This window comes from Falco punctatus (assembly GCF_963210335.1).
Source record: "Falco punctatus genome assembly, chromosome: 4".
In the NCBI taxonomy this organism is placed as follows: Eukaryota; Metazoa; Chordata; class Aves; order Falconiformes; family Falconidae; genus Falco; species Falco punctatus.
In genome coordinates, this window is record NC_137583.1 from 60,410,870 (window position 1) to 60,532,804 (window position 121,935).

General features: G+C 38.6%; 2 protein-coding genes across 4 annotated transcripts; one reads left to right on the top strand and one right to left on the bottom strand.

Moving 5' to 3' along the window:
- Nucleotides 1-14,770: 14,770 nt before the first annotated feature.
- RNF32 (ring finger protein 32) lies at nucleotides 14,771-30,872 on the top strand (the record flags this gene model as incomplete). Its single annotated transcript, XM_080383211.1, is given in 14 exon segments — nucleotides 14,771-14,959; nucleotides 15,780-15,839; nucleotides 16,360-16,630; nucleotides 21,306-21,458; nucleotides 21,461-21,468; nucleotides 23,653-23,777; nucleotides 23,988-24,096; nucleotides 30,082-30,099; nucleotides 30,103-30,130; nucleotides 30,133-30,176; nucleotides 30,180-30,251; nucleotides 30,626-30,718; nucleotides 30,722-30,789; nucleotides 30,791-30,872. Coding segments are annotated over 14 exon segments (1,311 nt in total). The 3' UTR covers nucleotides 30,864-30,872.
- Nucleotides 30,873-32,571: 1,699 nt separating this feature from the next.
- On the bottom strand, nucleotides 32,572-111,859 carry LMBR1 (limb development membrane protein 1). 3 transcript variants are annotated; one of them, XM_080385853.1, is made up of 17 exons: nucleotides 109,146-111,859; nucleotides 93,514-93,586; nucleotides 90,986-91,025; nucleotides 88,740-88,879; nucleotides 82,146-82,249; nucleotides 62,111-62,237; nucleotides 61,605-61,673; nucleotides 59,156-59,220; nucleotides 57,993-58,065; nucleotides 51,490-51,570; nucleotides 50,384-50,460; nucleotides 50,080-50,157; nucleotides 49,132-49,205; nucleotides 48,806-48,896; nucleotides 47,213-47,279; nucleotides 42,861-43,022; nucleotides 32,572-40,259 (listed from the first exon to the last, which is right to left on the bottom strand). In XM_080385853.1, exons 1-17 carry the CDS (start codon nucleotides 109,206-109,208, stop codon nucleotides 40,177-40,179), a joined length of 1,467 nt encoding a protein of 488 aa, XP_080241979.1. In that variant the 5' UTR covers nucleotides 109,209-111,859; the 3' UTR covers nucleotides 32,572-40,176. The 3 variants fall into 3 exon arrangements, with proteins under 3 accessions (XP_080241979.1, XP_080241981.1, XP_080241980.1); XM_080385855.1 differs by lacking the exon at nucleotides 88,740-88,879 and having other exon boundaries at nucleotides 109,146-109,162; XM_080385854.1 differs by lacking the exons at nucleotides 88,740-88,879; nucleotides 90,986-91,025 and having other exon boundaries at nucleotides 109,146-111,717.
- Between the last annotated feature and the right edge of the window lie 10,076 nt (nucleotides 111,860-121,935).

Consider the following 121,935-nt stretch of genomic DNA (forward strand, 5'->3'; position numbering starts at 1 on the left):
AGAAAGGAATATTGCAAATTATCACAGTGGAATGAGGTTCAGGCAGAAAAATTATGATCTCCTTGAGGGCATGAAGGCTCTGCAGAGGGATCTGGACAGGCTGGGCTGATGGGCCAAGGCCAATTGTATGAAGTTTCACCAGGCTCAGTGTTGGCTCCTGCACTTGGGTCACAACAACCGCTTGCAATGATACGGGTTGGGGGAAGAGTGGCTGGAAAGCTGCCTGGTAGGAAAGGACCTGGGGGTGCTGGCTGTCAGCCGGCTGAACATGAGCCAGCAGTGTGCCCAGGTGGCCAAGGCAGCCAATGGCATCCTGGCTTGCATCCGAAACAGTGTGGCCATGAGGACAAGGGAAGTGATTGTCCCCCTGTACTCAGCACTAGCAAGGCAGCACATCAAATCCTGTGTTCAGTTTTGGGACCATAGCTACAAGAAAGATATTGAGGTGTTGGAGGGTGTCCTGAGAAAGGCAATGAAGGTGGTGAAGGGTCTAGAGAACAAATCTTATGAGAAGCAGCTGAGTTGTTTAGTCTGGAGAAGAGAAGGCTCAGGGGAGACCTTGTTGCTCCCTACAGCTCTCTGAAAGGAGGTTGTGGACAGATGGGGGTAGGTCTCTTCTCCCAGATAACTGGTGACAGAACAAGAGGAAACAGACTTAAGTTATGCCAGGGGAAGTTTAGATTGGATATTAGGAAAGATTTCTTCACTGCAAGGGTGGTCAAGCATTGGAACAGGCTGCCCAGGGAGGTGGTGGAATCACCATCCCTGGCAGTGTTTAAAAAATGCGTAGGTGCGGTGCTTAAGGACATGGTTTAGTGATGGACTTGGCAGTCCTGGGTTAATGGATAAACTTGATGATCTGAAAGGTCATTTCCAACCTAAATAATTGTATGATTCTATGATTCTAAGTTTGGGGATAATTGGATAAAGCATCTCAACAAAAAAAAAAAAGTACACAGCAGAAGCTGGGCTACATAACAAGGAACTATAAATGGCAGCAGACTGTCCAGTGCATCCAAGGATTTTGGCTTTGCCAGTGTCTCAGGATATCAGTATGCTTCTAGATGCAACTTTACAACGACATTTCCAACAATCTTGAAGTTTTATTTCCCCCCACAGGATGACTATTATAAATATTCAGGCTGGAAAAAAACACCCAAAGAAACACCCAACACTCTGGAATCCCTCCATAACTTTACTTTAGCACCTCAATATTTTTTTAACTATATAGTTGTTCATCAACATGAAGCCATTTCATTCAGTGTACCAAGAGAATGTACACCTAGGAACCCATCACAGCTACACAGAAAATAAGATCCTCTCTCATTTACAGCAGGAGTTGAAAGACAGGCAATGTGTGAGGAAAGGAAAAAACATGGTCTTAAGGTTAAAAAATGTCATCCTCAAGTATTTGACCGCAGTTTTGATCACAGCCTATATGATGCTGAAAAGATCACCCTGAATTTTCATTGCTGGACTCTGACTGTCTGGCCCTTACTTTCTGAAAATCCAGATCTTCTCAGATCACAGAATCTGACTTATGAAAGGTTGAGAATTCAGAACTGCACAAGAGTCAGCTACACATCTGCTTTCGCTACAAAAAGTGCACAGATTCTAAAATACATCAGGTTTAAGGGATCTTAGATTGGGTTGATAAAATTAGTGAACACTTCTACCTTGCAGTTCACCCTTTTTTCTGTCCCTGTGTGTTAAATAGCAAAAACACATTAAACAGTGATTAATCAAAGGATTAATAAACTACCCTCTTATGGTAGCACTATAGAAAGGTACTTGAGGAAGTCGATAATCATGCATTCAATGCCGGACAGAATGGTGTGCAGCAAATAACTCAGTGGCATACGCTGAGCAATTCAGATAAAAAGAAACATTTCATAAAGCTCCTATTCAGTAGTGTCTATTGTATACGTTAAAGGCGCAGACGTCTCAGAAAAAAGTAGCTATGCAATCATGTAATTTAATATCCCTGTCAGGATGTGGATGAACAATCAGAAAAATTACCAGAATTAAGATTGCCTATGTATTTCCTGTTTTCTCTACACTTGACTTTACAACCTTAACACTCTTGTACAAAAGCATACAATATACCAAAAACCATTTTCCACTTTTGAGTATTTCCATGTCAGGGATTTGTAAACACCTTTTCGTATTGAAGTCCTACTAATATTAAAAAAAAAAAATCAGGAACTTCAAAAAGTCACTGAACTTTATATTCAAAAATATTAGTTCATTATACATTTCTAGTAACCTGGAATACTGAATCTGCCTTTCAAAAATACGTGGAAAATCTATCATTTATCATGTAAGGGTATAAGACCATGTTCAGTGACCCGTTTAGGAGGGTATGGGGGTAGAGGACAGGAATCTGAAACTACCCACTTTAAAATGTCTCCCTTCTTTAACTTGAATCAATTAAGGAAATGGTTTGCCATTAAACTATGGCTCTCCCACACACCATTTAAATACACACTTGACTCCCATTGAAATGGTCAGTTCAACTTAAATTAGATTGAACTGTGCATAAACAAAAGGCTACCGGAGAGCACAAAACTCCCATAGCACCCTCTACTGATAAAGAGGGAATGGGATTAACATTCATACAGAGCAATTCCACAGAACAGGCAAAGTAACAGAGAAAAGTGAAAATGGGTTTTCATTGCAGTTCAGAATTTAAGCTGCTGCTTTATAAAGGGACCCTTTCAAGACATTTACACTCAAAGGCCCAGTCCTGTAGTCCTTACTCTGGCAAAATTCCAGCTGAAGTCAATGGGAATATTGCCTGTGTAAGGACTATTCAAAATTAGTCAAACTGTCTGAATATCATTCAATCAGCTCTAATCACTGCATTGAGAATAAAGGCCGTAATTTTGGCATTTTTTGTCACTTTAAATTCTTCAACAAATACTTGCATTATTCTCTGTAAATCATCTTGCCAAGCAGTATTTGTCAAATAATTGGACAATTTTTTTCCATCAACCATTGAATAAATTATGAATAACAAGCACTGATTTAACCATGTGACTCCCATCAGTCAACTCTTAAGTTTCCTATGAAGGGCTTTACTGAGGGTTTTATTGGTGGCTTAAACATTAGAGAAAATCTCATTCAATAAGAACTACTCAGCTACCTTTCCATCAGTATTGACAGTGTAAAGGCTAAACCTAAATTGTGATTTACTTTTTTAATTGTATGGACTACCATAAACATTAGCATATTTTTTGACAGAATGTCTGATTTTACTCATTCTTCCAAATTCAAAGTATTAGAAAAAAAATATGCAAAGCTCTACTTAGGAGACATGACATATAGAGACTTAATAACATTTGTTAGATGAACAGATATACTTGGAATAAATATTTATTTTCTGCCTCAGGCACATAAGCCTCATACAGGCACAATAGCTACAACACTACCACGTTATTAGCAACAGTGTTTGTTTCTCCTATACAACAAATCTTTTACTGATTCTTTACCTTTGAGATAAACTTTCATTAGAAATATCAAGGTCATTATAAAATTTTATATGGAGAATGAAGATGCAGTTTTACTATCTTTTAACTCTAGGCATTTAAAATAAAAATGTGAAATTTCTATGAAAAATTAATAGGGAAAAAAATAATTTAAATTAGAAATACTAGAGCATCAGAGTGCACCATAGTCAAGTGACCAGTCTCTGAAATATCAAGTGAATTCTATTTTAGAAGAAACAATCCCTTAAAAAAATCTATTATTGTGCAATACAGGGCTAGGAGAAAAATCTTGGGTTTATCTGAACTTGTATAGCAGCTGTAGTTACTATTAATAGGAACAAATCATTTTGGATACTAATGATCTCATCTGAAACTGCTCTTCAGTAACACCTATTGCTCCAAAACGGCTTATACTCTGTCAAGCTGGATACACACGCAAGGCAACAAGACCTATAAACAATGCCAAATAGATGCATAGTCAGAGTCTAAGGTATCCCTCTCCTCCTCTCCTCTCTGACATGAGCACATTGACTCCCTGTATGACTTTCCACTCAGGACAAAACAAGAAAAATCAATGGTGATTGCTAAAATAAATTGAAGTTTTACAAGGAAAAAATTATAGAAGGAATTACTACTCTATGCAGTAGCAACATGGATTCCCTCTCTCTCCCCCATGTGGATGTATCTATACACATATTTTCTTGTATCTTATTAACTTTCATTAACTTTGTGTTTCCCTCTCATTAATTCACCTTTTATTTCAGGTAGTATCAGGAAGTGCAATTAGCTGCATCAAGCACATCTTCATTATGCAAATTATTTAGCTGGTAACTATGTTTATAATTAAGTGGTTTAACACCACTTTATTACATCTTTTCAGTTGCTTACAACCTTGCCAAACTTCAATTGTTTTCTGTGCCAGGTTTCTGTCTTGGCAAGAAAATTTTCTGGAAAGTTTCTACAAAAAAATTCTACATGAGTGGAAAAACTGTTTTGTCTACATTGAAAAACTTGTGCCTTTCACTGATGTTGTTGGTATGACAATTGCAGAAAAGAGATAAAATTTGGGCATGCCCTAGGTATCCTCAAGGGAGTCTTGTCAGAGTTGGCAGATTTAAAGCCTCTCTCTGTTGCTACCATCTTCCATCCTCCCAGAGCTCTCAAAATAAAACCACACTGGCCATGTTTTAACCCCAGCAGTTGACTGTTCTCTGTTCTTGTCCTAAAAGTCTATTGCAGGACTACTGCTGCAACCAGGGGATACCAGTGCACAGGGCCCGAGATCAGAAAAGGTGTGGCTTTTTGTTTTACACTGCAGCCTAACCCCTCTGGATAAAAATCTGGGCGATACAACGCGGGTGGTTTAACAATACAGCCCAGTCTGGCCTGAGCTCAGTGTGAGACAACCACCTAAGTGTTAACTCAGTTTTCCGGAAAGATTTTATGGCTCCTGCTAAGCTGCATGTTGCAAAGACTTAGAGGCAGGAGGTGAGATCCCCAACCTAAAGCTGATTTGGGCATGACAGGAGATCATAGAATCATAGAATTATTTAGGCTAGAAAAGACCTTTAAGATCATCAAGTCTATCCATTAACCCAGGACTGCCAAGTCCATCACTAAACCATGTCCTTAAGCACCGCATCTACGCATTTTTTAAACACTGCCAGGGATGGTGATTCCACCACCTCCCTGGGCAGCCTGTTCCAATGCTTGACCACCCTTGCAGTGAAGAAATCTTTCCTAATATCCAATCTAAACTTCCCCTGGCATAACTTAAGTCTGTTTCCTCTTGTTCTGTCACCAGTTATCTGGGAGAAGAGATAAGAAGAGATAAGGACAGCCCCATCTGTCTACAACCTCCTTTCAGAGAGTTGTAGGGAGCAATAAGGTCTCCCCTGAGCCTCCTTTGCTGCAGGCCAAACAGTTACCTCTGCTTATGAGCTGCTTCTCATAGGATTTCTTCTTCTTGTTAGCCTTCCCTGGCACCAAGATCAGGCTGACAGGCCTCTAGTTCCCCAGATCTTCTTTCCTGCCCTTCTTGAGATGGGTATCACAGTGGCTACCTCCAGTCTTCTGGGACCTCTCCAGTTAGCCAGGAGTCGATAAATGATGGAAAGCAACTTAGCAAGCTCCTCCATCAGCTCCCTCAGTACCCTTGGGTGGATCCCACCCAGCCCATAGACTTGTGTACGTCTAAGTGGAGCAGCAGGTCACTAACCATTTCCTCCTGGACTGTAGGGGCTTCATTTTGCTCCTTCTCACCCTTGCCTTCCAACTCAGAGGGCTGAGTACCCAGAGGAAAGCTGGTCTTGCTGTTAAAGACTGAGGCAAAGAAAGCATTAAGTACCTCAGCCTTTTCCTCATCCTTTGTGGCAATGTTCCCCACTAGATCTAATAAAGGATGCAGATTGTCTTTGGCCCTCCTTTTGCTTCTAAGGTGTTTGTAAAAACATTTTTCTTTATCTTTTACAGCATTGGCCAGCCTGAGTTATAGCTGGGCTTTTGCCTCACTAATCTTCCCCCCGCATAAAACCTCGTGACATCCTTAGAGTTCTCCAGAGATGCCTGCGCCTTCTTCCAAAGGTCATTAACTCTCCTTTTTTCCCTGAGTTCCAGTCAAAGGTCTCTGTTCAGCCAGGCTGGTCTCCCATGCTGGCTCGTCTTTTGGCACATGGGGATGGCCTGTTTCTGTGCCTTTGAGACTACCGTCTTGAAGAATGTCCAGCCTTCCTGGACCCCTTGGCCCTTCAGAACTATCTCCCAAGGGACTCTGTTAGCCAGGGTCTTAAACAGGCCAAAGTCATCCCTCCAGAATTCCAAGGCAGCAGTTCTGCTGACGTCCCTCCTTACTTCTCCAAGAATCAAAAACTGACATCCCATGATCGCGATGTCCAAGACATCCTCTGACCACCACATCACCCACCAGTCCTTCCCTGTTTGTAGACAGCAGCTCCAGCAGGGCATCTCCCTGGCTGGCTCACTGACCAGCAGGGTCAGGATAAGCAGACACATCTTGACAACAGTGTGGGCATTTGAGCTGCCTCCTGTGCTCTCACTGCTCCCTTTTTCACTCTATGTTGCCTAGGCAGAACAGTTTAAAAAAGTCCCTGATGCCAATGGAGTATAGAATAGGAACTGGGAGAAGGCAGGAGAAAGGGCTAGGCTGGAGCAGACTGGGATATAAGACAGGAGAAATCTGCATTCTACAGCAGAAAAAAAAAAAAGGAAGCAACTTTGTATTGACTGTAAAAACTGATCCTAACCAACATTCAAAAAAGAGCGCATCTCTAAAGTCACATGTAGTGTCAATTCTGGCACTTCCTAACCTTTGCAGCCTTGCTTTTGTAATTTGTTGGTCTTTTACTGTAGGTCTCTTCTATAATTGCCATGGGTTTTCATATTAAAAAGACATTGGAGTAGATTCTATGCTGGCGTAAACTGGCACAGTGCCATTGATTCTAGTGGAACCATGCCAATTTTCATCAGCTGCAAATCTGGACCATTCTTGTTAATTTACTTGTAAAGAAGCTCCCCACATGCCTCTAATCATTTCTATTTTCCCCCTTGACCCTTCCTGTATTTGATGTTGGGTTTTTATCTAAGAAACGTAGTGATAAAATGCTTTATTTTGTTTCATCAGCAAATTGGCATGTCATTAGTCACCACTTCTAGCCTCTCCTTCACAACAGGGTTTAGCACAAAAAGCTCTGCAACAGCACTGTCCCAGGCTGCTGTACCTCCGTGGTTTGGCATCGTGCAGGAAGGGAAGCGCACAGTGCAGCTTGCACGGCATCTCGGGTAATAAGACCTGCTTACTGTGCTGCATCAGAACAAGAGGTGGCACGTGATTTATCTCGATGGCAGTTTAAACACATCCACAATGATCCTTGGACACTCCACTGACTGATTTATTTTTCTGATGAAATCTTTTGCTTTCTGCCACAAACCTAGCTTTTCCCCACTTTGGCTTTATTTGTGTCACCTTAATTATCAAGGGTTTTTTTAACCATTAGCTGTGTTACTAGCTACTTTCTAAAAACCTCTTCTAGTATTTTTTGTGGAACTCGTGTCTCTTTGATAAAACTATATATGTACTTGTATTGCCAACCTTTAAAATGTACTGTAAGGATGGAGGAGCAAAATACACTGTTGCAACAGTAACAGTTATTTTTCCTTAGAATTATACTCTATCCAGGTTCTTTATAGTTGTTTTTTTTCTTTAAGAATTTTATCAATTACATTTCCTGACACCAAAGAAAGTTTACCATTCTAATTCTTGGAATCATTTTCAGAACCATTTAACCCAAAAGAGTTCTGTTCTGTGTGAAGCTGGCTACCTTCAGTTTTCCTCTGTTGTATCACATTTTGCTGATTAATTACCTAAGTTTTAATAGGAATTCAGCTAGCAGCTCTTTAGCTCCTTCAGATTTCTTGGATGACTGCCACATGTTCTGACTTTCACCGTCATTTAATTCCATGAGTTGTTGCAGACCCTGTATATACCTCACTGCTTTTGGCAACACTTGCTGTTTGTAAACAGCGAATGCTAAGGCAGGTAGTTTCTCATGATCTGCTCTGCTGAAGTTGTCAGCAACCAAAATACTTAGTTTCTGCATAAGTTCTTTGTCTTTTCAGTTTGTTCCCTTTGTGCCCTGGTGACTCCTCATGCATTTCCTGCACATTATCACTGTAACTCTAAATATTCTTCAGATTTCTTCTAACTTATCTGAGATTAATTACACTTGTATTACAGGGATGTGGTTTTGAAATAATAATTAAAACCTATTATTTAAAATACACACCAGCAGTTGCTTTCCAAGTTTTAGATGTGTTACAGACCTTAGGTTTATAAGGTGTTTAGTTTATATTGTGTAGTATATCACATTTTGCTATGACACTGAATGATGTCACCTACCTCTACTCACACTCTCCTGAAAAATCCCAGTGGAGAAGAAAACAGTCTTTGCTTTGTGCTTAGGTCATACTTCACCTACTCAAGGTAGTATCTAGCCTAGATATTCTCTCACGGTCCCATACACTCTTCACTTTTCTTGCCTGAAAATAATCTGTGGAACTTACAGAACAGCCTCCCACTTCCACATCCTAATCCATCTTTCTTACACAGTACACAGAAATGAATTATTGTACCTCATTTATTTTTTCATGAGCACCATATTTCACAAGTGATAAATCATAGCTGTATTATCTTGATGCCAGACATTAAGCCCTACCCAGGGTTTCCTTTAACTTCCTTATATCAGTATTTGCAAGTTTTATTATTTTATTGAAATGTTACTCTTCAGAGGTCTCTTCTCACCTTTGCTGCACCACCTGCAGTTGTTTACTGTACCTCCTATTCTTGGGTATGATGAAGGTCTGAACAGCACATAAGAAATGGGACATTTTCAACTGCAAATATCAAGAGGAGAAAAGCAAAATTATGGAAAAAATACTCTTTCTTGTGAAGAATATTTTTTTGCTGCATACACTTTTGTTCTACCAGGAAACATAGTAATAAGCCAGAACAAGAAATATTTTTGCTTTGTATAAGTTGTTGATGAAACACAGAACAGAATACTACATTGCTCAGGTATCTTAATTTTTTATAGTTGGAAATGTGTATAATGCACAGGGTGGAAAAAAGACGGGCAAATATTCTAGGCCTAGGCAAATGTCTCAAGAGTGGTCTGACAAACCCAATCTATTCAGATTAGCAACTAAAATTGAGGGATGACTTGATGACATCATTAATGTATCTCTTCAAGGAGAAAATACAAGTTAATAAAGAGCTCTTCAGCCTAGCTGAGAAAGGCATAAAAAGAGCAAATGGCTAGAAGCTGATGCCAGACAAATTCAAATGAGATATAATAAAGAGCAACAGTCATGATGATTAACCACTTGAACAAACAACCTCCCCCAGGTTATGAAATTTTTAGATGAAAACTGAACGGCTTTCTGAGAGATGTGATTTAAACAAATGGCTTAAATTCTAAACTTTGCTAACTGCATAAAATTCCTTGCACAATCTTAGAAGATCAGACTGGATTATCAAATTGTGCTTCAAATCTGAAAGTTTTAACATGTGGCAACATAACTTTCAGAATCACACAACCATTCAAAACAACTGCTTGTTTGCTACCATTGTCTTTTTTGCATTCTCTTAAAACGGTAATTTAGTGAAACAGTTTTCTAACCATCTGTCTTGTTACACAAAAGGTTAATTTCCCTACAGACAGATCAAGTAAAATGCAGGTGAAAGTTGCATTTAAAAAAACACCCCTGTTTCAAATAGCATTTAACATAAAAAGAGAGAGGGGGACACAAAGAGACACAAATGCCAGTGCTGGAAGTATTAAAAGCACGCTCTGAAAACCTCTGTGATGACAGTTTGAAGAAAGCAGCTTTTATGTGCTACTGAGCCCACCTCTACAATGTCTTTTAATTGCAACTGTTTACCTAGAAAATATAAGCAAGGGCCAGAATCTGGACTAGAAGAGGCACCTTTTGATTGCAGACACTGAAATGAATCCTTAACTAATAAATTGTTCCACACCTTTGTCTGAAACAAGAAAAGCAAAGGTCTGCATTTTCTCACAAGAATGCACAAGCCCCCTCAAAAGCAATATGGTTTTCTACATCTAAGTCTCAGTATTTGTTGACTTAAAGAGTTTGTATGAATGACAATGCACATCACTGGTTTGTTACTTCTGTCATCTGTGCTACTGAGTGTACCTTGACTCAGATCAAAGTTGAAAGCTTCTTAAAAGATACACAAACCACAATGTGACAAATAGCATGCTTTGTTTGACACAGCAAACAAGAAATTACTTTCATCAACCCAGGAAAAGAATCCTGTGTTTTCAGTGCTAATTCTGAAGACCGCAGTGATGGAACCAGAGCTTTACTTCATCCCGAAGGAATGAGGACCTCTCCAAAGACAAATAGAGAGGAAGAAATAGTATCAGTGCATTAAATGCTGACAATGGTATGAATTCAAGGCTTGTACTCTACGGTACACATTTGTAAAAAATTCACCCTTTACATAATTAAATGGATTTCCCACAAAGTGGAAAATGTCTCCATTAAGCAAATATTCATCTAACCGGAAATTACAGATTAGAACATATGCAACACTTCAGATACATCCAAAACTAAACATTCATATATCTACAGCATTATACAACCAAGTACCATACAGAGTCACAGTTAATACACAGGCATCACAAATATTGCAAATCAGATGGGGGGTTTTTTTACAGTAACATTACCTAAGTAATTTCCAATGAAGTCTTACAAAATATTTGAAAGTTTTTACAAATATAAAGCACTTCAGATCTATAAATCCTTACTAATATGTGCATTATTGGAGTAAAAAAATTTTCACTGACACATGCTCAGTAAAAATCAACAGCCATGCACAAAATCGCATTTGGCTTAGAATCTAATTCATTTCAAAAATGTACATATGCAAATTTCTACTTAAATTAAGCTTTTCCTCCCTGAGAAGGAAACAATATTTACTTAACAGAACAGATTTTGAATTCAACTATAAACCAGTGACAGCTTTTTCACAGACTTGAAAGGGCTTTAAATGGGGCCTAATAACATCTCTACTACCCTTACAAACTAAAACTATGCAGCTTTCCTACAGAGTTGGAAGCACATGCCTGAAAGTTGGCAGAAACTGACAGAAAATGCAAACAGAAAACAAATTGCACAACGAAAAATACATAGTATGTGTGTGTACACATATGTATAAACATATATATTTTATATATATGTGAACAAATAGTAAATTAGGAGAAAAATTTTCAAACTTCTGAGAAGAAAGAGCAGACACTGTATTTTTATAATTAAGGATGCCTGACTCAGCTCTCTTAAAAGAATTTTAACTGGGCAACTACAAAGCTCTGCAACACCGTGTTCCTTGCTGAGTCAAAGGCATGGCTCACATGTGCAGATTTGCCAAAACCTGTCTTCCCCAGCCAGCAGAGAAGTAGTTCAAGCTGAAATTCCTTAGTAACCCATTCCGACTCAGCTCTCACCATTTATGACAGCAGTGCATTTGATTCTTAGAATTATTGGCTTGTACACTGGCTTATACACTTCCAGCAGCACAAATATTATTTCAGGGTGGAAAGCAGAATCTTTATCTTTACACATGCAAAGGTCATTACCAATCCTATTCACTGTCCACACCCTGGAGCTTGGTTTGAAGACAGCAACACAGCCCAGCATCACTGCAACAATACTCCTAATAACCCTTTCAGAGATAAGCTTACAAAATGTATACCACTCATCATTCTGGCTATTTACAACACAGGCTTCACTTATAGCATCAATACATATTTTTATAACATGTTCTTTTAAAGCCACCTTTCAAATGTTGATCAGTTTGAAGTAATGTCCACAAAAGTAGTAGTACATTCCTTTCAAATATATTAATATTGTTATTGCACTCTAACATGGCAAAACGTAAAAACATACTATGGACAATATTATGGTATAAAGACCTAGTTTCAGTGAAGCTTGTTACAGTTGCTATACTAAAAATTTTACTTCAAACCTTTGCTCTAGCATTGCTGTTTCTGTATCAAATTTATTCAACCTACACAATTTATTAGCTCTTCCTGAAATGTTACTCTCCTGCTGTTGATGGCAGCAGGCCACTGGCCTCTGCTAATTAGCAGTACCATGCTTAGTTGCAGCTCTGCAAGAAGAAAATGGATTGGCTCCTTGGCTAGTGAATTTTGTTCTAGAAAACCAGAAGCTCTTGAATCGGTGTCTTACTCCTTCAGAAATGCTCTAAAACTTCCTACACTGTATGGTACTTCAGATGTGTGCTTCTGACTTGTGGCTAAAATTCTCATTTTTCCTAAATCTTCTTAAAAGGAATTCTGTAAAACTCAACCATTATAGACAGATTCATGATTTCAGCACTATTTAAACACACAGTTAACATTTTAAAATTATACACATGGATAAAAGCAGGTATCATTAGTCAGTTATTAGTCACCTTTGAAACAGGCAGTGTGTTCATTATGTTAATGTCCTTTGAGTGTTTAAAGCAACCTTTTGCATTTGAAGTGGAGGCTCTTGGTAAAAGGTGGCACTTAATAAGAAATAGCAATTACTGAGGCATGTTACTCTCCAGAAGACTGCAGTATGAATTTTAATTTCTTCCTCACCACATATCAGCTAAGGCTAATACAGACATTTCAGTCCAGAAGCAGTAAGAAGTACAGTAAAAGTGAAAACTAAAATAAGAGACAACACTAATCTCCAAGTTTCAATTAGGGCCCAGCACCTCTGGATTAAAGGGTTATTTTAATGAAAAGCCTTAATTAAGCATACATGTGTATAGGATCACCTTAATGAGGTATGACAGAAATAGAAGAGACTGCAAACATTATTTTAAAAGAAGCTTATTAGCAACTTTAAGAAACTCAGTCAAGGATTCCTAATTTAAAAAAAAAAAAAAAAAAAAAGTAATGCAATACTGAAAAGACACAAGAATGCTGGACCAAGTTCAAGCATAGAACAGTAAAACAAAAATAGGTATGAGTGAGGTATTTTTCAGTATCTTTATATTCAAATTGGTACATACTAATGATTTTTCTACATATCGATGGGTTTGTTTTTGCAAATATTACAGCATTTATACTATCATTTAAATTTTAGACAGCAGAAAACCAGGTTTTCTACTTTATTTGGTAATTAAAATTTATTACTAAAAATCTTTACATTTTATACTGTAAAATATACCTTCATGGTATTACTGAGTCACGTTTGGTGTCAGGCTAACTTGCAAGTTCGCTTTAAAAACCATTATTTTATCTTTTTATTCCTGTCTTTAGAAACAATCAGTGATTTAATGTCATTTTAAAGATAGCCACTTCAGTTGCTTTTTACATCATCCCCTACAGTACACAGAGGTATTCTCATTTGCAGATTTGACTTTAAAGTAATTACTTATAATTACAGATAAGTGCATCCAGTGGATTAATCACTCCATTTATATGCTGCTCAAAGGATTACTCTTAGGACAGCCTCACTGCTTTTGCTTGGAAAATGTCAGTTCCCCAAGAAAACAAATCTCTCAAGTCAGTAGGAGCTAAGAAGGACTCTGACAACTATTTAAACCCAAAAGATTAAAGAAATGGCACACCTAGACTCGAGGCAGCATCTGTACCTGTCCTCCTCTTGGGAAATAAAGGGCCGCCAAGTGAGAATAACCAGGAAAATGGCCAGAGGAAGCTACACTCCTACTAGGAGCTAAAAGTACTTTTGCACAGTTCAGGATCTGAAGGAAACACATCAGTGGTTATTAAAAACAAGGTCAGTGCTTCTGGCTCAGGAAGGCACGCTCTGAAGCCTGGGAAATCCCTGAAGGAGCTGCTGCCATACAGTAACCCATCTTACAGTCTCCCCAAGCCATCTGCTTTTTGCCATGGACAAAGACGGGACACTAGCTGACAAAGATCTTTGGCTTGATCCATACAGATACCACTCATCTGTTCTCGTTGTGTAGATTTTTTTTTTTTTTTTTTTTATGGTAACTCTATGAAGTTGCCAAAACCACAGGTCACCCAGAATGGCAGACATGTAGCTTCCCTTAAAATTTAAAGCCACCAGTGCATAACTTCAAATGGGCCACCCTGACTTTGCTAAACAGAGAGGAAAACGTAAGCCCCTACCGCACCCAGCCATGCTTAGGAAGAGGTGCAGTCATGACCACTGAAATAATCACCTTAAAGGTGTTTTTCACACCACAGCCACCCATGACTGTAGTGATCCCCAGTGGATCACAGATCAACAGCCAGCTGGCACTAATGCAGCACAAATACCGACGCAGCGTTCACCACTGATAAGGGAGGCTAGCGGAGCAAATGGCCAAAGACTACGCATCCCTGCCACCATTGCTGGGAAGTTTTGAGAAGGTGGAGAGCTCTGCTAAAAGGCCATAGAAGGCCAGTGCTGAAGGAGGTCCTTGCATATACGACAATTGCAGGGCCCACTTCTCATCCTACCACCAGCCTGGTTAAAAACAGCTCTGAAGTTAAAAATATTCATTGGAAATTGAAAAATGCAGAGACAAAAACAGGCTTCAAGTCAAAACACACATGGAGGGCTACCATTAATACGTATCAGGCAACCCCCACGTTACAACACAGGCGCAGGAGCTAAAGGGGAAAGCTGACCAGCGAGGTCGAGATACTAGAAAGCGTGCAGGATCAGTGTTGGGGGGAAATCGGTAACGAGCCATTGGCAAGGCCGTCCCTATGAGCAGCCGCTGGGGCCGGGCAAGGCAAATCCGTCCCCTCAGGCGGGGGGAGAGACACCGCCGCGAGCCGCCCTACCGCTCCGCGCCTTCCCGCGCTCCCGCCGGGGACCTGCGCTGCCGGGTAACGCGGGCGCTGCGCGGGGGAACGCCGGTGCGCGGGGCGGCCCGCGGGGCCGAGGTCTGTGAGGTAAAAAAGTGACGGGAGGTAAAACTGAGCAACAAGGACGCGGGCAGGGGGCTGGTGCAAGGCCAGGAGCAGGGTCCGCAGTGCCCTGAAGTGAGCTGGCGGCGGCACCCGGCTGGCAGGGCCCTCATCCTGCCCGGGCCTGTGCTGCTCCCTGTGAGGGGTGGTGCCAGTGCTGCCATGCTGGGTGCCCAGAGATGGAATGCAGTGCCGAGCCATGGCCCGAGGAGCACACGGTTGGCTGTGGTAGCAGGAAGAACAACCACAGACTGAAAACTGAACAGAGTTGTTAGCAGCTGGCTTACGGTTTGCCACAGCCAGCATTAAAGGGTGTCCCCTCACCCTCTAACAGCCTCCTCTCTGGTGCCAAGCCAGGCCACAGGTTTTCCTGCTGCACAGATGATCATGAGAGCCACAGGTTTTCCTACTGCACCGATGATGATGAGAATGTAGCTTCAGCCCCAAAGGGGTTGCTAGGGTCATCCTTGCACTATATATCACAGGCTTCCTGGTCTGCAATAAACTAACCTGGCAGAACAGTTGTGTGGAGTTTATTGCGACAGCTGTACTTTTTCCTCAGTTCAGCTTGAAAATTCTGAATACTGCTGTTCAATTTGAAGCTATTTGGTGTGTGTTATGGGCAGTCTGCTGGAGGTGAGGGGAGGCTGACAGGAGAGGGGCCCTGTTGGTGGCTGGTGGTTAAGCTGTCTCCTGTGGTAGGCCTAAGAGAAAAAAAGTGAGATTGTAGGTTTGTCATCTGCTATTGATGAGGCCATTTTTGCTGAAAAATATTATTTAAGTTCTTGTACACATCTGTTTGTAGACTCACATGATGCTTGTAAAATCAGCTAAAGATTATCAACGGAGTCATGGGTTTTATAAGGTACAATATCACATCTTTTAAAATGAGACAGAAGGGTGGGAACAAATTGAGGAATAGATAAGCCCATTCCCTGTATAAAAATAATATATTATTGTTTATATTCAGTGTTCTGGAAGGCAAGGTTAGCCTTTAGGATTGTTTTCATTATATTGAAGTAAAAATGTATTTGGGCATGTCAAACTTTTATAGTCCATAATGATTTTATCACATATAATAATTATGGGGTCAGTAATTAAAAATTACTGCTATTGTATTTAATATAAATGATAAATCAAAGATTTTGTTTGATTTTTTTTTTTAAGTTAAACCTAGGATGTGTCAGAAACATCAATCTTGAATTTTATATTATGGTAATTGTATGTTAGGCTTCAAGTACAGTTGTTGCATGTGTATAAAAGCCTTTGACAAGTCAAAAATAGTGGCTAAGAACAGAGTTTCTTTTAATTTAGTATAATATATATCAGTTTTAATCATTTATAACAAGAATTATTCAAGTAGTTGGGTTTTTTTTTCTTTTTAGGGCTGCTCCTCCAAACGAGAGACGATAACAGTTTCTGCAGTTGCTTTACAGGATCATATAATACACAGTCATCAGCTCCAGGTTCTTTCATTAGCAGACCCTTTTAAGTCAAGGACAAGGAATACCAAGAGCATTTACAAACCCATGGACAAAGAAATGGACAGAGCAGTAGTAGATGCTGGACTAAGGAAAAAGAGCACTCACCACAAAAACAAGGAAGATGCAGAAAAGGGGTATGTTCTTGATCCCAGTCCTCTACAACTAACAATAGGTAACCAATTATATTTTTAATTGTGAATTCTTGTTTTTATTTTAAATAAACTAAGTTTTCTGTTCAATAAGATAATTTAATGCTAAACAGCATAAAATCTTGGGTTAGTATTTGTCAAAATTCAGCATTTTAGGCTATCAGGTAAACAATGGAATTGCAATCAGTGGCTTGAATGTGTCTCTTCATATCTGAATTGGATTAAAAAAATATTTTTGTGGCAATGAAGTTAAAAATTAAGAAGGTAGTGCATCTTGATGAAGAAGAATTCTTCAATAAGAGGCAGGAAGTCTTGCACCTTTGTAATGTTTTGTATTTGTATATTGAGTGTCATAGCTCTCTTTACCTTATATTCTCAAGCAAACATCCATGATTCTAGTACTGTATTTATTTGGGGGAATGTCATATCATTAATATTTTTTTAGGTCTATTTGAAATGTTTTGGCTTATTCCTTATTCAGTAAAAAGACATTTACTGGTGCTGCATTAAACATATTCTTTGTTAGCAGATACCCACCTTTACTCAAAGTTAAAAGGTTTGGTTTTACAATGGTCCTGAGGCTAAACCCAGGAAGAATTAACACCTGTAGTTAAATACTTTTTTCAAATTTAGAAGCAAACATGCAACAAGATAAAAGTCACAGATGTGAGGGCTTGGAATGGTGCCTGGTGAGAAAACTCACTTTTCAATAGTATTATAATAATGCAATTGTACAGCAGCGACAGAAAACACTGCTTAAAAAAACAAAAGCAAGGAGCATCTTAACAGACCAGGAGTACAAATGTGCTGCCCACCTATCAGTTTCAGTCTTGTATTTCCCTTTTCTAAAGGTTTCTATGGTGTTCTTGCCATAAGCATCATCTTGTCTCCATCCTCTCAGCTGTCTTGATTAGGCATTTCTTAAAGGACCTGCCAGCTCCACAGTTTGTAGTTTCAAGCATAATAAACTTTCATAATCATTAATAATTGTTTTATTTATTCATTTTCATAAAAATGCCCTTAGGTGCCTCTGAAGATTACGTTGCTTTTGCTATAGTAACTGTCACAGTAGTCCCAGCTCTAAAGAGAACCATGTAAATCAATGAGGCTCCATACAAGCACAGGCATCTGCCTTTTGGAATCAGCTGAAGGTTAAGAGGGTAACTTCAGATAATACACAACAAGTGAGTGTAACAAGTGATGGGACAAAGGTAGTAGGACAAGGTGATTATTACTATGTTTACATGGTTATAGTTCTAAAGATGGGAGGGGGTTTTTTTGGTTGGTTTTGAAGAGGAATTTGAAAGAAGAGAGGATAGTGAGGCAGAAAAAACAGCAGAAAGGTACCGGGGTTAACGCAAATATAAATAATGACTGATTGTGGAAGCTAAAGGTGTGGTGAAAAAATGCAGCCCAAGTGTGAGCATGTTCTCTGCAATTATGAGAAAGACAAAGTATTTTCTCTTTAAATCACAGCACTGACTGAAATGTCCCATATGAATGCTGGTGGAAGTGATTTGAAAAAATGTGCTGAAAGATATTTTAAAATTGCAATTGTTTCTGGGTTTTGCCTATTAGTATTTTCACCTGTAGTCTCACATTATTTTAAAATGTGTGTCAGGCTTTCTCTTCTTCATAAGAATTGGGTGGTTTAAACCTTACAGGTGTGAAACAACTTTGAAAGTTTAATTTAATACAACTTTCTCTTCTTGAGTTTGTGAGTAATCGGACAAAATTTCACAGGCCTCTATGATTAAATTTTTGACAATAGGGACTTGAGTCCTAAAATCAAACAATCATAGTTTAAAGGTTAGTGTATGTAATCACTTTGGTAATGTTCATTTTAGGATAAATAACTCACTTGGTTGTAAATGGGTGTGTTGCTGAATGGGTTGAGCTTGTAAACCTGATGCATAAGGATGAAAACCCTTCGATGTCTTGAGCTGTGATAAATGTAGGCTTTCATTGCTTGTATTTATTCAAAGCGCTACTTTGAGAATATCTTCCTAGAGCCTTTTGCTTAAACCACACATCCCTTCTTGTGTGTCCTGCTGCCAGTTTCCTTCATCGACTATGCTGTATAAAAGCTTTCCTTCTAAACACCTGTATAACCTGTCTCTCACAAATATCCCATCTGGTTTATATTATTTAGAAGTTAGATTTTGCCGCCAATCTCTTCCTGTTTGGCAGCTTTAATCATCCATTTGTGAAAGTTTTAAATAAGCATTTTTTCTTACCCTGGGGGTATACAAAAGGCTTTCCACAAAGCCATCTCATTGTCTTCCTTAAAACAGTTTCTGACCACAGTGCTTGGAAGAAAATCAAGGGTAAGCATATTGTATGTTGTGATACTGTCTTTCATGCTGTGACTGGTTTGCTATCTTGTTCACTCCCTGTGTATCCAGATTTTCTCATCCTAAAGACCATCTCTTGTGTATATTGGACTACCAAAATGAGATCTTGTCTCCTTACTCATTCACTGGTATTCTTAGATATTACTGTCAGATGAAACTATATATGGTTTTACTGAAATTTGTATCATGTATTTATAACATGATTCTTCTTTTATAGCAGGAACACTGATCCATGCAATATATGCTCTTCAAGAGCTGAATGGTCAAGAGGGAAAGAACTCCTGGTTAGGAAAACTTCCCTGTCACTCAGCTACCAATTTCAGCAATTCATGTGTAAGCTTTAAGCAAAATAGATGTTCTGGACTAGTTTTAAAACTCCAAAAATTTTGCAGGATCCTTCGTATTTCTCCTACAGCTCATACTATTTTTCACTATCAAAAGCACCAGATAACAAGGTTCCACTGCACCAAAATTGATAGCTGATGCTATTTTATGTTAATACAGTGTATATTTTACATTTTGAAATTACGGTGCTGGAGATACATACATATGCGCTTTGCTGCTTGACACAAAGTGGTTTGAATTCTAGCCCATAGCCTGCAGACAGAGCTGTGAGCTCCTGCACATGTGGAGGTGCCGTACTTTGGTATCAAGTTGTCCAGGACCTGAAACAGCATGTCTCTTAAGACAATTCATATATGACCAACAATGTAATCTATGGCATTCATTGATTCAAATTCTCTTTTGATACTTAGATTTACATGCGTTGCTTACCTTTGACTTGATACCTTTACAAGGGTAACAAAAATAATAAGGTGGGGTCTGTGTGAACCAAACAATATGTTAAGAAAGCACTTTCCCTGTTGTTCCAAAAGCATAAACTGGCCCAGCTTGAAATCTCAAAGCCATCCTGTTGTTCTAAGATACAGAATTAAATTAATTTACGTTTGAAGGATGTCATGACCTCACGAGGCAGTAGCTTTGGCAGATAGTTGAACTGAAGGGAAGAAAGTATTCTTATAATTCCTTTAGCACCTCGCAAAAGTTCTTTAAGAAGATCAAAGACAGTTTTGTGCAAATTTTAAATGATTAATGATACACATCTGTAGATGGATAAGCTCAGGAGCAGAATTTTTGTCTCAAATTAATAAATCCTATCCTAAAATAATGAGATACTTGAGCAAGTGGATCACCAAAACCCCGTTCTTTGGTTTGTTAAGATTCCTTTTCTCTTCATGACTAATTAGTATAATGAGTTTGGATACACAAGCTGGGGTTTTGATGGGGTTTTGAAAGCTTATACAGAAAAAATAAGTGCTGCTTATTAATGTCTGGTTTATGCAAAGATTTTGGTATGAATTAAAGAGTTGACCCTTTCCTTCCCATTTAGAACTAAAACCCTCATCTAGGTCTCATCAGCTTGCATTCTACCTACTGCATGTCCCTCTTCTTTTCTTGCTTTAGCAAATACTATTGAGACTTCACCATGGACTCATGTTACTGGCTTACTACACATACCTTGGACATTCCTCCATTGACTTTGGTCAGTCAACACAAGCTGCTTCTTCCAGTCTTCACAGACGACAAAGATTATTCTTTGCTGTACCTACCAGCATCTTTTTTTTTTACCACTGAGATACCGACACTGGACTTTATCTGCTATTCTTGGGAATGGGGGAGGGTGTGTGTGTGTGCTGGGGGTGGAGAATATTCTAAGTATTTTACTGGCTTTGAGAAGGCAGAGGTTTCCCTTGGACATGCAGCAAGGCACCTCACAGTTACCATTTGAGGTCAACAAGCTCAGCTATCAGTGACATTCTCAGTGGTGTCTTGTGACCATCCCTTTGTTTCTTTATGCTCTTTATTTCTCTTGCATCTGTCACAGTCTCATTACTGCAGTATTTTGCACCAGCAGTGGGTTTTTATTATGACACTTTATTAATTTTTATTTTTAAGAATACAAAAATGCAATGCAGAAGAAACCTTCACAAATGACTTCTAGCAGAGATTTTGTTCATACTGATGATTTGAAATTGTTATCGTGCATCGTTACATTGTCTAGTTAATAATGCCATCTTAATGGATATGAAAAGATATCAAAATAAATTCAAATTACTTGGCAAATAAAAGTTTACATTTAAAGAAATTTCTTGTATCTAAAAGAGTTTTTGACAGTTACTGAATAGCTAATTAATAGTAAGATGTGTGTTGCCTGCCAGTGTTTTGTCTGATGATAGATTTATATGAAGTATATGTATAAAGTAATCTTTAAAAGGTACATCATCGATTAATTTCACAGGAAGAATATCTCCATTGTCTGCATCTGCCAATGGGTTTTATTCAGTGATTTGTTGTTGTTCTACGGTACAGAAGTTAGGCCTAGTTGAGCCTCCTTCATTGCCGCTAACTGCTGAAGAATGGGTGAAAATAAAGCAGAGACCCATACAGCATGGAGACTCCTTACACCCTTGTGCAATATGCAGTGAGGAATTTGCACTTTAACCTCAGTTACATATATAACTCTAATTCTGTGGCCTACACAACTGTATAATTTTTTTTCCGGAGTTACTGCTAAAAATCATTAGCTGGAGGAAGAAAGGAAGGAAGGATTCTACCGTGAGACACCATTTAGCATTTAATAGCTGGACCCAGCTATCAGTGGTGAACTCTGAAAGTATTGTGGACATGACATGGTAGAGAGAGGTTAGCAGTGTTTGTTCACTTCTGAAGTTATGACAACAGAGGTGAAGATAATCGGCCTTTTTATCTGTTCTTGCAAAGCAGGTATAGGCTATTTTCTGCTTCATTTAAATTCCCATTAGATATGATCCTACCCTTCATTTATCAGAATGGTAAATATTCACTAATTCTACGATTCAAGATATATTTGGTTTTCTCACAAGTTTTGTTAATTGCAGTTTAGTTCAATAGTTATTTCTATTTGGAAAATGGAAGTAGTTGTACTCTTAATACCAGTCAGTCACTTCCTTAGGTTGTCTGAAGAAATGCTTGCGTTTTACCTTGATGACTTTATTCGATGCATGAGTGCAGCATAAGCATAAATACATAATGCTTTATTAGATTCTCTCATCTATCATCTGGCAAATATTAAGCAAAAAGGACAAGTGACTGATTGAAGAAGAGTGCTGCTTCAGAGAGGTGATGATGGTAATTAGAAGAATTATCCCAACTGCTTGCAAGTTTCTTTCCACAGTGCATTTTTTAGGGTGGGTTTTTTTCTGCCTGTTCTCCCTTTTAATTTTTCTTGGAGACTTTTTACAGACAAGTCTGTGATGTGAATCAAGGTCTTTTAATAACCTATAATACAGGACTTTTGCTTCCTTTTACATCAACATTAACTGAAGGTGTACAATTGCCCACAGACAGGTGGGATGGATCTGGCGAAAGACCATTCTGCCAGTTTCTGGCTACCCTGAAAGTCTAAAGCTTGACAAGAGAGCAAAAGACAGCACTCATTAAAAAGGTTACTTTAGATTTGGCACAAAAAGGGAAATGCCTCTGGAATTCTTTTTGTCCTCAGTGTTTCGTTAGCTTTCCTCCCTCAAGGGAAGAAAGCGACTGTATCTGAAAGCTTTCCCTTCAGCTGGCTGCTAGCCATTAATCCTTTTGTGTTTGCCAGCTCAATAGTGCACACTACTTGTTCTGGTTTTCACTCCTTTCCCAGTTTTTCCTTCCTCTAAGAGCCAACTGCCTTTTTTGTCCAACTCTATATCTTTTGTCAGGATGGAGATCATCAGCATTTGGTGGGAATTTAGGTCAGATAAAGGTGAAGTTTTCTTGTAGCCTGTGAACATACTTTCTCTTTTGTTTTTTTGTATGTGTGAAACGCTGCATTTGATGTATATCACTTCTTGAAATTTAACGTCTCTGTGGGGAAAAGGGAAAAAAATTAATCAGCTTTCATGTTAAGTAGTTGGTTTAGAATCTTTTCCTCTAGTCAGTAGCAGTTGGCATTTCTTGCTTTCTTCCACTCCATGTCTTGTTAACACAAAATTCACATATTGGTTTAGATGTAACATCTGCAGAAGACTAATTTTATTTTCACCAGAAAGGCTGCAGTAATAATAGAAAGAAACTGATGACCTTTCAGGCAGTCAGAGTTTTTCTTGTCAGCATTTTTTACTTTTCAGCTTGTAGAATGGTTTAAAGTCAGGTTTGGTTGGTGCTTTTTTTCTTTTGAAAAACAGGTGCTGCTTTCATGTTCCCATGTGTTCCATAAAGTGAATACATTTTAATCTAACTGTTCAAACACATAATACATGAGCATTTTAATTAAACTATTTAAGTGAATATCTTAATGAATTAAATGTGATCACCTTGAAAAGTAATTTTGATTCCAGATTTTTATGATAAGAAGTATAATTAAAGGCTATTTTATGATGAAGCACTTTATTCCATTTTATTACCTTTTTTTAAAACCATATGGGAAGACATAGTTTGTAGTTGAGCTATACATTTGTATACTAAGTGGGAGTAGTTTAATTCATGGCATTACATGTGAATATATGGAGATTTACAAAATTCTCGTAACATTCTAATTATCAAAATATGCGTCTTGTAGAGTGTTCATGGATTGATGAATAAACTGTTTTTACATTCTGAAATCTATCCTGTTTCATCTGTTCCAATGATATGAAATATATCTCAAGTAATTGCAATTATTTTTTCAGGCATGTCTGAAAGCCTTTGAAACATTTACAGGTAAAAAGTCCTGTCCTACATGTAGAAAAGAGCAGTATCAAACCAGGGTAATGCATGATGGGGCATGCTTGTTTAAAATAAAGTACACAATTAAGTAAGCCTTACTTCTGCTACAGGTGTTGTCACTGGACAATATTTATGTCTAAATAATGTTCCAAATGCGTTAAAACTTTAATATAATAAACTAGATAGAATGCACTAAAAAAGTTAAAGTTTAAAAAACACTGTGTAAAATTGTTTCATATAAATAGTAAAATTATATAAATTTAAGTTTCCTCTTATTGAGCAAAGTTGTGTCTTACAGAATTCAAGCTTCCTGGAGGAGATACATTGTTAGAAAATGGTACAAAAACTTGAGAAAAACAGTGCCTCCTAAAGACAGCAAATCAAGAAAGCAATTCTTTGAGGAAAAGGTAGGTTGCATTTGTTTCTTTGGTCTGTTTCTTTGGTCTGATTCAGCTCCCTTAAATCAAAACTCCTGAACGTCAGCTCTCTACTTTTTCATTTACTCCTTCTTATTCATATCAAACAGGCAGTTCTGGAGGCACTCAGTTGTTTTGTAAAGAGGATGGAATGAACAGACAAACAATGCAGAAGTAAGGAAAATAATTTAACTATTTAATTTTAAGGCCTGCCTTTTGCCTCGTCCAGCAATAGTGGGCTTTTTGTGAGGCTCTGTATTTCCCTTCTCTTTTTGATAAATCACAGTAATCTGTTTTCCTATAGAATTATATGAAAGGGGTATAGTAGGGGGAGAAACAAATCCATAAACAATCACAACTTCTATTCACTGTCATTGTTCTCTCACTGGACACTGAACTGAGTAGTTCCATTCCATAGCTTTGCCCTTCTCTAACTTCTGCTCAGATGCAAGACTGTAATAGATTAGGGTCCTGACCCCATGCAAATGAGGCCTACTCAGGTGCAAGCATTTTGCAATGACCCTGTTTGCCTTTAAGCACACAGCTGCTGCAGAGTCCCTGTGCAGTCCTCAGGTTCTCCTTTACCAGTCTTCCCACAGTTGAGTCACAGGTAGCCCAGTTCAGCTTTTCAGTAACAAAAACAGCTCTAGCACATCCCCAGCAATTACTGAACCATTCCTCAGAGAGCGAGAGAAGTCAGTCCAGATCACCCAACAGCCTGGTTAACATAGATGAACAAAGCCATACAAAACACCGATTTAAATGTAGCCAGTGCATGCAACAATTATACAGTTTGCAGGCTAAATCAATGGTAGCTTTAAACCAATACTTAAATCAGCTGGTTGGGGGTGGGGGGGTGGTTAAATCACTGCTTTAAACCAGGAGTGCTTGCAGAAAGAGGCTTGTTACTGTCTGTTGTTACTTCTCTTGTTTACTTGGTTGTATGTTTTTGGAGCTTTGGGGGCAAAGACCCTCTCTTGCTCTATTATGCATTTATATATGATAGTGAGGTTGGTACCCTAGAGGTGATCTGGCAGGCTGTTGCAACCAAACTGGTACCACTGTTCTGCTTGTGTGGTAACAATGGCAGGAGAGAGGAAATATGGTTCTTAGCCTTAACACTGAGACAGATTGCTGGTTGCTATGCTGCCTTTGTCATCAGTGCAAAGTTCTTCCCTGTAACAGAGAAAATTAATATGGAGGTAACTGGAGAAAGCTAATGTTACACTTGAAAGTACTCAAACACTTAAGTTTGGAAGAAGCGAATCCTTTGGTGGGTTGTGACTGTCCTCAAGTAGCTTGATGGGAACACACAACAGAAACACTTAGTTGTTTCTGCATGGAATACTGGGGAAACAGTTATATGCTTCTTTCTGAGGAAGGTAGTCAAATTTCTGTGGGCTGAAGATACCGTGCTTGGCTATAAACAGCGTCTCCATAAAGGGAAGTTGGAGAAGGCTTCTAAATATGCTGAAAGTTGCAGATGTCATTTGTTACAATTTCTCTCACAAACTCAGACAGCTACAGTAGCAGTCTACCAAGCTATCTACAAGGGGCTAGCTTCCAGGGCCCCTCCCTTAGATACCTGTTTTAGGGAGAAACAGCCTGATAGATTGTCCATGGTTTATCACATGATTGTAAGCCATGGGAAGGGCTTCATTTAACATAGTTTCTGTATATAGCCTACAGCATTAGGAAATCATTCTCATATGGAACACTTCTTCAGGATTTTGCAGAGAACAAAAGGGGGCACTACTTTTTCACCTCCTGTTGACAATAAATTTATGAAGTTTTCTCATATGGATTAGCCAGGTTTAAATTAATTCAGTACTAATTGTGATTAAAGGATATGTACTTATTTTTCTCAGCAACTTTCAAGTGAGAATTGTAGATGAGTTTTCCTGCTGTTCGCTCTTATACTTTTAAGTGTTGGTTAATGAAAATGCTAAAGAAATTTTTCACAAGGAGCTATCCATTTCCAGATGCTAAAAAGCTTTTCTAAAATAAACTTTGCCTCTCAAAGTTGTGCTGTGCTTTTAAAATGTCACTCCTTAAGTATTAACATACTCAAATAGCATCACAATTCTGAAAAAAACCCCAATTTTTAATATCCCTACCTCCTCTGAAAGGACCACAACTTTTAAATGTCAAATTTCATATGCTTAAATAAATAATAAAAAACAAGGTCTGAAATATTAGTACTCGGAAGAACACATATTACTTGTTTCAGGGTGCTACAGTAGGCCTTATTTACACCTATCATTAAAATTTTTAATAATCTAGATCAAAGGAGATAAGAAAGGTCACTGAAACCGAAGTAGGCTACTTTTTTAGCACTACTATGCACAGAAAGCAGGGTGTTGCTTCAGCATGTTAGGTAGTGAAGTTCTTTGATCCTACCTATAAATGTCACTTCTGTATGTCATTTAATTGTGGTATAGTCTTTTATTGGTGCAATTAAATCTTTTCAAATGCATTACATTATCTCCAGCTTTGCTAAAAATCTTGCCATTGTTTAGGAAGCAAGGTAAGTCACTGTGAAATGATGTAGTTGACTTTAGTTTCTTCCTCCTCCCTCCACATGATTTTTCCCAACTATTTTAATTTAAATCTCACCAAACAGTATAATGGTCCTGGAATTTGTTTAGTCGTTTGACTTCCTTTATCACACGGAGATGGTAAACATTCTTGTTGCTAACTTGAAGTGGCTCCAAGCAGCAAAACTGGGAGGATATTAAACCAGTAAAGGCTTATCAACTGATTCATTGATACGCTGTAAATTCCAGCCTTTTCATTTTACTTTTGAGGGTTGCCATAAGTCAACACATTAGTAAGCAATTTGCTGATATTGGATCACTTAAAAAGGCTTCCCTGTGGACAAAGTTCACCTCGGTGCTTTGTTTCATCGTTTTATTTTATCATAGTCTTGTGCTGCTGTACAGATGACTGATGTAGTTTTGCATACCAACAGAGTGTTTCAAATATTCTGTTTATGCCATTCTTTTCAAGTTTTAAGAAGTCACAGACACAAGGCAGAGGTATGGTGTTTTCAGAATCACATTCAATTAATCAGTTTCAGTTGTTCTAGGAAAAAAGGATTATTCAATATTGCACATTAAAACACAGCAGGATTTGATATTTAAATCCTGGAACACATTGGCAGTAGCAAATTATCCAGAATGCTTCTTTCTGTTCACATTGATAGTTTGCACTGATTTACCAGTTAGCAAAAATTCTGTGTTAAATTTCAGTTACTTTTTTTTTCTTCCCAACCATAGACTTTATTTGCTGATTGATGGGTATGGGTTGGGCCAGGTCATACTGCAGAAAATACAGGAGTAGCTCAAAGCAGATAGTATCTTAGCAGCGGAGGAACTTAATAGATCACTGTCTCAGGCAAGAGAAGAGTTTTCCTCTCTTTATTTTTACAGTTTCTGCTCAAGGAGGCTCATGAGAGGACTTTCAGGATCGTTTAGTGAAATGGGGAAGAGAAACAACAGTGCAAGCTCAGGGAAGAACTGGAGGGCTTCTCCCTGCTGAGGGAGAAAAGCACGGGCAGTGCAGGCACAGACAGAAAGGGAGCGCTACCTGCTTAACGCAACTCCAGCCCCCTCTACCCCTGCTTTCAGTGCTCCTTGATTTTCCTCAGCAGCCCGCCTAGTCACAGTATAGCTCACAGAAAGAGGCCAGGTCCTGGAACGGACCACATACTGTCTGTGCTGCTCTCACATTGACAGAAATAGACACTGGATAATTGCAGAGAGTTAAAAGGTGGTTGCTCTTCCTCAAATTTTGCATCCTGAGAGTCTCTTAGAAAGCAGCATCATGGCTGCTCTAGCTTTCTGTTCCATCCCCCATATGAAAATAGTTCAAGTCTGTTCAAGCTTGATACCAATATAAATGAAGATCAAGCATAAAACGAGACCAAAAGTATTTTCAAATGGATCAACCTTGCCTTGATGTTGAACAGAAACCATGAATTATATACAGTTTAGGTGTAATCTTACCCTGTTCTTCCTGAAGTCAGATTTTAAAATTAAATCAGTAAGAGCAGTTAGGATTGCAATAGATACAGTTCTAGAACCTAGCTAACAACATTTCAGAGAAAACCTACTAGGACTGTTATTGTTTAATATTTTATTGTGATTATGTATTTAATTAAAGACATAATCTCATTAAAGTGTAGTGTATTAGTAGTTCATGTCTCACTCAGAAAGCCCGCAGTGTCATCCTTTGGGATTGTTTGGAGACCACAAAGTGTAAATATTGAAGGAGGCCTGTGGCAGGATTCTTGTTTGTTTTTTGTTTTACACATACCACCGAAGGTCAGTGTGGATATTTGTGTGGGATGGAATCAGGTTTTTTTTCTTTCTTGTCAGTGAACAGTCATGGAGGAAGCAAAAGATTACCCAGGTGTTAGACATGGAATTCTCTCAGAGAGTACAGAAGGGGCTGCTGCTTTTCCTATCACATTGTGATGTAAATACACTATATAAGGGGTCTCAGAGGATTTTTATTTTTTTAAAGTTATGTTCAGTTGATACATCAGCATTAACTAACAAGGTAACTAAATCTGATTCGTACTGACAAATGGAGATACATCCTTTCAGTATACTGTTGTGTTAGGGATCATTTGGAAATACAGCAAGTCATAACAGGTCTCAGTTAGCAGTGAATCAGACCATAAAATAAAAAAATACACAGGATCAAATCTAACATCAAGAAACAACCAACCTGGTTTACATGATGGTTTTCACAATTTCCCTTATCTGGATGCTTCTAATGTTTGCCTCTAAAGTCTTTATTGAGAAACATTATGGGTTTCACTGGAAGATACTTTCATATTACACATTATATGAACATAATTTAAAAAAAACTGATGAGGTTTTTGATTGTTTTAGAAAAAAATTTAGAAAATCCAAAGTTAAGTGAGCTTTTCAGATAGTCTTCATGGGGATTTTCATTTGGGCTCCTGATTCCTTTGGGCCTAGAAATGTTCACTTTGAATATTCTGATATATGCTATGAACAGTCACTTTAGCAGCAGTAAGTGAGCACATGGTTATAAGGGAGCAGTTGTAAGGGAGGCAGAAAAAAGTGAAATGAAACAATAGGAAAGAGTTCAGGTACCATCAGGCTGCCTGACCTTGACAACAACCCTTCCACCACCTTACACTTCCCACCCCATTGTCCCAGGAAGGATGGCTCCCCATTTTCCTATCGATTTTTCACTCAAGGAAATGCATGGAGAGAAGGGTTCACATTGCACAGTGATAATACAGGTGTAGAAACATTCCTTAAAACTGCTGAAAGCATTTACAAGCAGAGTCACAAAAGACAAGTCTTAAGACTTGTGTGACTCTCTATGGGACTTTTAGATCCTGTGGTAGCAATGACAGGAAGTGGCAACAGTGAGTTGGGATTGTGCTTAAAAGCATGCATGGCTTTTAGGTATTTTTTTGCTGAGCACTGAAGGCATCTTCAGATATGACAACCAGATTGCTTAGGCCCATGTGCAATATGCAGACATGTACTTAAGGCAGTAGCTCATAAAAGTCTGTACCAAGGGCAAATGCCTCTTGCCTCACTGGTTGTCACGCCTTTAACTAACCCTGCAGCAGATGCACTGGTTTCCCAGCAAATAACCAATGCTCAGCTAAGTTCTGTACTTCCTTTCTTTAACACAGCTGTGCCCTCTGTGCAGCACCAATAAGGGGTATGAATAGCACATCTGTCTTGGGGAAGTCCAGTGATGAAAATCCTGTGTTTTCTCTGAAGGATAATGGTCTATCAATGGAGTCTGGGGACCTGCTGCTTTTCACCTCTAAATCAGCACTGGGCACCAGCTGCAAAATAGAACAAGATTCCACAGACCGTGCAACTAATCAAGCTCATTTGTCCAATCGCTCACAATTCATCCACATATGAAATACCTATATGTAACTCCCAATCTAACAGCAATCAATTTTCTTTTCAGGTTCAACAGATCAGCAATTGACTGTTGAGGTTTTATGCCATCAACCTAGGTGGATATTTTTTTTTTTTGAGATAGTTTCCTTTATAGCTGCAAGTTAAGATGTGTTTCAGCAGTTGGAAGGAGAAGAAATATTAATAAGTGAAACTGACTGGGAGAAGAACCAGATGCAGGTTGGCGGAGGGGGGTTGTCCCCCCTCTTTTTTTTTTTTAAGTAGTTTTGCATTTATAAGCTCTTTTATGCTGTTTTGAAGGCATAGCTGTCTACAGCACAATTGAGTCTTTTCCGTTTTCCTGTATTTTGGTTCATCTGTTCCAAATCTGTAATATTAAAAAGTTTTTACGGTTCAGAAATTTACCTCAGCAGCATCTCTCTTCTACTCAGCTGAAGAGCCCAAAGAGGCTGTAGAAAAAATTGAGAATCAAGATGTCAATAGTGTCTCAGAATACGAGCCATAAGATCTGAACATTTGAATTAGCACTTTGCTGATCTATTTGCCTTCCCTTGTTTCACTACAGGTTTGGTCATTTCTTTGTTTTTCCTCAGGCATTTTGGCAAGAGATATTTGACTGTCCTACCTGTATCACGCCACTCAGTCCCACACTTCATCCTGCCTGTCTCTCTTCTAGTACCAGCCATTAGTTTTCACAACAGACTGTTCTGTTTTCTTCTTCGCATGTGTTTCATCATACCTGTCTTAAAGCATTTGAAGTTTTCCTTGGGAGAGCAACATATTTTTCCTTTATGTTGCTTATATTATAAAAATAAAATCCTCAAACATTGATACATATAGCTCATAATTAACTACTTCATAGATTGTAGCTGACAACACACATACTTCTAACTTTGGAGCCTGTTCAGAGCCAAATCTTCCAAGAACAAATGATTTTGTATGGACAAATGGTACTTCCAGGCAATACTGGCAAGATCCATTTGTGTCATGCATCACGCGAGGTGGTCACCACAACACCAGCTGCATGGCTTTACAGTCTGAAGCTGGAAGGGGGAAAGGCTGTACCAGAGAACCGTTAGGTGAAGTGTTTTACAGATCAGTTGCTGGTTGACTGAGCTACAGGACTGCCAGCTGGTTGACTTCAAGATCTTGTGGAGAACACGTGACACTCCAAAGGACTAGGAGTTGTTAAACCTATCTTGAAACCAGGGAGGAGGGAAGAAAGCCTGGGGAAATGTGGACATTAGTGTCACTTCACTTCCCAGAAAAACACTGGTACAAACTAAAAGAACTAGTATTTGACATGGGATTTGCCAAGAAGAGAATCACACTGAGCCAATTCAGTTCATTTTTGTAACAGGATGCAATCCTGCAGATGAAACAGCAAAGTGTCACAAAAAATGAAAGTGCAAAATATACCCTTATATAGGAATAACTGCATGTATGACATGACTCACATCATCTATATGTAGCGACTTTCTGTAGAAAGACATCCAGAAACATATTGGAGAACGCAAGTTCAATACGAATGAATGATGTTGCAAAAAAAAGATGCACCAAAAAGAGGAAAAAAAAAAAAAACAAACCACAAAAATGTGCTGAAGACATGACGCAGGGTAAGGGCTCAAGCTCTGAGATTTCTGTGTCCAGTTCCCAGCTCTGCATTTCTAGAAACATGTAAGGGTCCCCACAGGCAAGGAGGGATGATGGGAGGCCTACATCAAACAGCTGGGGGTACTGAGGGTCTCATATGTAAGATAAAAGGGAAATGGCACCTTTTCAGGTCTGGAAAAAGCTGGTGCAAGCAGAAATACTTGTCTTACTACGGACCTCTGAGAACCAGTTGAAAGCTTAAAGCATGGCAAGGGCTGCTAACATTTGACGTTTAGGAAAGCTTGGACAATAACGGAACACTGGCATACACCGCCCTAGAGAAAGCACAGGGCGTACACACATCATGGACAGGCCCTGCCAGGCTGGGATACACCTATGAGTAACGTACGTATGTGTGATCCTGTGCAACTGAATGGATCAGGCATCTCAGGTCCCTTCAGCCATGGGATTGAGCTGTGAGAACAGCCTAAAATCTCCCGTGAAATGGAAAGTCTGAAGCTGTTTTAAGTTTCAATAGTTTAGGAAACATGGTAGTCAGCTTTTTAATATATAAAAATTGCCCTTCAGTCAAACTATTAAATGACTTATACATACACAACAAACTATTGGAAATTACTTCTACATTACAACATCAGCATACTCTTCTGGAAACGAACCCCACTTGCCTAAAGTAGAGGGTTCAAATTAATCGTGTACCTGTCTTAAACACAGGGCTGTTATGAATGCCTCTGGATGTACAGAAATCTCCACCATGTATTTTAAAAACCTGACCATATGAGAATCTCAAATGCATGTTAAATTGCAGGGAGGAAGGAAGGAGAGAGAGGAATGCAACTATTCACACCAACGACTGACAGGGTAATTTAGAATGCCACCAGTAATTTTTTTTCATTGCTTCAAATAACAAAAAAAAGCAAAACTCCACTATGAATCAGACTTCAACTTTATTGAAAACACAGTAAAAAAAAAATCCTACAAAACATTCAGTGTAACAGTTCAAACAAAGGAGAAAAAAAGCCACGTTACCACTGCTTTTCACAAAAAATTCAACCTAAGGTGGCAATACTTTCATTTGTTTGTAACACAGCAAAGTATCCACAATGGAGAACATTATAAAACATATTTTCGGGTGACCTAAAGTAAGCCAGAAAGGATTTGGTGGGGAGAAGGTACAGATACAGAGAATTGCTCTGATTAAGTAACGCTAAAAGCATAATTTTTCAGCTATGTTTTACCTTGGTCAAAGACACACCCATGTGAAAGGAACATCAGTTGCTCAAGAATGCAGAGTTTACAAAGCCTGAAGTGCAAACAGGACCAAGAGGGGAGCGCAGATTCCATTTAGCATCTCTCAGCCTCTCATGCAGTTAAGATTGTGCATAATTTTTTTGTTTTGTTTTGTAAACTGGAACCTTAACCGGTAGTGAGAAATGTGAAAGTGCATGACACAAGCTACCTGCTGCTGTCATTAACAGTGCCAGCAATAGCAAAATCCATAGAAACACCAGTTCAGAGCTGGGTTTTTATGGCTACATCACCCAAGTCCATGTGAAGCCCATCCCATGTGACGAGATGGCCAGCAGCACCCTGAGAACCTTCATAGTCTCCTCAGCAGGGGTTTCAGAGACAGAGCTTCATGAGGACACGAGCAATGTGCATTTCGATTGAGGTAACGCAGGGCTGGGGTCCTAACCCCACAGGAAAGCAAAGGAAATCTAGGGTGGGGGTATGTGTACACAGCACGTTTCATACACTTTTAAGGTTTCAAATCCATGACCCAAACATACCTTCATTTTCTATCCATTTGTTTTTAAAGGAATAGAAGTCAAGTCACATAACACATAAATACTTGGAAACCTATCTTTAAAAAATGAAAAGTAGCTCAACTTTGTTTTGTCATATAAAGCCAGGGAGGAGAAAGCTACTTGCACAGATTGTGTGAATCTGAAGTATTTTGGCCCAGACTAGGAAAACTTGTGGCTAGGGGGGAAAGACAGGTCATGCACCAGCTAATTTTCTCCTTCAGCATTTGAACACATCCATCATATTCACGATTCGGTACCACCACCGTGCCACCCTTCTGAATGATTGTTCTACATAGAGAGAGAAGGCGCACAACATGCCCATACACATGAAATACAAAGGTACAGAAAACACACCAGGGCCCTTACCTTGGCACCCTGCAAAGTCTGACTGACCAAAACGTGAGAGTTACACACCGGGATGACGCATCTCAATCTCCAACAGAGTACGGGCAGCAAGACAAATCAGCAGCTGTGGCCTTGCTCTACAAGTTACAAGGAAGATAACCGAAGGGCAGGTCCACAGAACATCAGCTACTCCAGAGTAACTGCCATCACCACCAGCTCACACTGGCTGTACAAGCACGTTACACTCTCACTGAGGAGTAAGCCGGTTGCCTTATGGTACTGAGAGTTACAAGCACATATATATGCAATGGCTAAACCATTTTCACCTTGCTCCTACTTCAGACTTACATGAGCTCTTAGCAATATGTTAGAGGACCCACCCTAATGTCAGAATTGTTTTAATGGAATCCAGTGGTAAAAAACAGATCAAGTATAAATGAACAAATAAATAATTTTCATAAGGGAAGAACATTTCTAACTAGGGAATGTCTCTTTATAGACTCTGTGGGAAAAGAAATATATTAAAATCAAAGCCAGTGCCCTCATACTTCAATAGCTGGTACCTATGGAAGCACAGAGTATCTGAAGAATGCAAAACAAAACACTGTTCGTAGAAGGAGCTTCATCCAGTGGTACAGACTACCCAGCTTAATGGAAAGGGGGGGGGGGGGGGGGGGGGGGGGCGGGGCAGAAGCAGCAGCAACGCTTGAGGTTAACGTACAACAAACATACAGAAGCAATTCAGAAGCAATATCCCAAAGTGGTAGGTACAAACGAATTGCCAGATACCTACAGCCTTTAAGAACTGGGATTTCCTAATCTCTAAGTTTATGTGAGGCCTTCCTACAGACACAGCTTTTAAATAGTCTGGAATTGGGTATGTCAGGATTGCCAACATTTACAGGATATTTCTGACACTATCCCTTTGACTGTCTGGAGTCACCTTCTAGACTTGTCAAAACATGTAATGCTATGTATGTAACAAAAAAAAAAAATCTACCAGCAATAAATGAAACTGAAATACTTAGAAAAATACAGTAATTAACACAGAACTAGCAAGCATCCTCAGGTTTTCTGTTGCCGAGACAAAACTATCTTCAAAAGTTCACAGGCTTCTGTAAATGTGAAGTCAAGGATACTGTTGCACTGTGAATTACAAAACAGATTTTAAGAATTTATGAAGTTCTTTTCAGTGTTAGTGAATTACTGGCATATTTAGAGAACATACAATTAACTCACATATACTAACAATACATGTGTTTCTTCTCTTTGAGAGAGGAGTTTTAGGTGCTTCAGTTGTGACACATTTCAAAAAAAACTTCCCATTTAAGTTTCCTTCTGGTATGTATACTTATAGATCAAACATTAGATCTACGTAGATTCTTCTTGTTATTTCACATTTTGTCTACATCAAGAAGAGTATCTGTTAACAGCAACGCCACTGAATAAGATAATGACTTGAAAACACAAAGAAGGGAAAGCAAGCAGAGATCTTAGATGTTGTCAAGAGTTAAGGCCCGATTTAGAAAAAAAGTTTCATCACCCCTGACTTTCATGAAGTTAAGGATTTTAAAATGTATTTTTAGTAACACGGACTTTCAAAGATCGACTAGAAAAAGACTCAAAAACAGCCTGTCTACACAGGTGAGCTCCATGTCATTTCTCCCCTTCCCAGTTACCGGGCACAGTGGGGATTCTGGAAGTCAATTTAGCATTAACTCCCCACAAGATGTGCTCTGCTTCCTAAAATTCTGACCGATATTGTCAGGTTTTAATGGTTAAAATGAAACTTGTAGGAGATCCTCTTTGGACGCGGTGTGGGGGAACAACAGTTCCAGTCAGAATGACACAGCATTCTTGAAACAGCAAGAAGCCAAACACCGAACAGGCTGCACAAAAACGTACCCCCAGAAAATCCTGAATTACTTTAGTCCCAACAAAACAGAGCCCAAAGTGAAAAGCAACAGTTCAAGAACCTGCACAGCTATCCCCTGGAAACCCCAGGAGCCTGCCATTCCAACCAGAAGTAACCCAATTCAGCAACTACAACTGCGTGCAGCAGGCAGACAGACCACAGGCTGACCTCCTCACGCCATGAACAGAAAAGGAGCATCACAACTTCTTATGGCAGCACCAGAGACTCTTTGCCTGAGGTGAGGGGACGGGGCAAAGCAGAAAAAGGTGGCAGAGGGTCTCACCACCTGGGTGACAGCTAGTGACAGGGAGAGATTGCTCTCCCTGAACAGGATGGACCCAAAAACAGCATTTTTGGAAGTTCAAATGCTGTTAGTGCAACTGAAATAACTTGCCAGTTTACCAATAGTAAATTCAATATTCAGGAGCTCTAGGTTTCAGCTCCTGAAACACACAGGCTGGGGAGGGAAGTTAGTGTACACAATATTGTCTCAAGTCAGCACTAAAATAAAAAACCAACACAAATATTAACACTAGGGGGTAGGGGATCTTATTTCCTTAAAGCATTTAAAGGTTCACAGTTCACATCAACACTTTTTTAAACAAAACCAAGCACATTTCTTTTTGAAGGGCTTGTTAACGTGGCCTTAGTGTCTGCTTAAATGACTTTACCTAGACTAAAAATCAGAGTATATGTAAACCAACAGGATATAGCTGTCTTCCTTCAAACCTGTAGATGCTAGCTAAGTGTAAGGCTCAGCTGCTGTACGTACACCTCCTGAGCTCATCCGCTTCTGAAAGAGGAGGAAAAGAAAGGAAAATAACCTAGAATGTTCTTACAAAATTCAAGAAAAGTCACACGCATGAAGAGGCCAACTGCTCTTTGTTTCCGCGTTACTCCTGTCTAAAGTAGATTGTTAAGTTCTTTAAGAAGAGGGCCATCTTGTCTTTACTGCACAGCAGTGGGAACATGTGAGCACCTGACGTGGCATCAGCTGCTTGCAGCGACATAGGGGCGAGCAGGACACACAGGGTGGGACAGACGAGGGCTGCAGCCCCCTTCCCACTGATCGCTCCTGGTGACACACTGGAGAAAGTGTCACCCTGCAGCATCCACTCACGTGCCCATCCCATTAAGCACGGCTGCACAAGCTCCTGTCTGCACAGGCCTGATGGCAGCACACTGCTGCGCCTCCCTGCTACTCAAGGTGGTACTTTGGAGCCGGGCAAGGAAAACAACTGTCAAATCTTTTTAATTTCCATGATGCAAAAACAGTCAACAGGGTAAAAGGTAGTGGAGGAGCAAGACCAAAGATAAACATTACATTACAGACAGTAAACAAAGCTTCCTATGAATGCAAAAACTGTACAGTAACCAATACTATTACTTTTTAGCTTAAAGGGATAAGCATGTGTGCTTTATGCTTAGAAAACCCGCAAGATTACAGTTCTGCCACTGCATTTAATATTGTGCTACCAATACAGAATAAAGCTGAGAAACAGCTAACTTAGAACACTTAGTTTACATCTACTTTTTGGTCTTGTGTGGTATCTAGTTGAAGATGGAAGCATTTATGTGCTTTTTGCCTCCTGAGAAGTGAGGCAGATGTTAATGTTACTAAGATCAGCTGTATATACCTTGAAGGTATAGACCACCTGACTCTACATGAGTCAAAATACTAGGAATGTATCGTCAATATCCATTAATGAATTACCAGTTGCTTGTATTTAAGTGACCATGTGCTTCTGTTAAAAGTATATAGTGACCTGTATCTTACACAAAGTATATGGTGTAGCATTGTATCTGTAAAGAAGTTTTGCATAAGCATGTCATTTCAAAGCCAAAGGCATGTTTTAATGTGGACAGAACAAAACACTGTCAGTAGTTGCACAGGGTAGTTCTGAATTTCTCATCCACCTTGGAAACCACACAGCACCTTAACCACCCTCCACAGCTCGGTGTAAACTCTTCCCTAACGCAGCCTGAGCCCACACAGCTGCTCAGATGGTGGAACCCCGCAGAAGGGGTGGGAGCAGACAAGGCTGTAACATTCGTTTTGAACGAGAGTTTTACAGTCTTGCCTGAAACTCGTATGCTTGTCAGCAGGGACTGTCTCTGCTCAATTGAAGTAATTGCCTGACTCACTTTCAGAAACCACATACACATTGTAATCCCATCCTCTTCTGTGTTCTTGGGTCACTGATGCCAGGACAAACATCTCTCCAAAAACACGAAGAGCCAAGACCTATGCTGGTTCACACTCCCTACATTTATTCCTTAAATTCATTTATTCAGTTTCAGACTGTATTTAAATAACTGTCTTTAAGTTGTAATAGAAATATTTGAATAAAGCTACCTAGACTCACACACAAGTCACCAGCCCCATTAAAGACACTAGGACAATTTTGGTCACACAATCACTTGCATGGACAAGTGGATACATTTCTGTTATTTTTAACTATAACGCTAATACATAAGGCTACAAGCTCTGAGAATACCTGAATGACGCTCCTAATAGTAAATCTTCCAATATTTTAAATGTAAACACATTTTAAAATAACTTTTCATTACAGCTCCCTGTTCTTGTTTACAGGGACAAGTTGACTTGCATAAAGATTTCTCACTCAAACGTCAGCATTGAACTCAAACAACAGAAAAGATGCTTGTGAATCTTAGTGAAATCAAGCAATTTTACTTTGTCTTCCAAGACTCTACAACACATCAATAGTCATTTTAATAAGCCTTGAATTCATAGCAACTACAAAAAAAAAAAAGTAACTCTCTAGCATCATATTTACCACAGCAATATTTACATTATGCCCCAGTTCAAGTCAGAAAAAGGCAACTGCAAAAAAACTGAGAAATCCTCACATCTACTGGAGCTTGATCGCTGAAGCACCCGGAGCAGGGCTGGGGGGCTCACACACCCACAGCCCAGACCAGCCACCTCCGAACAGCCAAAGGGTGTTTGACACAAGGTGTATTATTTTTTTTTTTTTTGAACCACACTGGAGAGCTAGTTGTCACCTCTTGATTGCCTGTGAGACTTCAAACTACAGACACACTTGTTGTTTTACAGAAATGGGAAATACACAGGAACATTATCTGACTTGCTCCGTAACAGGCACACGGAAGGTGTCCCCTCTCCAACCTGTTTGAAGAATAATTGTGGCAGAGCAGAATGAAGGTGCAACCAGATTTTGAACACACACTTGGGTTTTGGTTGACGGGGGTTTTTCTTTACTATAAACTTTTTAAAGGACTCCTAAGGCTGAAGTAATGCTACGAAAAAGGAAATTGCCACCCACCAATGCCATCCTGAATCTAAGGCCTCTGAGCAGTTAAATTTTAACACAGAAATTCATACTACCAAGACTGAACACACAAGTTTTACTTACCAAGACACCTACGTCATCTCTATAAGCTTAGAATTTAATTTAAGATATCTACACATACAGGCCTATATACATGTTCATGTGTACATTAAAAAACGGGCTAGTGAAAGATACTGGATTATGCCACTGAACAGAAATCCTGGTAACTATAGTATAAATTCAGAGAAATAATTTAATTCAAATTAAAGAAGATTGTAAAAAACTGCAGTTGCGGCCTCCTCGGCCTGTGCTACTTGCATTGATTACAAGTACTGCTCATACACAGTAGTTCAAGAATTTTACAGGGTGTACTCGGTAGGGTAAGTGACCTCCGTGGCACAATAGCTTACAGAACTGTAAGAGCTGTGCCAAGGGGTCTACACAGCTTTTTACAAAGCATACTAGGCTCAGATTTAACACTGAAGTTAATCTTCATCTTGTACTTCACTATTCAGTAAGACGCTGACTACCAGAGAAGCAACCTGGCATGTACAGCTAAGAGCAGAAAGCTGTGACCGCTGGCCTTCTAAGAAAGCTCTGTGACGTTAGACTATGAAAGGCCTACTGCTCCAGCATGGAAGGAACTGCGATTTTTTTAGCATGTTCTTAGTGGAAGTGTTTATCTACTGTCAAGGATACCTACTCCAGGTATTTTACATTTCCAGTAAGGGTCATATTGGGCTTCAAGTGTATCTTTTTTTTTTTTTTTTTTAAAACCAAGTCCCAAAGTTATCTTTTATAGCTGTGTCTGTACAACACAGGAGGTACTGTGCATTCAAATGGCAGCAGGGTTATATCTAAGAATGTGAGGCTTTCAACAAATAAAAAGGAATGCATTATTCTCTTCAGCTTCCAGTCTTCAAGGCACCTCCTGCATTAACTTACTGGGAAATAAACAAGCAGACCGAAAGTTCACTGGAAAGAGAAGAATGATACACGTAACTTCCTCAGAAGCACACAGCATCAAAAAAAATGAGACAAGGTTGGACCCAAATTATCAACAAATGAAATCAATATAAAAATGCTGATGAGATGACAGGAATGCCATGAGGTTGATGTTTTCAGCTCTGTTGATTGCAGGTGATTGTTAATCACAGTGTTTTCTGATGCCCATTCGCAGACGGCTTTGTCTCTGAGTCTCTTGGATTGTTTGACAGATGAAGTTTATCTAATCCTGCAAAACATTACACGATAAGGAAAAACTGAGATCCTCCCATGTTTCAAGCATACAGGTATTCAAAAGAATACATAACAAACCAACTTCTACTTTGTGATTAAGGACTTTGGGTTTGCTGGAGACCAGAACTGACATTCTAGCTCAGGTAAGAATTATTTCTGGGAAATTCCCTCAGTTGTGTTTTAAGGGAGAAAAGTCCATCCCAGTGAACAAGCATGGAGGTGACAGAAGCCTAAATTCACACTGCCTAAATCACAGGCTTAGATGTTAAAAACCCAGAAAGACTTGCAATACTTTACTCTGTCAGCCTACAAAGACCAAAATAATTGCCTACATTATTTATTTTTAAATACAGCATCCTTCTGAAAAGAATGCATTACTGTTCTTAAGATCACTGGTGATGACCACATCACTCCTCTAAATTCTTTGTATGTCTAATAATATTTTTAGGCCTATGATATTACCAATTTGTTTGTCTGCATTTTCACCCATTTGTTCTTATTGCATAGTTCTCTACTATGAGTGCTAATTATAAATTGTCCCATCCTGCTCCAGGCAATTAGTTAAACCACTCTTTTTGGTCAAGGAGAGATGGGGAAAGATGATAAATCTATGAAGTCTCTAAAATTAAGGATCAAAAATGGTAAAAGCTTCTTATTCATTTGGTGTAGATTGTATTGAACATTTTACTGAAGTGCCATGACATACCAAGCTAAATTTCTTGCATCATTGGAATTCCAAATTTGACTGTACTGCTATATAAAAAAAACCCGCTTAATATTGTATTGTTGCCAAGTCCCAATATTATATGAATTCTCTTGGTCACAGGCCTGCAGGAGGCATTTACCTCCCACTAACGAGCTATGATGCTCCACCAGCCTCTAGTCCTCAGCATCACAGTTTTCAGCATGGGGCTGTAATGAGCACACAGATTTTGGTTCTCATTCTCCGAATGCCATGTGACAGTTTTTAACAGACATTGTTATGTATAATGTTGAAAACAAACCCAGCTTGTGTCAGGAACCTGCACTCTTCAGGATTTATAACTCCCTGCTTATGTCAAATGCAAACCTTTCACTAATTACTTTGCTTTTCCATTTTAATCACAATATTTACGCAAAAATCATGTAATACGTGATAGCAAGAGGCCAAAAAAAAAAACCCTAAAGAATCCACAAGAATGATGCCATCCAGTGACCATTATCCTCCTATGCCTGCATTTTGAATTTTGTTAATCTGCCTTCAACATATATTTATTCGACATTGTGTTTAATACAGTATAGTGCCACAAATTATCAAGATAAAACTTTTACATCATTTGCTTTAAGACAGAAACTTTAAAGTTTTACTAGACCTGCTGCTATAAGCCCATGCTGACTGATGTTAATTTATTTCCTTCAGAGCTCTACAACAGCCGTTACATTATACGAAATAATCCCTTTACAGTCAAAACAGTTGCACAAAAAAAATAGGATTATGCAAGTCAACTGAAAGAGATGAATCAAGGTCTTCTCATAAAATGACCTTAACTAAAAGCTGGGGGATAATGTCAAATACATCATACTCGCACCATGTATCTGTCTCAATCAACAATGGAACTGCTCTGAAAATATTTTCAGCATAAAAATCAATGGACAGATTTACACACCCCTGGCCCACTAATCCGTTCCCCTGGAGCTTCAAAACTCAACATCAAAAGTCACAGAATGGTTTGTTTTAATCCTACACTATCAGTCATTTTGTATTTCCCTATTTAGTAGGTCTGGGTTTAACTTAATTGCCACCAGCAGAGGTGCACTCTAGGAAGCGCCTGGATTTTGTTTACCAGGGTCACAATTCTGGAAAGCAGTAATTGGTGAAAACTAACCTAAGTACCTTTTAGACACTACAAACTGAAACCTGTTATAAATAAACACTGAAGTTTTACCATTAGTCCTCTCAGTTTAAGCAAACACTACTCTAGGGTTCTAAAGAGGTAGGAGCTTCATTAATTAGTGTAGATAAAATGCAGTAACAAACCATTACTAAATTTTTACCCTCTTAGTATCAAATATTTTTCAAACCTTTCTTCTATGGCCCAGAAACATGAACGCACAATTTGATCAGAATTTTGACTATATCAAGTACAGGTTCTACTCAGCCAGTTATAAAGATCCTGTGTATTCTCTACAAAGATCTTCTGAACATGTAGTGCTCAAAAAAAGTATCACAACAAAGCAGCTAAGATTTCCACTAAAGCATTTTTAAGGAATTAATAAGTTGCTTTAAACAAAAAAGAAAAAAAGCCAACCCACGCACAAGTTGGAGTTCTATTTTGGAATATTTGCTGAGTAGCAACGCGAATGTTTCTGTGCTCTCTAAAGGCTGAAAAATCTAACTGCAGATCCGTAAGTACACAGACGTCGCATTAAGATCAATGTTGCACCTCAGCTCCTGACTCTTCAAAAAATAACACAAACCTATGCATTCTCACCCTAATTTAAAGAAACTTCCACCGAAACAAGAGTTTTCTGTGAGTTTCAACAGAACTTTAACAGTAGCACAGCACGGTATCAATGCTGGAAACGTTCAAGCACAAAGTTTTCAGCACTATCTTACCTAATGCCTTCAGGAGCTCTTCTCGCACAGCAGAAGTGAACTTTCTGACCAGACACAACGTTGTCATGATAGCAAAGAGCAAGTTATAAGATAATACAATATAGAAGTTTCCCAGCCAGTTAAACCTTCCAAAGTCTCCAAGCAGATCAAATCTGGTGATTCCTGTTAAAATCACATTTAAGATTTACATCAAAATCTTGATTACATTTTTTACAAAACACAATAATTTCATTCTATTAGTTTTTACACATGGAAGCAAAACTCGTTCAGACAACACACTATAGAACATGTGGTTAAACACACAAGACAATGCTCTCAAGGTAATTTGCTACTTCACTGGCCGCTAAGACACACATATCAAAACGTTAGTTAAGTTTCCTAGTAAAATGTTTCAATAACGTAGAGCTGAACTACATTGTCTATTCCAGATAAGAATTCTGCTTTTATAATTTCAATAAATGTATCCAGGAAAAAAAAAAAAATCAGTATTAGTATGAAAATTGCTTGAAATCTCAATTTCTACAAAATCCTTATCTAATCTAGTGAAGGATGAAAGGCACTGTGGGCTTGCTTATTAAAAAAAATACAGGCAACAAAAAGAGCCACAGCATCTTAAACTCTAAGCCTCTGTAACTGTTTTTTCAGACCTGCTGCTTTTAAACCAAAGTTTAAAGACATCTTTCCAGCTGCAGTTCTTTTCCTAGATCTACCCACCACTATAGCCACAGAGCATTTGCACAGGAGGAAAAGAGTTTGGCTGAAAGACAGTGCTGACAGGTCTTCTTCACACTGGAGCTCATAATACTGACGCTTGGGCTTTGTGCTGATCAAAGGCTAGTCAATCACTACAGCTAAGGGAGCAAAATTTTTTCCAAAACGTGGAAGTGTCCACAAGCTGTAGGGTCCATCTGAGAGGGCAGAAGAGGAAGAACCACAGGTTGTTCCTTTGCCAGGTCTACATCAAGGACTGCACTGAGTAAAGGGCAGAATATTAAGATCACACCCAAACAGCAGTTGTCCAGGATCGATGAGTCATATTCCCCAAAAAATTTGGCACAGATGATGTCAAAGTGATGTGCGCTCTCACAGTTGAAAGCAATAGTGGGAAGGAAGGAAGCTTACCTTGCCCCAGAACTGAAATGGCAGCAGAAAACTAAGCAATCAGAAAAGAACCCTGGCTGGCTCTAAAGTTCCTGGAAGCGAGTTTTCTATCAACCTTATTTTGAAAGAGTTCGGGGGCTTTTAAAAACTGTGACTTCAACAGTGACAATAAATAGAGAGAGAGAGAGAAAGAATTTAGGGTCAGTTACCATCCTTTCAAAGGGTAAACCTGGCACATGATTCTCATTGTACTTCGATACCCAAGACTCACAGCCAGCTATCACAACATTGAAAGATACACATGCCTCTTGTACTCAGCATCAGTCATTTAAATAAAAAACATGGGAATCAAATTTGGTTATCCAAGGAAGACATGCCAAAATGAAGGAAATTAAAAAAAGTGTCAAAGGATAAAGAAAAAAAAAAATCACTGAAGCTGATCAAAACAACAAGAGAGGCAGGGAGAAATACCAAAAAAGCAAAGGCAGCCTTAGCACAAAACCAAAAACTAGCTGACTGAATTAACCAGTAAACAAATGAAGGACCATAAACACAGAGATGCTTTCACACTTGAAGGCAAACAGTATCCTTAATATTTTTGAAGGAGTGTTTTATCAGACTGTAGAGCTACAGGAAAATTGGGAAGCAGGTTAAAATGTATAGGCTATAAGACCTTTAAAGGAAAAGAAACAAAACCAGGTAGAGCACTGGGTGAAGAGTTCTCTGGAAAAGAAATAATACTCCTTGACACAAAGAGGTTCAGAAGAATAGCCAGCAATAGAGCAGGCATTATAAGGACAAACAACAATGAAGCCTGACACTTCTGTTAGAGCAGGTGGGAAAAATATTGTCCACAAGTTACATTCATTTTCTTCTTATTAAAGAAAAAGCCACTGCTCATCAGAAAAGATCTGAGACAATATCATTTTGTAAATTTGTGGGAGAAAAGGGTCAAAAAGCATTTGATGACTTTCTTACAGAAGTATCTACTCAGCCCACCGAGAAAAAAAAATTCCCAAGACTGCAATTTGAAAAACTATTCAGTAACCAAACAGAAAGCTACATCTCTAGTGAACACATATATCTCTCTCTCTCTCCAAGAAAGTTGGTGACAATTTACCAAACAAACTAAAAACCAACTATGTTTTTAACTGTACAGACAAATAAGTTTCAAATCACTGTTTACTTAAATGATGAAACTTCTGTACATCAGAAAATTCAATTTTGTTTGCAATTCTTTTTTTCTGTATTCTTGACAATTAAGTGCCCCGTTCCCAGTTTGTTTCTCAGTGGTTAGTGATACCGAGTTAACTTCTTTTAGTAAAAACTTTCCTGGAGTTCTAAAAGAATGACAATTAGACACATCCACCACCGACATATCTAATGAGAATGCTACAAAACGTATAAAAAAAAAATTCCCCTATTTCCATTTTTAAAACTTGAAAAAGGTCAGTACATGTATTAGGTAACTTTTGCTTTTTTACCTTTCCCATAAGAATAAAGTCTAGTCTTTTCTGTATAGTCTAGAAACTCACTTTTTTAATAAAGTGAAAGACTATGAATCTGCTTAACATATTTATTTCTTTTTTATCTATTCAGTGCCACAGGGCGGTAGCATGTAGTGCAACACACTGATATTTTTGCAAAGCACCACATGACTCACTGTACTCTAACACACTCTATTAATCCTGTTTGGACAGCTGTGACTGCATTTGTTAGCTGTGTGTTAATTGTTCCATCTTTTTTCTTCTTTTATTTATCTCTATGGCAAACTATTCAGGAATTTCATTTGTTAGTCTTTTTTTTTTAAGAGAGTTTTATCATTAATCTGATTCCTATGAGACAACAATGCACCCAGCATGTATACTTACTTCCACAGAATCCATTTATTACCAACTGTTAATCTCGTAGATCATTAACAATGATTTTTTTATTTTTTTTAAACAAGTGATGAATTCAGTAACTTAGTGGACACAATACTAATGTTAAAAAATTTTCTAAACTAATTTTTCAACATAACATCTTGCTCTAAGTGCTAGAACTCGTTTGCTACTTAAATCTTTAGCATACTGGCTATATTTTAAAACTGCACTGCTTTAAATACTTGAATTATTCTTTTGCATTTTTGTGAAGTTTTACTGCAGACTTTAGAACATGAGATCTAGAAGGTGTATTTTAAGATTTAACCCTCCAAAATGCATTGGAGGGGGGCATGTTATAGGAATTATCTAGTAAACCTAATAAAAATCATCATCTGTAGATAGACACAGCATGAAAATATACAGTACTTTACCAGAAAGTATGAACTGCTCTTGATTTGACAGTATGCTGGTTGAAAGGAGAATCAGCCACAGAACTGTTGGGTACACGTTACTGGTCTGTGGGCCTGAGCTTAAACTCCTCAGCTCATGTTTAAGACTCGTACAGCCCGAGGTGAAGATTTTAGTTTTGTTCCGTTTCATGTTCTCAATGAAACTCACATTAGCTGCAAGTATTCTGCACTACTTAAACATATAATAGCCTTGCAATCTAACTTCAAGAATTCAAGCTGATGATTACCTAATTAAACAAAGTGAAGATACAAAATATCTTCTCTTTACAACTGGTTAAAACAGTTTTTCCACCTCAAATGCTACTGCCAGTTCTTAACAATAAAATCAGAACTGCTTCAGTTCTACTAGGCTGGGCTATGAATTTTTATACTTGAAAACTGAAGTAACAAAGAATGCAAGCAGATTATTTCAGGGAAAATTAGTGTAGCCTGGTATCACTTCTGATATAAATCTTAATTTATTAAGATTCATTAACTTTATAAAAAGACATTTGCACTCAGATTTTATACTGAAATCCCCAAACATAGTTTTTCCACAAAAACTGAGCACTGTAATTTCGCAGTGAACATGAAACTGTTTTACACTACTGAACAAGCAGTCTCTGTATCTACTCGTCACACCATCTCCTGTTTTAAGTTTTAAATCTGACCTACCTTTTTAAATAATCTACTCTCTAGAAAATGCTTAGCATCTTTTTTTTAGAATGTATGTTCTGCAGTTCATGTACATAGAATGTATGTTCAATGGCTCATGTTGGGGCAAAAAAAGAAGACCACACATATATGCTCTTTTTATTGAAAGTGGTGGCAAATTAAATACGTATTACGAAGGCTACAGCTACTGGCTGTTCTTTCTTCTTGTTTTTTAACCCAATTAAACATCCTTTATTACAATGTGTTATACTCCCATTTCACTTACCCAGTGTTCTTGACATCACTGGCAAAGCAGAGCTCAGCACCAAGATAGAGACACAGTTTCCAATGATCTGTTTGAAAATGACAAACAGCATTTAAATTATACAGAGGATTGCTGAAGGGCAAAAACCACAACCAAACCACACAAAACAACAGAAAACTAAAACCAGTAGTCAAGATGAAAAAGAATTCCTGGAAGTTACATTCTCCAAACTGAACCTAAAGAAACTTACAATAGCACAGTTAGTCTTGCTTACTTCTGTCACATTTCTCCATACAGCGTTTCACAAGATGAAGATGATCCAAGAGAGGAGTTAAAAACAAAAGCAAATATGTAATCATCTGCTTGTAATCAGTGTTATGTACGCTTAGATTCAAAATAATTCAAAACTGCCATGTTGCAAAGCATCAACTGTTTACTTAGTTCCTGCAAACTTTTATAAAAAGAACCATTCCATAGGCTTAGAATAGATGACTGATACATCAGCTTAAGCTTTGTATGTAACTGCTTGCAGGATTAGCATTATTTAAAAAATTACAACAAAGAGCTTCCTTTCAGTTGAATGCCTGTTGACTACTTTAAATAGTACGAAAAAATTCACAGCTGTTCGATTTTACTCTAGTTTGTGAAGCCTTTATAAAGAGTAATTGAAACTTTCTCTCACAAGGGATCACTTTCTTCAGCTCTAATTCTATCAGAATCCAAAAGAAAAAAAACACAAAAAAACTTCTTCAAAGTAAGTAGACAGTTGTGCATTCACGATTTAATTCTACACTATTCCTGCAGTACTGTAAACAATCAATAGGAAACATCAAGGACATTCCAACTCCCTACTACTTATTTACTATAACCGTGTTGTGTGTTTACCTACTTTCTCACTTTCAACATTTTATGGTAAAAATGTCTTTACCCATTACCTTAAAAAACTAACCAAACCAACAAACAAACAAATCCCACAACACACAATGAAACACATTGAAAAAAAAATTAATTAAATTCAGCATCTGTTCCCTGGTTACCAATCACCTTCCCTTGTCAGCTGTGGGAATATTTTGCCAAAAACCTAAGCATGTTCCTCAGCCTTGGGTAACAGCACTCGTTATTCTGAAGCCAGTGCTAAATTGTAGAAAGTCAAATTAGCCTCAGACTGCAAAACTGTTGCTTGAATAGACCTCCTCAGTCTTAGTTTAATTATTCAAATTTGTATTACTTTGTCTGTATTACTTCTAGCAACCAAGTTCTTCAGATTTCAAACAAGCTCCCTGAAGTACAGTTAGCACAATCAAAGTTACTCATTAGCAATACGTTTCCTTTGAAAAAAGTTCTTTCACTAGCTTTTCTATAGCTAGTTAACAAGCTCTGCTACTCCCGGCTTTTTACAAGTGAATGGATGCCATCCAAACTAAACAGAGCACATCCTTTTTCCCACTCATTCAGCATTTTGAAAATCTTCCAGTTTGCATTTACGCAGCTTACAAACAAATACTGATCACTGCAAATGAGCCATTCAGGGCAATTACTAACTAAAAGAGTCAGTTTGTCTTGGGTGGCAAGAAAGACAGGAGGGGGCCATCACCAAGACAGACTTTACCTTACCTTTGTCATAGTTGTGTCATCCTTCCTGGGAGTGAAATTTTCAAAAAACCGAAGACTGTAGAAGCCGACGACAGAGGATACCATAAGATAGCTGTGAGAATCAAGGAAAAAGGAACCTCCAAGGAATGTGAGTTTCACTCAAGTTCTCAGCAGTCTCCTAAAAGTCTTAAGAACCAAAGGAAAAAAAAACAAAAACACTTCGAGTGCTTGAGAAGGACTGACCCATCTCTTTCTTCTCTGCAGGCAAGTGTCTTAGTAAATTACCAGTGTCCCAGAAAACTAGACAGAATACTTGTTAACAGACAGAATTCTTAAAGAAAGGATACAAAATCAGAATGATTTCAAGTGCTGCTCCCACAAAACCAAAGGTGGATAGAGAGGCATTTCCTATTCCAGGCCCCTACAAGGAGAAAAACACTTTGCATCATTTAGTAAGGTACACGCAACTGTTCATAAAGTTGATTTCTACCAGGACTAAAAAACCTAACATCTTACATGAAATACAGCCTTTTCTCAATTCAGTATTTAAGGGGCATTCTGATTTTCTAACATGCAGGTCTCCCACCTATGCAACTACATCAGCTAGCTTTCAAACTGGAGTGAAGTGTATTCCTACTCACATTTTATGTATGCTGCATCTACCCACCATGCTGCATTTTATACATGCTCCACTCATTACTTTGGAAACTAAAATGTCTCAGAAGATGACGCTTCCAGTTGTTCGCAATACTACAGACAGAGCAGACATCATCACTAAAAACCTTTTATAGCTCTGCAAGCTCATACACAGCTACATGCAGGGGAAAGCATTGCCAAGTTAACAAAAACACGCTCTCATGGTTAAAGACACTGCTACTCAACGTGCTGTTCTTTCTTGAACTACTTTTATAATAAAAGAAAAAAAAATGTCATGTTTTCTAAGAGGAACACAAACCAAGACAGGCTTTTCATATTGGCTTTTAACATATTTTCTTAAATTGAAGATTTCTAGTCCATACAAAAGTAGGAGACATGAGTAAAATGCAAACTCCAGATTACTGATTTACTGAATCACTATATCTTAAAAAAGATTCTGGACTAGTTTTATTAAGAACTCACTGTAACAGGACATGTAACAAATGTTTATGTGTGCACAGGACTGAAACCTAGAAGCAAAGTCAAGGCTGAGGAACATTAGTTTCAATGTTATTAAAGCAGAAGTTCTCACTTGCGATTTTGTAAGGGCTCCAATGCTTTACTGAAGTTATAAAATTCATAAGAGATGTTTACTTTACCCCTGATCCCTTTGGCATTGCAGTCTCATCAACCAATAGGTAAAGAATGTTGAGAGCAACTAAGAGGACTGAGATGGACTATAAAAAAGTAGAAACAGTTGCGTTATTTACAAGTATCCCACATTTTTAAAAGTTGTATGTTTATCCCCACCAGATTTCATAATGTTAAGTTTTTTTTAAAATGGTCAAGAAAAGAATATCAAATTTGTTGCTTAAACACACCATTCAAAAATGTTAAAATTATTCCCCCAAGTGACCAAAAAATTCCTTATAAATTTTCTTGGAAGGGGGGCAAAATTCTTACCGTCTCAATCAGTAGCAATATCATAACAGCTGGATACACTAAATTCCTTTCCCAAGCAGAAGCTTTTTTCTTCCGTTCTGTTCAGAAGAGAAAAACAGAAGCTTAATACCGTAAATCACCTTAGAATAAAACGAGTCATTTAGCTGTGCAAGTTCTTGTTATAGCTATAGGTAACAAAAGTTATCCTAACAAAATCTTATCCTGAACCAACACCAACTGGTTCATAAAAACATCCACCCTAAAGAGCTGTACAAAGCAACGCCAAAAATATGAAGTCTCTTCAGAGAAAGGCTGGGGAGATAGAGAAGCAGATCCTTCTTTCTTGTTTACAGGCTTGTTTCACCAGAACTTTTTTTTTCCTCTGGCATACAGCAGTTCTGAAAAGTTTTAAATATAATTACTTTTAAAATATGCTGTTCAGATGTCTATTTTAATGTGTCCCAAAAGGGACTGAACAGAATTTCAAATACTTAAACAGTATTTTCCTTTTAAAACATAAAGCAAGAAAGACACGACTAACTCACCAGACTTCACTAGTACGTCTAAAAAGAACACCCCAAAACTTTTTGTTACCAGTCTTAGTTTTGCACATAACATGTTGATAAATGCAAAAATCCCTCAAGCCTTTGAGTAAGTAAGCTGACTCCTGCTGAGTGGTTACCATTACCAGAAGTATTACTTTTTGATTATAAAAGAACAAACCTGCTGAGAATTATCTTACTGTTCTTAAACACAATTTGACTTTTATAGAAATAATTCAAAAACAGAGAGGAAAGTAATGTCTTAGATCATCCCAAATAATCATATCATCATATATGAAAAGACCGTGCTATTGAGCTCCATGCAAGGAAGTCAAGAGCATTACAATTTCTCTTCAATTATGTTAAAAATAAGATCTACATTAGACTCCTTACTTAAATTTGTTAGAGGGACACAATGATTCCATGTAACGTATCTGGAGAAACTCACAATTTAGGAGGACTGGCAATGGACAGATCTGTTTAAGAACAAAGTGGAATCCATCGACTGCTACGAGCTAAACACAGTGTCTTATGTGCATTTATTAAACTGCAATCCACATGAAGCAGTAGAAAGAAGTTTATTACCTAGATTCGTTTTCTTGCTTTTCACTTTTTCAAGCTCCCGTTCCAACTCTACCATCTGGCATTCCACCGTGGAAGATGTACCTTTTAAAAGAAGACAACAGTGTTTTCTTTTGAGTGAGACTAACTATAGCACTGTAAGACACACCACGACGATTCAGATTTAGGAAGCATCACATTAACACGCGTGGCTTTAAACTGCAGATGTTTGAGACTCTTCAACCACTTTTCAAAAAACAGAGGCTCAGACAAGGACCTTCCAATTCTGTCTAACCGGAAGAGTCCAACACATCCGAGGTTTCGCAGCGTGACCTGCTGGGATCGCTGCCTACGCTGCCGACCAGCTGCTGCAAGAACCGAGAGAACAGCTACTGCTGAACTGTCACACAGGTCCAAAACCCAGTTACCGTGTGGCAGCCTGACACAGATGCCTCAGTCTTGTACCTCTATACAATTCATATATCAAGATGTAACAAATTCTCTGGATGCCCTTCAAGGGCATTATTATTTAGCAACTTAAAGACAAGTGGTCCTTTGCCTCCAAACTAAGCAAGCTGATAGCCAGATCTCCAGTTGCAGCTTTCCCCAATCCTTTTTACTCAGCCAACTCAGTTTCCATACTGCTGACCTGCTTGTTGACACCTCTTCTGCTCATGTAAAGTTTGCCTGATTTGGTCAGTCTCTCTGTGTCTCTGACAACCATAATCCCACCTTCCTCACAACCACCCCTGAAACCATATTCTTTCATTTTCCTTTATACAGCTTACAGCATGTGTGTGTCACTGTTGTGCAACTCCTCAAATTCTCTCCTCTACACCAGCTGAAAACCGACAACCACAATCTTAGTTCCTCTCTCTCTTGCTAAATCTCTGCCTAAAGTCGCTCAGCAACCCTTCCTCTTACCCCTACACAGGCTCTAGGAAATCCAGCCCATTTTCCCTCTCCATCCTTTTTCTCTTCCACCTCCCACTCTCTCGCAACCTCCCACCTTTCCCAGTGCAAGCACACTGTGGTTTCTTCCCTTGATTCCAGTTCCTTTATAAACACTGCACAGTGTTCAATGATACAGCTCTGAAATGCTGACTAGAGAGCTGCTATCTCAGTTACCATCTCATCATTTCTACTTTAGCTTTTACTCTTTGCTATCACAAACAGGAACTATTCTTCCCCGATTAAGTTAGAGAAACTCTCCACTCATCTTTGCCTCACTCTCATCCCTTTTATTTCTGAGTAATCTCACTTGAAAATAAACCAAGAGGGCTCATTTTCCCTGTCTATTCCAGGCCAACCTCACTCTGCAAAAACACGCCATGGTAGCGCCAAGGTCTTAACAAACCCGAAGTCCCCTCTGTCACCTTCTTTCTTTCTTTACACTGGCACCCTTCGCCTGCTGGTCGCTCCCTACCCTTGGCCTCACCTCTGGATGCAGGCTAACCTCTAACAGCACCACACTCCAGGGACCTTTTTTAAACACTCCCTAATAAATTTCTATGAGACTAATAGCCTTGTCCGGGCTTTTATCCCGTATCGTGATCATTTGCCTACAAAAACTAAGTAGCACTTAGGTTACTGGCACACTGACGCTATTTTATAGCCCAGTCTCATCATTCCCTTATTTTCTGTTGTCTGTTCATCCACCCAGCAATCTCAGCACAAGATAAGAAGGTATATTTCTAAGCCCATCCAGTCCGCGCATTCTCCATATTCCAGCACAGTGATGTCCTATCTGAAAGCCAAGAAATACACACGTATTTCTGGGAACGCATTTTTTTTTTTAACTTTTACTCTTTTATTTCAGAGTATTAATACTGATTTTTTTTTCTATGCGAATTACCGGTGAGACATCCAACTGTTGAAAAAATTAATTTTGAATATTTAATTGCATGCTTCTTCCAGACACATTTTTGCATGTAACACACCGCCTTTGTGCTATGCCTAAACATTTACCTCTGTTATCAGTGACATGATGCGTATGTGGTACAAATACATAAATATCTCAAATCCCAGGACTAAACCAGTAAGACCTACAAATGCTGTTTTGTAATAACCGTTCACTTGAAGTACCTGCAATATGAGTATCAGCTTAATATCTCGGTGTTTTTTAAATAAGTAATCATAATACACAGGTTTTGAGAAAAAGTCGTTTTAAAAAAAAAGCAGATCTAATTATCATTATAAAAATAAGCTTTTGCACTGATGCATTCCCTCTGAAAAAAAAGTCTAAAACATCTGTTTTATGGAATGACTAATTACTATGAGTTGAGAAAAAGGATAGCTACAGAGATCAGTGAAAAAGTCTCAAGAACTTTACTGGAAGCAGTTGAAAAAGAAAGAAAATTCAAGTTAACATATGACATTTTCTTCTTCTCCTCCATAATTTGGTGAGTGTCGGTCTCTTCTCCCAGGTAACTGGCAACAGGACAAGAGGAAACAGGCTCAAGTTCTGCCAGGGGAGTTTCAGATTGGATATTAGGGAAAATTTCTTCACTGAAGGGTTGTCGAGCATTGGAACAGGCTGCCCAGGGGAGTGGTGGAATCACCATCCCTGAAGGTGTTTAAAAAACACAGAGGGGGTGCTTAGGGACCTGGTTTAGTGATGGACTTGGCAGTCCTGGGTTAACGGTTGGATGCGATGATCTCAAAGGTCTTTTCCAACCTAAATGATTCTGTGATAATTGATTTAAGGGTCTCTAGGAAAAGCTTTATTTAAGATATATGTTGTTTCCCCCCCCAGTATAAAAATCCAGAGCTCAAAACACTGATATTCATTCACAGGAGTCTTTCCAACAAAGTCAACGTGATCACATTAGGTCTCTAATAGACACTTCAGTAGAAATTCTGAATCACATTTAAGTGCTATTGTAGTTCCTCCTTAAAAATATTAGCAAACAACAGGTCGCTACACAAAAAGATATTTTATGAGAGGGGAAGGCAGCGTTTCAGATCAGTCAAAAGAGTATTTGAAAAGGATGCAGCTAAATTCTTAAAAGCTCTATAACATTAGCTTTATTTCAAACACGCACAAAGTTCAATGTCAGCGCTGTCTAGCCAATAAATCAAATCGGTAGACGAGACTAGTTTGGACTAGCAATGAAAAGTTAGAAGGGATTCTCCAAGAAAGCCACAAAGCAGCTCATTTAAGGTCAATTTAACGGTATTATTCTGTTTTTCTTCCAGCCCCGACATAAGACTTCAGTACCTCAAAGGAAATTGTAAGAGTATCTATTTGCATTCCCCCTAGGTGATTGGCAGTTCAACACCAATTAGTTCAAAATTACACTGTTACTAGCGTGCAATAAAAACAACACCTTTCATCTTTCTTACATAGGTAAGGATACCTTCAGAGCCAATAACTTTGATCAAGTAAGTATTTTTGATCCTACCCCACCCGTCTCTTTGGATTCAGGAAAACTAATAGCTGAAGGCAACTTTTTTCTTTTAATATAAAAAAGTCCCAGCTTTATTCTTTAACTGTAGGAGTGATGTGGGTACTGAAATATAATACACTGGAAACAAACATTTTCCCAAAGCCCAGCATCTCTTCAATAGATAAAAATACTAGGGTAGATAACAGGATCAAACTTTCCCCTCCCCCCTCCTCTGATTTTCAGTTATACACTGTAGACCATCTGAGAAGGAAGAGAATTAGTTTCCACCAAAAAGATATGCAGTTTCACAGTTAGATTTATTTTCACATATGAAGAGCTTTACAGAATACTCTCATCAATTGCATCACCACCACAACAGTTACATCTATAGGAATCAAAAACAGCATCAGCTCACACAGCTAAATGTTCTTCCTCCTCTGAAAGCTGAAGCTTTACACAACCTATTCAGTGGAAACAGTGATTCATGTTACCCCCTTCCTACGTCCAGACACTGTCTCAGAAAACATTAATTAGAACATGGCAAAGCAACGCTAAGAGTGTGATAATAATTGTTCTAAAAAAAACCCCAAAAAAAAAAAAAGGAACCACAGCCAAACAGCAAACAAAACACCAAAACCAAAAATATCAGCATTGACAATCACTAAGTATTGCTTAAGCCTATGGTTTGGTTCTCTTCAGTTTTAATAAAAATTCAACTCTTTGGTTATATATTTAAATGGAGTATATACGTCAGAACACTTTTCTGCAAAACTGTCCAGCAGGGTCGCTGGAGCACATGCATTTCCTCTACCACAACCGTGGAAGAGATGCAACAGCCATGGCCCAGGGAGCGTGCAGCCCAATACACCTGCTCGGATACAGCAACAAAAATCCTTACCCAATCTCTGTGTTAAGTCACAGACTATGGCCTCTGACATCACAGCACTACATTTATTGATGTGATTAGCACCACACCTCCATTTGTAAACATTTTTTAAGGCGGCAATGAGCATGATAAGCATGAGTCTTCATAGTTCTGGCAAAAATGCTATCTATTTTTCTGCCATAATTCATATTTATTAGGAAGACTTCTGGCAGAGAATATAAAGCTCTGTATGCTTGCCACAAAAGTGAGAACCACACTTAATTAATTACTCACAAAAATCTTGCAGAGTACCTTCTTGAGCATAGAACATACTGCCTGCCACCTACATGCTATATCCAAGTTTAGATTTACTTTACAGCTTAAGTCCATAAATTTCCTCTGTACACCAAACTGTGGGTTTTCGAGCATTCCTTCAGCTGGTGGTGTCCATACCATTCCCTCACCACGTGAAACAGAAGAATTCCGTTCCCTCTCCTGTCAAAGGACATTTAAGCCCCACGTCTTTCACCTCTTAAGAGTAGGCTGGTGAGAGCTCTGTGGAACATGGGCGGGTTGCAGTTCCACGTTACGTTGCATACTAACCCATTCGCTGAAAGAGAATCCATTCTTTTGGCTAGCGGTAAGGGGAGCTACCTGCACACATCCTAAATCCAGATCCAATTAATTAGTAGATGCCTACAAACAGGCTAAGTCCATCTCACAAGGGATATTGCTGAACTGCAATATAAACAACTGTCACATAGACTTCTATGCAGAAAAACAGCAGACACTCAGCACCTAAACAATCACATTCTCTACTTAAATAGTGGAAACTACTCTGAACTACATCTAATAGATACCTGAATAACACCGGGTCATTCTTCTGTATTGCTTTTCCTTGTGCATAAGCACAATCACCATGACAACATAAAATATTCAGCAACAAATATTTTACAGTTGCTAGCTAACATCAAACACACAGAACAATTATAATTACCCCATCACAGCTTCAAAGACATCCACTGCATGCACCTTTTTGCTTGTCTGTGTAAAAGCATATATATATATATATATATATATATATATATATATATATATATATATATATATATATGCATGCATGTCAGTATAAAAACCTAAGCTTCCAAAACAGCAAAGGTGAACGTCACTTTTAAACTGAAACCATGGCTGATTTTAGCACAAAGTTGTCATTACTCCTTCACAAATTTTAAATGCTGGAAATAAAGATAACCACAATGATCTACTGTTATCAAAGATATTTTCCCTGACCAAGCAACTTTGAAAGGGGACTTACTGAGACTTGAAAGGAGGACAGATTGAGACGTATGACAGAAGACTGAAGACCAAGAGAGAAAGGCAGAAAATTTAAAAAATTAAGGCTAAAGTCAGTCATAAGACAACACAACAATGGATGTGTCATGACATTAATATTCTTTGGGTTTCCAACCTGAAGCAATTGTATAAATAGTGGATGGATGGCTTCTCCAAAGCAATTCAGAAGAGAATTTCTGCAACATGATTTCCAGGTTTATAGAATCGATACATTTTCTGTAATTGGTGCCTGCCATGCTGCAACACTCTTTCTCTTAGAAGCCAAACCTTCATATTGCTTTTGAAACTCTTCAGAACAGAAATACCTTATCAAGAAGTGCAAAAATTTAATACTAAATACAAGATGTCTAAAACATTTGTACAATTATTCATTTTGATTGTTCATTAACAGATTTCAAATTATTAAATCTACCAAATAGCCCCTAGAATATAAAGGGCTGCTCCAATGTTTAATGAATTATTACCTAAGATTCTAAATATAATGAACTGAAACAGAAAAAAATCCTCTGAATAAAAAACCTCATTATGCAGGAAGTTGAGCCTCTTGCTAATCTAAGTTCATTGTTCTTCAGACAAGGTTAAAATACAGTCATTTACCAATCCAAACTATTTTGCAGTAAGGGTGGTGGGTCTGGTCAACTACTCAATTTGCTTTCTTAGGCTCAGAATATTCACATATTAGACCTGATGAACATGCTAAAAACAAAACCAAAGCAAACCACACACACACACACGCGAGCCAATCTTGAACACCACAGTGAGCAACAAAATGTTAGCCTGTAATGCTTGTTACACACACACCAAGACGTTGAAATTTTCTATTTTGAGAGAAGAGGCTATATAACAGTGAGATCAATAATCCTGACCAGAACCACTCTATTCTCAATACAGTATTTGAAGCACTATCAGAACAACCGTACCATTAAGCCGCCTCTGAATCGCTTCCTCCTCTAAAGTGATGATATACATCTGCTCATCTAGGTCTTCGAGGATCTGTATTTGGAAACAGAAACATGAACTCACTGAGTATCAAAGTAATTTGTTTTTCCAACTGCACTAACCTAGTCAGGTTCATTTAGTTTTAGTAACCTATGTCTTAAATATGTAGTCTACAACTTTACAATGCTGATACAAATATACTCCACAAAAGGTTATTCCATTCCGCTACGGATTATTTACTGTAAGCAAACTTTCTGTAAAGTTTTCATTTCAGGTTAAAGCTCTTATATTCAGTTTCAATCTAAAGAGACTTACAGAACAGGGGAAGAGGCAGTACGCTGGACCTATATTCAAATCATATCAACCTATCGACATCCACACTCAATTTTATTTAAACAAAAATAACTGCAGATTTTGAAAAAGTATATTAAAAAGTGACTGCTGAAACCAAATAAATTTATGCCTGTTTACCTTACTATTAGCTGTTTTGAGTTTAAAGCTTACAGATAGCAAAACGGTGTATATTTTCTTTGTATTTGCAGGGTTGAACTGACAAATGAAAAGGACTGCACCCAAATTTTAGCAAATGCAAACTAAGAAACATGACATCAAAGTCACCAGAGCACTTGTACACAGTACAAGCTTTTCCCTTCCCTCACAGCATTCAGTCCAAGAACAGCAGAGTATCTACCTGTAAGAAGTTCTTACAGATGCCAACTACCTACATTTCACCCATCTAAGTGTACCCCCAGGTACCCTTCTGGCAGTCCAGCCTTGGTGTGGTCTTGTATCCTTTGCTCCTGACCTCAGAACAAGCCTGCACTTTTCAGTCATTTGCAAAACAGACATAATAGGCAATGCTGACAAATATTAATATTACTAACAGTTTTGCAAATCAGAAAATCAGAGGAAGTCCATACTATTTTAAAAACCCAAAGATTTTTCTGTGGAAAAAACAGGCTTTTGTACTCTATGAGAAATTTAAACAAGTACACAAATATTGACTATAGAAACCCTGATAAACTGAATAGAGAATTAAGTAGAAGTGCAGAATTAAGTAGAAGTGTAGGCATTCCAGAAAAAAGTTCCCTAATGCCATTCTGCCCTCTGACAGCACACGAGGACAGATCTGTGTAACACTTACTGTTGGCTTCACCAGCAACTGACCCATTACTGTAAACATCCGTGAAAGTCCCACGGGCGTGCATACTGCAGAGGAAGAAAGATTATACAAAACAGTGATTTGTAAGTCAAAGACCAATTTTTATTTGGATATTCAAAGTGCTATTCCACATATAACCAAGCATAGTGTTGGAAAAACTGAAAAAGCTTTAAAACTCCAATATGAACTTTAAAACATGTTGTTATCATCTGAATTTTGAACGAGACAAGCATCTCTCCCCCTCCAAGAGCATAACTGATTTTTTTGTCAACAAGGATCATCACATAATCAGATATCTTAAACTTGCTCAGGTAATTATTTATTCAAAGCACGTGGCACCAGAGGCTATGCCTGCACTAGTGAATTCAGCAGTGCCAGGAAACATTCCTGGGCAGTAAGACTTGACTGCCTGCACCAGTAAATTGCTAGAACTATCCCTGGCATGATTTGCCCTGGGCCAGTTTGCACTTTCCCAAACCATTCTCAGGCACAGTTCTGGATTTCACGCACTCCAGGCACCATTACCGTGAGGCAATACGTATGCAGCCACCGTCTGCAAACTGCAATATCGTGGATGGAATGACACTAGTTGGCCACAGTGCTGGAGAACACCTCAGACACATTTCACAGGCACAGGTATAGCTGTAAGGTCAAGCGATCACGAAGCTGCTTTGCTCTGTAAGTTATACTGCAACTTCAGTTAACAGCAGGTTCGGCTACCAGATCTTAAGCTACTTTTCTATGAAATACCAATGGGCCCTTTTTGATCATAGCCTGTGAGAGTTATCAGGTATGGTACATACCTGCTTGTTGGGAGAAAGGCTCAAACCACGATAATAGAAGATTATTAGTAAAACTCAACAATTTAGGGAGAATAGCCTTCAAATACTGAAGTGTGTAGGAGATGGAAGGAACGTGTAACAGCACCGATGAGTATATACATTTATAGTTCCCATTATAGTAAAATGGTGTTGCCAAAAAAAGAAGCACACAAGATTTTATAGTGAGGATTACATTTATTTTATTAACCAGTGTTTCACACTACTATGTATTACAGGGAAAATACAAGAGTATTCAAAAGGCTAACTTAAGCTAGTCTCCCTCTGCTACAGGAGAAGCCTGCAGGAAAAGGAGAACAGGGAAAGGAAGCGATACTCCAAATCACCGCTGCAGTTAGCCTTACTCGTACACTGCTCCAGCAGTTAAGCCAGCTGAAGATCTACTGAAGCTCTACCCCAGCACCTACCCCTTTCCCACCGCTGCACAGTGCCTTTGGAGGGCCTTACATAATTTCAGTGATGTCCTTGTGTAAGTTACAATTAACTCTTCCCAAAAATGGCCTTTAATCCCAATTAATGTATGGCTTACAACAGCCCCAGAACACACAGTGTTTTCAGCTCTGCTGAAACAAATTGTGAGACAGATGTAAGAAGTTCGTTAGCCAACTTCTCCATTAAAACATTCAGCAGCTATTGTGAATCTCACCCTTCAACAGCCTACATAAGACATGCAGAATCATCTTTTTCACTCCCCCTTCCTTGAATTAAACTGGACTTAAGAATCTCCACATACAGAGAACCTAAGGGGACTCTCTGGTGTCCCTGTGAGCAACGCCTTTCACAGACAGATCTGCTTAGTTTTACGGACATTTCAAACTATCATTCCCCATCCTTTCTCCACAGCGACAGCCCTGTGTCAGCTGTAAACCTACAAAGCCTGGAGAACAGGTGAAACCATGATAACCTAGAAAGGGAGATGTTCTGTTCCCCTCTCAGCAATTTTCTAGAAAATATTCAGGGAGGAGCTGAAATTGCAAGTGGAATCTGTAGCCTTCCATCATCTTCCTTATTCCCCTAAACACGGATGACTGAACTCTGGCTAGGAGCAGCTGCTGTAAGGTTAGGGTTTGCACTGCATTTGTTTTATATGCAATCATATAACTGGCCTCCAGACTGGCCAGATACCAGTTTTGTGATTAAGAAAGCTAATTGCACGGTGTTCCAACTTCTATCTGCATATGAACGTCTTCAATCAAAAAAGGAAGAAGCGCAGTTTACTGAATATAGAACAAACTAAATGTTCAGAATAACTTTCTCTCCATATCACCAACCTCCTGCACACGTTTCATTTAATAATTGTGTTTTCTGTTGCAGAATGGACTCCCTATTTCTTAAAAACCTGCTTTAAAAAGTTAAAAGTTGGAATTATTTTGAGTAATGCGTGAAGTTCCTCAAAACCTGAAAATGTAAGGTAACATTTGTTCAAACTTCAGAACCCAAACCTAACAAATTTACATCTAAATTCAAACGTAATAATAATACAAAATTCAATTAACATTCACAATCTTAATTTTCACAATTAAAAAGCCTCTTAATTTTTTTTTTTTAACAGAAAATCATTCATCTTTTGGAATAATCACAAAAATACTTACACAGAAGTAGTAAGCATCCCATCAGTGATATACAGGAATATAAATATGGGAGGTAGAATTCCCAGAGATCTGTAACAAAAATACTGTTTTTTTTAAACAGCCTTAGCTTATTACAAATAGGCTACTTAGGTCACAAACACAACTGAATTAACTTTTCTTAGGTGTTCAGGATTAAACAACTGTATTTCCAAGAATAAATTAAGAATTACTCAGTTAATAATCATGCAACAAAACCCCCAAGTACTTCAGCCTGAAAAATATCTTCAGCTTTTACTTCCATTCCACTTAAGTCACTTGTTTTTAGAACACATCATGTCCACACGGGCACAGAATTCTCAGCATGGTAAAAACGGATTTAACAGAAAAAATGGTAATGACTAAATTAATACAGCTTCTTCACAACCTGTGCAATACTCACAGAGCATTTACTAGAAATGCACTTAGTTCAAAACATCCATTTCCATAATTAAAATGAAACCAGTGTGGTGTTTTGTTGAATTCCATACCATACAAAGACTCCATACTGGCAGCATCATTGTCTATGAGTGCTGAAGCCACCCATACGATTCCAAGGATAAGCAGTGCAAGAAGAATAAGCATTACAAGGGTTTCCAAAATGCGTGCTCTGATGCCCTGTGGGCAGAAGAGGGGAGAGGGAGGAAAAAACACAGCCAAAAAACTTTAAATCAGATACTTTCAAACCTACAAATAAACAGCAGTTCCTTCTTTCTACACACATACTCACATTTTATCATGCAGACAAAAGCATAACAGTTGCACGTTTTAAAGGCAGTGCATAAAAAAGGAAGTACTTATGGCTTTATAGTGCCCAGATGGCGTTTTTCCCCTTAAAACCATAGAAAACTGTTTTAAATTGCATATGCCTTACAGTTCTCATTAATCTCATTATTACATAAAGTATTCTTTATACCGTATGATTTTGCTCAAGCATTTTTAAAAGATGGATTACTTTTCTAATACTTTCAGCAAAGAAAGTGGATTAGCAAATTTTTATCTATGATTCCAATCAAGGGAATGGAAAGCCAATTATGGCAAATAGCCAAATGGCTCAGCAAGCATTAAACCCTGCGCAGGTACAATGCACCAATTTAGTTAAAATACATTCTTCAACTGCAACCGCTTCTGCACCATTCCTCTCAGTCTTCAGAGCCCTCAAGCGTGCTGTCGGAGTACTGCTCGCTCTTGGCCTACCCATGCGCTGCTGCTGCTGCTGCATCCATTACCTCCCCTCTCTGCATGCTCCGCGCTCAGCAAAGCATGTACTTCTCGCTTACAACACACACAAATCACAGGTCTACAAGGTTGTATGTCACAGCATTAGTTCTTGAGTCTAAAAATGTAGCAATGCTCTAATAGTTGAACGTTAGACTTGCAGGTGTAAATATACCAAATAACACACAAAAATCATAGGTTTTTTCCCTACTGGTGTTTTTACCACTAATTTTACTAAGTTCAAGCTACACAATTACTGGGACAGTTTCTTCAGACGTCCTTGCATTAAGGAACCATCAGATTGCCGTTCATATAATTTTATTTTTCTTCATTTGCCAGTATACATCTCCACAAGCAAACGCAATCTCTACTTTCTCACAGGCTAACCCCCAGCTTGGGCATATTCCACTGAAAAGTCTACTTTATAGTTAAATGCAGAAAGTTTGTTCTACTTTATAGTTTGGCTACTTTTCTCAACTCTTCCCTCACTGCTTAACACAAGAGGATATTCTTTCCATGATCGACATTCACCCGGAAAATCATGCTCCCTACATAACCGCTGCATCCCACCATGAAAGAGGACCTCAAGCATCCTAACAAGGAGCACTGATCTCTTCTAGCACACCAGCTGCGCCACGCCATCAGTCCTCTGCAGAACAGCTAAAGTAGCAAGATGGAAAAACAGACAAAAAGAGACCTTCACAAAATCCCCCTAAAGGCTTAAATGGGCAGATTAAGTCCAATTCCACAGAGGATCTTAAACATCAAATTTCAAATTAAAGGTAGCATGGACAGGATATGGATTTACTCCTAGAATGTATTTTGTATATAATACAAGTCGCTTTAAGGTTGTTAAAAGTTAAATAACATGTCATTTGTTTAGTGCTCAGAAACTAGCTTTCAATCTTCCATGATTTATGTTGAACGTGAGCATCTAAGCCAAATATACATATTTGAAGATTAAATAGCCATATGTTTCATATTAAAGTTTTGAGCTTTAGCTGTAAATTACCAGGAAACAAACAGATTACACTAAGTACTGAGCATTGGTTCAGAGCCTTCACTTAACAACAGAAGGAAGTCACAGGATTAGAAGAAAACCTAAAATATTCAAGGATGCATGCACAGAGATCTGCTTCAAGTTTTCCAAAAACCTTGAAGACTCCCCTCCTCTCCTAGGCAAGGAAAATATAAAGCTACCTTCTGGGTTTCAGAAAGTCTTAGCCACAGAAAGTGGATTCCTTACTTCCCTACTATGAGACACACGCATAAATCTCAGCCTCTCTGACTTCAAGTTTCACAGCAACAGATTCTTCTGGACAAACCCGGAAAATATTTCATTTTACACGGTAACTCAAACAACAAGTCCTTCTCCCTTGGATGGAGTAGCGATACTGTCAAAACAGGTAAGTACACACTGTGATGGAGATAGTCAACTGTAAATAACATTTTTTCATTTTTACTGCAAGTGTCTCTGAAGACAGGTAAGACTAGGACAATGCAAATAATACTTACTTCCAAAAAAAGGGAAATGACCACAGTAAGTACTCCAAAGTAACCACTGCTTTTGTCCAAAAGCTCCATTGGCACAAACTCTAGAAAAAAATCAGTCAGCTGCCTAATGAGCTTTCCCATTTTTTTTTTTTTGTTTCCATGCTAGTTTGAATAATATTTGATTCTCAAAAAAAATTTTATCAATCTCCTTTGGCTCCCACTAATTACACCTATCTCCACACCTCTGTGATACATCAACAATACTGCAGTCTCATGTACATGCTGAAAAGCAGGACTGACACTTCACTCCAAGGGCAGAACATTTTTTATATTACACAGTACAGACTATCAGATTCATACACTGACAATCATTTAAAAATAGTAAAATAGTAGTATTTTTAAGAACTTCAGTGAAGCAACTAGATAGAAACATTCTGTCACAGGCACTAATGAGTAGCTTTTAACAGTCCAGGATTAAAAAAAAAAAATAATTAAGATGCTTAAAGCATATAGGTAAATACTTAATCTCAATTAGGCACCCATAAAACTCTGCCCTATTAAAACATTAATGTTCCAGGCACATTAGTTCATACTTACATACATTAGTGTACCTATCAAATAGCTTCTATTTGTAAGGAATGAAAGGTACAGAATTTACCCACCATGCGCACACAGAGAAAACCTCTGGAGAATCACAGAATGGCTGTGGCTGGCAGGAACCTCTGGAGATCCAGCCTGCTCAAGCAGGGCCACCTACAGCTGGTGACCAAGGACCACACTCAGGTGGCTCTTATATCTCCAAGGACAGAGACACCACAGCCTGCCTGGACAGCCTGTGCTAGCACCCAGGGCACCCTCACAGTATTTAAAAAAAAAAAAACACCCAACACACACAGTAGTGAAAACTGAGCCCTAAACACCTTTATTACTTCTTCTTTTTGATGGAGGTAGTTTTGTTTGTTACAAATTCAAAGCTTGACCATTACCATTAGTAACATCACCAATTTAAGAGCTGACAACAATCTATACTCCTGACTGAGAACAAGGGGGGGGGGGGGGGGGGGGGGAACAAAAAAAAAAACCACACACACCACCAGGTAAATGCAAGCAACATTTAATTTGATTACGATGAAAGCAAAGCTATGGAAATATATGTTGAAATTCAATGCTGAATTATCTTTTTCTGAGCAAAAACCTCTTCACTGACATTTTGGTTTTGGCTTAACATTTCTTGAGTCATTTCACTTCTCTCCCACAGCCCCATTATATTACTCACATTTCTTAGATGAACCAAATGTCACAGCATATCTTCATGGCACAGAAGATATTGCCACTTCTATTCCACATAATACTTGTTGCACTTTTTGAATCCATTTACTCCTTACATTTTTGTGTGTGTGAAAAGGAGCATTAGTCTGCCGTCTGCAAAAACTGCAACAATCCCATCTAAAACTGGAGATTTCTAACCAGCTTGTGAGAGTACATTTATTGTTCATGTGCAGTCTACACCACTGTATCTGTCTTGAGCACAGAATTAACAAATAAATGCAACGTTAGAAAATGTGTAGCATAGGTACATAGGACTACTGCAAGTTAACATTCTAACCAAGCAAGCAGAAGCAGTCATACAGCACTAAATCTTTGTGTCAAAACAGTTGACTGCATTTGAATCAATTGGAAGAGTTCTTTGATTCCTCACCATCAGTGTGCAACTGGAAACAAAGGGAATCTTCACCACACAAAGGAAGATGGCCTACCCAGCAAGTGAGGTGTGTGTACATGTGTGCATGCATGTACACACGCTGGGGCAGGTAACGGAAGGAGGAGAGAGTAGTCACCTTGTACATCAGTTTTCCAGTTCAATTATTTATCAGGAGAAAATGCCTTATGAGTTCCTACGATCACTGCTTTACATTCCTATGGAAACTAAACTGACTGTAAGAAAGAGAAATGGGAAAAAAATACTCTGTATTTTTAGCTTTCCATATTCTATTTGAGAAGGAAAATAAAGTTATCCAAGTCTTCATCTAGTCTTCTCTAATGGCTCTGACAGGGAAGAACAAAGAAAAGAAATAGGCACTATACAACTAACCAGCTTTCATCAGGTTCTTCAGAAAGTTGATCTAGATCTCCACTTCCAAACCTGCATTTGACAACACAAATACTACTTCATTTTTTAGGTGCCCTTCATTACAAACAGAATGCATATAGCACAATAAATTCACTGTCTTATGAATTATTTTAATGCAATTCCACTTGCAGTTTAACCTGTTTTAAGGGAGGACAGATTTATTGACCTTCAAACCAAGCATGGATTGCACAGTAAAGCACTACGGTATCGCCAGGGTATTGACACAGGGGGGAAGACACCGGTTTGCACCTATCCTATATTCCAGTACTTAAAGAATTCAAACATAAGATGCAAAGTGAAACAAATTATAAACATCTACACAGGTTATTAAGGGGGGGGGGGGGGGGGGGGCATGAGGAGAACCACCTTGACATCGCTATCAATTAAAATACCAAACTCAGATTTCAGTACAGCATTAACTACACAGCCTTAAATAATGTTCCCATGCTGTGGACGTATAAGCAAAACCGTAGCCTTTAGAAGTAATTAAAAATGTTCCACTTTACCTCAGGCTAAATTGTGTTGGGTTTAGATACTATGATAAGACAATTCTAAACAAGAAGAGTGAGCTCAGGCAATACACTTGATTTTCAGTAAGACAAGCTGACCCCTGCAGTACTTCTATTAGCATGTCAACTTCAAGGAGGTCAAATTCATTAATTTCTCCTGGCCAAATACTGCTGTGATGCTCGTTAGAGTTGGAGGGATAACAAAACCAAAAAAAAAACCCAAACAAAACAAAAAAAACCAACCAGTGCTACAACTACCAAATACCAGGAAGAAAAATCACAAGCTACAAGACAATTGAGCTTGAAGTTATAAAATTAAATAGGGAATAGAAATACATGTTAAGGTGGTAGGTTTTCATACTTTCACTGCTATACACTGAGGATATTGCTCTGACTTCAGCTTCCACTTACGTGCACAAGGCAAAGGGGTGAGAAAGAAATAAGGGAACTAGAAGGATCTAGAACAAACTATATTCCTTTTAAAAAAAATTTGTCTAGAATAAAGCCTGGGATTAGAAAGATTATTTCCCAGTCAGGAAGATTAGAAAATACGAATCTGAAAACCAGGACACATAGTCCTCAAAGGTAATGGATGAAGCAATGCAGACCATGGTTACTTCTTCAGACACTCCCTGAAGATCTCAAAAAACCCAGCATGACATGAACAGATTAGGGGTTTTTATTATAGCGAAGGGGCTCAGAAAGCATCATCACTTTTGTAAGCATTGGTCCTCCCCATTTGTAAGCATCAGATTCCCCATTATCTGAAGGAAGGTGGCACTCTTGCTGGATAGTAATTTTAGTTGTAGTAGCCCAGTTCTGAAGTCTTCTTCCATGAAGGTATCTAGAACAAACCATCAATTGTCATTGCTTCCAGCACTACAAGTACCTAAGATGATCTTTGGTAACTGCTAAACAGGAAAACAAAACACCTCCAACAGCTTGCAATTTCCTCAAGTGAGTTTCAAATTATCCATAAGGCAAAACGGACTTCTGAAAGTGAATGACCTGCACGATTCCCTATTGTCAGGGAAGCAGAAGCTTGGCATCACACAGGCCAACTTGGCACATAAAAGGAGTCTTGTGGAAGATGGAAAAAACCCCGAACATATGGTCAACAAAAACTTTTGGAAGCTAGTAACTATAATCTGATAGAAACTAAAACTAAAAATTTTTATCAAGAAAATCAGGGGGAAAAAGACTGGCAGATTATACCCTCTAACCATCACCACTCCCTTTTTTCTTTTTAAACTTCAAGTTTCATACCTTAGACTCAACAGCTCACCTACAATTTTACTCACAGCACATTTTAAAAATCCACCCAGTTCTTCAACATCAGGATATCCGACTCAGACTTCCTTAAAGTTCAATTGCTGAGACATTCAGAAGTTTTTATATTGTTTAATACTGAGCTACTTATGCTGCCTGGAACAGCAGGCGTAAGGGCTCCTATTTCCCAAAAAGCCTGACTTTAACAAGAAAGGTTTCAGTTATTCTAGAAGCATTCTGACAAATTTTTAGTTGCTACTCTGGAAGGCATCACCAAAATCTTACCATGTTTCTTTCTTATTATGATTAATATAGGTAAGTCATCCAGGACAAATATCCAAAACATATTAAAAAAAAAAAGCACATGCCAAAAAAAGGGTCATTCTTCAGCTGAAAAACCCAGTGAAGTACAAACGGCAACAGCAGTCCTGAAGGGATGACAGGTGTCATACAAGAAAGTCAAGAAGTGTAATTACTAAGGAAACAATTTCTCCTCTCCGGTACATTTGTTAAGCAGGATGACTACCATGCCACTTGTAACACGTTAAGACTTTTCCCGCTATATGTATTCACACATAAAACCTAGAGGCTGGTTTTTACTTTTTAAGAGAACATACATTTGTTAATAGTTTCTTACAGCTTTTCAGTAAGGATTGATTCTTGATAACGGAGACAGTAGTAGTGCTGGGGTTTTTCCCCATTTTAAATTCTGTAACTATTCTGAATGATGCAAATGTAGCAATACAAAACGCTTTGCCATTAAGCTAGCGTAAGCACAAGCAAAGACTCTGCTGCATACGCGGGTTGCCCAATGAGGTCTTGTGCAACTAGCAGTTAGCACAGGGATTTCTCCAGCCTACGACGACTCATAAGGACAGTGCATAAGCAAGAAACCTACTGACTGCTCCTCACTCCATTAAGAGTCGCGTGCAAGATGGAGAAAGGCTTGAAAGGAAATCTCTGACAACTGCCATTCTTGCAAAGCTAAGGTAAAATATGCACCATATATCCAGGAAACACTGTGGAAGATACGGTTATATTCTAAGCAGTGACACAACCCCGTGCCAGAAACTCACAGGCTGTAGCTTTTTGGGAAAGAATGACTACACAGAGGAAGGCAATCAAGCCATTTTTTGCCAATTTTTGCTCTGCTGGTTGTGATAAGGAGCAAAAATATTATTTTCCAACAGTTTAAGCATATTTTTTAACACTAACGCTGTAAGAAATTCAACATATATGTACAAATGACATTTACAAGATTTCTTGTGTTTTAACGCTGATGAAGGAGTAAAAAGCTTGCTACATGGTACTTTCCCTTTCTGCAAGAGGCAAAATTCCTGGTAAAACCAAAGAACAACAGCCCCACCCCTACGTCGAGAGAAAGCATTTCTTTGCTGGAACATTTGCTGGTGATAGTGATTTTGATGAAGAAATTATTAGCTCCTGGATGGACATTTTTGGAACCACATCACTAATGTATAATATAGTATGGCTTTTGTTAATTCTACATTTTAATTTGGTTGCATTTTGTGCAGAAAAAAAAATTAAAAAATTATCAATGAAGTAAAAATTACATTACACACAAAACCAGAGAGTCCTAACAAAGTTTCTATGGCACTGAATATTTGAACACAGTTCTGCTTGGACATCTTGACCTCTTGCAAGACAGGTAAACATTACCTTTTACACCAAGCCCTGACCCATGGGGAAAGCCTGGGAAACATTTCTGCAATCATGGGACATTTAAAGTACACATGAAACCCATTGTTTTCACGTGACAAAAAGGAGTCTTAGTAACCTTAAGATTTGTTTAGCGAGAGGCTAACAAACACGCATGCTAAAATCTGCAGAGGCACTGAAAAAAAAAAAAAATTAGAGCTGGTATGAGGCTGGGGATTTTAATATATTAACAACAATTACATTTTTAGCACATCATATGCCCTCTTTCTCAAATTGTGAGCATTAGTGAAAAGATCAGCTTCAAGCATTCTAACCATTTCTATGGTTAGAAACCATACTTTGAGCAATGTTTATTCTGATCTATTCAAGGCAGTGCAGTAACAATTTTTTTTTAATAAGCAAAGGAGAGCCATTTTCCATCAGGTAACATGGAAACACATAGTATATTTAGCACACTGATACTTAGTCAAGTGGTCATTACCTTATGAGATGACCACAAATTACTGAGTCAAAACCAGAAGCTGTAGTTTTAGGAAAACTCGGTTCATTTTAAAAACGTGTAAGCCAATGACTCAGAACCTTCACATAGTAAGCTAAAGAATTTTAATCAAGAAATAACATATTCAGAATCAGATTCATGAAATTGGAAAGAAAGTTTCCTTGCCCGTGCAAGAATGAAAGACTTCAGACTGTAAACAGTGCTGACTGCCTTCAGCCACACCACCTCTCCCCTCACAGAATCTTCCCAGCCTGTGGGGATTTTAGGATTTAAATGAATACTTTTCATCACAACACAATGAATTTATTTTAAAGTTTATACTTAAGATTTGTATCGTGTGGAAAATAAAAATTCACAGCCACAAAAACATTCCCAGCAACTTCAGCTGATTTTTGTATTAGTATCTTTTCCCCACATAATTTCATGGCAGTTACCATTCCATCAATGGAGCAAGGAGGCAGCTGAAAGAATTTAACTGTATAGAATCTAAGTTACATAGTACAAGTCACAAAATCGAGAAATTTCAAAGAGAAACTAGGAACCGGAGAGAAAAAAATGAAATGAGAGTTAAAGAAACTTGATCGAAAAAAAAAGATTAATTCTTTGGCTACTGGCTAAAGACATATACCAGTAAGTGCTAGAGCTACGCCTGCCAAGTTGGAAATGAAGGACCAAAATCACTCAACTAGAGGTCAAAAAAAAAAAAAAAAAAAAAAAAGTCTTTATTTAGTAGACTGGTGAAGGCATCTATCCAGGATGCAGTACACCCACTAGAGTGACTCCTCTGCCAAAGAAAACTTAGGCCCTCTTCTCCAGCGTCCCAGAAGAGTACCCACACCACAGCGCTATAGTATATTTTGGGGTCCATATCAGTCAGACTTTCCTGTTGACATCATTGCATCAGATGTATGCGACTACCCTACTGCAGTCTGCCCCTCCCTCCTTTACAGAAAGAAGCTATTACAAAAAAAAAAAAAAAAAAAAAAACCACAACAGGATTATGTGTAAAGCTTTTATTAAAAAGGACAGATGGAGGTCTATTAACACTATAGTCAAAGCATACACCCCAAACCTTTTGCAAGGGAAGAAATGAAAGGATATACACAGTAATGACTGTCCCAATGCTACCCCTTTCACCCACAAGTTTTCTCTGTTGTTCCATTTGCTAGCCCAGCCCTCACTAATGAGATTTTAGATGCTCCACTCCCTCCACCTACCAAGTTTCCCAGACTTTCCAGAGCCACCTGCAACAACAACATGGGAGCTGTGGGATTTCTGACACTATGAGTCTCCCTCTAATCATTTACTTTTGGATCAGAAAGAATCTTTCCTGCTAGACTGGAGTGATAGGAAGATAAATAGATATTTTCCAACTTCTTTGTAGCTTGGCAGAGGATTAAGATAAGTAACACAAAACCATAAAAGAGAGACTTGGAATTTGTGATTGTGTTTCTGGCAGAAAGAAACCACAAAGACAGTTCCCAAAAGCAAATGACACGTAGAAGCACATAGGTCACTATTAAAGTTCTAAAACCTGAAAGTTTTTTTGGTGTCTAAAAAGATAAAAAAGAACACAGCAAGGGATGAGAGATAAACTCATTGGTCCTCCCTCCTCCCCTCCCTTGTAAATAAAGTTGTTGGCTGCCTTACAAATCCTCACTACAGATGTATTAGCTTCTTCCTTGCATTGTCAATTCAGGATAAGTAATTCGTAATCTAGACCAATCCTTAATGTGGAGTATTTCTAGTAATACTAAATAAATAATATAGACTAAAGGTCTAAATATCACATCGCTGGTTATCAGTATTAATGAAAAAAACCATTGTCTTCAGAGAGGGAATCATAAGTGGTATTTACCTGGTAAAGGCTCACTTAAAAAAAGGAGGCCTATTAGAAAATTGTTTAAAGCCTTTCTACGGTTAAGATATTTATATTAAAACTTGCCACTATCAATATAAAATTGTACGGCAATTTTCCTCTCTGTGAATTAAAATGACATTTCTATTAAATCTGCACAGTCTTCCTAAATTTTGTAAGAAGTAAAAGTGTATAAAGAGACTTAAAATATATACAATGGTTTTGCTTGTCCTGAAAGGTCACTATTTGATGTCAATAAACTCAAATGAAACACTGATTAATGTGAAAACATTTAAATATTCAAATCTTTATAAAATATTCCTTATGCATAAAACAGCCACTTTAATAAATCAAATCACCATGATAAAATAGCAGCAGACCAATTTAATTTCTTACCATTTAATAAAATAAACACAAATACAGAGATGGGAAGGCGGTCACATTGCCCTCTTGAAGCCTCTAACTCAAGACATGCTAAATCCTTCAAGGCATCTGCCTTTTACCATTGACTAAAAGATAAGGCTTCTAGATTCCCTGAATCACAGCCATTTCAGGGATCCTGCATGTGTGCAATATTTACTTCTTTCGAAAGAATGGCAAAAAAAAATCTAGTTTAAATGAAATAGTTTTGTAAATTTTATTATAATCTGATAACAGAAACAAAATTAAGAAATACATCTCAGGCTTTTAGATATCAGCTATCATCTACCACAAACAAAAGGGCCTACAGAGGGCATTAAGAATGCTCCAGCCAAACAAGATGTGAAAACTACTCATTTCTGCCTAAAAAAGAAAAAGTGTCTTAGAAAAAAAAAAGAAGTATTTTAGAACCCAGTCCTTCAGTTTACATCAATGATCAATTAAGAGACTCAAGCATAGTATTGGTGGCTGTACCATCTGTACACTTTAGAAACAGTAGAGCTATTTGGCATGTCTATTTTTACTCATGCAGAACTCTAAGTTATCCTAAAAAGAAAAATAAAAGCTGTAATGTAAAAAAATGACAGCAGCAGAGAAAAATACTCACATCTTATTGTTTGCATGCTACCAGCTACATGTTGAAGTTTTTAGCACAGAACCACAGAAATTCCACAAAACTTAAGCATGCTAAATACAGCAGAAAAGTACAAGTTCAGAACAACGTAGGAGTGGAGAAAGCACAAAAGTTCAGCAATATATTTCATTCCTGGCACAGATGAGGTGGAATAACTAATGCTCCAGTGCTAGCTTCTAAAACTAATTAGTTTTACAGATGACTACCTACTCAGAATGCATCAGTCATCTAATACAGTTTCTCACAGTATGCTAGAGAAGTAATGGTCAGAAAACCACACCTTGAAATAACTAAGCAAGTTTGGGATTTTCTTTGCACAGTGTTTTTACCCCAATATTACTAACAATCCTTGTTTCATCTTGTTACTCTACATAGCTCAAATACATGAAAGTGTTGCAGTAACACAGACTAACCTGACACATTTTGCTTTTCTGTCTGTAATAGGGTTGGTCAAAAAAAGTAATTATAATCTCAATCCCATAAACTACTGCAGCAAGGCTGAGCTAATAAAGTTGCAGCAAGGCAGGTAGTGCAGAAAAGCTATGCTGAATAACCTATACCATTAGTTTATCTCCTGTTAGCCTATTTTTGTGTACGTTAAGCTGAGGCCTCTTTAAAAGAAGTACATTCTAATTTATGGAAGCAACCAACTGACGTTTAACTACTTCAATGAAATGGAGCGCAGATCACATCTCATCACATCTTGATCCAATGTGTGCAACAACCAACATCCACTTATTCCCCGCTCAGCTGTCCCCTGTTACATGCATTCAACAAACCGCAGAGCTCCTTATGGTAAAGTAAAAAGGGCAGATTTTGCATATAATGTTCCCAACTGACTGAAGCAAGACGTCTTATAAAACCTTATAAAATGTTTTATATTTCTACAAAAACAAATTCACATTAAGCCATTACTCCTCAACAGTCGGAAGTTTCTCTCTTAGCCACCAATTCTTGAATTTCTTTCTATCTCGCTCTCACTGAAACGCGACGTGGCCCTAAGCTGAAGAATACATACATGTTATTCACCTGTCCTGCACAGCCTTCTTTCCTAAATGTCTAAATACAGACACCAAAGTAAAAAAAAGCTATGCATGAACACAAAAATTAATACAACCAATATTCCAACCTCTTCTTTAACTATCTGTAGTAATTTTCGTGTCCTTAGGGTCTTTAACTTAACTTGGTCTTACAGTCATTGGGAACAGACAGAAAAACACATTCCTGCAACACCATTGCAAAGTTATTTTCACCTCATACTAACTTAAGTACAGTTACGTAGTCCAGTCACAGGTCCTCAAAAGCAGGCCAATACACTCACGTAACTTTCAGACTAATTCACTGAAATATACCTGTGAGGTTAAGAATATTTTCTTTTCTCCCCCTCTCTCTGCAGAACTGCAAATCAAGGACCTGGTAGTGTAAAGCTATAATTTTAACATGTTTTCGGAGTTTAATGTAGACACTTGTCAATGTGACATGCTAACAAGTACGCTAAACCTACTCATCTTCGATTTCCTGCCATTACATAAGCTCTTCTCAAATTTTAATATTAGATGTGCATTCTCTACATTACAATTATAAACACACTCTACATTTAGCTGGGTACATGACATTTCTGAGACTTCAGCAGAAGCAGGAAGCATACGAAGAGTCAAGATACACACCGTTCTTAATACAAGGTTTGCCATTAAATATAGTCCCTAACTACGCACCTTACATCTTACAGATTATGTTATGGGTTTGTATAACTGTCAGTTAAGTATGCTTTTATTTTAATAGGAAGGAGGAAAAACCCTGATCAAGCGACTGGCCAAATCAGAATCCCAGAATAATCAGGCCTTGCTTCTAAACAACAACAAAAAAAGTCTAGTAAATTTTAAGTGGTGTCATTTTAAATGACTGCAGCTTAAAGAACTGGACTTCGTATCTGAACTTAAGATGTTAGCATATGTCAAAAATACAAAACCAAACAGCTGCCTTTGATGTGACTGATTAAACAACTTTTGTCTCTGGTATTACTAATGGAATGAGTAAATGGGTTGTAATATAACGTACAATAATTCGGTTACATACTAGTAAACATTTCATGGAGATCAGAGCACTAAAGTCTCAGTTCATGCTGAATGATTTTATAGACAAATAAATATGAGCTTAAATGCCAAATAAACATACACTGTTAACAGGGTACCTCAAGACTATTTGGTGAGCCATTACACACAGTGGCCCGTGGGTATTGCAGTAGGAGGTACATGCAAGCATAAAACACAAAGTGAAATGCTATTTCAAGACACTTATACTCTCCAAATCACTTTTCCAGAAAAATCAACACAAATTTGGAGAATTGACTGGTTTTCGTTAGAGACAATCTCATATTAGAAAGGATTTCCAGGCCACTTTCCCCAGTATTTTGTATTATACGAACAACTGCTTTCCAAGGAATACCACTTGAGAGTAGCAAAGATGTCTCTAAAAGTAAATACTTCAAAACTAACCTTGAACATACTTCCTACATTGGCTTCATCACACACTGAAAATGTATTTTACAGTGTTCTACACCTACAGTTGTACCAGAGTTCTACTGGCACACGCAGCAAAACCGGGGAGTACAGCTTTTCTACATGAAAAAATGCAATGATTACAATTTCAATACCCACCAAGAAAGGTAAGAGCTGCAGGCTTACTTTTTCACTTACGCTTATTACTATGTTTAATTATCTGGAGCTTGCAAATACAATGCACTGCAACACAACACATTAGAAACTTAAGTTTAGTCTCACTATATAGTAACATAACTAGAAAAAGTCATTACTATTGATAAATACAAAGTGTATCAAATCAACTCAAATATTGAGGAGATGGAAGACGTGGCTGCTCAGCAAGTTAACAATCAAAAGCTTACCTTTACAGGGGAAAAAAAAAGCAGTTTCAAAAAAAATGCTAGTAACTATTTTTGCAAAGCTTCAATGATCACTTCCTCCCCAAATAAGTAATTTTATTTACAAAAAACATTTTTTTAAAAGCCATGCACCAATAAAAGAGGGAAGGGAAGAAATCTGCTTTTAATAGCAGAAACCACTGTCTTTCAATATTTGGAAGGGAACCTACACACCACATTTTACTTGCACAGGCTAAGCTGCAACTGCTAACATAGGCAGGACTTTGCAGTCACGACAGCTAAATCTTTATACAGTAGCATGCACTACGCAATAAACTGTTCTGAACGCTGGCCCATCTCACCTGCCTTAAATGTATGAATAAACCACTATATTTTTAAGTGGTGTTTTTACTAAAATAAATTCAATGAGAATTTGGGAAGAGATATCAAGGAAAGGCAAGCAGATGGGGAGACTAGCTGACACATAACAATAGCTGGTGAAATATTACTCTTATTTTCTGTAATAAACACCAAGATCAAAACATTATGCAAGTTAAATTTCCTTGAAAGGTTCCCAGCAGGAGTTTTCCTTTTTGTTTGTGCAGTACGCGATTTCCTCTCACCCACAAAAAACATACCAAGAATGTGCATGTGCCACTAACACTAAGCAGCACTTCCTTAATCACTCATTTCCAACAATTTATGGATGATCAGTGGCAAAAACGAGCAAAAATAATGAAAGCATGCAATGAAAGCTCATTGAGACAAACCGGCTTGGACTTCCTACTCATTTCTGTGTCTCTTTAAGATGGGGGTCTGATACAAATTAGCCACTGGGAAAAAAGTCATCTGGTCATAAAATACAGTACAAGGTCACTTTTATGTAAGTTTGCCAAAAGGGACATAAACCAGGACAATTTCAAACTGTGACACAGGATAGAAGTATATTAAAAAAATCTTTGTTCCTCCTCCATTGTGCTGTCATGTTGCTCAGCTTTATAGACATTCTGAGCACCAGCTCTGGCCTCTTCGCTTCCACCTGGTCTACCTAATTAATTAAGCAAGGAAGTTACCTCAAATTTTTGTACTATTTGTTTTTATTATCATGCACTTCTTTTGATGTTCCAGGAGTCAACCTCTTAATCCACAGACTCTGTGTGTTGTGTTCTGAACATTTTGGGATGTCTGGATAATTTGGATAATTGGTCAGGATGTTGCTGTCGCTCATGTTAAACTTTATGCCATGACTTCAAGTTCAAAGATCAGTATTAAGGTAAAATACTTCATAAAGCCTTTTTAAAACTCTACACTCATGATTATGCAATACCCAGTTATTCCAGTTTCTCACGGCAGTAAATTGCACTATTTGTATTTTCTTACAAGGAAATTACTCCTAAACATCTTTATCTTTGTCAGCTTCAAACAAATACAAATTTCAGTTGAAGTTACATCAAGAGAAAGCATATTTTAAAGGTCAAGAAAAGGTATAGCAATTATCTCCTCAGAAATGCTCGCCTCCTTCACACAGCAGCACACATGTAATTTTCTATGCAGTTTGTTATCACACATGGAAACATCAGCACCATGAACTACAGATGCAAATACTGCAATTTTCCTTTTTTGGAGAGAACGATAAAGAATGAGTTTAATTCTGACATTAAGAAATATAGGTGACATCTTTGTTTCGTAACTACACCACAGAATTTGAGAAGGCCAGTGACAAAGAACTGAAAGAGTACCTAAACAAAAAATACAACTTTATGCACAGGCTCTAAAAAAGAAGACAGAAGAATACAGAAAAATACAACAATTTTTAATACCAATGCAGGAGATGAAAGTTACTTCAGGTACTCCAACAGCTCAGTTAATAGCACTGGCTAAGGTGTAACATATCACAATGACCTCCAACTACTTCAATAGTCTTGAAAAAACTAATTCACAAACGTGCATGAAAACACACAGATGGCATGTACACATATATACACATACATATATTACACACCTCCAATATTGCTTTTATAATGATCTTCCTGATAACAGAAGTCTGCAACTGCCACTAAATGGAAATAAACTATAGCAAGAAAGAGCACTTAAGCTCTTTAAAAGGGTATGGTCAACCCCCTTAGGCCCAAAATGCCTTTTTTTGAATTAACATAGTGTTGTTCATTAAAAACTAGGCAGAAAATCAGTTTGACTTTCAGTACAACACTGCATCCATCCATGGTGAGTGCCTAATTTCTGTATTTCTCTCCTCCGCACAATATGCAAATCCTTGGTTCTCTTAAACTGTTGCCCTGGGGAATCGAAGAGAGCCTGTAAGAGGGGCCATGTGCCATTTAGAAAGTACACTGGCAACCAAGAAAAAAAGCCATAGTAAATTGGAAGATGGTTAATCAAACCCATTCTGATTCATGAAACTTAAACAGTTAAGGGGGCAATACTTCCTTATAAGAATATGGAAATAAAAGTGACACAAAGCTCATACAGAGTAACCTATGAGTTATCTGAAATATAATAGCTTGCAAAAATTTCACATTACAGTGAATAAATAAAATCAACTTTTATAGCGTAATCTATGATAAACACTCAGATCACTAAAAACTTTGGGGGCTAGGCCTATATCTGATAACGACTAAAGTTACTGTTGCAATTTAAGCTGCACAAAGAAACCCATTAAAAGAGTGAAAAAAATCCATTCAGTTTCAGAACTGAATCTCTTTTAATCATTCATTTGCAGAACTTTATTTAAATCCAACAAGTAATTCTTAAATCAACACCTTCCAACAGACATCTTGACTGTGCACACCTAAATTTCAAGTGACCTATTTATTCATTAAATGAAGGTAATTCTATGACAAATTCAAGATGACCTGCATAAAAGCTTCCACTGGAAAAGTCTTTTTATCCAAATTTAGATCTGAGCTGGGTATCTACAATCAACTGCTTTCCCTATTCCTTGTATCCAGCTCCCAGCTGAAAGATTAAAGATTACACATCCTGTGCCAAACCTCCTTATTGAATGTCTTCACATTTACAGTAGATCGCTCTTTTCTTAAGTGCTGAAGGTTCTGCCAAATGTACGAAATGTTTTTTTACATTGAGATCACTAAAATCTGATTTTCCCAGTTAACAGTAATAGTCTTTGCATGATGTTTTCCCTCTGGCCCATTAGTCTGATGTGATAAATAACATGATATGACTTAAAAAAACTTGCACAAGCATAATCAAAGACATAATAATTTGTACAAGTACCAGAATTCTACAAAATACTCATGGTCTCAGAGTCTTCTCTGAAAAGAGATAAGCCATGTGCCAAAATCTAAGGAAAGTAAAAAAAATGGGAAGTACCCTTCACAGATTCTAGAACCAAAAATCTTACATGAAAACCTGAGTTCAATTAAACATAAATCTTCTCAGATTCTAATCACCCCATTATGTGATGTAATTCCTTTAAAAGTACGTATAGTACTTTGTGCAAGTAGAATCATGTATCTGCATCAGAATTTGAACAGAACAGCACACTCAATTTTAACTATCAACTTAGTCCATCAGTGGCATTTGCCACTTTCTAAGAAAAGCAAGCCATGACAAGGTATGTTCATATTAAAAATGGACTAAAATTCCTGCACCTTTAGGGCTCACTCAAAGCTGGTACAACAATTCAGTACATCCGCATCCATTTCAGACACTTTTAAATAGAGCAACCAGGTAGAACCGATATTGGACAAAGGTCCTGAGTACTGTACTAGGTATTAGATGTACCAAAAACATCCAGAAGACAAAGAAAAAATAAAAATATTGCAAAAAATTGGGTTCCCCCCCACCATAGGCAGTTTTTCAATACTATCCCCATGAAGAAGCAACATGACTGTAAAGCACCAACAACCATCTTTTTCCCTGTATCTGCAGACAGATTATGGCTTTATCTCATCTGGAGTTACAAATGGTTCCAAGTGTAAACATGTAACAGTGATCCTATTCATCCTGAATGGGATTAACTGATAGCCAGCATCATAAATTTAAACATTACACTATAACTTAAGACAGCTGGGATACATAATGCATCTGCTGGAGCCAAACAAATCTACAAGTCAAGGGGACGCACCAGCAGCACTGTACATGGTGCGCTAATGGAGAGAATCCTTGGGTTTGGTTGGACTGCAGGAGACACAAACCCCACCAAAATCACTTACTTCTTTTTTAGAAGAGAAGATATACATTAGCTGTGGCTAGATACTTCCGAGTCAAAAAAAAAAAAAAAAAATGGAGCTGTCTCCAACAGAGGATAAAATGAGTTGCTAAATTTTCTTATTCCTATAGATACCTGAAGTGAATGAAGAGGGGGAGGGGAGAGTGTTTTCCAGCCAAGTTGGATGAGTGAACACATTAGTCCCATCACCAAACCCCTCTGAAACTGAATTCATTAGCTTGGTCATCCAAACTTGTAACAGAAGTAACTTTGATACATCTACAGTTCAGTTAATACAAACACTGCAGTAGCATCAACCAGCTCAGAACTGCCTACACCAAACAAGTATTTACACACCATCTTGGTGGGGTCAATCCTGCAGGTCCTTTCTGACACAGCTATATTGCTCACAGTCTGTGTAATCTCCTGGTAGCTTCAACTACAGAACAAAATCTGTTTCTTCACATTATTCTCTCCAAATTAAAATTTTCCTTCATGCTGTACTTACTAAGTATCTTCCTTTTTTTCTTTTCTTTTTTTTTTTTTTTTTTTTTTTTTTTTTTTTTTTAATATCCACCGTTTTCTCTCTTAGGTGTCTACATGAACCCTACAATCCCAAGCTGAATGCAGCACTCCAGTTGAGTTTTCCCCAATTCCACCAAAAAAAAAAAAAAATGGCGACTTCATTGCCTCCATGCCAAGTCCTGTCAATGCAACCAGGAATTATGCTTTCCTTCCCACCACAATTATCCCCTCATTGATTTACGTTACATGCAATCCACCAATGACTCATAGACTTTTGCATCCATCTTTAATGCATTTCATTTTCCCAATTTCAGACCACTTTTCAAGATCCTTTGCTTTCTAATAACTGTCATCTAAAGGGCACAGAATTCCCTCTAGTGTAGTATCATTAAAAACAAAAGTGTAATCATTTTGATGATAAAGATTAATGCAAACGTGCTACAATTTGTCCCCAGACAGTCATTCCAGTTTAATTTATCTGAAATTTATGATTTGAAATTCATTTTGCTGTGCCTCCCATTATAGTAATTTTTCATTATATTTCTTTAGTTCACATATTAATATAATCATTACCATCTTATTGTTCAGAAATTGCTTTGCCAAATTCCGTGCTTCACTGAAATACTCAGCCCTCTCAATTTGAATGTGTTCAGCTAGGTTGAATATTTTTAGTTGTTCTCTACCCATTCAAGACAGTTTTCTTAACGTATTATTGTTAATACTGACCACACTTGAACCTTTGTTGGAAGGTTTGTAATCTTTAAAATCCACAAATCAAGCTTGCTTTCTCTGGGTCATCTGTTATTTTATCACCCTTCCCATTAGTAAGAAGCCTGTACTTCTTTCCCTTGTCACAGCATTTCTAGCATATTTATTGAACCTTTTAGCATCCCAACAAAACCATTTCCAAAAAAAATAATCTTGGTTAAAATATTTCATTATTTAAAAAAAAAAAAAAAAAAAAAAAAAGGACAAGACATTTTCCTGATCTCAGTATACACAGCTTTTCAAAGACCATTTTCCCCCCTTTAAGCTTACTCACAGCCACACACTGCATACTCACTTCACCTGCTTGTACAACGCACATCTGTATGTACACATTCGCATAAGCATACACATTCCAGCACCAAATCCTTCCAAATTTTAAATTTCAGTTTTATAAACAAGGGCTGAAAATGGAATATATACTGTAATTACTCTGCATTTAACAGTGTTATCCTACCTTTTTTAAGCCAGCAAATCCTTCCGATTCCAGGAAGAAAAAGGCAAAAGGCATCAACACAAACAAACATAAATTAGAAAAAAGAGAAGCAAGATTCCATAAACCTGCAACAAATGAGAAGAAGGTTTATATTATAATTTTCTCAGGTTTAAAATGAAAGATGCAGCATTTTTCTCTTACATATAACAACGCAGTATACATACAAGTACTAGCAGAAGCCAGGTTTTTACAAATACATGGTTATATACAGGTCACTGCTGAGAAACACCCATTTCTCTGTATGAGCTTTAAACAAAAATTGAGTACCAACTTAAACAGCAGCAAGTATCAAAAATCTTGGAGACAGACTGCAAACTCAGCTGCACTACTTCCACAATACCCAATTGAAGGCTCTTCAGATAACCATTTTAAAAGTTTTCAGGACAAAAGTATTTTACTACTATCAGTGAATGTCACAAAATTCAGTCCTGTGTACTTACTTCCTCGCATATTTGTTCCAAGAGAAACTCAGACAAATCATGGATTTTAACATCAGCAATACACAAATGCCATCACCACCTCCAAATCACAAGAAGGTATCATGGCAACAGCAACGGCAGCCCTTCACGATAAGATGACTGGCTCAATATGCTAGAGGAGAGCAGCGGATGCTGTTTATCTCAGCTTCAGTAAGGCTTTCAACACCATCTCCCAAAAATCTCCTCATAGTTTAATTAACGAAGTATGAGCTAGGTAAGTAGACACTGAGGTGGACTGAACACTGGCTGAGCTTCTGGGCTCAAAGGGTTGTGACCAGCGGTACCAAGTCAGGCTGGAAGCCAGTCACCAGTGGTATTGCCCAGGGGGGTCAATACCAGGCTTAACATCTTCATTAGTGGTGACGGTGGGAGACAGTGCATCCTCAGCAAGTTTGCTGAAGATAAAAGATGGGCAACAGCAGCAGCCTGCCACTCAGATGAACCTCAACAGGCTGGACAAACGGGCAGAGCACACACCGGGGACCAATCATTCAAAAAAAACATTTGTAGAAAAGGCCTCAGAGGTTCTGCTGGCCACCAAATCGAACACGAGCCAGCAGTGTGCCCTTGCAGCAAAAGTGGCCAACAGCATCTTGGGCTGCACTAGGAGAAACGCTGCCAGCAGGTTGAGGGAGGTGGTCCCTCCTCTCTGCTTAGCACTGGTGGCACACATCTGGAGCACTGCACCCAGCTGTAGGCTCCCCCTTACAAGACAGACGTTGCCATACTGGAGCAAGTCCAGTAAACGGTCACAAAGGTGACCAAAGGACTGGAGCACCCATCATACAAGGACAGGCTGCAAAAGCTGCAATTCTTTAGCCTTGAGAAGAGAGGACTTGGCAGAATTCATCAATGTATGTATCTGATGAGGGAGGGGAAAAGGAAAACAGAGGCTGACTCTTCACCGTGGTATCCAGTGAAAGGAGAAGAGTCAACAAGCATGAATTGAAAAAAAACTGAAAACCTACTTAAATGTAAGAGGAAAGAAAAAAAAAAAAAAAAAAAAACACACGAAAAACCACCCCCCAAACTTTTTCCACTAGGTGTAGTCAAACACTGCGACAGGTTGCCCACAGAGGTTTTGTAGCCTCCGTCCTTCAACATATTCAAAACCCAAATGGGTGATGCCTTGAGCAGCCTTCTCTAACTAACCGTGCTTTGAGCAGGGGGGGTCAGACTAGATTATTTCCAGAGGTCCCTTACAACCTCAATCATCCTGTGATCTAGGTGAAAAAAAAAGTCAACTGACTAAAACTAGGACATCTGTAAGACACATGTGACATCTGTAGGAAAGGAAAAGGTTTAGAAGACAACCTGAAGTGATAACTGATCTCCATTAAGGGTATCTGCTCTATTAAGATTTTCTAAGCTAAACACTTTCTGAAGAGCCAGTTTCTGGTGCCTAAACAGGAACCCACCATCAATCATCCTATCAGAAGTTGTGCAGGATGCAGTGTTTCTTTTTTATAAAAGCAGAGGCTTACCTGCAATTTAGTAGCGAACAGGTTTAACTAGTGTCATTTATTATGCATCCTGAAAACACAGCTTTTATTTGGTAGCTGACAAAAACTGGCTTCGTCCTCCACCCTCCCCAAAACACACACATTTCCACAATTCTGCAAGAATATACTCTCTCATCTGAAATCCAAAAAAAGAACATCCCCCACGATAAGAAAATTTGAACTAACAGCTTTGTTTATTTCTTTCTTCTCATGTACAGGCTTGTTCATTTTCTTCTTTGAAATTGTCCAATTTGGAAAGAATAGGGAAGGAGAGAGACTTTACTAGATGTCTGGGGAATTCATTATTGAGACATATTACTGTATTTAGTTTCAAATGTAAAATAGTTAGACATTATCTTCACCTACACCCCCTTGAAAAAAAATGCTTTTACCATATATACTTCCTTTTCCCGTAAAGGAAATTTAAATTTCAAGGAGAAATAAAAACAAGGGGGGAGAAGGGGGGGCCAAGAAATCTACTTCTTCAGCAGTTGATACCACCAGGGCACCAGGAACCAAACTTAGCCAAATAAGCTACAGAAACAAAACAAGAAAATTCCAAAAGACACGTGAAATATAATACTCAATTGCTAAAGAAAACAGACTGCCTAAAGGTGGCTAAACTCCAGTTAACAAAGAGGGGGATTTTTCCTTTTGAATTTGCTTAGCCAGGAAGCTCCTGTTACCATTTAAGAAACATTTACACATAGCAACATCAGCAAGAATGTCATTAACGGCCCTTACTGGGGGGACATTACCTAAAGCACTCTGCATACCTCCCCCCCCCAAAAAAAATTACAACACCAGAGTTAGAGTAGAAATACTATTAGACAGGGGTAGGAATTTTATATCAGCAGTTTTCTCTAACTGAAGACAGAGAGCACTTCAGATACCTAATGCAAAGCTGAATACCTGGTCATCCTAACTTCAGCAGCTCTATTACATGTGTATCTACAATGTAAAACAGTGCTTAGGAGCTGCATAGTATGTACAGAGTATTTGAAGGGAGAGGAGAGTGGTGCACATCCAGGTGATTTTTAAGAAGTTAAAATCCAGAAATGTACACATTAGCAGCTAAAGGCACCCACATTTACAGAAATCAAACTACAGAGCTACAGTGTGCATTTAAAGTTATGAGAAGTATGCACTGCTGTACTGCTCCTGACATACACATACACTTTCCTCAAAGTAAGGAACATACAGGGCCCTCTTCTTCCCCTACCATATTTCTTATCCTAATTTGATAGTTCAGAAATCAAATTAAAATAGACCCAGAAAAATAATTATTTCCTACTACACTAACTGCATCACAAATTGCACGAGAGGCTTCCACATATCAACATATATAAAAAGCTTTAAGCAGTCTGTTGGAATATTGTAAATTTTTTTTTCTGTTTGTAGCGACCTAAGACTATGACCCATAAAACAAGTTAATAAAACATAAAAATTAAAAATCTCTCAGTCTTTGGCAAACAGGTAAGACCCAGAGCAATTTTTTGACTGTCTTAGTCATGGCAGTTTCATTACATTTTACCCCCACCTGGTGGCTGTATCCAACAACACCACAAGCGAACATCCAGCGGTCAGAAGTATTTCTGAGCTTAGTGGAACATGCATTAGGTAAGAGTGTTTATACTGAACCCAGATAGGGGCTTTCTTCCTGCTTGCAAAAATTAGAGGCACATATTTTTTATTTTTCGATATGCTGCAACTCATGCTACAGTCTACATACAGTATAAAAAAACCTTAATATTATGGTCAAGTACCCTCGATTATATCTGTAACTCAGAAATCTAGCAAAACAAAAGTGGTTTAAAGCAATACAAATCTCTCCATTTGATAACATTTCCAAAGCAGTAAGGAAACCGTACAGGAAGGTATACTAAACAGAGTATCCTGGAGATATGAACATTTTCTGAACTTGATGGCTTGTGATAGCACCAGCAGCTCTCAAAACTTGCACAGGTATTTCATAACTCCAAAAAGGGACTGACACTGCGTGGAACAGGGTTTTACAGAGCAGAGCAACACTGCCGTGCAACCCTAGTCCCTGCCACAAGAGGGCGTCCTTCCCCAAGCTAAGGTTTTGAAATCAAGCGCAAAGGTTTTTCGTCAAGTTGCCGTTAACAGAAGCCCGCGGTCAGATCCAAAACAAAAAAAAAAAAAAAAAAAAAAAAAAAAATGCTGATGTTTCTGAACATCTTCTCTCCGGCTGTGGTACAGCTTGGTTTAGTTCAGCCACGTCTAACCCTAGGATAAACTTTGCTATACACAGTTAAACTTGGAAACACCAAGATGCTGAATTTGCTTCCCCACTAGCCATTACTACTGGCCTTAGGAAATGTAAGTTATACCGTGCATGCACAAAGCTGTACTTTCAAAATATTATCACATTAAAATCAAAATATCATGGTCACTGGAACATTCAAAGGCCTTCCTATGTGCCAGCTACTTCTTCCAGCAGATTTCTAATTAATCCAAGTTTTCTCAAGTAATGTAGCAACTCCGACAGAGTGAAAATTTCCAAATTGGTTGTTATATAATTTTCATTCTCTGAAGCATTTTATTGTAGTTTTTCCAAAGCCAATTCAGGCACAGAAGGAAGGATTATATCTCATTTTTTTTTTTTCCATGTTTGGGAATAAAGAATATAAATCTGTCTAAGCAGCTAAATCTGTGTAAAAAATGAGAATTAGCTGGGGGTTTTCTTCCATGTAGGAGACACACCAAATTAGCAATACCCCACATGATGTGTGACAAAGCAGATCACAGAATAACTCAACTAGAAAGAACCTCAAGTCATGTAGCCTGATCTGCTGCTTAAAACAGCTAAACTGCAGGTGCAATCTGGTTGCTCATGGCTTCAGCCAGCTGAGTTTTGGAAAACTACCAAGGATTTAGCTCTCCCAGTCTCTCTGGACATGCTTTTCCAGTGTTCAACCATACCCACTGTGAAGAACTATTGCTTTATGCCCGGTAAACATTGCTTCTTGCCTCTCACTGTGCTCCAGAGAAGCTGGCTCTACAGAAACCCCTCACCAGTTGCAAACCCAGCTGTGCCCTGGCTTTTCTCATTTCACACCAGGCTACCAGCCCAGGAGATGTTTCTATACCCATCCTGGGCAGCTGATACTTCTGCCTTCTGAACACTTTCTTTTTGGTTTGAGCTCAGGCTCCCCATTAAGCCAAGTCAACCTCCTATTACATCTGCTCATTTTCTTGCAAACCAAGGTGCGTATTATGGCCCTTGAAGGTTATCCTTGAAAGTAAGCATCTCTCCTGGCTTTCTCTGCCCTCAGACCATTCTCCAGTAAAGACCCACATACACATTTCCTTAAGAGGACAAAGTCTACTCTTTCAAAATCTAATGTCTTTATTCTACTGTTTTCCTTCCTCACTTTTCTCAGGTCTTAAACTACTCTGTCACCACAGTCAGGGTCACTGTTGACCACCACATCTACAGTCAGCTCCTCCTTATTTGTGGGTTTACAAAAAAAAAAAAAATTACTGTTCAGGTAACACAAAAAAGTACTCAATTAGTTTCAGAAAGATGACAGACAATAAGCATTATCTTGTCTTCACTTATCCACATTTAATTTGTTGTAAACTTCTTAAATTTAAAAAAACAAACACACACACCACACCACCTCTGCAAGTTAGGGATCTGGAAATCTATTAATTTGCTATCTGTGAGTATTCAGACATTTAGCAAAAAGTGTATATTTTTCAGAGAAACATCCTCCAAAGCCCGGTTACTATGTCTTGACAAGAACAGAAAAAGGACAGCACAGCTAACCTGTAAATTCTTTATTCCAGATTAAATAAATAGTACCTTTATTATCTGAAACAATCTTTCTCTGGCCAAATCTACAAATAGGTGGAAATAGGACATTTTTTAAAATGTGTCCAAATTATTTTCAAATATTAGTATGCATTATATATGTCACAGTTGTAAGCATGTTAACCAATATTAGAAAGTATGCAAAACTCACTCTGCCAAACATCAAGGTGTCATCGCTGCAAGTAGTATTTTTCCTCGCATCTTGTTTTCCTTGAAATAGTTTGTTTACATGGTGCCTCTTTACCACACTCAATACACTGATACTCTATAATTTTCCTTCTTTACAAATAAATCACTAGCAGTGAATTTAACTATCTAATCCCATCTGCTCATAGCTAGCAAGTTTCTTAAAGACTATTTCTTATTTTGAGAATAAGTTTGTATGTATTATCATAAAGAGAGAGACATGAATCTTGCACTGATCCATGAGGAAGAAGTTTGAACAGTGTGTTTTCAAGTTAGCTTCTAGTAGCTCTTATTCTACATTAATATTCAAAGCAGTGAATTTGGTTTAAATCCAGCAAGTCTGCTCAGTTCTTTAAAACAAGCCAACAGAACAGTTGTGACAGACTTTTGTGATATATCACACAGCAGCAAAAAAAACTAGCCAATAACATATTAACAATTCAATTAGCATCTTAAGTGAAAAGGGAGTTATACGTTTGAAAAGTAAGAACATCCATGCACATATAATGAAGACATCCATTTTAATTATATTATGCTGAGTACTAACCATGAATTAGTGAGCCATTTAACCACTGAATATAGTAGTTTTGTGGAAAAGAAAGCAGGATCTCATTGCTGATTATTGAGAAAGGTAGAAGCAGGACTGCACCAGCTGAAACTGCTAGAGTGAAGGTGCTCAAGAACAGCCTGAAATTTAAAGAAACGTGCCACTGTTACCACCAACATGCTCTATTTCTATATGCTTACTACATTCTATTTCTATATTCTTACTACGATTTTTAAAAGCTGAGCAGCTTTTTAATGTCTAAAAAGCGAGTACAATTATACATAAATTCTTAAACACCAAACTGAAAATACTGCTTTTCTTTCACAAAGCTGTTATTCGAGTATCATCTCATAGCTTGGGGTTTTCTGACAGCTGTAAAGTCAATCCAGAGAAATTGTCAGAATTATTTAAAATATTTAAGCTTATTCTTTTTAGATCCCAAACACAACTTTGATCAAATGCCATCTTGTGGCATTAACGAGAACTGCATCCTTAAAAAAAACCACAACCAAAAACATTCTTACAAAACTAATCCAATGCTAGAAGAAAACCAGAAATAATTCCCAAAATTGCATGACCAAAAAAATATAACCTGAACAGGAATGTCAGAAGTTGCTTACTGAGATCTTACTTTTCCTTAACAGTCTACAAATCCATTTTTCATTCACATAATACCTAACTTACAAAAGAAAGTCTGGGTGACTGATTTTATCAAAAAATTACTACTATATTTTTTTCCTGTTTCTGAAATTTTTTTGGTTTTATTTTATTTTAAGATGTTTAAGAATTCTAAACCAGAATTGTGAAACCTAACGCACTACTGCCTTTCAAGGTGCTAACAGCAGTATGGCTTTGTGTTCTCCCACGCAACATATCTCTCCAGTCCTGACAATTACACTATTGCAAAGAAATATCCATCTGCATACATCTGAGAGTTAACACTTTTTGGAAAATAACATGCATACTTATGGAAAAAGAAAGCTTAGGCTGAAAGAAAAAGCAGCATTTTATATTTATAACACCACTTTTAATGAAAGGCTCTGATGGAAGTGCTGATCTTGTCTTATCCTCTTTTCCCATGAAGAACACGGTATTTAAAAATGGGTACTTGTATTTTAAAGCTAAACTAGAAAACAGATGGGAGAATAACAGTTAACAAGACAAATTTTATTCTTTGAATACTGAAAAATTTAGAACCCAGGCTAAGAGCACTGCTCCTATGAAAATCACTCAATGTAGAAGAGCCTCCAACTAGTCTTAAAAGCATAGGAGAGATGCTCCTTTACTTAAGGGAAGAGCTTCAGAGCATTTACAGGAATACGTTTTTCTCTAGATCTGAAGTAGACCTTGTGGCAAAGCAGTATTTCAAATTCATAAAAAATACTAGTATCAGACACTACTGGGAGAAGCACACCTAAGATTTATATCATCTTTGTACATCTTTCAAGCTTGCCACAAATGCACAACTAAAAGTGAACAGCTTGCAATGTACTCGGCACTTTCCCAGGGTACAAGGCAAATCAATAAAAAATTCAATGAGCTCTCCTTCCAAGAGGATGACAGTACTACCACGGAAGAGCTGAGAACACTGTAATAAGCAAGTAGCAAGTCCACACAGTTTAGCAGACCACATAACTGAGAGGGCAGCAACAGCTCACAAATGTTCTGTAAATCTTCAGACATATTTAAATAGGAGACATAAATATCTAGCTTTACAAAGGAACAGGAGACAGAGTTGCTGGCAGACCAACCGGTCTGGCAAGGCTTGTCTTCCACTTGTTATTCCTTTTTAAGCTTTTTTAAGATGATCAAATGCAGATGTCTACTTCAGGATGAGCTGATTTCTCTCCATAACCCATTACCTCCCTTCACAGGGCTTCCATCAGCTGCAGTGGGAACTTAAAACACCTACTACCCATATAAACACATTTTAGAGACCTAAACTCAGGTGCAGGTCTTGCACTGAATACCACCTCTTGCATCAGGTTCACATGCAATATTCTGTCCAAATTCATGCCTACCAGGAAAATCACAGGTGAAAAAAAAACCTAGACAAAACTGCCTTGCCTCTTGTCATGCCTTTCATAATACAAGGTGCCACTTGCCCAAATCTTTTTCTTCTGCCCTCTAGCAATCTATTTGCTGTCACATTCAAAACGGACTGTTCCTTATCTGGAAGCATACAAGATTCCTATCATAACAATATATTCAGGACAAAAAGGTCTGCAAAAGAGAGCTATACATACGATATTCTGTTAACAATAGCATCTTCATCCTCTTGCTCATCTGAAAATTAAAATACAGCAGGTTATATTCAATACTTAGTCATCCTTCTTCAGGCTAAAATGTATATATGTAGTGCTAATTTTGATTTACAATTAAAATTTAGAATTACTAAAACAATTTAATAGCATGAATATTTTAAGAATGTTCCTACTAAAAATAAGTAATTTTTTTTGCCAGTATTAAACTTTTTTCAATCAACATAACTACAAAGTTATTTCACTTAATTTAAATAGGCAGATCAAAACCTCTTGGAAACATCTCCCAGAGGGCTTTACAGTAAACAAGCTTCAGACTACTACTGTGACTGCTGCTAGAAACTGTCCTTTTGAACATCCCAAACCACAGAGAGCAGGCAAGCTAGAGGGAAGTCTTAGGGTCCATACTAACTACTACTATAAATCCCTAAATAGATGTTTCATTGTCAGAATTTACGCATTTTTAAGACAAGAAAGCATACCCAGAACAGTAGTGATGACCATTCAGTTGCTTCCCCTTACTCATCCTCCTCCTGACACCTGGGGATTTGGGGAGGCAGGGGAAGGAGAACTGTTGTTCTTGTTTGTTTTGGATTTAAGGTACCATGGCTTCTTTTCTGGTATTTCACATTTTAGACCATTTTTGTTCACTTAATTAATATTCCAAATTTTTGAAATATTATCAACATTTAACTCAGAGGTCAATCACTAGTATATCCTTCATTTATTCTCTACATACTTCTCTACACATATCTATCTGTACACAAATATACACATTTCTACATTTGAAATAATTTTAGTCAGCTTTTTTCTTTCAAGTCTCCCAGATTTTCCGTGAGAGGTAACTCAAATTTATTAAAAGTCTAAAAATAAAGCCAGGTGTTTCAAGTTCTTAAGAGTCATGCACACACTTGAAATAAACATGTAGCCACTAACATCATACTATTTTCAAATTCTTCTTGGAAAGTACATTGAGTTATTGTTTCTGTTTATTTGATGGGAATCTCAGGGTGTTTTGAGAGACTAAGTCAAGGTCTCTTATGAATCATTTTGGCTAAAGAGCCTGTTGTAGAAACAGCAAACAGTTTGTCCTGAAAGAATTCCAGATGTGTTAACTCTTCAAACTTATCCTTTCAGGAAGATCCTAGCAGGCTACAAAGTTTGTCTACATAAATGTTCACACAGCTTTCATAAAGTTACGACAGCTGCAAAGCAGTTCCTCTCAGCTGATGAGATCAGCTGCCAAAAAGGTAATAAAAGTGTCTTTACATCCAATAGTGTTTGACAAACCCGCTCCTCGTCCCTGTTCTTCCCTATCTCCAAATGGCAGCAGCTTCATAGTATCCAAAGTACATACCAGGATCAGAAAATCATATCCATCTTACTTCCTATGTTTAAAGAGATGCACTTTTTTTTAAAGGTATCACATTTCTTCAAGAGTTTACTTTTTTAAATGTGAATCCATCTATGAAAGCAGCTCTGTCGTAACACAGGTCATTATAGTTCAATAAACAGTTGCCCTTAAAGTTCAAAGTGCCAAAATCATAATGCATAAGAATGCTTCTCCAGTATGACCGACTCTTACCAAACAACACAGTCCCAGGTAAGCTGTCAAGAGTCAAAGATTCTGCCACCGTATACAGATTTTTATGCTATTTGTCTTTAGAAGAAATACAGAAGAAAATGACAGGGGTTCCTACAGACTAGTTTCAGGCAGACGCCGTTTCCAAAGTAAACAAAAACAAAAAAAAAAAAAACACACCACCAACCAACAGGGTTATCTCAAGGAGTAAGACTTCAGTGGTGAGTTCACAAGGAACAGGTTAAAAACACTGAATTAACAGTACCTGAGCAAAGCAGGATTTTTAGAAGAAATCTGCTGCTTCACTTCTGTATTACAGGCAACCTTTTCACTTTACCAGCTAAAGCTCTGAACTTGATCTTGGTGCTAGAACACAGCCTGAAGATACTTATTCTGGAAAAGTTGACATGAAAGGAGAACAACAGAATCTAAAGGCAAGGGAGGCAGAAGTGTCTACTTGAAATTTTCCACTTTCTTCCCCCTCAAAACAGTTAAGATTTAGGCGCCCTGGCAAGCCACAACAGAACAACTGATTGTTGCCATCCACACCACCTCTACAAGAGCCACCCACTCTCACTAAATCGCAGAGTGCCATGGACAGCACTCACTGATCCTCTTCTGAGATGCTTCAAGTGCACTCCCTTCCTCGGTTGCTGATGCTAGAAGGCACATTGAAGGGTCTGAGAATTGCCAGAGCAAGCACAAGGGAGATGACAGGAACTCATGGCTCGGGACAAAGGGAGCAGAACAGAGGGCAATAAAGCAGCATATACAATCAGACCAGTCCAAGCTGCCATAGACCAGCAGCCTCAGAAACACTTTTGTTCAGAGAGCTAGTTCTGCTTTCCTTGTGCAGGCAGAGAGAAAAAGCATCACCTATTTACTTGAAGAACAGAATTATTTTTGAATCTATGAAGAAGTCTGTGCTTACCTGCTTTCCTTTTGTATCTTGTGATTATAAAGTAGGAAACTATGTAGAGAACAGCAAATAGAAGAAAACAGATCTGGAAAAAAACACATTGCATTTATTAGGTTGTGCAGAAATGCCTGGATTATAATAAGAATAAACAGAAAATGCAGTAACAACAACTTAAAATTGAATTCAGATCAACAAAAGCGCATTCTATGTAATTCTATGTAAATGCCAACACTTACATTTTATATCTTATTAATAGAAAGTTAAGCCCATTGAGAACAGTTTAATTAGAATAACAGGCATTGGATCAATTATATGGCCAGCAAGTTTTACATTAAAATTAAGAAGAGTGTCTTATTTACAGTGCAGTTTCTTGTTTGGGGGAGGGGTGGGTGGGGTGGGTTGTTTTTCTGAAGTTTGAATCCACTCAAGTTGTAAAAGTTAACACGCTTTGTATTCCCTTCACATGTAAGGTAAGGGTAATCTTCAAGAGCCCACTGCATAAAATACAATCTACTTTGGAGTAAACTATCAACACAAGTGGAAAGAAGAAAGCAGTTATGTTTATTATTTCCATCATGTCTTGAATCAAACAGGTTCCAGGTGACATTTCACCTAAGCAAGACTCATCTGCCTACAGTGGTTGCCTAAGCCAAGCATGAGCTAGTCAAACATGATGTTTCCTTTACGTTCAGAGACCAAGGGCACAATTTCCCTCCTCATAAAGTAGGTGGCTTATTTAGGTCAGAGGTACCTTGAGCCCACACCATGACTTCATCAAATTGTTTCCAAGATTTAGCATTAAAAATTCAATACAATAAGGTAAGACCAAAACACCTAAAGTATGTTGGAATGCTTAGAGGAAAGTAATTGAACAGCAAAACAGTTTAACCCTCCAAGCCTTTGTGGGAAACAAAATGAAAAAACACATTTATTTGCTCCTGAATGAGGCACCAGTGGCTTGACACTGCTTCCTTAATCTGGTTTGTTGATACCTATTAAAAATGTGAGTCAGTCAGAAATGAAACAAGGACGAAGCATGCCATTCAGCCCTGCTGTGGCCCTTAGCCTTCACTGGTACCTGAGCAGTCACAGCGCACAGTGCTGCATACCACCAGTGTATCCTGCTTTCTGCTGGCTTGCGGGAAACAGATTACCTGCACACCACAAGCTGAGAAACTAGCTGAAGTAGCCCAAACTGCCAAGATTCTTTTGCTTGTGCTCAATACGAGGAGCGACCTAATAAGCCTGAACACACAGCAGTTAACCAATTGAATCTGGCAAAACTGTTCTAGCAGATTTAACTATTAAAGTGAGTTTCCCCTGTTACCCCATACAAGATTCTTATTTTTTTCAATTGGCCCTGCCTGGATCTGCAATTCATAATATTAGCACCCTAAATGGGTTCTACTTCAGTCTGAGCTTTAATCTCCTTTGTGGTCTGAAATTGCAAAATTACTTTACCAGGCAATAGTTGATCTACTTCTTAAATCAACCATTTAAAGATTTGTTGTTTTAAGAACTCACTGTCTTAAAAAATTCAGGAGCAGAAAAGGTACCCTAAGTGAAAGGAAAACATGAAAGCGAAGATAGTGATGATAGCCCTTAAAAAGTTACATCTAAATAAGCATATTATATCCAAAGCAGATATATCTTTGGGGGCAGAATATATCACCCAATCAAGAAAGACAGACTTTTTAAGAAATGCTAATAAAAATAAATGAGGAGTTATTTTGTGTAGTTGCGCATTTTAGATTTTAAAAATAAATAAATAAAGGAAGTGTTTGAATATGGCATTTGGGTGCCTGCAACTGCCATACGGATGTCTCCTGGGAGTATTACAGTGCCATAGGTCTGAAAGTGGCAGCTGAGCTCATTCTCTGTGCAGGCAACACACACACACTGGTGATACGTATCTGAAATACAGATGCAGAAAGTTAGATTTCAGAGCTAGATCCGAATTCAAGTATTTAATCTGAATACAGTTCACGACCCCAGTGCTCTAGAGGATGCCTCAAAGTGGAAAAGGTTTCGCTAAGGAACTGAATTCTTTAAATAAATAATTTCATTAATAAAGAATGTTATTAAGATAACAGAACATTCTTTTGTACAGTATTTTTTAAACAGGAAAAACAAAATAAACTGAGAATAGCCTTGGGTTTTCAGAGTACTCTGACGCAGCTTGTCCCGTCAGTATCAGAAAACGCAATCCCAGTGCTGAAAGAGAGTCCTTCTCTAAGTTTCCAGTTCCTCTGAAAATAAGAAAAAGGCTACGGATAGAAACACCTGATTTTAGGCATCCACTTTTGAAAATCAGGTATCACATAAAAAAAAAATCTGTCAGACCCAAATAACACTGTCCCTGTGCAAAATAAAGATCTAGTTAAGTTCATTTTTAGTTTACTTTTATTTAAGGCAAGAATTTACTTCAAGGCTTTTTTGTAATTACAATTACTGCAATCTTGTTGGTATCTTCAAATAAAATGGATGACTTCTATCTGTGATAGCAAGGATAGCAAGGTTACAATGAAAATGTGGGTCTGTACTTACAAGGTACCACTAAGATAACTGAGGTATTTTGATGGCACAGCAAATGAAAGCTGTCCAGTAACATGAACTGTCAAACATCGTATTTCTAGTTTTAGATGACAGCTACTTTGCAACTCAGCAATAAGGTGTAACTATATATCTTGGTGCAATTATCCGTCTACTTCTTTCAGAACTGAAAACGATTTTATAAATATTTGTTACAGTTGTTTATTACTGAAAATTCATGTAATTTTAAAATGACCGGCAAGAAAAATAAGTAAATTCTACTCAGTGAAAGCATCAGAATCTTAAAAAAAGAGAATTCATAAATTACAAGTCCTTCATACTGACAAGTCAATAAGCAAACTCAGAAATATTACTTCAGTCTCAATTTATCCTTGGTGAAATCTACAATCCTGAAGTGTTTCTAAGCATGCATTCTGAATAGCTTTCTAAAGGGAGTAACAAAAGCCAGCATCCTAACTATTTTTAGAGTGGAACTCAGTTAAGTTGGGGAAAAGGAATGTGTTGCCCACGATAGCCAAAGAACAGACTCCACTGTCCTGTCACACTGCAATCCTGAATTCTTACTCCTCACACTGTTCTTTGTTTCAGGATATTTTTGTACTACCCCAAAAAAAATAAAATCAAAAAAAAAATCCCTTGTTTGTACTTGTTCTAGCTTCAGTTCAGTTCACATTTCTCAATTATGAATGGCTGGGCTTGTATGCAACATTCCAGGTAAGCTCTTACGGCTATACAGAACAGCACTAAGCCCTTCTTTCTGTACTGAAAATACTTCAACATGTTCACCTAAGAATCACACTAGCAACTTGGCATTATCCTCTGATCACTGAATCCACCCATGCTGACCCCTCCAACTGCTTCCATCAGAGCAGCTCTCAAGTTACAGTAGAAACTTGTTTTTAGGGTTCAAGTTCATCACTGTGCCTTCCCCCCCCCCCCCCCCTTTTAAAAACCACACCTTAATTTCATACTACATCTATTATTTTGCGGTCATCAAGTCCTTTCTACACCATGTTCTAACCCTCCTTCGTATGGACTGTATCTCCTAAAGAATGGGTTTTCTGCTAACACCATAATGTTTTAATTCATTTTCACCTAAGTTGAGCAAGATTGCTCTTAATACTGACACCCGAGGAAAATTAATAGTAGCTTTCTTCCCCAAAATACAATCTGTTGTCATGTATACTGCAGCCAGTTTCTTACTCGCTTTACAGCTCTTCTACTAAGGCATGCTGACCCTAGCTTAGGAAACACCTTTCAATGTATTTCCTGGATGTAGCCCTTGGCATATGCAAAAGAAACTCCCTACCACATCATGCGGCTTCACAAATACAGTTCTTAACAACCCCTAATTGGACTTTCTTAAAAAACCTTTGGAAGAGGGAAAATTCACATGTACATATGTCCGTAGTACCCTAAATCATCTGTCAACTTTCATTTCTGATCACTTATTAAAAAACATAGGTAGTCATACTGACATAGGGCACTAATGAAAAAGGAACACCACACATGAAGCTGTATCAATACCTTCAGTTAAAGAAGAGCCTATACTCTTGAATTCCATCTTTTCTTCAGAAAACTATTATACGCGACAGTATTGGAGCCAATACAGTGCTAAATTCCAATCATACTGCAAACTATGTTTTCAACCAAAAAGCAGCGGTTTATGCCATCACCTATCTCTACAAGAGCTGACAAAAGTTAAGGATGCTGCAAGCACAGCAAATTTAGGACAAGCTGTATTCCTCATAGACCCAAGTTCTCTGCAACGAGTTTGTCACTGGGTCTCAAATGAAGCTTTTCCAGGTTTGACTTGAGGAAGACAGAGAAGACACTGTGCAGAGAACGCACACAACTGACGAGATGGGATTTCTGACATTCCCCAACAGTGTTAATTTAAAAAAAAAAAAAAACACCACACAATAACTTCCAATCTTTAAAATTCCGACTTTAGAGAGAAAAACTAGTTGTGGATCTGTTGCTATAGGTAAGACTGCTCCTGAGAAGCTGCTTTAAACCGAGCTATGGCAAGTTTTCACATTACAGGGGAAATACACTCAGTCCACATTTGACCAGCTGCATCAAAATACAAAGGAAATTAAGAGGGGTTTGAAAATTTTATATGGTTATAGCCAGTCAAGCAAAGCAATTCTTAATATCTGTGTTCCCCCCTCCACACCACTCAGTAGTAACTGAAAACAAAACGCATAGATTCTATGCTGCATCTGTGGGCTGCCTTTTAACAGGACTCATATTAAGAAGTCTTCAAACCTCGAGCATATAACTTCACATCGCTTTGCATGGATTAATACAACCTTTGATAGGACGATCAAAAATAAAGCTGTCTTTGCTTGGAGTTCTTCATCTTCATTTGGGAAAGGAAGTACCTTCTGCTCCCACTTAAGATTATACAACTAGACACGCTGAGAGGCTACTTTTGGAGATGCACTGCACTACATTCTTAGGCATCTTGTATCCAGCTCTTCCACAGAGTCATACTTTTGGATCTGTCATCCAAAGTCATCCAAGTATGATCCAAGTGATACTTTTGGATCTGTACCAGACAGTTCTCGGCTCCTCTGAGAATTGAGCTAGAGATAAACTGCACGCATTTCAGTTCATAACTATGTGCATCTAAGGGGCTGGCACTGAAGAGTCCAGCATCAAACATGAGCAGTACAGATCTGAACTAACTCAAATTACATGGTACTTATCCCTACTGACAGTTACTAAAGATCAGCTTTAAAACTTTGGCACTGAAATTCATGCCTCAAATTGATAAAGCATCATCTTCTGTTGCAAGTGCTAGAGCAACACTTTCATGCTAAGAAAGAACATGCTCAAAATATACAAGATTCTCTCTTTTTCCCCTTATGCACAAGACACTGCCATGTTTCACAATTGTAATTCATGTGCATTAAAAGCTGCATTTTTGTGTACAGAAAGAGCAACACACTTTATTTATATAGCATGGTATTCTTCCCAACTGTTGTGCAGGGAATACAGCTGTAGTTTATACTAGGAAAAAGCATACAGCTGCAGTGTCCAGTAATTGTTCAATATCTGACAACCAGCGTGCCCTGGTAGCAAACATTCCAAAGAGCATCCTGGGCTATATTACCAGAAGCAAAGCCAATAATCACAGGAAGTAATTATCTCTCTCCAGTCAGCATTCACACGTAGTTGCTATGTCCAGGTTTGAGCCCCCAGTATAGGAAAGACATTGGCAATTGCAACAAGGAAGATGACCAAGATGGTCAGGAGGCTGGAACACTTGCCTGGTTGCAGACAGGCAGAAGGACCTCTGCTTGTTCAGCCCAAGGGCAACAAGGCTTCAGGAGAACCTGGCAGCAGCTTGTCAGTACCTACGAGGAGATCATTAAGGTGGCAGAGCTGGGCTCTTGACAGTGGTGCATGGTGGGAGGATGAGACTGGAGGTAAGTAGAAATCCCCTCCATGAGGAAAGCCAAGCAGTACAACCAGTTGCCCAGCAAGGTTGTAAAATCTCCATCCTTGGATGTTTTCAAGTCCTAAGTAACCTAGTCTGATGTCATAGCTGATCCTCTTCTGAGCAGAAGGCTGGGGTCCAGTCAGCCTTCTTTTCTATTATCCTGAATAAATCAGCACCATTCGAAACTTTGTCACCTCATAATTTATACCCTTCTCCAGGTCATTATTAATGTGTTTAGAAGTATTAGTGTAAGCACAAACCCCTGCAGGACTGTGTCAGGGATGTCCTCCCACTATGAAAAAGCTGTACATCTTACAGAACAACAGCTTTTAGCAATAAGGAACCACCACAGAACTCTCTTGGAGAAAGAAGTCACAGACCTTAGCAATGCTCTTGGATTTAATACACTTCCAAATGCAAAACACAGATTCAAGATTTCTACTTGAAAAGCATCAAAGCAGACAAGTGATCATTTCCTCTCACTTGACTGCATACTAGCGTTTAGAATAGGGAGAGTAAAGCTGGCAGAGCAAAACAGACAAGTAAACAGCATTTTACTATGCTATATATGAAATGAAAGATCAAGAAGCTCCAAAAAACTAAGGAATAAGGAAAGTAAAGAAAAAAAACTTTAAAAGAAAGTGGCTGCATCAGTATTAAAAGAAAAAAGCGACTGCTATTAAATCCACCAGCATTTCTATGCAAAGGATATGCAAAAAAATAGTAGCTACAGACATTATGAAGAATATAATGAAGAATATCTCCACTTCTTGCTGTTACTTTACGGAATGCGTTCTTTCCCCTAAATAGAAAAAACAGCATAGAGAAAAGGTAGAGGTCACTCTTGGTAACACCACCCTGTAGAATATGTCTAAGAACACATTTAAGAGTTGAAAATTGAACTGTCAGAGTTTTGCTTGACTGTGTTTACTACCTACAGAAAAGCAGTTGTGTTGCACTTCTGGAGTTTAATTTCTGGAACAGAAAACAACTAAACATAGCATTATACACCCATCTTACTGCTCTGATGCTGAAGTATGTTAATGCGCATTAAAATGCCACACAGCAACTAAAAATCTTCCTCCTACTGTCCCACTTGGCAACTACTTTTGTTTACTTGTGGAAAGGACGGCAGGAATAAGCAGTAAGAGAACACAGGTGGAGACAAGTAGTTCTGCTTGCTTTATTTCTAATAACTCCATTGTCCCATCAACATCTATAAAGCAAACAAGGTGTTCCACCTGTTTTGGATGTGTCAACAGTAAGTTACCTGTAACAAACTATGCACACTAAAGGAAACTAAAATTTTTAGCTGTTCTTTCAGTTTGAGCTTGGCATTCATAGTATCATCTGCTCTGGCCATCTCATTTTTCTCAAAAATGAGATATTAACTATTTATTCTTAAAAACTCTGTGCTCTGTGATTAAAGTTCCCTCTAACCCAGCCAGCCGGACAGGCTTAGCGACACACTAAATTCAAGCTTATGAGAAAATGTCAAATATGTCTTATGACTACAGATTAATTGAACTCATTAACACAGCCCTCCACACCTATGATTTCCCCCACGTGTACGGTCTCCTCTCAGGACTCCTCCCTGGCTTAAAGTATGTGCAAGAGGATGACCCATGGGTTTTTGCTGGTTACTAAATTATTAAGAAATCATAAGTAGTTCAGAGGCTGGGTGCCTAGACTTGCTCATCTAGGGAAAAATTCCAGGATCTAACAAAGTATGACATTTCCAAAACTATATTCTGTGTGCTAGAAATACTGCTAGCTGAAGATAAAAAAATCTAGAGCCCTTCAGCAGGTAGCTTCCATGTGTCATTTACTTAAACTACCTTCACGTTAACGTCACTAGCAGCAGAGCCTCACTTCAAACTAATGAAGGAATTCAAATCAACACATAAACTTGTTAGCTTTTACATTCCCTTTTATATACTTAATGGGAATGTATTTATGTTCTGGGTAAAGGGGGAAAAAAAATGTTACACCACCTCCATGATCCTTAGTAACAGGCCCAAAATACCTTTGTTCAGGGTACCGAATTCTATACCCAGTAATACACTCAAAATTCCTCAAAGAATGACTGCAAGTCATTTTTCTTTGACCTGTATGGGCTACAGCAACGCCATTAAAATCAGATTCAAGAATATTTTTCAGCATTAGTACATGATGTAAAAACACCCTCTAGAATTAACGCCAATGGCACCAACCTAGATCATACTAGCATTCTGCCACTGAATGAAAGTATTATTAAACATTTTACAGCCAGGCTATAATAATCAGTTATATTGAAACATCACAGAGTCATTCCATTAAAAACTCTTTTCTGAAAAAATAACCTCAGAAGTCTCATTAATATAACAAACTTGATAAACAATCTATTTGTGTTAAGGCAGCTTCTTTGGCTAATAATAATTTCCAGGACAAGATGCCTATCTTAGAAGACAGAGCTAATGAATTTTCTCCTCCTAACTCATAGAAATACATTTGTCTTCTCACACATACATACATACCTTACGATTCAAGTAGCACACTTTTTTCCCCACCGCCACTGCCAAAACACAAGTATATTTAAATGGCAACACTTGCATGTTTTCATAATTCTCACCAATTGTGCAGACTCTCTACTGGACATATCACAGTTTGAAACTCAGCCAAAATTTTAGACATGTTGCTGTTGTCAAATTCAACAGAAACTCATCGGCATCAATTCTTCCCATCAGCCAAACACATTGAAAGTACAGTTACAGGTAATGGAAAAGATGGGATACTTAAGGCATAAACAGGCACTTAAAAATCAACAGTCAACTGTGAAGCACCACATTTCAGTGACAACTGTGGAGCCTAACAGTGGAAACCACACCACTATAAACCAAGAAGGTGAAGGGGGAAAGAAATCTTAAGACACATGCTGCTTCCATCCTCTATACTAAACTCAGCCATACACTGATTTCAACGCCATCTATACACATTCTACTTGCTATGGAGAGCCCAAGTGATACGGAAACAGAGGAACTGAAACAACGTTCTGTGGAATAATATTTTCCAGTTAATCAAAATTTTCAAAGCCAAGTTATTATCAAAGTGCTCAAATATTAAAACAGTATAAAGCACTGGGCTCTTTCTTGGAACTGTGTTGATGGTAGTTAGAAATAACTTTTAACATATTCAGTTAATCAAGAAATTAGAAACCTCTGTGTGGGAAGCAGCTCAGCAATACTGCAATGCATATTCAACACCAAGTTGATGAAACATCAACATGACCTTTGTCACCATCTTCATAGACCAAATTGGGCCCCAAAGAGCAACAGATCAAAGCTCCCGAACATATGAAGCAATTTCACTTGTCATGTGATGACTAATAAGGGGGTTACAGCAGTAACTTATACCAGGTCATCTCCACCTAGCTGTATGCTTACCTGCTAGAGTGATGCAACAACCAAAGCTGTTATTTATCACATGCATAAAAACATAAACTACAGTCATGACTTTCAAAGTCTCTCCTGTTCCTGTGTTATGTTATGCAAATTCTCCCACATTAATGTTACCAGGAAGTCATTTGACATGTTTATAGGAAAGCTTCAGTGGTTTTCAAAGTAAGGAGGAGAATGCAAAGAGTATTGCAGAAGTTAAGACTTTCTAATCGAGTTATCACTGCCCTCCAAAATGAGGAAAAATATCAAATTAAATAGGGGATAGTGAAAGACAGGAAAGGAGAAAACCCTGCAGCTAAAAAAAAAAACACTTATATAACCTTCAAATAAAAGCAGTCAGCTTATACCAAATGAAATGTTTTCTTTATATAGTCTTCCTTAACCCAAATTTCCATCTATGTCACCAGAACTGAATTCTCACTTATAACTTCACTGGCAACATGCTTCAGATTCAGTCTCCACTCTGACATTACCACCATCTCCTCTGCTGCTCTGCTTTCTGCTTCACCCACCCCTCAAGCCTCCTCAACATCTCTGAAAACACTTCTTTCCAGAGAGTCTTGTGCTTATAAATTCAAACACATTCAGTATCCCTACATCACAGCAAAGATTAAGACGTTCATTACAACCCTACGATCTCTCAGTTACATCCTGCCATCTTGTCCAGTCCCTCTACATGACCAGCCATCCAAAAAACCCCAAGATGGATATGCTTGTCTTGGCCTTTTAATCAATAGCAGGCTTTGTTTGCTGTCAGTTCTTTCACTTGTCATTAGATTTTCTCAAATCTACTTTACACCTTAATCTAATCTTTCTTAATCAGATGTCTGTACCTTCCACAAAGCGTGGTGTTGCCCTTTTGGTCAACTGCTACCACAAAGCAGCACACCAGTGTTCAAAATGAATTATTTGGACTTGTAACTTAATAGTAACTTTTTACACTTCTGCCTTTCATGCTTATTTTATGTAAACAGAAAAAGTGGAACTCTACAAAAGTTGTTCCTGTTCGGGGAATACGCATCCCTCTATCCACTTGTCTTTGCCAAGTATTTGGAGATGCCTATTGATTCCAGATGGATTCACCAGGACCAACAGCCAGAAGATGACTCACCACTTCTTAAAGTTCAGTACAACACCCATGTTTACAAGTAAAGATATATTTTTAAGATGACTGAATGATGCCAACATTTTATATACTTAATTCCATTACATGTGCACCTATCTTTGAGCCTTGTATCTCACCCCACTACCACAAATACTTCTTCATTCAGTTAAATTCTTTTCTAAAATATTTAAGAAAAAAAAAGCAATACTGAGAAACCTATGCAAAAGTTATTTTTGAGATACAAGAAGCCATTTAAGATATAAACTACTCCAACATTTCAGCATATAGATAAAAAATCAAAAGGCATCAATTTTATTGATAAACTTGCATAAACATTCAAACAAAACTAATTCAGTATTTGTAATAGGTTTGTTCTTAAAAAATCACCCATGCTTCTAATCAGCATTTTCTTCCTGGCCCACAATCAGAATACCATCACTTCTGGTGTAAAAAATAGCCTGTGAAGATTTTGTCTGGAACATAAATTTAAGGAAGCAAAACTGCTCAGGAAGAAAAGCACACTACCAGCAGGAGTACAGTGCTCAAATCAGTGTTCTCATTTTATAGCCTATAGGGGACAAATGCCAGCAGGAACCACGCTGCATTAGTTCATACAGAAGAATCCCGAACACCTCTCTACCCCAAAACAGGACAAGAGGATAAAAGGCACAAAAAGAAACCAGAGAAGAAAACAGAGCCAGTGGTGTTAGTGTGAAGCTGCAAACAAAACAAAAAAATCAAAGATATGACACAGTTGCAACTACCTAAAAAGGACTTTCTGAACTGCTGCACATTATTTTTAGATTCAGATTGACACACATATACACAGCAAATAACCATTGTATCACTAGTAGCAAAAAATAATAAAAAAAAAGCACTCCACATTTAATTTTTAAAAGTGGTATGGTACCAAAAAAAGCCTTCTTGTATAGTGAATTGCATTAAGAATTAGAGAAACTAAGTTTTGCTAAACATCTGGCATCTGAAGCCTACCTCTGAAAATATTTAGTCTTTCAAATGGAAGCGTTTGACACTAATAATCATAGAACTATATATTACACCAGCTTCAACATCTGCCTGGACTTCCATGGAACAATTATAATAACACTTTTGCATTTTAACTTATTCTACCAGGACTGATTTTTTTTCATTAGGTATTTATTAAGTCATTTCCAAATGTACTATAGTAGTTCTTAAGCCTTCCAACTTGTAATTCTATAGTCACCAAATTGTTTTCTTCCACAGTTTTCCCCACACTACAAACGCAAGCACAGTGTGTTTATTTTGTCAAGGAAACCTCATAACCAAGTGTATGTGCATGTTTTTACAAACTCAAAATCCAGCATTTTGTAAATGGAAAACATAACATCAAAAGTTAGATCTAAATTTTAAAAATACAAGCTAATATTCCAGAATAGAAGATTCAATCTGGGAAAAGAGGAGTGTAAAAATATTCTAAAAAGAGTATACCCAAGGGAACGCAAAGAAACAGAATCACTGCACTTATTTGATTTGCGTTTTTCTGAAAAACAGTTCACAACAATACTAGCAGAAAATGGAACACTTTATAATTACATTGTATAAACAGACATACCAACAGGACACAAGGGAAAAGCAGTTTTCTAAAAGCTTAAATATCTTCCATAAATGTTCCAGGTCTCAGCGAACTATAAATGCATCTAAAGCCTAAGAAAGGCAAGCCAATTACGTGTACAAAGTAACAGATAGTATCAGACCAGCACAGAACATTGTCTGGCCTTTAAATCTCTCTCATACAAATGCTGACAAAGTGCAGAACACAGACATTCCTCTATATTTTGTAATCAACTAAAGTTTCTTTTTAGAAATATGCCCTTTTTAGTCAGAACTGTGAATGATTCTGGCTTTATTGAAGTCAAGGCTCTCATTGACTTTGAGCAAACTTACGGCTGTGCCGTTCTCTTATACTGGGTCATCAGTTCTCCATCTCCACTTTTACTTCACTCAATCTGAATTTTAAAAGTTCATAGAAGTCTGAAAAAGTCTGGGTGTTCTCTGCAACTGTTTCAAACAACCAGTCCTCTGCATGGCAGACTCACATTTGAAATGCCGTGCTGAAACTAAGCTAAGGAGTGAGCCTTCTATAAGTAAAAGAGCATCCTCATGAAGCAACAAAATACATCATTTTCTTGCAGACAGACACCCTCTTGAAAAAAAACAGGTACCATACAGACACTCCAAATGAGGTCAAGCCTGAATGGGCCCAAATTAAATTAATCATTAAAGCACAGAGACAGTCACCTCGAAAGCAGATCAAGGATTTATTTTTGTAAAAAATCATCTTCTACTACCCTTGCTCAATCTATAAATGTGTCAAAAACATTTGTCTTTTCAAGGTGGAATTAGCAGAAGTTGGCACCTACAGACAAGTACCACCAGCAGAAGGATAACAAGCCTTTATTTTTTTTGTTACATAACACAACCTGATGGAAAACTTTGTAGCTTGTCAGTTCAAAGAACAGATGAATTCTTAACTGAAGTTAAACTTAGTGTGCCCTTAGGACTCCATCAGAAAGCACAATCTAGAAATTCTGTATCTATTCAAAGCAAATGAAGCAAAATTGTAAAAGAAAAGTGAAAAGGGTTTTCTTTTTAACTACATCAACTTAGTTTGGTTTCTCTTCTCCCATGAATGTATCATTTTAGCTTCCAGTACAGATTGTGCCACACAACTAGATCTCCAAAGACAAAACTCCCAAACTGCACAAACCCAACTTGCTCCTTACAGACATACAGACACTTCCTCCACTGTAAAATTATGCAACAAACATCAAATCCTTCTATTAAGTGCTCCACTTCCCCCAGCCTACCTGCAACTGGAACGAAAGTCTTGTGCATGTGTCAGAACATGGATATGTTCCCTCCTCCAGCTGAGGGGCTGATGATTACACCCACTACCCACACAACTGTCTTTTTGCATATTTTAAGAAATTATAGTCACCATATAACTTCATGACCAGCAAAAGCATGAATGATTAGGACGGGATGTTGACATAATGGTACATGTAAGCAACATACTCTGTGTACTTCATTATGCTTAAACTAACCACAAGTGTAATCAAACTTGCAATATACTTTTGCAGCATGTGAGAATCACAAGGACACTCAGCTGTGGATGGCAGCAGTTCATGCACTCATAAAACCCTGTGGTCTTCCAACATAAATTAAAGACAAGATCACAACTGTAACAACGCATGATTTAAAAGGCAAAATTGTCATTATTATCCCCACTGATTAAACAATAATATAGATGGTTTGTCATCAATATTAAAGATCAAAGTACAGTTTCAAAAGCAAGAATATTCTGCCTCCACTGTCCAAATAAAGCAACACTGCACCTCTAAAATGAAAGTTATTTATGTCTATGTGATTTCTTACATGACTACCAAGGGGAAGAGTTACCAATTGCTTTAAATAGGCTAAAAAAGTTTTAGGGAAGTGACTGCAGCATAGATAGGCTACTTCTCCAAGAATTTATTAACCTTCACTGTTTGTAACAGTACCTGGAGAGGCTGCACACAGCCATTCCTTCAGACTCAAAATCTGTGCACCCTACCAGGTACAAAAGCACAATATGTAGCATACAATGTATCTGAACAAGACTGGTGAATGTAAGTAGGAGATAATTAGCACACAAAGAAATAAAAATGGAAGAACGGACACTAGGGAAAAAGATACCTGCTAGCATCCAGAAGGCAATGCATGATTTGTGTATACACTTGCATTTTCATAGCATAAAAGAGACTAGGATAATGCTTAGAGACTTCTTTAGAAGAAAGTATTTCCTTTTATGCCCCTCTCATGACATTCCACTCACAAAACACAGAAGATCCAGAAAATCTTGTAAAGCGACAGTTCTCTTCATATGGACTTGTTTAGCGCTCCAGAAAAAAATATTCCAGAAATTTAATACTTCACCAGAAGAAAAAAGGTCTTAATTTCTTTTCTGTTTTATAAATCCCTATATCAATACACTAGGGGTCCAAGCAAGTCTCTGTTATCAAAGAACCTAGCCATAGGCCTACATAAATCAGTTAACAGTTGTATTTAATATTGTCTCCCGATACAGCTCAAAAATAATTATTAAAATAACTAAACTGTATTTGAATTCAAGAAATTCATTCTTTCTTAGAAAGCAGTAACTGCAAAGAGAACGCAATTACCCAGCTGAGTTTGGACAGCATGTGCACAGAAGACAACACTGCACATCTCCTACGTGCAGCACATACTTCCTTCCTTGAACTGAAGCAGAAGAGACAGAAGCCCCATCAAAACACCTCTGTCAGCTTTGAATAGTCCTGAAAACAATTACGAGGCAGTCAGAGAGGAAACCACAACAGCCCTGTCCATTTGCACGTTGAAGTGTAGCGTTGCACTTGGCTACAGAAGGCTGAGTTAGATGGGACAACACAGGGTTCTGCGCTCCGCATTGCTCCGCTTGGGGAGCCCAGGGCATGCAGCAGCACTGGGAACAACACGAGGGGTTAGGGAAAACATGAAGGTTACACACATCCGTGGCAAACAGCACAAGACAGGAAGGTCTCAGGGTCACAAGCGGTAACACGAAATCCCAGGCGCACCGCACAGTAACACGGCTGCACTCGAAGGCTGAGGTGTTGAACGCATATCGCAGGGCACAGGAACACACGTTCGGAAGCACAGCCACGTCCTGCATGTGTGCACGCTATTTCCCCTCCTCACGGCAGGCACAGCCAAACCCACGGCGGGGTAAGGCTGGGCCCGCCCCCGCCCACCCCCGCGCCCCCCCACACCCAGCCCGGGGCAGGGAGGCGCACACCGCTATGCCCACGCGGGACAGGCCACCCGACCCGGGCTGGAAACGGGAGCTGGGGGGCAAGGGGGCAAAGCAGCCAAGGTCAGGCAGGGAAAGAGCGGGACAAGCCTGCGGCTGCCAGGCGACGGGACGAGGGGGGGGGGGGGGGGGGCGCAGCCAGGCGGGGAAGGGGGGTCCCGCGGCAGCGCGGCCTCGGGGGCACCGCAGTGACAGGTCAGGGAGGAAGGCGAGAGGGTGCCGCGGGGGCCCGGCGGTGCCGCCTACCGTGTACTCCCGCACTTGGCTGTGGAAGTTCTGCTCGCGGATCGTCACCTCGTCCGCTTCCATCCTTCATAGTCCCGCGGCCCCCGCGCGCAATGGCGGCCGCCGCCGCCGCGCCTGCTCCTGCCCCCCCGGCGGCAGGCGGGCCACCATGGCCAGCGGCAGCGCCGGCTGCTCCCCCGGGACCTGGCAGCGGCTGACTGGCCCCGGCAGCGGCGCTGGCGGCGGGCTCCGCCGCTCTGTCACCGTCCGGCGGGGCGCGGAGGAGGAGGAGGAGGAGGAGGAGGAGGAGGAAGGGCGAGCGGCACCGCCTCAGCTCCTCCTGCTCCGTCACCACGCAGCGTCCCCGCGCACGCCCCGCCCCAACCGCCCGGGGGAGAGGCGGGGCTCAAGGGTAGGAGGCGTGGTGAAACCTGGCGAGGCGGGGGCGGGGCTAAGGCTAAGCGGCGGGAGGGCGAACCGGCGCCCAGCGGAGGGGCTAAGAGGAAGGGGCGGGGCCGGGGTGAGAAGCGGGCGCGCAGCGGGGTGCCGGTTTGACCTGCAGGTCCGCGGCCGCCTGGGGCCTGCCGCGCGGAGCCCGGAGGGGCGGGGAACCGGAGGCCCCGGAGGCACCAGGGGTGGGTGGGGAAGAGCTCCGGGTGCAGGGCCAGGGGGGAGCCCCGCCCCCAGTGAGGGAGGTCACCTGTGAGAGCCGCCCTGGCCCCGGGGGTCGCCCGCAGGGTTCACCCGCGCCTGCCCGTCAAGGCCCGTCAAGGAGACGGTGCGAGGAGGGGTCACAGCCCCGCTGAGGGAGCAGGACAGCCGGCAGTGCGGGGGATCCCGTCCGGGACCCTAGCTGAGCCTCCTTGAACTCGGCCCGCCCTGTAAATGCCTCAGAATTTTCAGTTTGAAAAATGGTACTTAAAACTTAAGTTACAACTCGTCTTCTACTTGTCTGGAGCAGCTTTTTATCTTGGAGTGGTTTCTGCTGACAAGTTGTTGTGCTGGGTTTTGGCCAAGTGCTGCGGTAGGAAGGCACAACCCCCCAGCTGTTCCTTGTTCCCTCTATACACACGGGCAAACCTCTTTGTTTCTGAGTTTGCAAGTAGATCAGTTGTCTAAATATACACAAAAAACTATTAATCTAGGACACTATAAATTATAGATAGTGATTTAGCAAATCAAACACTTATTTCTATCCAAATATCTAACACTGTTCCAAGGAAGTTCCAAAAATAAGGATCCTTGCTTTCTGCCTGTTTACATCTATTGATACATTCATTATATATGATATTCGTGCCAATTATAATTGAGATTATATTCATTCCCCAGCCTCTGGCTCATTTTCTGGGTTAAAAGCAAATGGTGAAGTATTTATTCAATTTTGGAGTTAGCAAAAGTAATCTTTGACTGTCTAACGCATTTCTTGTAGTTCTGAATGGATGCAGAACTTCCTTCAGCTTCAGTATGACCAGAGTTTCACCCTGGTTCTTTTGATACTTGAGAAGATACAGACAAGGCACATTCAGGCAGAACCACGCCACAGGCATGTGATGGGCACTTGACACCTTAACCAAACTAGCGGTAGTTTGGTACAGGCTGCAAAGGAGGTAACGGCCTGAGCCACAGCCAGGCCAAGAACTCCTCTAGGAAACCCACAAAAGGGCAGAGTGAGACATCGATGCATGTGAGCTTGGAACAGGGATCATGCAATTAACACATGAGTAGCAGTGGTTTTTTCCAAGATTCATTTATCAAGGAACAAAGAAAGTTGTGGGTACAAGAAGTCTCATGCATACCTTTCCCATTGCATGCAATTGGAGTAGGAGCCAACCACTTTATCACGTAAATATGACAGCCTAAGCGAGCTGCCTTTGAGCTCTCCGTGCCTGGCAGCATGGCTGCACGCATGGCGCTGACCTCTGCTTTTGCTGGAACACCCCTCAAGTTCACTCGTCAAGACAGAGAGACCTTCTACCCAAAGGTCTGTCATTACTGAGTTCAATTCGCATTCTTTCCAAGTTGCAACCGGACTGCCCACCCGTGACTCCCCTTGAGCTGGGATACCTCAAGGTTTGAGATTCCTTGCCTGAGACCAAGAGATCCTTCCTTACCCAAGGAGGAACCTCTCACAACAGATTCTTGTAAGTGACTGATAGCATGCTGAATTAATACTAATGAAATACATGTAGCTTATTCCATTAGACATAAACCATTGTCCAAGTCTGAGGCTAAGATTGGACCTAGCTGCACCTAAGCTTATCAGAAGTTTAGAAAGCAAGAGGGTCCTCTCTGAAGCTCATGACTCAATGGGAGGGGCTCTCTTACCCTCTTGCATCTCCAGTCTCTGTGTAAATCGTCCTAGCCTGATTTAACTCTATTTTCCTTTGTATGTTTTGTCCATGTAGTAAGTAATTGAATGACCTTTGTTAAGTCATGCCTTTACAAATTCATATTAAAACTACCTTTGCTAGATACCTTTGACGGTGATTCTTTGAGTAATCCTAAGTCACTCATCCGCAACAGGGTGTGAGACGGCAGAAATATCCCTACTTTCTCTCCTCCTGAAGTCCACTGCTTGAGGAGAGAGACTTTCTAGGTATTCGCTGAGGCTGTAGGAACAAGGGAGGACCATTAAAAGTAGACCTGAAGGAGCAGGGAGTACAGTCTTTTAGATGCTTCTTGGGAAAAGCTGTCCTGTTTTATAGCTATTCCCCACATAGCACTAGATAGTGTCTGATAAACAGATGAGTAATAATATTGTCTTTTTTTTCAACTATTCCCACTTATCTTCAATCAACTTTTCTTCTCAGGGTGCTGAAATTGGTGAAAGCATCCATAGCTCATCCAAGAGGAACTTTACATGAGATTTGAACTTTTGAGAGTGGCTAGGGCTGTTCCCCTCTCGGGACTTGGCCCAGAGAGCAGTTTAACTGAAGATGAGGTTTATGGGTAGAAGTAATATCTTTTATTGTAACAACAATATCTTTTTATTATAACAACAAACAGCTAGAAAAAATAGACAGCTGTTTGGTATGCAGGAGCCTGATCCTAGAGAAATCAAATTTTCTCAGAGCTGCCTATAGAAATGTTTGTACAGAACAGATAGGTTCTCAGCTTCTGTCACCTTGTTTAAAACACCTACAAAATAAATTGCAGTGGTATTATAACCAGGGAGTGAGGAACCTAGCATTTAGACCTTCACTAGATTTGTAATTAAGACAGAAGTGGTGCAGCCAAAACAAACCAGGTCTAAGAACTGGGAAGACCAGAAGGTCCCGTCAAAGGGGAAAAATGGGAACAACCAAGAGATTAGGCCAGCAATCAGTATGTTAAATATACATACTAATGCCAAGACAAAGGAGTAGCATGGCTGGAGTTCAGGCTACAGTCAAGCAGCAAGTTGATCCAGGCAACAAGGATGATGCACAAAAAGCAGATAGAAAAGTGAAGCAGTTTGAGGAAGAAGAGACAGTGAAAGCCATAGTTAGGAGTCAAGAGAAGGAACTAAGATTAAAGCAAGGCAATCTGTTGGCTCTTTGGGAATCTCTGCCAATAAATACCAATACCTGCTGCCAGTTGCTTAGAAATCTAGGCCTGAGGTGAGATTTAGTTCCTGAGCTACCTGGGAAATGATTCACTCTCACGGTTTAACCCCAGCCAACAACTAAATACCAGGCAGCTGCTTGCTCACTCCCCAACCCCGGTGGGATGGGGAGGAGAATCAGAACAAGGTAAAATCATGGGATAAGAACAATTTAATAATTGAAATAAACTAAAATATATTAATAATAATAATAATAATAATAATAATATAGTACTGAAAAGGGAGATAACAAAAAGAGAGAGAGCAATAAAACTCAAGGGGGGGGTACACAACAGAAACCCCCAAAACGAGTGATGCACAATGTAGCTGCTCACCACCCACTGACCAATGCCCAGCCAGGCCCCAAGCAGCTATCTCCCCCCTCGCTAACTCCCCCCAGTTTATATACTGAGCATGATGTCACATGGTATGGAGTATCCCTTTGGTCTGCTGTGCTGGCTGTGCCCCCTCCCATTTTCCTGTGCCCCCCAGCCTACTTGCTGAGAAGACCTCAGAAACTGAAAAGTCCTTGACTTAGTATAAACACCACATAGCAACAACTAAAAGCATCAGTGTGTTATCAACATTATTCTCATACTAAATCCAAATCCATAGCCCTGCACCAGCTACTAGGAAGAATATGAACTCTGTCCCAGCAGAAACCAGGACAGTCACCCGCTGCTAAGGATGAGCTCATTGAATCTGAAACTAAGTTTATTTCATTAAGGAGGTCTGAGAGTCGTATCTAGGTGCCAAGGTTTTCGTACATTTCTAACTTTATTTGCAGACTTACTAAACAGTGCTCTGAAAGAGAAGGTTGTAAGGAAAATGACTTGTACTTTTGTAGCTGTTCTAGAAATAAAATTAAGTTTAAGATTTAGCAGAATTGAACCTTTTGCTTCCACCTGGACTGTATGTTTTCTTTTAATCTATTAAATTTGAAATACACCTGAGGAAGAGATACAGAACACGATTTGTCTCATACTGTGGACTGGCAAGTTCTTTCTTCCATTTCTAGCAGACGAATCATCAGAAACATGATACACATTTATATTTGCTAAAAAGATGGGGGGGTGGGGGGGTGGGAAATAGCGTCGATCCTTTCTTGGGCAGAAGTTATTGCTAGTTCCAAGGTTCCTTCACAAAGAAAGGTCATGGCAGCCACCACAGCAAAATCTATTTATATCAAAAGAAGTACAATCTACAGTAGGAAGCTCTTGCAAACTAACAAAAAGGGTGATCAATGAATCCATTGTTTTTTGACAGGAGTACAAAAGTCATATTTTGAGGCATACCAAAAGAAAAAAATCAAAAAATAAGCCTGAGGTTCCTTGCACCGGAGAGTGGTTAAAAGACCTCTAGATGTTTTTCATCCATACTTCAGATAAAACTAAAACTGTGCTGGAGGGAATGTCCTCAGCAATCCTTAAGACCTCCTCAGTCAGCCTAAGGAACTTGGTCTAGGTATAAGCTATACATGATTTAGATGTAAATAGAAAATTTTCTCAAACTGTTAATGTACAGCTACACACACACAAAAGGAGTAATGAAAAACAGACTTCATTTAGACTTACATTTAGTGGTGCCTAACCCCTCAGCATAAAGGTTGGGAATTTAATAGATTTTCTCAGTTTATTCCTTTTCAGCCTAGTTTTAAAAGTACAGTTTTTCAGCTTCAGGATAACTCAGTAAGTGTCTGGTATCCTGAATCCCCAAGGGGGAGTTTACGCGCACTGGGTGAACTCTGAGATTCTCCAGAAAAAAATGTTGGAATATTCAAGCTAATAAAATTTAGTTGAACTGGCTAAAATTGAAATTGCTAAAGTTGGAACTGTTTCACTGGGAAGGTTCCCATAGAATTTGTCAATGGTTTTTAGATCCCTCTCTTTAAATGTGAAATTGGCACCATGCCTTTAAATCTAAATTTATCTAGCAGCATTTGAATAAGCGATGCCTTCTTTTCAAGTCATTATTCAGCCAAATGCTGCTTGGACTAAACAGAAAATAGGAAGTTATTCTCTCAGTTAACATGACGACTTACATTATTACGCTCAAGATACTGCGTAAGAGTTGGCCAGATTGAAGCCTGAAGCCCAGTTTAGTGTGTTGCTGAGAGTGACCATTGATTTTAAAGAAAACTTAGGGTAAACACACCACAGATAATAGCCAGCACCTTATATATTCAAAAGCAATTATGGAAGACAAAAAGAAAGATTGAAAAATTAAAATAACTTGATCATGATATAAAATAAATGTTATGCTAACATAATTATATACATTAAGATTATTTATTGGGTAATCATTTCAATGTCTTATATTTGGTAAGCTAAAGCATAGCAAGAATTACATTATAACTTGCAAAAGCCAGATCGATCAGTCTTGGATCTGGATTCAACCTGAAATATTGCTGACTGGTATTTCATTTCTATTTTCTCTTTGTTTGCTTTTTTAAAATACAAAAGCATTACTTTTTTGTTGTTGCTCCAAATACTTCCAGCCTGTATCTTCATTGTGTCAACCAAGTAACACTAACTCCCCATCTGAATGCTATATTAGGGCATTATATATGTATATACATGTATTTTGAAATATATATATTCAAAATATAGCCAAGGGAAAGAAATTTAAATTAATAATTAGAATGTTGGCACAAAAAATGGATATGAACTAGTTCCATATAGACTCACATAGGTATGTGCTGGATTTTATATATATATATATATATATATATATGTATGTATATTCATTAACTCATTGAGGAATCTATACCCAGAAAGTAGAAGAAAAAATGCATCAAAGTCATACAGTTTTGAACAAGCTTTTGAAATGAACATTTCAGTAAAGTATCTCCACTACTTTTGACTTAAAGCTTGGTCCAGTTATAAAATTCCGTCCAAATATAAAATTGCTTTCAATAACCAAGGAACTGGATTCAGCGATGAATAAAACTTCTAGTCCTTAGGTTTGCTTCACTGATAGGTGCCTAGAGTCAGAAGACCTCTGCAGAGTTTATAGTCAGAGGCATAAACTCTGCAGGAGTTCAGTGTTGTCAGGTAAAGGAATAAGGCATGTCATGAAGCTAGAACAGTTTCAGTTCCATATCTAGGCAGCATGAAGTGACTAAAAGCTCAGTTTTGTTTCCATTCACCTTTACTGTGTCTTTCATGTCCCACTGTGAGGATTCAAAACACTCCTCAAAGCAAAACAAAAAAATTCCAACAAAACAAAACAACAGAAAAAAAGAAAAGAAAAAAACCCCACCATACTGCAGCTTAAACTTGGTTAGGAATGAAATAAAATTAAATATTCAAGGATATGTGGCTGCATACAAAAGCCAAAGTCCACCTACTACACAGATATGAAGAAGCCCAGGGACATGTGCTCCATGCTGTCTATCCGTGGTGGATTTGGCCGATTCTTCAAGTAGGTATTTATTGGTAAAACGCCTACACTCCTGCAAGGGTCAACATTGTTACAGAGTCGAAAAATCAAAACCAAACAAACAAAAGGAAAAAAAAAAAGCCTCACTTTCACTAGTCTATGACTTTTCCGAGCCCAGAAATTAGTGTTTGATTCAATCAGCCTCTGAAAGGTAGAGTGTATGGATCAAAGGAGTGAAAACTCACTACTTTATGATGTGTTTGATATTTAATTCTTCCTAAGCACAATTCACCTCAAAATCTCCTTTTCAGTCAGTTAAAAAGATACACTCTAAGTAAATTTGCTCTTTAAAGATTTTTCTCAACAATTAACTCAAGGGGGTTTTCTTCCTTCTCTGAATTCTCCAAACTTTTTTTGTTTGTTTTTTTTTTATTGTCTTATATATAAAAGACAAAATATAACATACTTATTAAAACACAGGGAAAAGAACTGATAGCAGTATTCTTGGCTCAGCTTCAGCCATTCTATGAACAGATGTAAAGTCAACTCTTTATTTGATGCTCTCTATTACAGACCATTTTAATCATTAAAGAGGAAAATAGCACACAGTTTCAGAGGTGAAAAACATGATTACTTCCCAGAAGCAAATGGGATGTGCAATTGAAGAAACTTAAGTCTACTCCTGTCTTCCTGCTATCAGAGGTCTGGCTGTAGGTGAAAAGCTCCTTTGTGGTAGACTTAAAGTGAGATTAACAGCTCTCTACCTTTGTTTTGGGTTGCCATGCCCACTTATTTACTTATAAAAAGCCAGTTTTAGGGACATTTTAATCCAAATGCTATAGCAATCATTCCCTTGAGGCAGAAAATAGTGGCTACCTCTGACCTTTGCTCATATCAACCAGCAGCAATCCATAATTTCTATTCTGAATCGTTGTTCTCCAGATACAGCCCCAGTTCTGTAGATAGGACCTCAGTTCCTTGTTCCTGGTGCATCCATGGGCATTTGGCTGAATTCAAACTCTCTTGTTGTCTGCTTCCCAAACATTTCAGATTGCTCTGTATGATTAACTCATCTTTGTAATTTACCACTCTGTGATTTCCAGTATTTGCCAACCTCCTTGTGGCATCAGCCAGCAGTATGATCAGTGATTTGTTGACCAGAATAAATACATTCTTAAAAAAACAAAACAAAAAAAAACCCAACAAAAAAAACCACAAACATTTCCATCCCTGTTTTTTTTATCCAAATCAATTTTTCTTAAAATTTTTCTCATAATTTTTCTCACCTTTGGGAACTTCCTGACATACTAAGTACATCTAATATTCATTTTACTGGTTCCAAGTGTTATGTTTGACCATATGGAATAAGAGCTTGCCAATATAATGGGTTGGTTCCATGGTAACACCATAATGGGATCCAAAAGAGTTATTTGAGAGTGAAGTTAATATTTTTTGTGTTAGCAAATAATCATTAGAAATTTAATGGTTTTTTTTTACCACTGGTTGAATAATAGTACCAGCATATGTCTCTAAAACCAGTGTCACAAATAATTTTTCTGTTCTTAAAGAGCAGATGCTTTCTTCTCTCCTGTGCTTTGTCTTCAGTTTATGTTTAGTTCTGATTCTTGAAGTGCTTACACACTACCATTTTAAATTACTCCATCCCCTGCTCCACTGTGGTTTGTTGTGTATGTAGCACTGTAGCATTACATCGACACAACATGCTGCACTACCTATAGAGTCTCACTCATCACTACATCTGTGCTTTCTCTGTGAGTTTTGTTGATTGTTTCCCTTTCATTGTTTCTCTGTCCTTTTTGAATATTCTCCTTTGATTTGTGGGCCATTCACCGTCTTTCATTAGTCTGCCCATTACTATTGATTCTAAAACATGTGACATGCATTAGCTGCATTATGAATTGTGAAAATGCAAATATCCACCCAAAGCATCAGTTCCTGACTACTTAACATGGCTGTAATCATCATCCTTTAAAAAAAAAAAAAGAAATCATTAATCTGCTGAACCATCTGTGCTCATTCTGAACTATCCTCAAGTTACATTTTCTAAGTTACATAGTTCTGAGAAACGAAATTTTACAAATTTTGGAGAAGATAAGCTGCACTGCCAAATCCTTAAACAATAAAAAAACCATCTTTAGTATCAGTTAAATAATTTTATTTTTCTTTCTTAAATTCAGTATCTGACTCATCATGACTAAGATGCCTGTACTGTTAAATACCACACGGAAGGCATTTCTAAAATCTATCCAGTATTAAACTACATCCATTTTTCAGTCTGGTTGACAAAAATCACATTGTATAAATTTAGTCTTTGAAATTAAGCCATGCACTTTTTATGAAGGACTTTTATCCAAAATGCTAGAAATTTTAAAGGAAATAAATCATCTTAATTTCTAAAATTAATAGGTGCAAGATTTATTCTTAAATCATGGATACTCCTTTCTAATTAAATTCAAATGTGTTTAATGCATCTCAGGAGTGTTAAGATAATAAGTAATCCTTTTCTGGAACTTAACATCCTCGATCCCTGTCAATAATTATATTGGGTGACTAATAAAATATGATGCCAGGCATTTTTTAAATCTTTATCTTCTTCCTCTGTCTCATTAGCAAAATGAATAGGTTTGCTCCACAGGCACCACCTAATCTGGAGAATTCAATGTTGTTCAAGGACATTGCAAATAAATTTCAGCAGGTATTCCTTCATGCGATGGTCACACATAACACACTTTTACAATACCCACCAGTTGCCATGCTAAAGCTTCTCTTTGCTGTATAAGCTTATTGCTAGTGTCAAAGGCCAGAAGGCCAAAAAAGGCCACTGCAACTGTCAAGTCTGATCTCCCGACCAGGAGAACCTTATGCAGTTATCCCATCAAAGTCTACACTCTACACAGAGCTCCAATGATCAGTATTTGATCCACAGAACACGTAGCACTCATGCATTCCATCAGTGGTCTATCAGAAAATGCTGACATCGCAAGAAGAGATTATTTTATAACATAAGACAATACTTATTTTCAGAAACTGGACTCAGATCTAGCAGGCCTTTTAACAAAAATCATGCCAGTAATGTGAAATTAGCTAATTTGTTCTTGAGAGTTTAACTTCTTTTCTCAAGTAGATATTACATTACAGTAATTACACCTCCAAGTAACAAAAATGTGGCAGGATCATCAACCCCTGGGATGATATATCGTCCTCTGGCCCTCATATAAAAGCAAGAATCATCTCTAGTGCCTTTAACTTTTGGGTATATCTAAGTATTCAAATGGAGGACTACAGATATTTCATACTGTCTTGAAGGTAGGAGTGTAGAACAAGGAATAGGTTGTGATTCATCCAACTCTAAAATATTTTCATCTTCCTAATTTTAGGTCCTGTGAGCCACACACTAGATTCAAATTATACCCACCCTGCCAGAAATTGAAACTGCAGAGATACCCCATGCTGAATGTTCCAGATATGCCCATGCTACAAGGCACACATAAGATATTTGACCCTATTTTATATGTGGTGTGTCGCATAGAGTATCTTGAGTTGGAAGGAACCCATACTCCCTGCTTCTCACAGAACTACCTAAAACTAAACCATATGACTAAAACCATTGTTCAGATGCTCCCCGAACTCTTGACAGGCTTGGTGCCATGGCAACTTCTCTGGGGAGCCTCTTCCAGTGACCACCCACCCATGACAACTTCTCTGGGGAGCCTCTTCCAGTGACCACCCACCCATGACAACTTCTCTGGGGAGCCTCTTCCAGTGACCACCCACCCTCTCCGTGAGGAACCTTCTCCTAACATCCAGTATGAACTTCCCCTGATGCAGCTTCATTCCATTCCATAAGGCACAACTCTGAAAGTCATTATCACACTGCACCTGCTTAGGTTTCTTGCAATTTTATTGAGCCATAGCCCTTGGCCTGGGCAAGAAGAAAGGTCAATCTATGCAACATACAGTAAAGCATACAGCTGTCCTACAAACCTCCAAATCCAAGGTTTGTCTAGAGACTACTGTCCACATGCTTCTCGTCTGTCATTCACTTTCTTCACTTCCACCTAATCTGACTCACATACAGAGGTTGTTGCCAAGGACTGTGCCTTGAATGCCAGGCCAAACTTCAAAAGAAGACTGAAAAAAACACATGAGAAAATATCTCATAAAGATCAGCCCTTCTTCCTGAAGTCAGCTGAAACTAGGCAGACACTTATCAGACACCGAAAGACACAGTTCTGTACCTTCCTGTGTTCCTTGGGACACCTGGAATCTCTCAAAGTACATTCAGACTAAGTACAAGCAGAGACCATGCTTAGCCTGTTCCTTGGATCAGGCTGTCACTGCCCTGAATGTCCCAATAGGCCCCAGCTCCGCCGGGAACGTCCACCTATGCCACATCACCTCTGGGTAGGTGGCAGAGATTAGCCACATCCAGCTAAGAAAAGCCCTCACCCTGCCTGATCCTCACTGAAGGTGCTGGGGAATAGGAATTACTCTGTGTATGAGGGTGTTGCAGAAGCTTTCAGGGCTGTGACCTGCCTCTGTGGCTGGGCTTGTATCCACCAGGATTCTAAACTGAGCCTGGAGCTGTGGGCAACCCTGTGGGAAAGTTCCTGTGCACACATCTCTCTAAATGAGAGACATGACAGTCTATATTCTCATTTTTTAAAAGTCCAATATCACAGTTTAAGAGTGGTGGAGTACAGCTGCTATGATGTCCAGGCATATCCCTTTCCCCTGATCTCATAAAGCTGAGGATGCCACCAGCTACATTAGAAATGTTGCAGATGCTCTCTCTGCCCTATTTTCTGCCTGGATTGTCTAGTCAAATAGCCTTGATACCTGAAAGTCTCTTAACAGCCTGATATCTGAGGCTGCTTTCTGGATTGGAGGATTCATGGAGGCCCCTGAATTCAGAATAGGTCAACTATGGAAGTTGCCTGTCAGTTCCCCCAGTGACATGGGTTTAGTATATGCCACCATGGATAACATGATGCCACCATCTTATCTGTCTCAGGTTTTCCTATGCTCCAGACAGAGGTGTGCAGGTGAGGTCAGAAGTATTTCATGACAATGCCACTACTCCCTGGCCGGTGTGTTTGCTATTCCTGCACTAAATCCCATCCATAGCATGCATGAAGTCATCCCAAGCCTTCTCACTGTTGGCTGAATCCTACACATGCAAAAGATGTGTCTCCTGGTATTTCAACAGGGGAGCAGCAGAAGGGAAGGTCTGCCTACATTACTGGCCTTCAAGTTGCATTTTGAACTTGTAACTGTAAGATGTCTTCTTTGCCTGACCAGGTGTGCCCTGCTTTTCTACCTGCTGCTAATGACTGAAATGAGAGGAGTGGGACAACTCCCAGCCTTAACCATGTAAGGTTGAAAGTGTCAATATTCATCCTTTCATCTCCATCAGTGTATGATAATGGTCATTGACCCCATTTCTCATCAAAGATGTGGTCATGCATGGCTCAACGTGTAATAATGATTACCTGACATAGAAGAGCATCTTCTCCCTGGCCCAAGGAAATAACCATACCTTTGGCCTTGCTATAGGTGTCCTACAGCTTTATAACCTCTAGCCAGTTGCCCCTATTTTCCACATGTTCTGCATTGATATGGCTGTTGCAGTCAGGCTTTCCCAAAAGCTCACCTTGTAGAGAAAAAAAAAGCATAGAGCTCCATATGGCTCCATCACGTGACAAGTTCAGAACTGCTGATGAGCTTAGCTCACCACAATATGCTGGTTCTGTATCATACATGGGAGAATAAAAGGCTGCAGAGTTTTTTAGAGAAGCACAGAGACAAGGAGTTTCTTCAGTGTGA

Bases quoted from the DNA above. Each gene is read 5' to 3' on its own strand.
- LMBR1 (XM_080385853.1), bottom strand. From the start codon at position 109,208: ATGGAAGCGGACGAGGTGACGATCCGCGAGCAGAACTTCCACAGCCAA. The intron at 49,206-50,079 runs GTAAAGTAAACA...TTCTCCTTGTAG, and splicing joins CAATGCCAAAGGGATCAGGG to GGGCCTGGAATAGGAAATGC. The intron at 40,260-42,860 runs GTAAGATAGTGC...AATGTTTTGCAG, and splicing joins AGAGCTCCTGAAGGCATTAG to GATTAGATAAACTTCATCTG.